Source organism: Lissotriton vulgaris, chromosome 1_1 (assembly GCF_964263255.1).
Source record: "Lissotriton vulgaris chromosome 1_1, aLisVul1.2, whole genome shotgun sequence".
Lineage (NCBI taxonomy): Eukaryota > Metazoa > Chordata > Amphibia > Caudata > Salamandridae > Lissotriton > Lissotriton vulgaris.
Window position 1 is genome coordinate 1,818,380,222 of NC_141685.1, and position 144,179 is coordinate 1,818,524,400.

Here is a 144,179-nt window from a genome sequence, read left to right on the forward strand (position 1 = left end):
CCCTGCAAAAAAGGAAACATCAAAAGGACAGGGCATACAGCAAAAAGTTACATCATCACATATTGCTCCAAATGACTGGGTGGTCTGGTCACTCTTCGGCTCGTTCTGTTAACCGGGTGAGAGATCGTCCCATGTTCCCTGGGAGGGGGTTCCTTGGCCACCCATGACTTGTTTTCGCTCCCTCCCTCCGCACTGCTCTCCTGCTTAGGAGGACATTACCTCACAACTCTTCCCATGTTCCAGGGTTTTTACAGCATTTCTGAACAATTTTACTATCTTTGTGGGCCTGCTGTACTCTGACCAACTCGCTTTGCCAGTGGGCGTTCTGATTTTAATATCATCCCCTACTTTGAACCCAGCCTCTTGTGTGGAGTGCAGTCTATCAAACCTTTCTATCCTCTCAGCTATGGCTATGCTCTGTCTCTCTAGCCCCCTCGACTGTTTGGAGTGGTCTGACCACCCCTTGTTCCAACCCATCCAGCCTGGTGATAGTTTAGTGTTGGGTACCCTTGCCCTGAGCAACTCAGAAGGGGTGACGCCCGTCGTCTGGTGTGGCGTGAGTCTATAAGCTTCCAACGGTTTCCACACTTCTTCTTTCCAATTTAGGCCGCTGGTCTTTACCAACTGGATGCTCTCCTTGAGGGTCTTGTTGAACCTCTCGACCATCCCATTGGTCTTGGGATGGTACAGAGCGCAACGTTTGTGCTTGATCCCCCGTTCTTCGAGGAAGTCTTTCATCTCTTTCGAGCACAGTTGAACCCCATTGTCTGTGAGTAGACTGCTTGGTAGTCCCTCCCTGATGAACAATTCTTGAAGGAACTCAATAACAGTCTTCGTCGTGATTTCACTTACAATCTTCAACTCCGGCCACCTTGAGTATAGATCCATAAGCACTAAGATGTAAGGTGTGCGCACCTCTCCCGTCAGTGGGTTTACGATGTCCACGTAGAGCTTCGTCCCGCTTATCTTCAAGTCTCCACTTGCTTTGTACTCTCCCGCACACTTTTAGAATGACCTCATCTGTCCTGAGCGCGTCTTTCCATGGTTCTTCACCTATTGCTCTCTGGATTATTGCGCATACGTTTTCAGTATGGTAATCCTCTTTCTCATCTTCGTCTCTTCCTTCAGCCTGTTCACCATCACTTTCCGTCACTAAGCGCGACAAGCAGTCTGCAGCAAAATTCCTGGTTCCAGGGACATATTCGACCTTGAACGTGTACTCTTGGAGACCTACAACCCACCGCCTGATCCTGCTGGAGATCGCATCAAGGCCCTTTTTGCTGAACACCTCTACCAATGGTTTGTGGTCCGTCCGAAGAATGAACCTTGTTCCCCATAGGAAGTCCCTGAATTTGCTCACGGCCCAGAACACCGCCAAGGCCTCTTTTTCGATCACAGAATAGTTGCTCTTTGACTTCTGTAGTGATCTCGAAGCGAATGCTATTGTTTCTTCCCCGCTTGCTCCTATCTGAGTGAGGACCACCCCAAGTCCTTTGGCACTAGCGTCGGTGGTGACTACGGTCACCCGACTGGGAATAAATGACTTGAGGTTGGGAGCTTCCGCGAGCGCTCTCTTCACGTCCTCGAAATCTTTTTGGCACTCCTCACTCCAGCTGAACGTTGTATCCTTTTTTAGTAATTGGCGCATGGCAAACGTTCTTCCAGCGAAGTTCTGCACAAATTTGCTGTAGAATTCCAGCATTCCCAAGAATGACTTGATTTCGTCTTTGCTCTCCGGTGGCATCAAATTCGTTATGGTGTTTTCAAGTTCCATTTTCGGACGGATTCCTTCTGCTGTCACCTTGTGTCCCAAAAAGTCTAGTTCCTTGCAGCCAAACTTGCACTTTTCTCTTCTCACCGTCAGACCTTGTGACCTAAACCTGGCCAGCACTTGTCTCAACCTCTTGTTGTGTTCTTCATCGTCTTCTGCGAATACTAGCACATCATCTTGGTAGCACATTACACCAGGGATCTCTCTCAACATGTTGCACATAAGTCGCTGGAACACGGCAGCAGCCGATACCAGGTCGAAGGGCATCCTCTTAAACTTGAACGCACCCATGGGCGTCACAAACGCCGTGAGCTCCTGCGACTCCTCATGTAGCTTGATCTGGAATAGGCCAAGATGAGATCAAGTGTTGAGAATACTTTCGCGCCTTCTAACATGCTCATCATCTGAGTGATGTTGGGCAGTGGGAATCTGTCGACCATGACCTCTTTGTTCAAGGACCTGAGGTCAATGCACAAACGAACCGACCCATCCTTTTTCTGGGCTGCTACAATTGGCGCCAACCATTCCGTGGCCTCCACCGGTTCGATGACTCCTGCCTTGCATAGTTTTCCAATTTCGATCTTCACCGCTTCCTGGATTGCTATAGGTAGTTTCCTTACTTTTGCTACAACGGGTATTGCGTTTTCTTTTAGTTTGATCTTGTGGCAGTAATTCTTTAAGCATCCTAGTTCATCTCTGAAAACCTCCTTGAACTCTGCGATGATGTCTTCCCTCATTTCTTGCACTTCTTGTATTATGATTTGAGGATCTTTGTTAGGATTTAGATAGACCCCTAATTCTTTCTGTGCCTGCCAACCCAAAATGTTGTCACCAACTGTAGACACATAGATTTTTGACACAGTTGCTCTATCCTTGTACTCTACTGTGTCCCAGAAGTAGCCTTTCATGGAAATGGGTCGACCTGCATAGCCCCCCGGTCTTACATCCATCCCGTAACCCTGGACACCCATGAAAATTCCTTCGCGCTAATGATCGTTATTCTTGAACACGAGTCAAATAATGCTTCTACTTCAATGCCTTTTACTTTTATGGTGTCTTTGGGATTGCTGACCTGATCTCCACCTACTTGCAGCACTATCTCGTCACACACTGTATTTGTCCTGTCTTTGCTCTGCTTGCTAAACTCCTGACCGCTCCTGCAGTACTGCTTAAAATGTCCCTTCATTCCGCACTTGTTGCACGTGAATTTGAGTGCAGGACACTCCTTATCATTAGCCATGTGTCCTTGCTTTCCACATCTATAGCAGGTACCTTTGAACGACCACCCTGTCTTGTTCTCTTTCTGCTCTTTACGTACTATCTTCTGGTCCTTGACTTCTGACACCCCCTCACCTTCAGCCTTGACCTCGTTTACTTTGATTTTGTCTTCGCTTCCTTTCCCACCACTGTCCTGTTTTATTTTGCTAACGCACTGCAACATGTGCTCCACCTGTTTTGGAACTATAAGGACCTCCCTCAGTGGCGGGTCATCTTTCAGCCACAACTCCTCCCGTACACGTTCCGTCCTACACGCCAACACAAACTGGTCCCTTATCCTCTCTTCACATGCGCCACCAAACTTGCACGTCGCTGCCAGTTTCCGCAGATCAGACACAAAATCTTCTACCGATTCCCCTTCCTTCTGCACTCTCTTCCCAAAATGGTACCTTTCCATTATGGTGCTGGTCTTGGGGAGGAAGTGTAAGTCTAATTTCTTAAGGCTAATTTCTAACTCATTCAAACCTCTCGCTTCCTGCGCACCTAGATCTGGGAGGTGTTCCAACACCTCTTCCCCCTCTGCTCCTAAGTAGTATGATAGTAAGGCTACTTTCCTTTCTAACCCCAGATTGGGGCCACACACTGTCGCATAATACAAAAACACCTTCCTCCACTTTTTCCAGTGTATTACAGGCTCACCAGGATTTGACAGAAAGAATGGTGGAGGTGTCACACTCTGCATCTTAGATACTGTATTGGGAGTCTACCCTAGCTAAGAGAAGCATGTACACTAGATGCACAACAGGGTAGAGTAGAGTGCTAACCAACTACTCCCACAATAAGCACCAGAAATTTTGAATTAGATCCCTGCATAAATCACCCTATGCACAAGGCTATCAGTTGAGCATACACTGTTGGATGAGAACCGTGAAGTAAAACAACATTCTAATTTTCCCTTCCACTAGGTGGCGCTGTGGCGCCAATGTCAGCTCTCCTAGTGAGGAGATGCACTTGAGAATGTGCTGTTGTTTACACTAGCCAGCCCTCCTTCCCAAAGAGCACTACACAGATATTCTATTAACTTCCACTAGTCGATCTTCACTTCAAGGGGCCGAGGTGAGTGACGGAAGTCCCGCTCGCCGCTTGCCAAAAGTTTAAACAGTCTCACAGCGTGTAACGCACAGTTCGGTCTGCTCGCCGGCAAGAAGATGCGTGTCTTCCTCAGTTTGTTTCCTGGATCTGCACATACGAGCCCCCTTTCGCTGTCATGCCACAACCATTCCAACTGCTATTCTTCCTCTCGTGCCGCTCCCTCGCCGTGCGTTTCCACCTCCTGTTTCTTGTCTTGCTTAAAGTTCAATAGCGTACGTCAGCCACCTCACAAATACAGCCAATGCGCTGATTGAGACTCACACTTTCTTCCGTCCTGCGACTCGCCGCTGGTTAAATATCTTCTTCCGTGACCTTTTCTTGCCAAACTGCGCACTGCCGATGGCTCCTTCTTACGCTCCTCTTGCCACCGCACCGTCACACCCGTCGCGTAGGACCAGTCATGCTTCACTTTGCCTTAATGCAACTCACGACAGGTCTGTTCTTCCTCTGTGACCTTCGCCTGCTTCTTACTTTCTGCGCCGCATGAGGATCACCGTTCAGGGTCTGTCTTGCTCTATCTTCATCAAGACTTCACTTGCTTTCTTATGTTCCGCCCGCTCCGATTACGTCGGGATGTACTTTTCTTCTTTCTTTTATAGCTTGTTGAGGTCGTTGTAAAAGCTCCACCCTCATCGCCAGTGTGGTAGTTACCCCAATGATGGACAACGCAACAAGTAGGGATAACCAACAGTCTTTATTCCAAAGGTCCGTACGTAAAGAGGACACAACAACCTCAGCCACAGCTCCCGGTCACAACGGGTGACAGCCTCATAATCACTGCGGCGCTCGCCTTAGAATCCTGGTCGTAGTGACATTCTAAATGATGTCACCACGAGCAGTTCCATCACACGCAGTGCCATAATGAGGGGGAGGAGGCGCGGCGGTGGGAGATACCACAAAGGGCTTTTAAGCATTGGGATAAGGATTAATAAAGAACAACGGGGTCCACAATTTATTGGTGGATATGTCAATATGTAACAACTTTAGTACGTAACAGAGATTGTGAACAAAGGGCTCATTTGTCCTTGTAAAACATTCTTTAAAGATTGAGATTAGGATGGAACCTACAACTCCCTGACTACAAGCAGATTTAATAGCAATAAAGGACATCTTTCCAGGTAACCATCCTGATACCACTGCCAGCCAAGGAGGCCTTAAAATGCTATTCAGCCAAAACGAAATCTACCAAATTGAGGTCTCATGGAGGGTGGAATCTCTGAATTGGAGGCAAAAGGTTTGCAGGGACTTAATAAGGCACCTCCTCACAGCTTGATTAACAAAAAACCTGCAGGGGGGGTGTGGCCAAGCGCGGGTCGAAGATGGCCGCGTAGTGCTCTAGCTCCGGAGTTTGTCCTTGCCCCACGACTATCTTGTTACACCATCCCACTCGCCCAACGACAGTTTCAGGGGTCGGAACAGCAGCAGTTTCCAACCCACAGTCCCGGAATCGCTGCACAGCTCGAATGGGTGAGATATCTTCCCCATGACATTGAGGCCTACCAGGACTGTGGAAGCCGGGGCCCACAGTAATTGTGATGCGGGGGGAGGGGCTCGATCGGCTCAGGGCCTTTTGTGCAGAGGTGCTGCGATCTGGAGGGGCCGCCGCTGATCTGTGGCAGAGCTGTGAGGAAGTGTCTTCCGTCCGCGACAGCAGCAGAGACTGGGCGCCTTGACTTCACCCTCCATGAGAGCGCCGGGGGAGAGGCCGGGCTGATCGGATCTCACTGCGCGACGGCATCACAGGATTAAAGGTGCCACCGTAATTCCCCTGTGCATCCCAGCGACCGGGTGCATTCTACCCCTGGCGGTGGCGGTGAGTTCTGGGCCGCGCATTATCCCCTAACGAGGCAGTGGTACGTAGTCACCACAACCTGCACATCGCGCATCCGCTGTAGCTTGGGTAATGGCAGCGGTGCGCATTTAACTACAGTGACCTCCCCCTGCCTACTCCGTTGGAGCCGCATACACTGCGCAATCTCCTTCAGCAGTGACCCTGCATGCTTGTCAGAAACCATACAGATGCACTAACCTGTAGCAAGGTACAGCAGGAGCGATGTCCGACGCTATGTCTCCCTATCCCCTGCAATGGCACACCCCGGGTGTAATAAATCAACACCACTGGGCGTAACACCGCCAGGGAAGGGGAAAAAAGGGATAAAAGAAACAATAAAGTGCAGCTGTTCAAAATAAAGTAGCAGATAACTTCGGATATCTGTTCGAAGTATAATTCTCTGATCTCTGGTGATAGACCAGTTTAGATAGCCGCAAGAATCTCCTATTAACCATTCAAAACAGGAAAAAAATAAAGCATAAAAAGAAAGAAAAGGTTCTGTAGGTAGCAAGACACTCAATAGACTATGAGCGTAGTCCCATTAGATCCTTTTGCAACTAGAACAATATCTTCTTTAGTCTTATGCAAGCTAACAGTTCATTTACGTTGCAAAATCTTCTGTTACTTCACAAAAGGATTCAAATACCAGCAAGTCTTGGATTACACAGTCTCACTCCTTAAGAACATGTACATCTCCAAAAGTTAATGCAAAAACCATATCGAAAATCCAGAGTCTTTAGCAAGTTCCAAAAGCAAAAAATAAATTCCCCTAAGGTCCAGGTTGAATTTAAAAATGTTCGTTTTTTCTTATACATTCATAATAGAGCAACCGCTCTTCTTCTGATATAGCGCGACTGAACACGCGCTGCTGAAAGAAACAAAGGCGCCTACCGTGAAGCCGATTCTTAATGAATGTAAGCATCAGTTCTCAGTTCAGCGGAGAGCTGCGCCTGCCTCAGATCCCAGCGCGTTCAGTGCACGATCTAGGCTAGGCGAAAACAATCTCCAGGCTTACCGACTTCGTCTCCGCCAGGAAGTCCAAGAATGGCGAACCAACAGGAAACAAGAAAAACGAAGAAACTCTGTCGTTTAAACAAGGCGCTTCTAGAGCTGCAAACAAGCACAACTTACTCCTAGGATCAGGTGACAAGCACCGGACTGCTGCTAGAGGAGGAGTATAAGTTTAGAATAATAAAAAGTGTGAAAGGACATCCGCCCCCAGGCATTCTGGGCAATGTAGTGTACACCATTCTCACACTAATTTCATTCATACAGACAACCCAGGTTACGTTGTGACAGAACCCCCTCACTAGGACCGACGTCTCGGCGGTCCACCAGGCTTCAATGGGAAACGAGCGTGGAAACGCCGTAACAGGGCTGGACAATGCACATTAGCACGGGGCTCCCAAGACCTATCTTCAGGGCCATACCCTTGCCAGTCAACGAGATACATCACTCGGCCTCTCACATATTTGGAATCTAAAATGGCCCGGACCACATACTCTTCTTCTCCCTCCACGAGGACCGGAGATGGCTTTAAGGGTAACCTAGTGTGATGGGGAAATGGCTTCAAAAGGGACACATGAAACACAGGATGAATCGGCGGTAGAAATTAGAAAATCCAAGAAAACTCTGGAGACTTTTCACGCTGGTAGGGGATTTCCAAAGAACTATGGCATCAGTTTTCTTCCTATCCATGCAGAGTCCTCCTGGCCCAATCACGTACCCCAAGAACTCTACTTCCTCTGTGTGAAAAAGACACTTTTCCAGCTTAGCGTACAAGGCATGTCTGCTCAGTCTCTCCAGTACTGCCGTCACATGAGGCACATGTTGTTCCAGGGAAGCAGAGTATATTAAAATGTCATCAATGTATACCATGCAGCATACATCCAATAAGCCTCTCAGCACATCGTCCATAAAGTATTGGAATGCGGCGGGGGCGTTGCAGAGACCAAAAGGCATTACCTGGTACTCATACAACCCGTACTTTGTGCGGAAGGCTGTCTTCCATTCATCCCCCCGCCGCATTCGCACCAAATGGTAGGCCCCTCTAAGATCCAGTTTCGTAAAGATGGTAGATCCTTTCAATTGATCAAGTAGTACTGGAATCAAGGGTAACGGGTACCTGTTCTTTTTTGTGACCTTATTGATGGCTCTAAAGTCTATGCATGGGCGCAGACCACCTTCCCGTTTAGGGATGAAGAAAAGCGGCGATGACGCAGGGGATGTAGAAGGACGGATGAATCCAGAATCCAGCATCTTCTTAAGATACGTTTGTAAGTAGGTATTTTCGGCCTCCGTTAAAGCGTAAATCCTACTGCAAGGTATAGAGGCTCCTGGTTCCAGATCTATAACACAATCGTACTCCCTATGGGGAGGTAGTTTGCTGGCTTCCTGTTCATCAAACACACCCTTATACTTCTCATATTCTTCTGGAATGGATCCAAGGAAACATACAGAAGGAGTGGTACAACTAGAAGCTAATAAGGATGCAGGTGTTTCTACATTCGACGAACCTTTACTCAACTCTCGAGTGCAATGTTCCATACAGTAGGCAGAATTGAGAACTATAGTACGAGCTGCCCACTTCACCAAAGGATCATGTAATGTAAGCCAAGGCATTCCCAAAATAAGCTTAAAATGAGGGGCATCAATCAAATCAAACTGTATTGTCTCAAAATGTGTGGACCCAACCTCCATAGACAACTTCTGAGTGTGGTAACATACAGGGCCAGAGGTCAAAGCAGTTCCGTCCACTGCCTTCACAGGCTCAGGCTTCAATTTTTTAATACATTGAATACCCATCTCATATGCATATCTTTGATCCATAAAGTTTCCTGTAGCACCAGAATCCAAAAGGGCATGTACTTGAATGATTCCAGAACTCTGCATCTCCAATACTACACATACATTCATGTGAGCAACAGAAGTCTGTACAGTATTAGCCAGTGTAGGGAAGACCTCGGAATTCTCCAGCTGCAAACAAGGGGTCTCCTGCTTATTTGCGCTCCTTAGTTTTCCGATGTCTCAGACTGATTTTCCATAGCAGAAGCCTTTTTTCCTCCGGAAAACTCTTTGTATGAGGTTCTGGTTCTAGACTTACACTCCTTAATAAAATGACCCGGCTTTCCACAATACATGCATAGCTTTAAGGTCCGTCTTCTCTGTCTCTCTTTGGAATTGAGGGGCCCTCTGATTCCACCCACTTGCATGGGTTCCACTGCTTCCATGGACGGAGGACGTTCTTCAGCACTAGGTTTCGTTCGCATAAACAACATCCTGGAATCAGACCTCTGTTTATCTCCCTTCCTCTCCTGAAAGCGATGATCTAGTTGAACTGTCAAGTCTATCAACTCATCACAAGTTGACGGCATGTTCACTACCTGTGCTAACACATGCTTCAGTTCACCTCTCAGGCCCTGGTAGAAGAGTGAAGTTCTTTTCTCAACTGGCCACTCAGTTTCTACAACCAACCTATTAAATGAGGTGATATATGTGAGTAGATCCTGTGCACCCTGTTTCAATGTTATAAGCTCTCTATCTAATGTCAGTTGATGTGCCTTCCTATCAAAGAGCTTACGCATTTCGTCACAAAAGTTATCAAAATTACGCAGCACTGGATCATTCCTTTCCATCAATGGAAAGGACCAGCTAGCAGCATTGCCCCCCAGATATGACATTACAAATGCTGTCTTGGCTTGATCATCCGGGAAGACAGCAGGTTTGCACTTGAAGTGCAGTTTGCATTGTCCCAAGAAAGTGCCAAATTTCTTCGGGTCTCCAAAATATCGTTCTGGAGGAGCCAAGGGAAGCTGCAAGGGTTGGATTACTTGAATGGTGGATGGCCCAGACCTCCCTGGTTGTACCTGAGTAGCGTCATGTGTTTGAGGAGGAGGAAGAGTCCAACTCTTTATATAAGGAGTACCTCGTGTACTCGTCGGACTAGCTCCAGAGATACCAGCTACCTCCCTACGAAGTGTACCTAACTCATTCCGCAGTTCTAAATTTTCTCCCCTAAAGGCATCCACCTCCATCCTCAAGGCAGTCAGAGTTTCCAGCACTGATGTCAAAACAGTGTTAGTGTCCATCGCTCAGGCTGCACGTAACCTTGGGCTTGTCACTCTGTCAGAAACCATACAGATGCACTAACCTGTAGCAAGGTACAGCAGGAACGATGTCCGACGCTATGTCTCCCTATCCCCTGCAATGGCACACCCCGGGTGTAATAAATCAACACCACTGGGCGTAACACCGCCAGGGAAGGGGAAAAAAGGGATAAAAGAAACAATAAAGTGCAGCTGTTCAAAATAAAGTAGCAGATAACTTCGGATATCTGTTCGAAGTATAATTCTCTGATCTCTGGTGATAGACCAGTTTAGATAGCCGCAAGAATCTCCTATTAACCATTCAAAACAGGAAAAAATAAAGCATAAAAAGAAAGAAAAGGTTCTGTAGGTAGCAAGACACTCAATAGACTATGAGCGTAGTCCCATTAGATCCTTTTGCAACTAGAACAATATCTTCTTTAGTCTTATGCAAGCTAACAGTTCATTTACGTTGCAGAATCTTCTGTTACTTCACAAAAGGATTCAAATACCAGCAAGTCTTGGATTACACAGTCTCACTCCTTAAGAACATGTACATCTCCAAAAGTTAATGCAAAAACCATATCGAAAATCCAGAGTCTTTAGCAAGTTCCAAAAGCAAAAAATAAATTCCCCTAAGGTCCAGGTTGAATTTAAAAATGTTCGTTTTTTCTTATACATTCATAATAGAGCAACCGCTCTTCTTCTGATATAGCGCGACTGAACACGCGCTGCTGAAAGAAACAAAGGCGCCTACCGTGAAGCCGATTCTTAATGAATGTAAGCGTCAGTTCTCAGTTCAGCGGAGAGCTGCGCCTGCCTCAGATCCCAGCGCGTTCAGTGCACGATCTAGGCTAGGCGAAAACAATCTCCAGGCTTACCGACTTCGTCTCCGCCAGGAAGTCCAAGAATGGCGAACCAACAGGAAACAAGAAAAACGAAGAAACTCTGTTGTTTAAACAAGGCGCTTCTAGAGCTGCAAACAAGCACAGCTTACTCCTAGGATCAGGTGACAAGCACCGGACTGCTGCTAGAGGAGGAGTATAAGTTTAGAATAATAAAAAGTGTGAAAGGACATCCGCCCCCAGGCATTCTGGGCAATGTAGTGTACACCATTCTCACACTAATTTCATTCATACAGACAACCCAGGTTACGTTGTGACAATGCTGAGCAGCCGGCCCCTTGGAGCGCTGAAGAGACCCCACCCCGAGAGCTTGGGGGGGGGGGCTTTGAGGGAGTGCTGGCCCCCCTGTGCCACCCAGTCGCCTCCAGGCTAGGGTGACCAGCATTTTGAAGCAAAAAACGGAACATTTCCTAAAAATAGAAGAAGGACTACACTTTTCTTTCACCCCAGCGCACAGAATAATAGTACTCCTTAGCAGAGAATTACTGAAGAGGCAGTAAGAACATCCTTAAAATGCCATTTTAAAGCCAGAAGCATGCTTGTTAATCAAAGTGCTTTCTTAAAGCAGTTGCTGCTTTGCAAAAATAAAAAGATACCTCCCACCGTTTTCACCCGACCCTCTCAAAAACCGGGACATGCTCTTAATTTAATGAAATCTCCTGGGACAGCTGCCAAAAAATGGGGACTGTCTGGGCAAATCTGGGATGCCTGGTCACCCTACTGCAGGTGGGAGGAGTCGGGGCGGGTGTCCAGGGGGTCAACGCAGGTAGACTGCGGGGCATGCAAACGGCGGATGCCCCTGAAGCCTGAGGATCCCTTGGTGTTCTGGCCCCCTGGGCGTCTACAGCTGACAGGAGCTGCTTTCTGGAGGCCCATCCCTCCCCGGGGGGGAACAGATGGTGTGATTGAGGTCCTACTCGGCTGGCAGTGCTGTCAAGAACTGTGGGGGGAGGCACATCGGCCCACTCTGAGTGCCCTGGTCTGGTTGGCAGTTTGCCTTGGACATTACTATGGAGCGTGTCAAGGACGCTGGATCCCGCGGGAAGAAACCGGTCCAGTCTAACAAACTGGAACGCTACACAGTCTCCAAAGATGCTCGGGGGGGCCGACTGTGCCAGGATGACGCCAAGGGTGGTCCCGAGGAAGATGAACAGGAACCGTCGCTTAAGGATGTCATGGAGGTCAATACTGGAGTCAAAACCTCCCTGGATACCTTGGCGATTGACGTTAATCTTATTAGGGCCGATCTTGGAAAACGTAATGAAAAAGTCAAGCAGGTAGAAATCACGACCTCTAGTCTTTTCGAAGACGTCACGCAGCTACAAAGGGAGGTCCATGAGCTCCAGGATTCTCTCACCCTCGCGGACCTTAAGTTGGACGATTATGAAGGTCGACTTCGGCGTAACAATCTTCGCATCTTGGGAATTCCGGAGAAAGCTGAGGGGCAATCCCCAGACCTGTTTATCGAGGACCTTATCCTTAAACACCTCCAATCCAAAGGCCTTAGTAAGTTCTTCACTATTGAAAGTGCTCACAGGGTCCTGTGCAGCCGTCCCAAACCGGGCGCTCGCCCGCGGCCCATGCAGGCTTGAGTCCTGAACTTTCGCAACAGAGATGTGATTCTCCAGAACTCCAGAGCAGGGGCCCCCCTTCGCTACGAGAATGCCGACATTTCCTTCTTTCCGGACTTTAGGCAAAGAGTGCAGAAGTGGAGGCGTTCACTTTTCTCTGTGAAACGCGACCTGAGGGACAGGGTCCTGAAGTACTCGATGCTGTTCCCAGCATGCCTCCGGGTTGAGGCGGAGGGGAAAGCACGGTTCTTCGACCAACCGGAGGCAGTAGCAGAGTGGATTGAGTATCGAGGAGCAAAAGATCCCACAGGTCGCAATGCCGGGGAACATGCTGACGCTCAACCTCCGTGAGACAAAGACTTGGAGCATGGCAGCCAGACACTGAGTAACTGGGCACACAGTGGCAGGGTGGGCCAGAAGGGGTGGGGCATGAATATTTGATTGCAGGGGTTGGGGATTGCGTATGGTTTTCTACTATCAGTCTATTAGGGGCGTTGCGAGTATTATGGTTAGGGGCAGGGACATGGAACACGTTATTTTTCCCCTCTTTCTTTCTTTGAATTTTTCTGGGGCGACAGGCACTCTGCAAGTTTTCTATGGGCAGTTCAAAGCCCAGAGTGCAGTGCAGCGGGGTGGGGGTTTGTTTGGTTGGGGTGTTTTGTTTGTTGGTTTGGTGTTATTTTTGTTACATCTGCATAGTATATGACTACATCCTCAGGAACATAACAGGTTGAATAAATGCGGAGGGTATTTGGCTTGGTGACTCGCAGGACAGAAGTGATGGGAGATAAAAACATTAAAATCTTGAGCTGGTATGTTAATGGGTTAGGGGGCAAAATTAAACAAAGTGTTGCTATCCAGTACAATAAAAGGTAGGCTCCGGATGTAGTTCTGCTCCAGGAAACACACCTGATTGGGAACCTATGGAAAGCGATGCACAGGGGGGGATATAAAATGGTTGCGCATTCTGGGTTCACCTTGGGCTCCAGGGGGTAGGTATCATGACAAGAAATGCCTTTCCACTGGCGGTGAACTCCAAGTGGGCGGATGATTGAGGCAGATATGTTGGTGTCTCCGGGCTGTGGGAGGGCCGGGTTCTTACCCTCATGTTCGTCTATGTCCCTCCAGGCTTGCAGGGCACAACGTTCGCTGACTTGGGTGCGATCCTGCTCACCATTCCAGAGGGGCTCTTAGTAATAGGGGGTGACTTTAATGCAGTGGTCTCAGGTACATTGAATAGGTACCATCCCCCCCCCCACCCCCCGAGGTGTGGCCATCGGCTCGGTGTTTGCCTGACTTTCTTCAGGCAATGGGGCTGGTTGATGGATGGAGGAGATACCATCCAGACCGGAAACAACACACTTTCTACTCTGGGGCACACCACAATCTCTCCCGTTTAGACTATTGCCTCGTTCCTGCCACACAAGCCCCCTATATAAACAAAATCAAACACTTAGCTAGGGGTATTTCCGATCATTCACCCCTCTGGGTCCATCTGCTCATTTGTCCGCGCACAGTGGGAAGGTTAGCTACCATTAACCCTTGGTACTTGCGCAGCCCTAAGATCCGCAAAGACCTTATCAAGACCATTGACGAATATTTCTCTGAAAATGTGGGGTCTGTGTCCTCCCCCCAGATCCTATGGGAATCGTTTAAGACCGTGATTCAGGGACAAGCCTTGTCTTTAATATCTGGCTCTAAAAGAGATAAGCAGAAGGAAGTGCTTGAGCTCGAGGCTGCTATTTACAGGCTAGAAAGTGACCTGGAATCTGGGGTGACACCGGAGAGGCTCCATCTGCTGAACCTAAAACATCATGATTATAGAACTCCGATAGGGCCAAGGCCCTCATTAGGGAACAGCAGGGCAGACTGTACAATCTGGGAGATAAAGCCGGGAAGCTCATAGCGTGGTTAGACAAAAAGGAATGGGCGAGCCGGCTGGTCCCGGAGCTTGTAGGAGAGGTTGGTGTCTCAATTAGGGAACTCTCATGACTTATTGCGGGATATTAAGCTCCCCTTTCTCTCCCTTGAGGATCGGGATTTTATGGACAGCCCTCTTATGACCAACGAGATTGCACTAGCAATCCGCTCTTTAAACTCTGGGAAAGCTTTGGGCCCCAATGGTCTCCCCATTGAACTTTACAAACTTAAGCCGGACAAACTTGCCCCCTATCCGAAAGCCATGTTCGAGGAATCTAGGGAAGCGGGAATGCTCCCCCGGGAGCAGAGAATAGCTACCATTGTCACTATCCATAAGGAAGGGAAGGCTAAAACAGACTGTGCCTCATATAGACCCATCTCTCTCCTAAATGCAGAGCCTAAGATATTAGCCAAATTACTGGCTAACCGCCTGGTGAAACTGATCAGTGACCTAGTGCATCTGGATCAATCGGGTTTTATGCCCCATAGAAATACAGCCCTCAACCTGTACAGAGTCCACGGGGTCGTGGATAGAGCTCACACCCTTCGAGAACCGGCTGTGATCGTGTCACTAGATGTGACCATAGCCTTTGATACAATTGAGTGGCCCTTTTTACGGGCAGTCTTAGCGAAGTTAGGATTCGGTCCGAAATATATTCACTGGGTGCGTCTTCTATATTCCGAACCACTGGCTCAAGTGGAGGTAAACAGCAAAGTTTTGGCCACTTTTTCGCTTAGTCAGGGAACTCGTCAGGGTTGCCCGCTATCCCCTCTTCTTTTCTCCTTGGCCTTGGAGCCCTTTGCTGCTTGGATCCGTCGGTATCCAATGATAAGGGGGCTGCGGTGGTCCCCCGGAAGGGAGGACTGCATATCATTATACTCAGATGACATTCTACTTTATTTGGCCTCCCCTAAAAAATCTCTTACAGTAGTACTAGACATCCTCACAATCTTTAGCAGATCCTCTGGACTCTCCATTAACTGGGGAAAATCCTTACTATTTGTAGTGAGCGATGATCCCACTGTTCCACCCCGGGACTGTCAAATATAAATCAACACAGCCGGATTCAAATATTTGGGAATTTTTATCTCACTCGACCCCTCAGTCCGTTATGCTAAAAATCTTCTTCCCCTTCTTCGAAGGCTTAATAGCGACATTGCTAGTTGGAAGACACTTCTGATTTCACTTCTGGGCAGGGCCACCTTATTTAAAATAATGGCTTTACCATGATTCCTCGATGCCCTACAAAACACCTTCGATCCAGTTCCAGCTCATTACTTTAGGGAGATCGAGAGCCTGCACAGGGACTTATTGAGGGATGGCAGACCCCGAATTGCCCTCCATAAACTAACCCTAAACTGGTATGACGAGGCATCAGCCTCCCAGATATCAAGAAGTATTATTGGGCATCTCAAATGGCAGCCATCAATCATTGTACATATGGTCGTGCGGACGATCCGGGTACGCCATGGATAGGAGGCTCCTTCCGGGAGGCACCTACGGCAGAGCCTTGTATTCCCGACCTAAAAGATTTGTGTTAACAGGCCCCACGAAACATTCTGTTCAAATTTGGCATAGCGCCACCAACTCACTTGGTTGGAGACATAAATTGACTTTGGCCACCCCTCTTTGGGACTCGGAGCGGTTGGGCAATTTATGGAAAACGAAGGGCTTCGATAGGTGGGATCTGATCGGTATCTCAGCTGTCAAGGATATCTGGGGAAAGGAGGGGATCAAGTGCTTCAGTCTGCTTCAGAGCGAATATGAGCTTGCAAACACTGAGTACTCTTGTTATGCTCAGGTCTCACACTCACTACAATCATTGCTGCCTAAGGGTTCCAATCCACCGGAGGCCTCTCCCCTGGAAAACAGAATTCTAGATGGTCACTTACCCGACAAAATAATCTCGTTAATATACAAAAAGTTAATCAACCACATGGCACACCCTCTACAGACATTGTGGGATAAATGGACACAGGATGGGATAGAATTGGATGTCGAGGATTGGCAAGTTGCAATATCCTCCCCTAAAGAGGTGGCTATTCTGGCACGCTTGAGGCTGGTTCAGCTTAAAATCCTTCATAGGATATATATAACTGGGCCCCGGTAGGTGCACATGGGGTGGTGGGACACAGGCGAATGCAAAAGGGCTGCGGCCCCACCAGAACATTCATGCACACCATCTGGGAATGCACACATATTAGCTCCTACTGGCTCCAAATCCACGACACAATTAATGAGGTGCTACGTGTCTCTCTTTGTCCGGAGGCACGATGATGTATTCTAAATATTTGGGAGCCCACAGACCTGAACACTTCCCAGACAAAATGGGATTCATGTTGGCCAAACAAAACACCGCTCAATTGTGGGGGGCAGACCCCCCGCCCACTCTGTACACCTGGTAGAGGGACCTTGATTGGTGTAAGAAACTGTATTTCTGGCAAGGGGGTGTCCTGGGAAGTCGTCCCGTATCTGGACTCCATGGAATGTATATAGAGGGGAGATTTGTGTACCGCCTCGAAGTGTTGAGCATGATAACCCCATATCCCCATGATTTTCCTCTCTATGATGAAGTCAATGTATCCATTCACCCATACGTACTGTAATGTGTAATCTTGCTACCCTCTGCACTGTACTGTGTTGCCGATTTGTGTTTCAATAAAAAGATTTATTTAAAAAAAAAAACAAAAAAAACCTACAGGAGGCAACATGCATTTTCAACCAAGCCAGGCAGGAGATAAAGAAAAGCATATACTCCAGAACGTGACTGAGATTCTTTTCCAAGTGTTAATATCTTCAGTAGTAAGTCCTAATAGACCTTCTCTTGACTTCCTGCAAAGCATCTAAGAATGTATTTGACAAAAAAAAACGCAGAAGTACTCCAAACTAGGTGGCTAATGGTAGAGATGGAGGGAGAATACAGCTGCAGAACGGAGCCTACTTGCTGAGACTGTCTTTTATCTGTCTAGAAAATAAGTTAAATATTTTTATGCCATGTGAAGTGACTTTATCCTGTGTAATGTTAAGTTATTGAAATGTGTATAATTTGTGATGTACTATTCTCATCACATTGTTTTCTTTAGTCTTTCCAGGCAGTTGTGAGCCTTTCCTCATAGACAGAGCCAGGGCTTTAATTGGGGTAAAAAAAAGTGTTGGAGGGGTCTCTAACGGGCGTGAGTCCTGTTTATTTAAAAGCCTGGCTCAAACATGTAAACTAAATTTCTGTGATTCCCATAGTCTGCCACCCGATCGCTATGCATTTTCTCACATCGACTTCGCTTCACCATTCGAAAGACACAAAACACTCTCTCACCTATAAGCATTTTCTTACACTTTCACCATGTGAATATTTTGACAACTGTTTAACTCCTTCTCACACATTTGCACAGAATCACAATCGCAACTGGAATATGGGACTAAGTATGGGCGGAAAATCCGTTCCGCTCGCGGATTTTGCGGATTTTCGGTAAATTCGCAATCCGCGAGATTCGCGAATTTCCCGCAAAATCCGCAAATCCGCGAGCAGCGGATTTTATGGCTTGCTCGCACTGTTCGTGTGAGTTCGCGGCTTCCCAGTTCAACTTCGCGCCCCGCGAATAAGCGCTAAATTGCAGAAATACGATCTTAGCAAAACTGAAACTACTTACCAGGTTCAAAAGTTTAAGCTCATCATTAGTAGCCATTTCCTGTAGTGCTTCCTGAGGGGCCCCTCCAGAGTTCAGTTGCCAGTTGCAACTATTATGTGACCCTGCTCTGACCCTCAGAATAGTTACACATATGCCACAAAGGCCCTGAATTACAGCTAAGGGAGACAAGCCAGGCTGGAAGTTCAAATCCAGTGACACATTAATCAGCCCCTAATTCATTATTGTCAGTTGGGGCAGGGCAGGTGTTGTAACTAATTTTGCAACAATGAAAGCACTTAGCAAGTGCAAAAGATCACTAATCAGGAAGCACTAAGGAAGCAGGTGCCAGCTAAAAAAATATTCTGTGACACATTAATCAGCCCCAAATTAATTCAGGTCACTTGAGGCAGGGAAGGTGTGCTTTGCTTTGCCACAATAATGTACACTGGACAACCAGAGGGTGCTGTGATGAAACAGAGGGTGGCATGGGTGGGCCAGAGGGTGGCATGAGTAGTCAGAGAGTGGCAGTGGTGACAGAGGGTGGCAGTGATGAAGAAGAGTGTCCCAAACAGGCTGGACACGTAGAAACAACACAGTCGCAAAACTTGCGACCCGACAGGTAAGTTCGCGTTTGCAAAATTGTACAAAACCCTCGCGAACTGGCAGAAACCCGCGCGAACACACAAAAAAAATCCGCAAATTCGCGAGAATTCGCTGATTTTGCGGATTGCGAGTTCACAAATCCGCAAAATTCGCAAACGCGAGATTCGCAAAATTCGCCCATGCTTATATGGGACCATTGCTTTGAGCACCCAGAAGAGAGGCCAAGGATTGGTTGACCACGATTTCTGAAGACCTTTTTGACCTAGTGACAGGCACTGTGAGAAACTCACACCCCTTCTCCTCTCTTTGGAATTTACAGAAACTCACACCAGCCTTCAGCATCAACTCCACAGCTCTCAAGCAAGGCCCATTATATACAACTGGAGGCGACTTAGTTCAAAGTATGCACCATTCAAGGGTAATGTTCTACACAAAAATAAATACAGGAACACAACAACTGGGAAATAGCTAGAAGCGGAGCTGCTGTGCAACATGACTTAAAAGTAAAGAAAAAAATTGTTATGACACAGCCTGCATTGACCAAGTCATATCGCCTTTTTAAGCACAGTTTAAAAAAAGCAGGGGGATAAGCAATAACAGACAGCAGGAGGTGGGGGGTATGTTGACAACAAAATGAGGGAGGTGCGGAAGAGGCAAGAGGGAACACCAAATGGGGGCAAGGGAAGTGGGAGAGAGGAAGAAGAAATAGTACCTCAATCACTGCATCAGCAGCGGATGGGCACTAATTAAGTTGAATCAAATTGTGGTTGGTCCATGCTCCACAGAAAGGAGCGAAAGTGACATTTGGCCTACGCTGGGCAATTAGGAACCTGCCAAGAAGAGTGACACTGGAGCCAACAAATGGTAAATAATGGGTGTGCTTCCAGTCTTTCATTGTAAACAATGAAGGCACTGTTGCAGGCTCAACCTAAAAATCGGCCAGAATGCTTCTTTTTTTGGTTTAAACTTTCCAGTTCTGTAAGTGTTTGTTATAAACTGCATCACTTAAACTGCTAGATTTTTAGTTCAATATTGTTTAATTGATCTACTGGCACATTTCATTTTCTTCAAAGTATAGTCTTACTTTGTAATAATCACATTTTCACTGGGCTTTAATGAGTAGATGGGAAATGGCCACACTGTTTTGCCCTGATCAATAGAGGAGCAGTAATGCTGGAAAAGGGAAATATATGTGTTGGACCTGACCCATTTTGCAGGTTTATCCCCAAGCCTTTTGCCTACTATTTTTCTGACCCTCTTTTTGTTGGCTTTAGGACTCTATCAGCCTGATTCATCATCCTCCCGTTTTGCGAGCCCCTAATAGCGATTCATAACGAATCGCTATTAAGGACTTGCAAAACGGGATTCATGTAGGAATTGCAATAATTATTGCGATTCCTACATGTTCCTTATTTACGATTAGCTAATTGCTAATCGCTAATAAGGAATAACTCCCCATGCATTCCTATGGGCCTACAGGCCCATAGGAATGCATGGGGAGTTATTCCTTATTTGCGATTAGCAATTAGCTAATCGCAAATAAGGATGTGATTTCAAGGGTGCAGGGGTGTCCAAAGGACACCCTGTAGCGCCCTTGAAATGTAATCTACATTGGTGTTGCGCACACACATGTCCAAAGGACATGTGTGTGTGTAACATGCAACTTAGAAAAATGCATTTAAATGCATTTGTCTAAGTTTTTGCTATTTACCGAGAGGTCTGACCTCTCGGTAAATAGCGGCCCAAAATTGCCATTTCGCAATTTTAAAATGCTTCATGAATTGCATTTAAGGAATCTCAAATAGAGATTCCTTAAATTCAATTCTTCGCAAATGTGCGAATTCTTAAATAGCGAAATTTGCATTTGGGATGATGAATCCCAAATGCAAAAATTGCACTCGCAAAAGGCAAGATTCTGAGAATCTTGCCCTTTGCGAGTGCAATTTAGCTTGATGAATCGGGCGGTAAGCACTTTACCACTGATGATCAGTGCTAAAGTGCATATGCTCTCTGTCTAATTTGTATTGGTGATTGGTAATCCATGACTGGCAAATTTGATTTACTGATAAGTCCCTAGTAAAGTGCACTGTATGTGCCCAGGATCTATAAATCAAATGCTACTCGTGGCCTGCGCACTGGTTGTGCCACCCACACGAGTAGCCCTGTAACTGTCTCAGGCATGCCACTGCAGTGTCTGTGAGAGCAGTTTTAATCCTTCCTTACTGTTAGGCACCCCTAAGATAGGCCCAAGGTATCCCTATGGGCAGAGTACATGTGAAAGGTAGGACATGTAATAGTGTGTTTTACATGTCCTGATAGTGAAATACTACAAATTTTGTTTTTTTACTATTGCAAGGACTAGCTCTCCCATAAGCTATCATTGGAGCTGCACTGTAACATTTTACAAGTGTAACTTTCAATTGGGAGCAGCTAGAGATTTGGAGTTTGGGCTCTCTGAGCTCAGAGTTTAAAAACATATTTTAGTAAACATGTTTTTCAAATTGTGTATTTGAAAATGCCACTTTTAGAAAGTGGAAATTTTAAAGTTTGACCTTCCTGTGCATCTGCATGCCTGTGGAATTAACTTCTGGTTTAGACTGACAGGGGCCTGTTTGTTTATTCACTTTAGACAGGCACACAAAGGGAGGTGAGGTGTGCCCGGCATATCCTAATGGCCCATCACCAGACTGATGGGCCTACCTGAGCCAGAGTGCTGGGAGTAGCTGTCACCTACACTTGAATAGGGCGGTGCTGGGTTCTCACAATGCTGTCTCTATGCCTCTGTGTGTCTGGAGCCAAGACCAGGCAGGGTAAGAGCTTGTGTATTACAAAGACAATCCTTTGAAAAATGCCTACTTCAAAGGCCAAAAGGGGTATAAGTATTGGACTTAAACCCCCAGTGTATTGGATTACTTCTGGACTAAAAGGGCACTGTCAAGAAGAAGAACTGAAGAGCTGCCAGGAGCAGTACTGCCCTTTGCTAGGTGTTGCTTTGCTGGGCTGACCTGCAGTTGCTGCTTCTGTCTGTATGTAGTGTAAAGGACTGGACTTTTGCCTTGCTGTGGTATCCTGCTTAAGAAAATGTTCTAAAGGTGTGAAGTAGAGCTTGCCTCCTGCTAAGAAGTCTCAGGGACACAAAAACTTCACCCTGAGCATCCTTGAACTTTACTGCTGGGAGTTCTGCTCTGCCTTATGATGCCATATCCAGTTTTAGGCCCTTGGAGGTTGTTCCTGCTGCAAAGAACTACAAAGAACTGAAGAAACCAAACAAATTGACGCTTCTCCCTTCTTGCGGCTGTATTTTCCAAAGCAGCACCACAGTGCTGGAGAAAATCTAGACGCACAGCCCCATTCGGCCGAAGAAATTGACGCAGGGCCTGTCAGTGGCCCAAAGAACACAGGTCTCCGAAGTTCGAGACCACCGCACCAACTCTTACGTAGGCCCTGTAGTGCGGCTAATAGAAACAAGCTATTGTTGGACCGCAGCTGAAGAAATCGATGCAGCACCTATTTGCTGCCGCCACATCAACCTCCAGTGCGTTCCAGATTTCCATGCATCGCACCTGTGCACCACGCATCTCTGACTCAGTAATGGAGCAAGGTTTCGTACTTAAACAAAAATTTGCTCTGATTCAATCCTCTCGAATAACAAGTAATTATGTAACCAATATGTTTTGTGAATACTAATAAATACATTACACAACATATTTTTCATCTAGGGGAAGCTTTACTAACCGGTACCCTGAGTGACTAAAAATGGCTGCCGAAAACTCTGGAATTTTCTGCGCATGTATCTACTGCATCTGTGTAGTATGACGTCCTTTGCTTGGTGGGAATTCTTTGCAGCTGCGCAATAGTACTTAAGATGGCCGCTTGACTCTCACATACTAATGCACATGCTGTGCTAAAACTAAATCTTGCTCATTCTACTAAACTGCTAATGCTATAGTTAAAATATAATAAAGAAAATAGAGTAGGAATAAGTGGTATACAGTGCATTCATTTATTTTTGTATTCTAATGTGTTTTTCTTTGACTTTATTATTAGTTCGTATTTGGGCCCGGAGGGTGTCTGACATCTCCATTTGGAAATGATGAGCACGCGCATTGAATTATGTCAGTCTGCGAGCCATGACATCGAAAGCTTGCCAAATACAGTATGAAGCAGAAGATGCACCTGGGAACATCACCTCTTGACCCAAAAAGAAGAGACTGAAACAAAATGTTATATACAATGTAGATGAAATTATATGAAATACGGGTGGAATTAAAGCATGGGAAATTGAAATTAAGGGGAGGGAACATTGAACAATAATACCTAAGAAAATGACATTACATTAGTATGGTGTGATGACCTCTCCCCATCCCATTGTCCAATCAGGAGTTAGGAATACACGAATATTGAAACATTGGGGCTGGTACATACAATGAGAATATTATAACTAAGGTAGGCTTAGCCAGTTAGATTGTCACCGACTTGTCAGTCTTGTCACCGACCTGTCACCGAACCATCATTGAAGCAGAAGACAGAGGATGCCACGGAGGTCAGAGACGCTGTTCGAGCACTCTGACAGAAGAATCAAGGGGGGAGATTCAGAGAGATTGCGGAAGGAGAAGAATCGATCCATCTGGAAGGGAGAAGAATCGTGAGGAACAGTACCAGAGAGGGGTGTGACGCTGGCATTGCACTAAGAAGAGGTCACCTGCCCTGTCCTGAACCTGTCCTGAACTGTTGGCTCTTGACTATTCGGGAGTCCCTTTTTCCAGCCCTTGGCCATGGGTTGTTCCTCACACCATTCTAGTTAAATATAAATCTGTGTGGTATGTCCTTGTCCACCTTTCCCAGGTACAAACAGTATTAGATTTTACTAAGGTTTTCTATATATGTATTTTACTTGATTTTTATTCTACATGAAGTTGGTATTTGACACATATTGGTATTTGACTCACAAAATGTAAGCATAGATAAAGGTTTTAAAACTCTGCCAAGTCTGTGATTATTGAAATAAAAACAAATGTTATTTCTACCTATTCTGCTACAACCTGATCCAATTGATCATTTAGAAATTAGGGAATGAAATTTGGTAAGTTATGGTATAAAGTGAATACATTATAAGGTTAAAATAAATCCTGATTGCTAGCGGTAATTATCAGCTATGTATGAGTGTTTAAGGGCCCAGGTGAGTATGGTAGTTTATGAGTAACCCAAGCTGGTAAGTATTACGCTGCATCAGTATTTGCAGCACCCGCAGACCAGAACCGTCTTGGAATCGAAACATCACTTCCCCCTACAGTCCGGATTCCATGGATCACTTCTCCTGCGTGCAACAGAAATGTTGAATCGCATCCCCAAGGACTCAGGAACTGACTCATCACTGTGTTTTCTGACGTTTCTCTCCTCTGCAGCTATTTTGCCTTGTGGATTTTTACGCATTTGAGGTACTTTGTGTAAAAATCCCGTATTCATAGATTTCTATGGACAGAATTTCTTGAATCCCTTTAAAAGACATATTTTGAGTTGTGTATGTTGGATTTTAGTAATTTAGGTCTTGTTTGGTTTAGATAAATATACTTTTTTTCTAAACTGGTGTGGTGTCCATTTGTAGTGCTTTCACTGTGTTACTGTGCGTGTTAATGTTCAAACACTTTACTCATTGCCTCTGAGAAAGGCCTGACTGCTTGAACCAAGCTACCAAGGGGATGAGCAGGGCTTATCTTAGATGTGTAAACCCCTTATTTTGAATAGAAAGAAGGGCCCCTACTTGGACAGGGTGCATACCACTGCCACGTAGAGACCCCCATTTCTAACAGACTGGATGGGATAAGCAAAGCTCATATGTTGGGACATGGTTAAATAGCTCAATTAATTTCAATCCTGTTCCAATTGTATGATACTGTCCTCGGTATCAGAGGACCACTTTTTAATTTCATGTTGATTTGGGTCAAATGCTATATGACGTAATTTCATGTGGGGTCATTTTCAGGTGAAAGACCAAGTGATGTAAATTCCTGTGAATGTAAAGTCTCTAAATACACAAAAAAACACCCTCACCCACACCAAGCAAACAACGTCTACTCTTCAGACCAGCAAAGGATGGCATAAAAGACACGTTCTCATAAGCATATCTGTCTCATATGTGAAATGCCAAAACTGTTGTGTGAGGCTGAAGAATGAAAGAGGCAGACATTATTTTAGAACATAAGTGCATATTTTAAAGCACAATGGGCTAGTAGTAGTCATAAAGGGCTAGTAATAGTAATAAATATTGTCTTGTTGATTTGTAAAGTCCACCTACCAGCAGTGTTGGTCACAAGTGCATATAGTTTAAAGAATGCTTTACACAGGGTTCATTCCCAAGGAAGGCTATGCACATTTTGTGATATGTACAACGTTTTGGAGTACACCATGGTGACAAGATTGCTCAGAACTGCATATGGTTAAAGACCAGTGTTTAGTTTGAGCCAGTGGCTACCAGTGGTGACCATAGGCACTCATTTTTCAGGGCCAGCACTTCAGACAATTACTGAGTGCATAAGAGGGAAAAACACACAAAACAGAGATGGTGAAAGAGAAACATGTAAAAATGTCATAAAGAGAAAAAATACGAACATGCATGAGTGTGACAAAGGGGCAATGAGTGTGTGCAACTGGATTACAGAGGCAGGATTTGAATTCAAGATTCAAGATTACACAGCCTTAATAGTGCAGGCCATCAGCTTATCATCAGAGCTTTGGGCACCGATCCTCATTTCTTTACAAATTAACCACTGACCAATAGCCTTCAGAAATTTGCTCTCTACTTCCTCCTAATCCCAACAACAATAGTAAAAGACTACAGGGGATATAGATCCCATCGAAACCAGTGCCATTGAAAGGCTGGGCAGAGTCTTCCACATTAAGCCAGGCTATATGTTGCATGTCACTGATTTTACCCCGAGCACTACTAGACTTGCTAATGCACAGGCCTGTCTTATGATTCCTGATTTCACCTGTAGCCTACTCCACCCATGGCTGATTCAGTCAGAGAAAGCACAGGCTCAGACACCAGACTTGTCCTGAATATAGGCTGCTTTTACGCTGTAATGTTGGCTGTCGTGTTTACTGTGAAACAAGTCATCTTACAGCTTGGTGGTGCTGCATGAGTTGATATAGTCAGGGCCAACTCTAGGGTGGTGCAACCGATGCAGCTGCACCAGGCGCAGACCTCAGGGGTGTTGTGTTTAGAAATAACTTATGGATTTAAAAGCATCTGCTGCAGAGTTCCTTGAGTGTCCTGCAGTTTTCATGCAACAATAAAAATGTAACTCTGGTGATTAATGTTCTTGCTGGAGAGAGATTGAGGTTTGTCTAGTGGCAGTTCTGACTGATCATAAAGTAGAGTAAGGGTTAATATGCCTGCTTCAAATAACGTGAACCATGCAGATCACAGACCTGTATTTTATGTGGTCACTCAGTAGGTTACTGCTTCGGAGATCCTTTTATTACTTGCAGTTGATTAGTTGCAATCCTAATATAGCACAGTGACATATGAACGGTCATCAACGAGCTGCATGCAATCTGCAATGCACAGGGCTGGAACCATATGTTTTTCCCTAGTCTTTCATTATTCTAATGTTGCTAAAAAGATTCAGTTTGGGCAGAAATACATTCTTATAAGTAATGCCAACCCCAACCATTGTGCTACGATTGAAATCCAGAGTGTGTGCTTCCCCAGACCAAACACTCTTAAAATTATCGGCCTACTAGTATGGGTGACATGCGATTCTACACCTCGCAATTCTCATCGTTCTATGTAATATTTCCTAGTGACCGATTTACAGATGTATGATTCATTGTCTTTGTATAGTGTGTGTGTGTGTGTGTGTGTGTGTGAAGTAAAGTGCTCTGACACCCTACACTGGTATGACTAGTGCTATAAAACAAATGAAATACATGCGAGAGAGGGGCTATGGAGAAATGAGGGGCACTGTTGGAGAGTGGTAGTGAGGACATTTGTGGAGGAGGTAATTAGGGGGGCATCAAAACGATGTTGCACCTTTTGCCATGCATTCATGTTAACATGTGAAGTCTCTTGTCACCCGTAATAATGAACTGCAATACCTGCTCATCTGTAATACCTTATTACACTTGAGTTACACTGTCATAATACCTACTTTCAGAGCCAGCAGCCAAGGTGGAAATGCATCATTACAGTTTCCGTTTGAACAAGATAAAACTGGCTTTTCATGTTCTGATCAGTCTAAAACAAACAGTAATGAGGATAAAGAAGATATTTATGCCACCATGTTTATTTCTTTGCACACAAAAGGTCATAACACGAGAAATAGAATTTCTGCAATCATCTACACTTTGTCAGCTTAAAAATGTTTTCATCTTATTTACATTAAACTGAGTCTTATATCTTTTTGCAAAAAGTTCCTAACTGCTGTTGATGTGTTTAATTTCGCACAATGTTCCTCATTTATTCATCATGTCTGCAAACATACTATATCTCTAGGGTCAAGCAGTTTGCGAGAAGGTTGATTGTGCGACTGTATATTGGGTTTACACAACGTTTGGTTGTTTGACTTTGAATTATAAGGAATACAATACTTTCTACTGTTTATTTTGATGATATTGCAAGTCACCTTGGAGTTCCATTCCCTTATAAAGGAACTTGGCCTTTAGCCCCTTTCTTTATATAGGCACGGAACACCTCAGTAACTGGCGATCTCGTTACTTTATCCCATATATAATGTAGTGAGAACTGTGATTAGGGAGGCAAGGCAAGAAAGTAACTGTTTTGACAAGAGGACGAGGTGAGTATATAAGAGTAAGACACAGTCATATTCAACATTTTCCTATTGTGCAGTTCCCACCCAATCAAAGTCATGCGGGTTCACATGAGCACACCAGTTGATTTGCCCTCGAAGTAACAACTTTTTTAGACATGCCAACATTTAGAAAAAGCAAGTGTGGGGTTTAAAAAAAAATTATCAGGAGAATATACTTCTTCCATGGAGTTCTACTGAAGTATAGAGGCCATTTCAGGCAGAAGACAGACAAAACAAAATCATTTTTAGCTTAAAAAATCGAGTTTCCTGTCTGAATCGGGACTATTGACATTTACGCACAACACCACAAAGCACTAAGGCACATAGACGGACCTACATAAAGTCCTGTCAAGTTTTCAAGATCCCTTCGTGATGTGTGGCTCGGATCCAGGTTTTTCCTTAGAGTTCGAGGCGTTCTTGCCTTCTTTATTCCATTACAAAACATGGCTACTCGTCCCAAAGTTGAAAGAAAAAAACTCGACTGGACCAACACATCACGCATGGACCTCGGACGCTTGGCGACAGCCAGATAAACACGACCCAGCCTCCTCTCTCCTCCTGGAGCACTCTAGCAAGAGGTTTCGTCCCAGTGTTCAAGCACAGGCGGAGGTTTTGGGTATTCGTATTCTCAAACGAAAGAGGCGTTTTAAGTTTCATAGAATTCAATCAGGTAAGCTTAAGCAAGCGTCGCTTTACAGACGTCTCAACTTAAACCACAACTCCCAGAACCACCGCATCGACCGCGTGCTTAGGGTTAAAATATTTCACTTCCTGAGCTAGTAGCAACAGTGACAGCACTGGCTGACCTTCAGCAGGCTACAGCTGAGTTTCCCGGCTCCGCGAGTTTACTTCCGGCAAAGCAGCCGTGTAGCAGTGTATTGCGGAGGGAGCAATTACGGTGAGCACCAGTGTTTGGTTTTTAGCAGGTGTTCGGCGGCCCCGTGCTCTTGCACGCACTGAACATGCAGTTTTATTTATGTGCCTCTCGTAGTGAGTAGTGTGTACAATGATCTGACGTATTATTGTTACATAATTCTACCACAACTCTTCGATTGAAGCATTTGATAGATTAATTATTAATTGGTTTGTTTTTGCTTCCGACACTCGGCGACTCCGACTCTCCGAGGCACATCATATGCATTTTACTGCTCCCCTGTCAACAGGAGTGTTGGTTGAGTCGCTAAATACTGGAACGGACGTTCATTGGGGATATCCGCGGACTGCTGAGAATTGTAGGAAACGTGCGTCACAGGGTGGAGTTCTGGGTGGTTTGCAAAGCCTTTCATTCTTCCAAAGTTGAGTTTAAAAAAACCGAGCAGCATTGAGAAGGAATAACAATACCACACGTTTCTAATTCATTCGAAGCTGCAATGCTGTGACAAGTAAGCAAACTATAAATGCCAGACTAATTTCAATAAGGCCCACCTCATAGCAATACCCCGCTTCAAAAAAATTAGACTCGGTGGGAACTACTTCTTAAAAATATATATTAAGGCCTGCCAAAATCAGGAACCGCCTCCCCCTTCAGCTCTGCAGAATAGAAACTGAATTTACCTTCCGCAAATCCCTAAACACCTTTTAGTTCAGCCAGTAATATCCTCTCTCTCTTTTAACCCATTTCCCTTTTACTTCTTGTGGCAGCGCGGAGGGTACTCAATTTTGAGTAGCTGTTCGTGCTATAAATTATCATTCATTCATTCATTCATGCATGCTCCAGGCGCCATCTTTGGATGGTATGAGTGTATCTTGGTGCAGAAAATCAATGGGGGGAGGGAGAAGCTAGCTGTCGTCTCACGCACCTTGCCAAGTAACTTCAATAAATCAAAAGGAGTGGGAAAACACTGTGTCAAATCACAGGATATCCAACGGAAATTGCTGTGGGACCCTCAACCGTTATGATCTGTCAGTGGCATGTTTCCCAGTGCATACTGATGAATGATGGAGAAATCATCAGGTCTGTCCTTCACCAGGAGGGAGCGTCTCACACAACAGAAGCAGTTTGGTTTCCTTGATATAGAAATTCCTTGATATAGAAATTATGTTTTTAAATTACCTCCTACCGCCAAAAACGTGTGGCTTAATCAATCAATCAAGCATTTGTATAGCGTGCTACTCACCCGGAGGGTCTCAAGGCGCTTGGGGGGGGGGGGGGGTGGTCCGCTACTGCTCGAACAGCCAGGTCTTGAGCTGCTTCCTGAAGGTGAGGTGGTCCTGGGTCAGGCGGAGGTGGGTCGGGAGGGAGTTCCAGGTCTTGGCGGCGAGGTAGGAGAAGGACCTTCCCCCTGTGGTGGCTCTTCGGATGCGGGGGGCGGCGGCAAGGGCGTGGCCGGTCGATCGAAGCTGGCGTTTGGGAGCGTAGAAATTGAGGCGGCTGTTGAGGTATCCTGGGCCTTGGTTGTGCAGGGCTTTGTGCGCGTGGGTGAGGAGACGGAAGGTGATTCTCTTGTTGACCGGGAGCCAGTGCAGGTCTCTCAGGGTCCGGAGATGTGGTTGCGGCGGGGGAGGTCCAGGGTGAGTCGTGCTGAGGCGTTCTGGATCCGCTGTAGTCTCTTCTGGAGTTTGGCGGTTGTTCCGGCGTAGAGGGAGTTGCCGTAGTCCAGTCGGCTGGTGACGAGGGCCTGGGTGACCGTCTTCCGGGTCTCGGTGGGGATCCACCGGAAGATCTTGCGTAGCATGCGTAGGATGTTGAAGCACGACGAGGAGACGGCGTTGACTTGTCTGGTCATGGAGAGGGAGGAGTCCAGGATGAAGCCCAGGTTGCGTGCGTGGTCTGTTGGTTTGGGTGCGCTGCCTAGGGCGGGGGGCCACCAGGAGTCGTCCCAGGCGGAGGGTGAGGATCCCAGGATGAGGACTTCCGTCTTGTCCGAGTTCAGTTTCAGGCGGCAGTTCTTCATCCATTCGGCTACCTCTTTCATCCCTTCGTGTAGGTTGGCTCTGGCGGTGGCGGGGTCGTTGGTGAGGGAGAGGATCAGCTGGGTGTCGTCGGCGTAGGAGATGATGTTGAGGTTGTGCTGGCGTGCGATGGCTGCAAGGGGACTCATGTAGACGTTGAAGAGGGCTGGGCTGAGCGAGGAGCCTTGAGGGACGCCGCAGATGACTTTGGTGGCTTCTGATCTGAACGGGGGAGGCGGACTCTCTGTGTCCTTCCGGCGAGGAAGGAGATGGTCCACTCCAGTGCCTTCTCCTGGATTCTGACGTTGCTGAGGCGCTGTACTAGGGTACGGTGGCAGACAGTGTCGAAGGCCGCAGAGAGGTCTAGGAGGATGAGGGCCGCTGTTTCTCCGTTGTCGAGCAGAGCTCGGATGTCATCGGTGGCTGCGATCAGGGCGGTCTCGGTGCTGTGGTTGGCCCGAAAGCCAGACTGCGAGAGGTCGAGGGATCCGTTCGTCTCGAGGAAGGCGGCCAATTGCTTGTTGACGGTCTTCTCGATGACTTTTGCAGGAAACGGGAGCAGCGAGATGGGTCGGTAGTTCTTGAGGTCGGTGGGGTCGGCTGATGGCTTCTTTAGTAGGGCGCTGAGTTCGGCGTGCTTCCAGTTCTCCGGGAAGGTAGCGGTGTAGAAGAAGGTGTTGATGATGTCCCGCAGGTGGGGTGCGATGACAGCGTCGGCCTTGTTGAAGACATGGTGAGGGCAAGGGTCGGTCGGAGATCCGGAGTGGATGGAGTTCATCGTGCGGACGGTGTCTTCGGTGCTGATCGGGGTCCAGGCGCGGAGGTTGTTGGTGGGGGGCAGTGGTTCGGTCGTGGCGTGCGTCGGTTGAGTGCTGAAGCTGTTGTGTATGTCCGCGATCTTGTTGTGGAAGTAGGAGGCGAGGGAGTTGCAGAGGTCTTGCGAAGGGGTGATGTCGTTGTTTCCGGCGTTGGGGTTGGAGAGCTCATTAACGATGTTGAAGAGTTCTTGTTGTTGTGTGCGTTGTTGTCCAGTCGTTCCTTGAATGCAGTTTTCTTGGTGGTGTGGATCAGTTGGTGGTGTTTACGGGTGGCGAGCTTGAGGGCAGTCATGTTGTCCGGTGTTGGGTCTCTGCGCCAGGCTTTCTCAAGGGCTCTGCAGTTCTTCTTCGAGTTCTTGAGTTCGTCGGTGAACCATGGGGTTTTCTTGCTGCCGGGTCTGCTAGGCGGGGTCCTCAGAGGGGCGAGGTCATCAGCGCAGTCGCTGATCCACTTCGTGAGGTTGGTGGCCGCTTGGCTGGGGTTCGTTGCTCTGGTGGGTGGGTTCTTGCTCAGGGAAGTTGCAAGCTAGTCGGCTGTGATCTTGTTCCAGCTTCTGCGTGCAACCTGTTGCTGTTGGTGGTGGATCGTGGTCCTTTTGAAGCTGAAGTGGACGCAGCTGTGGTCCGTCCAGTGGAGTCCGGTGGCGTGGCTGAAGGCGATGTCCTTGCTGGAGGAGAAGACGGGGTCGAGTGTGTGTCCGGCGTAGTGGGTGGGGGTGGTCACCAGTTGCTTGAGTCCGAGGTTGATGAGGTTGTCCAGCAGGGTGGTGGTGTTGCGGTCGTTGTTGTTCTCCAGTCTTATCAAAAATTGGGGCAATGACAAGGTTCAATAAGAGGAGGGATGTGTGTAGGGAGATATTAGGTGTCCCGCACATCTAAGGGAAATATCTGATCAACACGTTTCAGCCGACTTGTGCCCTCTGGGGTAGGTGGCTTGCATCAGCACCGTGAGTTGATATTCGGATCGCTCCAATAAACCAGCGGGTACTCTTTCTCCTGATTACGAATATGTTTATTGATTGGAGAACTTGGAGGATATTCTGTCCTCACCTGGAAGTAAAAAAACATTAGTAGCACATACATTATTGCCTTCAACAGTAATGCCCGGCTACTCACCCGTAATATTCATTACTCTGAGTTTTTTCTTATCAGTGAGCAGCTAGTCTGCTTCCCAGAACCCTATGCCTAGCAGAACTTTTTTAGCACTTCCCCCAATATGGCGCCACCAATCAGGCGCGCATATAGGGGGAGGTGCGCACAACACTTCCTGAGAATACCAAAGAAACCCAGAAAAGCAGAAAAACAAAAACTCCACATAAAAAAAGCCAGGGAGGGAAGGAAGGGCTCAGGATTGGGACGGGAAGACCGGGACTCGGAGTAATGAATATTACAGGTGAGTAACCGGGCATTACCTCCTCGTCCAGTCTTCCCGTTCCATTCCTTATCTGTGAGCCCATACCCAAGCACACGGTGACTGCACAAAGAAAGACCAGAAATTGAAGCAAAACAGGTCAATTTAATGCAAATGGAAGCAGTACAAATCAAACATCATGGACAGCAGACAAAACATGAGAGCCAATGGCAGCCGAGGCCGCCATCCCCAACTGAAGACGGCAATGAGACACAAACGTACTGGGAGAGGCCCAAGTGGCAGCATTGCAAATGTCACGCAAGGAGGCACCCTTGAACATGGCCCAAGAGGAGGAAAAACCCCGGGTAGACCGACCCTGAACCGAAGAGGGGAGAGGACAGTGAGCGGATTCATAAGCAGAAACCGCCGCACATTTTACCCAACGCGACAATGTGGACAAGGAAGGACGAAGCCCCTTACCCGACGTACCGTAGGTAACAAACAGGGAATCAACCTTAAGAAAGGCACTGGAGTGATCCAAATATATGTGGAGAGCCCGCAACACATCCAAAGAATGGAGAACCACCTCCTCCGGAGAGGCGGGGTCCGGAAAAAAGACAGGGAGGACAATATCCTCCTGACAGTGGAAAGTAGACAAAACCTTGGGCAGGAAGAACTGACAAGGACGAAGAATTACTTTGTCCACGCAAAAAAGGCGGAGAAGCCATTAAGGCTCCAATCTCACCAACCTGCCTACCAGAAGAAACCGCCACCAAAAACACAACCTTAGCCGTAAGGAACTTAAGGTCCACCAAAAGCAAAGGCTCAATGGGGGTCCCGTCAAGGCCTGCAGAACCAGGGGAAGATCCCAGGCCGGGACAGGAGAGCGTGAAATAGGACGCTGAATCAAGAAACTACGCAGAAGGCGGCCACCGAAGGGGAGATAGAAAACACATCAGAACCCCGAAAGGCAAGAATGGCAGCCCACTGCGCACGGAGCGTTGAAACCGCGAGCCCCAAAACAAACCCATCATGCAAGAAATCTAGTACCCTCGTAGCAGCACAAGAAGAGGAAGGAAGACCCTTCCCAAGGCACAAGAAGAAGTTATTCCAATGTCGGTCATAGTACTTCAAGGTGAAAGGACGTTGAGACAACTGGATACTCTGAGCCACCTCAACAGAACAACCCTATTCCAACAAAGTCAACCTTTCAAGTGCCAGACCCCCAGCCGGAGGCGGTGCAGAGAGGACACCCGGAGAAGAGACCGCAGAGGGGAGGGCCACAGATGAAACTGCCAATGGGGCCAAACCGACAATGACAACAGAAGGGGAAACCAAGGCCGCCAGGGCCACTCCGGAACCACCAAAAGAACCTCCGCCCGATCCAACCAAAGCTTCCAGAGGACCCGGGGATGAAAGCAAACAGTGGAAAGGCAAATAGAAGACCCAGGGACCAAGGAACTGTGAAAGCGTCGATCGCACATGCAAGCAGAGAAGAATCCAGGCTGCAAAAATGGGGAAGAAGGGCCGACTCCTCAGAGGCAAACAGATCCAGCCAAGGAAGGCCAAATCTGAGGACAATCAGCTGGAACAGAAGAGGCAACAGACACATCGTCCCAGACGAAGGGAACACCCTGCTCAGAGAGTCCGCAGGCCCATTCTCCGTCCCCGGAAGATGCACCAGATTGCGCTCGGCCCACAGACCAATGGATCTGTAGAGGAGAAACAGAGACTGGCACATGCCCTCCCTGGCGATTCACATAAGCCTGAACAACCTGTCTGTCCGTCTGCAACGAGACAGCGCGACCCTGAAGAAGAGGAGAAAACCACCGGAGAGCCAACCAAACCGCTCTCAACTCCTTCCAGTTCGACGACTGGCGAGACTCGAACAGGGACCACCGACCCTGAGCCTTGGAGGGACCCATGACCGCCCCCCCCAACCAGTGGCACTGGCATCCGTTGACAAAACAACCACAGCCGGAGGAGGGAGAAGGTCGAAGCCCCGGGAAAGAGACTGAGGGGACACCCACCAATGGAGAGCAGCCCGAGACCGGAATAAGAACCTCGTAGTCCTGCGAGGCTGGATCCCAGTGGGACAGAACGTGATGCAGGAGGGGATACAAATGTATCCGCGCCCAAGGAAGGAGATGGAGAATGGAAGCCATCTCTCCCTGACTCCGCAACCAGAGCCGGGCAGACACCTGTGACTGGGATAGAAGCCAAGAAAGGTGACTGGACAGAGTCAATTGACGGTCCTTGGAAAGGAACACCATCCCCAGATCCAAGCGGAATATGGCCCCCAGGAACTTCAGAGACTGGGTGGGCAGCAGGGAGGACGTCTGGTGGTTGATGAGAAACCCAAAGGACCCTAGTAGACGACACACCTGATCCACATCCGACAGAGCCTGGGTGAAAGAAGGAGAAACAATCAACCAATCGTCAAGATAGGGAAAAACCTGAAGACCTCTGGAATGGAGAATACCCACCAGAGGGGCCAGGAGTTTTGTGAAAACCCTTGGCGCCAACGAAGGCTGAAAGGCAGCACCCGGAACTGGAAGTGTCGGGAACCAACAACAAATCAGAGAAACTTCTGATCCGCCGGATGGATAGGCACGTGAAGATAGGCATCCATCGGGTCTAGGGACGCGAGGAAGCAGCCTGGAAGCACCAGATGAAGGATAGACAGCAACGTCACCATCTTGAATGTACGTCTGGGAATGAACAGATTGACCCTCTTGAGATCCAAGACAGGACGAAGATCTGACGTATCCTTCTTGGAGACCAGGAACAGGAAAGAATAACAACCCTTGCCCCTCTCCAGAGGAGGAGCCTCCACGATAGCCGCTTTCTCCAACAGAAGGCGCACACCCTCCACCAAGGCCTCCCTTCACAGAGGATGGCGGGGAAGAGGGGTCACCCGGAACACCGGACGGGGGGGGAGGAGGAAAACTCGATCCGATAATCCTCCGACACAATGTCCACTGTCCGGAACCTCCAACCAACGGTGCAGAAAGAAACTAAGGCAACCCCCAACCGGAAAAGGCAGATAGTCACAGGGCAGAGGAGGGAGCAGCGGCAGCACCACCTGCAGGGGCACGGGGCTTGGCACTTTCAGGGGTCCCCGGCCACAGCCCCTGCCACAAAAGAGCTGGGAAGCACCCCGAGCAGAAGGTCCAAAGGCGCAGCGGTAGCCAAACCCACACCCCCAAGAAGGAGGTCGGACCGGAGCCACCAACTTGCGGTTTTCCGCTGACTGCTTAACCATGTCTTACAGCTGAGGTCCGAACACTTTGGACCCCACAAAAGGCCGCCTTCTGAGATGAATCAGCCTTCCAGGACGCATCCAGAGACGACGCCGGGCAGCAATCGACGCCCCAGAAGCAGCAGGAGCGGCACTCAGATTGTCAAAGGAAATGTCCGATAAATATTGAATCTGCAACTCCATAAGGGCCAAGAGAGAGGTGGCATATTTCTCAATCTGCAGAAGAACCGATAGGGACTGGAAATCCTTGAGCAGGGACTGGACCATATAACTTGAATAGGTCGTCGCCGTGACTGAAAAATTAGAGACAACTTAGGAATGCTTCACAGCACCCTCCACACGCCTATCCACAGCGTCAGAAGGAAGGGCGTCATCAGACAGAACCAAACCCTGTCAGGAGAGACCGGTCATCAAATTGTCCACTTTGACGGACTGGGAAAATTCTGCAGCAAACCACTCCAAAGGATAGTGCTTGGACAAGAAGCGAGTGAAGGAGGACATATCAACTTCCTTCCATTCATGATCCAGCACCTTGCACACAGCGCCATGCAAGGGGAAGGACTCCGGAGTCGGCTGGTGATACTGGGTAAAGAAGTCATCCTCCAAGACCTCAGAAGCAGGAGGTGCAAACCCCAAGTTATCACGGACATGGGAGAATAAATCAGAGAGCTCTGCACCCTGGGCAAAAAGCCCACGCACACACTCCTCCTCAGTCAACTCCGAGTCTGGCGCTTCAGGAGGATCAAGAGACCCACGGGGCACCTTGACCGGAGGACCAGCCGCCTCCCGACCCCAGAAGGTAGCAGAGACAGCCTCATTAATAAGGAGGCGCAGGGCATCCAAAGCAGGAGCAGCGGAGCTAGAAGCACCCTGGTCCATGACAGTGCGCAAAAAGGCAACACAAGGCACCTTCCCACAGAGGAAGAAGAGGAAATTCTAACAGCACACAAGCGTGAATACCAATGACACACCACCAACCAGCAAAAGGTCGGGGACCAATGGACCAAAGCCCCTTTTTAAAAGAACGAAGTCCTGAGGCCCCCGACCTCTTGTGCAACTTGGAAAAATTGTGAAAGTCAACGGGTAAGATTCGACCGCCGGAAATCCTTAAAGGAGGCGGGTAAAGCAGGCGTACGCTCCGCGCCACAAAGGAGACCCGCACCCGCTAAAGCAGGGCGCCTAGGGACAAACATGAGGCCAACGGCTGCTAAAGTACGCCGCAACGCACGCGTAAGTAATAAAAAGGCACAGACGGCCGCTAAAGCAGGCCGTGAAAATATGCACCACGCAGCCCAAACAAAGAACAAGGCAGCTGCTAATGCAGGCCGCCGGCAAACAAGAAAAAACACACACTAAAAGGAATGATACACTCACCGAACCCACGTCCTGCTAGGCAACGAGTCTGTGAAGGCAGAAAAAAATGAACAGGAAGTGTTGTGACGCACTTCCCCCTATATGCTCGCCTGATTGTTGGCGCCATATTGAGGGAAGTGCTAACAAAGTTCTGCTAGGTATAGGGTTTTGGGGAACAGACTACCTGCTCACTGATTAGGAATGGGACGGGAACACCGGAATCCAAGGAACGGCCTTGGAGTGGATCGTCTCATTCCTCGCCGGAAGAACACAGAGTCCGCCTCCCCCCGTTCCGCTCCCCGGCCACCGAAGTCATCTGCGGCGTTCCGCAAGGATCCTCACTCAGCCCCACCCTCTTCAACGTCTACATGAGCCCTCTCGCAGCCATCGCACGCCAAAACAACCTCAACATCATCTCCTACGCCGACGACACCCAGCTGATCCTCTCCCTCGCCAACGACCCCGCCTCCGCCAAAGCCAACCTCCAGGAAGGAAGGAAAGAGGTCGCGGAATGGATGATCAGCCGTCTGAAACTGAACTCAGACAAGACGGAAGTCCTCATCCTCGGACCATCCCCCTCTGCCTGGGACGACTCCTGGTGGCCCCCTGCCCTGGGCACCGCACCCAAGCCAACGGACCACGTACGCAACCTGTGCTTCATCCTGGACTCCTCCCTCACGATGACCAAGCAAGCCAACGCCGTCTCGTCATCCTGCTTCAACACCCTGCGCATGCTCCGAAAGATCTTCCGATGGATCCCCACCGAAACCAGGAAGACGGTCACCCAGGCCCTCGTCACCAGCCGTCTGGACTACGGGAACACCCTCTACGCTGGAATCACAGCCAAACTCCAGAAAAGACTCCAGCGCATTCAGAACAACTCAGCACGACACATCCTGGACATCCCTCGCCACAGCCACATCTCTGCCCACCTGAAAGACCTGCACTGGCTCCCCGTCAACAAGAGGATCACGTTCAGACTCCTCACCCACGCACACAAGGCTCTCCACGACACGGGCCCGAAGTACCTCAACAGCCAACTGACATTCTACACACCCACCCGCCAGTTCCGTTCCGCCAGCCTCGCCCTCGCCTCCGTCCCATGAATCCGCAAATCCACCGTCGGAGGAAGATCCTTCTCCTACCTGGCAGCCAAGACATGGAACTCCTCCCCACCCACCTAGGGCTGACCCTGGACTATCTCTCCTTCAGGAAACAACTGAAGACCTGGCTGTTAGAGCAGTAGCGACCCCCCCCAACCCCCTCTCAGCGCCTTGAGACCCTTACGGGTGAGTAGCGCGCTATACAAATTCTGTTGATTGATTGATTGAATAATACATCTTCACTTACGTATATACACTTACCAACTCAATATTTTGGCCCCTGATATTTTGGGTAAAATATTGTGATGTCGACTACAACTCTGATAGATGCTGACGTTCGTGTATTCCAGTATGCTGGCTTTCATGTATTAAAGATCATTGGTGAGAGAATGGAGCCATAGGAAATATGGCATGCAGCGGAGATGGGCTTGAATGTAAAATAGCTCATCTGGATCATTTGGGCCCTCTTCATCAGGTACGACCTGAATGCTTTAGGATTGACTGTTCAATCCCTTTTTGGAGTGCAAAGGTGTTAGATAGGATTTGGTGGTTGAAGGCTTTGTGATGTTTAGTAGAGGTGTTCGTGCTTCACAATTTATTTTATTCCCGATTCACGATGGGATAATGTTGTCTTTGTCTGCATGGCCCTTTATGACTTGGAGTATATTTGTTAGGGTTCTGCTGTAAAGAAGATGTAGCTCACATTGTGGCATGGCTTGATGGAAGGAACATGCAGAGGACAGGAATGGGCATGTTTTCAATGAGTTTGAATCCTGCCTACTTGTACTTCAATAGGTTGTTGATGACTGAGCACTTCTCATTGGTCATGGTGTTTGTGGCTATTGTTGTGTGGTTGATACAGTCTTCAAAGCCCCTGAAGAGAACTCTACTTTTGTTGGAGGCCTCATTGTTAGTGTTTCTGTATTAGTTAGCCTTGTCGCCTTTGGTAGGCTGCCTGCTTGTGCAGTAAAATTGTTTCAGGGTGGTAGGAATCTTTGGCAGCCATGTGCCTCTACAGTTTTCCTAGGTCTGATAGTTCTTTTGTGATTGTACAGAGGATTGGAGGGCTTTTCTCTCGTAAAGTGAGTTTTATGTGGGGAGTAGACATCTGCTGTTCACTGAAGGATGTTAATAAGTCCTGTCATGAGGTTGAGCCTTGCATTTACACTGTGCTAAGTTAGCATGAGCTTATTTTGAGTTTAAACGCCATTTTTCCTTTCTGCTGCCTTTGCACACATTATTACAAATGTTTAGAGTCTAGAGGACTGTTTTGCTTCACACAAGAATAATATGTTTTTCTATAATAGCAGCTTGGCTTGGTAAGCTTTGTCTGAACAGTGAGTGCCGAGGCCTTCAAGGTTCTTTCAACACAGTGGTTGTTGTTCGGTCTGATCAGCGCACATTCTAGACATAACATATATGCAGCTGTGGCCACCTCTGATTTTGGCACGTTTAATAATGCACTGCGCAGGCATGCAAAAACACACTTTGGAGAACATTTGCAAGCAGAGAGCTGGTGTAGAAAAAGATGTGATCCATTTCTACTAGGACTAGAGGTATGGGGCAACCCTTGTAAACCCAAGAGACATTCTGTAGATATAAAATAACCTAATAGTAAAGGAGTGTGAAATCTAGGTGTACTCTAGTCTATTTCCATTTAGCATTTTAACATGCTTTCTCCTTTTGTATTTTATGGAATAGTAACTATGCTGAAAATCTTGTTGCTTATATGTCTGCTTGTATTAGTTAAGATACTGCGCCTGAGTAAACGGCATTAGAAATAAACATATCAAACTTGCACGTGTCTTCATTTACTCCCCGTTTTGGACTAGCATGAGTGTATAATGAAAGAGTGTTCATGTGTTCCACATTGCTGGAGGTATTCTAAGTTCCATGTTCGGGTTGTCTAATCATTGGGGGTATGGAAGAACCAATGAGACACTGATTGCTAGTCTGCTAGGGGATTTGGCTACTAAGGTGAGTTTTGGCACACCCTAACTCACTGAGGTTCCAAGTCTCTATGCACAGTTCTGTGTATGAGCAGAATCCCTGCTACAGTCCCTGAGCGGGCTCTAGGCAGCAATGATGGGGTTTGAAAAGGTTTTCTAGAGCTGCCACCTCTTTTTGGAGGGCAAATAGAGGTACATTTATCAAGGATTGATTTCAATCAAACTTTGTTGGCTAAAGTGGGTTGGAGAGTCATTTGGTAGGTTAATGAGTATGATCGCTTGGCCGATCCAGTTGAGGTACAGAGGAAAGTTGCAGGAAGCACAGCTGGGTGAAGTGCAGATAATCCTGACAGTTCCCCAATGCGGGTTAGTAGAGTAATGAGCTGTGTGCTGTTATTGGCCAGCAGGTTGAGGAAGTTGTCCCTTAAAATTCTACATGGAAGCATCATCTGGCAGATTAAAGGTCCGAAGGAAGATTGTGGAGTGGCTGAATATTGTTGTGATGAGTTCAGTTATGTCTTTGCTGAATGAGAGTTTAAATAGGTTTTTAGTTGATAAAGTTGACTAAGGTATATTGGAATTCAGTCAGCAGAAAGTGTCAGTTGTTAAGTTCAAATGTGCTAATAATAAACTGTTGCTGGGGTATGGAGGGCCACAAGGTTCAACAGTCAAGTCTTCTTTAAAAAAAAAATGATTGTACATTTATATATGTTTGTAATTGGTGATGAAATTCAGTTGAGGGCCTTCGATAGTTAGACTCGTGCATGGAGCCTGCATCAATTGCTAAACTCAATCACAAGAATGATCATCTACCATCTGTCTAATAGTGAGGTCAGTCACTATCTTTACTTCAGCCTAAAAGGCCATAAAACAGCAAGATAAATACAAAATATATAAAAGCAAGAACAAAAAAAGAAGGCATATAAAAGAAAAGAAAATCCGACTGAATATATCACAAAAAAACAGGATAAAATGTTAGAACATTAAATACAAAGCAGCATTAAGGGGTCACCTTTTTCTGTCTTAACCTCCACATGCCATTAAGCTCAATGGGGTCACCTTGTTTTCCTCGGAACCTGAGTATCGATATACAAAGCTACAACTGATTCCATTGGGTAAGCACCAAGGGGTGCTTATTTAGAACCAAACCATTTCTTCAAACATAAATAATTCTAACCAACAATCCCGAATGCACCACACCTACAACACTTTAGCAAATATATATATTTATATATATATATATACACATTTTTTCCTTTCTTTGTTTTAATTTGCTGTCTTTCTCATAGATTTATATTTTTACATAGACCATTTTTATTGACTTTACAAAATTGTTCTGTCAGACAAAAAAGAAACAATGAAGACAATTCAGTAAGTGACTGTGGTGACAAAAAGTGAAATGAGTGACATTTCAGATTTAAACACAAACAAGACTATGACAAAGATTCTCTGTCCTTCCCCGGTCTTTCACTCTAGCATGCACTGTCTTAATAATTTCTAGCTATAGTGAGACTGGACGCAAGACTGTTTCATGTTGACGTTTCGACCCTGTAGATATGTGCTTCGAAATTCGCGACATGAATGATGGAGACTAGAAACGGCCAGCAATCTAAGATTCATTGATGTTCGGGCAGTTGAATTGAATTGATGAAGTTGCTGCATTCTGGAAAATTGAAATCACAATTGGATGGGCATTTTTTACCTGTATGGTACAGGGATGGGGTGGAGGTGGGGGGGACTGAGAGGGGGGCTAGTGGGACCCATTTGGATGCTGCTGGTTTGGAATTACACACATTGGCGAACAAGGTCAGATTCCTCAGACATTGGAAGTGTATTGCCTGCATTCCTCTGGCTGAAGGGGGGAAAATCCAGATACTGATGTGAGGAGAACTTAGACAGGACTCCCTTTAGAAATTCTAATAATACATGGTTAGCAAGGGCACTGCCATTAGGTTGATGATAGATTTGAGACAGGGGTGTGGAATTTCTATAGTCTGACTCCCAGGACATATTGTTTGCGGTCAAGGACAACACGTGTTCATGTTTATTTTCTCCTTGGGACAAGTAGGCCCAACCTTCTGCATCACAAACCATTTGGCTGTCAGTTTACCGTACCACATAATGGATCAGGGAAGGGCATTATCTACAATTAAGGTAAAATGTGTGTCCATATGTTAAGGCTGTTCCAACTTGTATTTATGGTTCATTAAAACAAGTCTTTCTTATTAAGGTGAATAATCTAAGGAAATGTAAGCTCAGGCTCTACTACTGACAGTGGTTTTATTGTAAAAATGTGTACACACGTTTTCAATGTTTAACAATATGAGGCTACATGCAATGTTCCCGAAATGCTCTCTAATCAGATACAAATATCCGCAGACGTTTGAAAGCAAAATTGATGATCCTTTGCTTTCAAATTTAAATGTTAACAAAAAATGCAACTAGGAAGAAAAAAACTGAAATTCTAGGTTACATTTCTTTGAATTATCATTTAGTACAATGTTTTGATGCATGCTAGTATTTCCCAAAAATCTTCCTAAAGGAAAATATGTGCCAACAGTTTCAACAAGATAATGGGAAACATGAAAAAACAAGCATTGGGAAAGACAATAGGTCTGATTTTGGTTGTCAGCCTTTTGGAGCTACCAGACCCTCACCATTATAACAAACAGTGACAAAAAAGCAATAATATTGTTTGGTCTCAAAAAGCACACCTTTTTACAGTAGACCATGGCAGTGAACAAATTCACTTTGTGTGCAAATGTTCTCCTTGTGAAACAGCAGAAGCCAATAGATGGAGAATGTTTAAAATCAAACGTTCATGGTTAACTCAAAACCTAATTAGAGGCCCAGTTCTTAAAGGAAGTTACAAAATTCCACCGGTTGTATATGTCCTTGCATTAGTGCAGATTTACGTCTTTCATAAATTCACAAGAATTTACAGGAGTAGGCCAGAAAATATTACTCCTAGAAAAAACGTGTGAACTGCTTTTTAGCATGAGCAGATATGCAGGTGTAGATTTACTCATGCGAAAATCTGTTGAGCATTTACAAGTTCACTTTCTCTCCAACCACTTTTTCCCAACTCTAGAAGAAATTTGACTTCTGCCATTGTCAGGACTAAATTTCCAACCTTTCTCAGTATGGGAAAAGATAAGAAAAGAGAAGAGCTGGTAGAAACCTCTAAATCATACAATTTAGTAGGTTTGGATAGACTGAAGAGGGCATTCCAAACCTAGAACCATTGCTTAACGCTACCTCCAGTATGTAGATCTACAGAAAGGTGGCAAAATAAGGAAATTGCTAGAATTCAAACCATACTATGGAATGAGTCCTGCCTTAATCAGGAAGGCTAATATCCGAGTGTTTTTATATAATGAGATTGCTGCCATATTTTGTCGCTGCACTACATGGCACCAACGGAACAAGTTGATTTTTTTACAGGACAGGTAAATTTATGAAGCGACCTGTCTCATTGACAAGTAGATATTTTATTTTATTCCGCACCCCTATGAAGGGTAAGAATTGTGACATTGGGACTGCAGTTTCTGCTGTTCAAGCTGTTGGTGTTTTAGGTATAAAGAGAACAACTTTGTAGGACACATCAGCCATTTTCTCTAGCAGTAAATATAGCTTTAAATAGGCTGATGGTAGCCAGATGCAAATAGCTCGCTTTTCTATGTACCCTTATATTGCACATACTCCTTGCATGGGGCTAGACTCATTGGTAAATGTCTGTGAGAAGCATCACTTTGCACAAAGGCTATGCTTGGAGCAGCCTGGAGAATGAAAGTATCAAAACTGGTTTTGAAGCACGAGACAGTGGATCCTCACCCCGTCTGGAAAATGTGAATACAAGTAGGATCTAGTGTTTGAAAAATATCACTCCTAGGCAATCTAAAATATCACACTCAAAATAGATGATTGAAACAAAACAGTATGCAATATATGACAAAATAACGGACAATAAGTACAAAATATATTCAGCATTTAATAATTATTTTTAAAAAATTCCCGTAATGGAAATTACATAATACATTAAATCTTTCTATATGTAAATATAATTGGGTATTCTATTTGCGTGCATTCATAAAAAACAAACATTAAAAATGTAGCAATTTAATCTCAATTTGTTTCCAAATAAACATTAGAAAAGTGGCAATATAGTCTCAATTTTGTCTCCGACGCGCGTTTCGGCGTACAACACGCCTTCTTCAGGAATAGCCACAATATACTCTAAATGCTGTCTGTAGGTGGTATTAGAATGTCTTGACCTACAATTCTGGAACCAGCCCGGTGGGTAGCCAAAAGGCTCCTTCTCTGGATGTATAACGTAAGTATGCCACTATGGCACAAAATACACACAACAATGGGAGTAAGTATTTGGTAAACAAAAGATATGTGATGACTATGTAAGCTATAGAGACAACACATAAAAAAAACATAATAATAGAGGGTGGGAGTGTCCTTAATTATTAAAGAGAATCGAAATGTCAATACGCCAAAGGCTTCATCATGTTACTAACTGGAGCTCCCTTCACAAACAGTTACAGCAGTTCACAGTTAATGCGACAAACATCCCCCATACCCCTGGACAGTAGCAATTCAATATTTGTTATATGGACTATTAAATAACTACTTGCCAGTGAAAAACAGTCCTTCACACACCACCTACACTAATACTGCAGCTTCCGGAACACATACCAGAGAAATAGTACATTGCATATTGCACAACTACACGCTGGTAGTTTGATTGGAGTCAGGAAGGCACGGTTTCCTAGGGGCAGTTATTGAGGGTATGGGGCAGAGTCACCGAGGCAGGAAAAGCAGAGCAACAGGGGGTAGGAGGGAGTGGTTACTAGAGCGGTGTGTGGGGGTAATAGGATAGAACTACTGGGGCAAAAAGGGCAGTATCCCTGGAGTTAAGAGAGGGTAGTTACTAGGTGTGGTTATTGGAGGTAGGGGGTAGAATCACAGATGTGAGAAGAGCAGAGTTAGTGGAGGGACGAGGGAGCAGTAGGGGTGGAGATTATGGATGATAGGGCAGAACCGGAGGTATGAGGGAGCAATTACTAGGGACGGTGACTAGGGGCAATAATGTAGAAGATCCTAGGCAATAAGGTTAGAGTTGCATCAGTAGCGAGTAGGGCCGTTTATTGAGGGCAAGAGGGCAGTAGAGTAAGTGTTCCTGCAGCCGGTGGTACACACATCCTGTGGGACTTGCACACACATGGATTATCTGCTCTGGTGTTTAGGGTGTGGGCAGAGGCACTGAAGCAGGTGGCGTGTACACTGGTGGCACGCTTATAGGGCAGTGTAGTGGCTGCATATACGGGTGAATTGACACAGGGCCAGTGGGCACTGAGGTTGAGGGGGTGGACACTAATTCTGATTCAGAGATACTGGGGCACGAAGGGAAAGGGGCAGAGACACAGGGGCATGAGTGTGCACGGGGTGGGGACCGGCATACAGAGCCCGCAGTAGTAGTAGGTTGTGTGTTGTGGCAGGGCGCAGCTCTAGCAGGTAGGGGTGAGTAGAGTGCTTTTGACAGGGCTACAGGCACCCGGGGCAGGAGTGGGCAGGGACACAAACACGGAGGTCAGTAGTGGTTAGGGAGTAGGGGTGCAGATATTGGTAGTGTTAAAGGGACACAGACACGAGAACAGGAGAGGGCATGGGGTTAAGGGCACATACATAGGGCACAGCTGGTTATGGGTTTATGGGCAGGGCTACAGGGATAGGACAGGGGAACAGGAGCGGATAAGGGCGCAGACAAAGCAGGCAGTGGCACATTCATGAGGGAAGGAGCTCAAACACGAGGATACTAGTGGCCAGGGACACAGACACAAGGATAAGAGCGGGCAGGATTATAGCCACGGGGGGAGAAGGATGGCCAGTGAGTTAGGGACACAGACATGGGGAAGGTGGGTATGGGGTAGCAAATGGCAGCCCCGGGCAGCATGTTCACAGCATATGAAGCAAGCAGTCGAGAAGGGAAGTAGCACTGCTGTACTCACTAGGTCCTTGGAGGTGCCGAGGCGCTTCAGCTGGTCCAGGGGCATCAGCTGGTTGGAATCCTCTGCTACATGGCAGCACAGCAAAGCTGTTTCAGTGCTGTGCTGGGGTCTGAACCCTATTTGAGTAAGGTGGGGAATATTGATGAACTCGAGGTATGCGCAGAGATGTTTATTAACATGCTTTTCCAGGAGCTTTGATGGACCCGGTAACAAAGAAATCAGCCTAAAGTTAATTAACCAGAGAGGGTCAAGGCCAGATTTTTATTTAAAGTGGCTTCACCAATGCATGCTTTCATTGTGGAGGAACCTTCCCTTTGGAGAGGGAAGAGTTCAACAGGTCCCTCAGTGTGGTGAATACTTTGAGACCATTAACGCAGACTATAGAGGGGAGCGGGGTCGAGGGGGGAGCCTGATTTTACTGTCCTTAAGAGATCTGTAAGAAGGTTCACCATAAAGCATTTTAAATAAAGATATCCATGAAATATAGGTTGCACAACAAGTCAGTTTTCACACTCATGGCATACTGAAAATAGCTGTTAGTTGCAAAGTTTTCCATCAAAAGTTGTGAAATGTGTGAATAAACCCCAACCTACACCACAAAAATTAGTGCATATTGTTCCACAATACAGCCGAGCCACCCCCATCCATTGAGCACTGAAGCCTGCGCTACTGATACTTACTCATAATGTGGGCTCTTCACACGGTGCCTTGGCTAAAGTTATTTCTAGATGGTGCCACAGAAATTATGCGACTCTGTCGCTGCGTACATGTGAATTTTAACAGACTTGACACACACTCAACCACTTAATGCATCATTTTCTGTTTTCAACAGGAAAAAAATGTCTTTCAGTTCTAAAGGCTCACGTTAATTTTTAGGTCTCGGCTAAGCGCGCGGAAGCGCGTTCGCTGAGAACCTATTGTCGGCGTGTGTGCTTCCCAGGAGACAATCCTGGCCGCGCGCATCGCCTTGGAGGCGATTTCAAACTGACACGCGCACAAGTACGAGCGCCGTTGCAAGTTTCTTGCAATGCGCGCAGCTCAAATACAACACACGCATGCGCATAAACAGAAACACACACACAAGGGCACGCACATACATACAGAGACCCCCCCACACATACACGTACGTGCGCACACACACACAAGTGCACCGAGCCCACCCCCACTGTTACCGTCGCACACATACATACACACACGAGCATACACACACACACACGAGTGCACCAAGCCCCCCCAGCCCTTTGCAACGTACCGGGCCAATGTCGCGCAACCTCCTGCTGGCTCTCCACCACTCAGAGGAGCCCCGGGGGTGAGACGCATTGACTTCGCCTGCCTCCTCTTCCGGTCCGGACCAGGCCCCGCCCCCGTCACAGGCGACCTTGCCTGACTTCCGGTGCGGCCGTGGCGGAATTCCGGGGGCATTTTCTGCACAAACCTTGTTTTCTCCAGATTTTCTCATTAATGCCCCGATGTAGAGAATTTCAGCGCAGATTAAGGCCCAAGCTTCAAGGCACTTTAAGGCAGTCGCCAATTTAATTATTGGCCACAATGGTGCAATGGCCCCATCATCCGCCCCCGTTTCTCTTTCTGGGATTTGTCTGTGCGCCCCTATCGCCAGGAAATGGGTGGCGGAAATTGTAAGCATTTAATATTGAAATGTAAGCGATATATTTGCAAAGCACCCTTGCCATCTTGTCAGCCCGCACAGGCGTTTCAGAGCCCGGGCAGAGGACGAACGCTTCATGATCAGCCAGAAATTAGCCCATTTCAGCCTGTGGCAGGGCTTCGACAGTTCCCTTTGGAACGAGTCTTGACTCCCATCTTGCTTTTTCAGAAATACAGGACCCGAGTGTGTGAGAGGTCGAATACCGGCAGCGAAGGCGAGTGAGTAATAAGCAGCTCATGGTCACAAAACTGCAGGAGGTAACTGACATGGTAGTGGCAGGCAGGACAAGTACCTGCATGGAATTGTAGCGTATAATTCGGGCCTCCTTTCAGGGAGGCAGAGCACTGCTTTACAGCCTGTGCATAGACTGTGATTCTATGTAATAGATACATGCTGCAAAATGGAAGGATTATCGGTAACCATCAGTTTCCTGCTTGTTCTGTAATAAATTCATTGATGACCCTCCCACTTTTACTACACGCTATCACAGCAGCACAGACATGTAATGTTATGTTAGTTGGGTATGAATACCAACAGCCACCATTATTATGACATTGAAGTGCATTATCCATGTTAGTGCGGGCCTGGAAGGTTGTCGATCGTTTGATAGTGTCTGTTGTTTTGTCGGTGTTTGTATGTGGTTGGAAGAGAGTTTGTGCAATGTCAGTATTCGAAATAGTGAGTGTGAATGAGAGCAGAAATAAAGTGAGTTTGATGTAGGAAGATCTTTATGGTATTTTATGTGTATGGGTGGATGTGCCGAAATACTTTGTGTTTGTCTTGATCAGAGGATCACTTCTGTGTTTTTTGGTCTTCCGGTGTTCAGCGCTTTTGATTTGAGCAACACATCCAGGTCATGTCTATTATTTTTTTCTGCACGTTTCTAGAGGGTATTTTCATGTGACGCATGACAGTCCCATAATTTTGGTACTGTTACAGCTATATGGCTCTAGCGTTGTTTTGTTGCACCTGATGGCAAGTGGGTGGAGAATGAATGTTTGTAGATAGGGATGGAACAATGGTGTGTGATGCAGTTGTTGGCTGTAGAGTGCTCAGTCAATGTTATATATTGAGTGGTGTTAGGCGGCATTTTCTAATATTCTAAGGGTGAGTAGTCACCCGTTGTTGTTCTGTGAGAGAAAAGCACAAAGGGAAGAAATGCAGTCCTTATAGACATACAGATAAGTGGCGTGCGAAATTACAGTAATTTACTTTCACATAATTTCACAATATTATGGCAAAAGTGTACGTAATTACTAGAAATGCAAACACGTCATTTTGCGCTATATTTGAGCGTTAAGTGGACCCTCATGTCAAGGTTTGGCGCAAGGATGCACTTATACAAGAGCACCACGAACAACAGCTGCTCATTTCTGTTCCGGTATGTTTGCAGTAATTTTTCAGTACGAATTACCCCGAATTGCTCCATTTGCAGGAAATTTTTACCACAAACTATGCATACTTATGCGAAGTGACATAATAACCTAATTTTGAAAATTTTCCTTCACAAGCGTAACATGAAATTCCTGGAATTATGCAAATTACGCCAGCAGAATTTAAATTTTGCCCAGGCCTAATGCACATCCTACGGTTATAAAACAACAAGGGAACCCTCTAGGTAGTCAAGGACCTGGGGTAGCAATATAGTAAGTAAACAGTGGTCTTTAACGTATCAAATAGCCACAAACAAATAAAATATAGTCAACAATGACTTTGTAGATCGCCAGTAGCGTGTGTCAAGAGAAACCATGCATACTACACTAAAAAGGTTTGCGTTTATGACACTCCCTAGGGGGGAAAAACGTTTTGTGGAAATGTATTCTGGACGCGAGAATGTAGTTATGTGAGGGATGCCGCATGGGCGCATGCCAACACCAGGGGCCTGGATGTGCAGGGGCCTGGGGGCTCATTCAATTCCCCCTTGCATTTCCAGGCCCCCGTAGTAGGCATGGTTTCTCTAGACACACGCTACCGGCGATCTACAAAGTCACGGTTAACCCCTTGGCTTTCACCCCATATTACCTTTCCTTCCCTCTCCCTCACTGCTTTCCGCAGTTCTAATGCACGAAGAATTCCCAACAATGTGCATGGTCAGTTAACCAATCGTTTAACAAATTAAGCTGTATGTCCTTGCATTTCATTTTTCCTTTAAACACGTTTTTTCTTGCCTTTTCCCCCTCGATTTCTTACAGGCTTGCATTTAATATTCAGGCAATAATTCCTTAGTCCTGATGATGGCCCTTGTATTGATGTGTTTAGGACCGAAACGCCGTCGACATGTACAATAGTTACACACTAGCTCTCCATTCGTGTGTCTACTATATACTTACTATATATGTTTATCACTAATAGCCTACAAAGATAATTATTCAAAAACAATTGTTTTTTTTAAAAACAAAGACTATTTGCTATTCATCTTTATAGCAGTTCAAAGAATACTAACTAATTACTAGAATACATTGTCATAAACAATGCCAAAAGCTTTAACTTAAATGCTGCGAGACCTATTGCATTGTAAATGCTTGTTAGGTACAGCTACCAGAAAGCAAAAGATGTCGGTTTGTAAAAGACCTGTTATCAGTTTACTACAAATTTACAGCGGGCTTAAAGCCCTTGCATTGCTAGGTTTTATTTTGCTCTAATTTACTTGCTTTTCGTTCCTTGGCTTATCTTGTCCAATTTGTATTTGTTTCTCCCGTGGATTATAGACTCTCTTATTTCCTTCTACTGCTCACTTTAAGGAAACCATTTTTTTCGTTTTGCTTAAGCTACTTCATAAGAGTACACTTCTTTTCCAACTGTCACCTTCATGTGCTTCTTTACCCGAGTGCTATCTTATCCGTGTGCTTTTCTTCCCCACACTGTTGCTCTCGCTCATGTGTATCTCACAGCGCCCTCCTTGTTACTCCCTCCCTCGTATGCTTCTTTTCCGTGTCACCCTCCCACCCGCTACCTTGATCTATGTGGTGCGGCAGGATTCTGGGCCTGCCTATTGATAGTCGCTTGCGCAGGGGTGGTAGCGCGCAGCGACAGCCAGTGACTCGGACAACTAGCCACAGTCGGAAGTGACGTGCCCGAGCGCGCGCCTTCCATTTATTCACCCCGCAGGCCACGCCTGGCCTGCGGATGTAGGGGTGCGTGAGAGCGTATGAACACTAGAGTGCTAACAGCACTACATCTCTATCCAACTATGGCAATTTTTGCAAAACGTCCAAACCTAAATGTTCGTTACATAACAACAATTTTAATCAATCGCTCTGTACTTGCGTGTCCCTTTGATGATGGCTTCAGGGTCTCAGCTGACAGGCATAGTCCATTAGTCTCTGGCTGGGTGGTGGGTTTGGTCTCAGGTTGTACCGCGGGATGTGATCTGGTCCTTGTTCTCTGTTGCGGGGTGAGTTTCGGATGGGGGTAGATATGTTTGAGAGCCCACCTTCAGATTCAGGCATTGGCCATCGAGCCTCGGCTGATGAGTGGCTTCCTCCATCTTGTGTCGCGGCTCGGGGTGGCTCATCGACTCCATCCGTGTCTTCAGCGTCTGCTCTCGGCCTGGGTGGAACCACTTTAAACCACAACGTGTTTCTTGATACTTCCTCCCCCTCTCTTCTAGCGGTCACCATAGTTCCTTTTGTGGCCGTTGCGGTCCACGGACCGGGTTCGTAGAGGGTCCGGAATTTTCCTCCCGGGCGTCTGTTCTTGATGACTACCCGATCCCCTTGATGTAGTCGTCGTGGTGCTGTTCTCCGCCGCTGGCTTGTCCGCTGATTGTTTCGGCGTCGACGTTCCTGACTCTCCCTCACGTTGCTCGGAACCGGCGCCGGCTCCGGTGCTGTGGGGAGGAGATCTCGGCGTCGGCCTTGGAACATGAGGGACCACGGGCTTTTCTGGGTGGTGCAGTGGGGAGTTCCTCGATATTCCCTTAGGAACTCATGTAGCCGTTGTTCAGGGTCGGCCTCCTCTACCACCGCTATCCTGAACATCTTGTTGAGTGTCCGCATAAATCTTTCTGCCTCCCCATTGGCTTGCGGCCCTTGGGGTGTTATGCGCCGGTGGGTGATGCCTCTGCTCTTCAAGAATGTGGCAAACTCAGCTCCCTGGAATGGTGGTCCATTGTCGCTTTTTAGCTCTTCAGGATAGCCGAACATGGAGAACAGTCTTTCCAGCGCCGGCCCCACGTGTGTAAATGCCGTGGATTGCACCCTCTCCACAAAAGGGTATTTGGAATATGAGTCAATAGCAACCAGCGTGTGTCCCTCTCCCGGGAAGCTCCCGAAGTCCACGCTGATTTTGGTCCAGGGGTCGTGCATGCTTCCTCAGTGATGATCGGGGCCGGCCTTTCAGGATCGCTCGTCAGTTGGCAGGACATGCAGTTTTTTACGTAGTCCTCCACCATCGTTTCCAATTCAGGGAACCACACCTTCTCACGCATGCGTGCCTTCATTTTCGTGGATCCCTGGTGGCCGCCGTGAGCCAGTTGGGTGGCTCGGTGCCTGAGGCGTTTTGGTATTACCAGGCGCGTCCCTCTCAGCAGCACACCCTCTTCTGTGGCACTGAGTTCGTGGCGGATGTGCCAGAATTTCGTGAGTGTTTCTTTGTCCGCCGCTGTCCAGGTGTCGGGAGGGTGTAGGTAGTTGGTCCAGGATCCTTCCTGCACGGCTTGCAGCGACCTCATGTACGGGTTGTCATCCGCCGTCGCCTCCTTGATCTCCTCGATAGTCATGCATTGAGGGCAAGACGTGAGCGCTACCCACCGGGCATATTCGTCGCAGTCATCATCAACAGGCACTGGCTCTTGAGGTAGTGGGTGGCGCGACAGGTAGTCGGCCGGATTTTTGGCTCCCGGTCTGTACACGACTTCCATGCCATATGTCTGAAGCTGAATCACCCACCTCTCAATGCGTGGTGGGGGGTGGGGCGCCGTGCCCTTGAAAAGAGGCACTAACGGCTGATGGTCGGTCACCATTACAAAGGAGTGTCCTTGCAGGTAGAGGTGAAAATGGCTGCAGGCCCACTTGATTGCCAGGGCCTCTCGCTCGATTTGAGCGTATCTGGTTTCGGTTGGGGTTAACGCTTTGCTGGCAAAAGCCAGGGCCGTCCATTGGCCGGGCGCGCGTTCTTGGGTCAAGACTGCCCCCAGGCCCACCGGGCTAGCGTCAACAATCACTTTGGTTCGCTTGGCGGGGTCAAAATACGATAGTGTTGCATTTTCAAGGAGGGCATCCTTTATCCCCTGGAAGGCATCATTTTCTTTCGGGCCCCACTGCCACTTGGCGTCCGTTTTTGTCAGTGCACGGAGAGGTTCGCTGCGGGTTGCCAGGCCCGGTATGAACCGGCCACAGTATGTGGCCATCCCACGGAAGCTCCTCACCTCTGTTGGTGACTTCGGGGCCGGAGCGTCCTTTATTGACTTAGATTTTCTTGGGTCGATTTGCACCCCCTCTTGGTTAAAGACGTAACCAAAGAACTCGATTGATGGTTGAAAGAATTGGCATTTGTCTCTATGGAGGGTTGCTCCGTGTGCGCTCAGTCTTTTCAAGACATCCCGCAGGTGTTTGTAATGTTCGGACGCGGTGGCAGAGTGAATCAGAATGTCGTCGCTGACATTAAGTACCCCCGGCAAACCTGACAACAGCTCTCTGATAGTGTTCTGGAATACCTCCGCTGCGGAAGATATTCCGAAGTTGAGGCGCTTATATCGCCGGAGGCCAAGGTGCGTACTGAACGTAGTGATGAAGCGGCTTTCCTCTGCGAGGGGTAGTTGATGGTAGCCTGCATTGAGATCGATTTTAGAGAACCATCTCGAGCCATTCACATCGGCTACTATGTCATCCATCGTGGGCGTCAAGTGTCTTTCTCTTCTGATAGCGGTGTTCGGCAGTCGCATGTCGATGCATAGCCGGATTTCACCGGGTTGTTTGGGTTTTTCGACTATGACCATGGGGGAAACCCATGGAGTGGGTCCTGTTACCTTCTCGATAACTCCCAGGTTCTCGAGTTTCTCCAGTTCCTTTTCCACCAACAGCCGAAGATGGAAGGGTATCCGTCTGTGGCGTAGAGCTGTGGGGACAACGGACTTGTCGATGTGAAGTTTGATAGGGTCGCACTTGATGCACCCTAGCCCTTTGAACAGTTCAGGGAAGCGCTCCAGCAGCTCGTCCACTTGATGGGTTCTGATGCGGTTAGCAAATGCGATTAGCTTCAGGTCCTCAGGGGTGAGGCTGCTCAGTAGGGTGTCGGCTTCCCGGTTGATTATGTGCACCGTTGCTGTTACTTCTGCCTCGTCGGCCCTGATGGGTATCACAATTTTCCCCTTTAGAGGTAGTGGTGTATCCGCTCCATATGCGAAGATTCTTGTTTTTGAGTGCAGGACCTCGGGTCGAGGGCGTAGCTTGTTGAATTGTTGCAGCCCCATGACGTTGACGGTGGCGCCTGTGTCGATGATAGCTTTCACCTCGTTCTCCCCCATTTGTACCACACACGTCGGTTGTGGTCGTCGCCTCTGTTTCAGTTCCCGGGCAAAAGAGATCACGTATGCTTCCTCGTCTTCCGAGTCCGAATCGTCATAGATGGTGGGCAGGTGTTTTTCAGCCTTCTCCGGAGGTGGGTCTGTTAGTGATAGCTGACGGACGGCTCTCGTGGGCGTCCATGGCTTCTTGGGATTCCTGGGTTGGTTCTTCCTGCGACAGACTGACGCAAAATGATTCGGGATTCCGCAGTTCCCACAGGTTTGACCTTGAGCTGGGCAGTCCTTGGCCGCATGGGGTTCATGCCCACAGTATCCGCAGCGGGCTTGGGGCGGGTCTCTCCAGTATCCCTTTAGTGCCTGGCCACGTGTCCGAGGCCGCACTGCGTCAGCACGTTCTACCTTGACGGTGTCGGTTTTGGCGGGAGTCTTGTGTAGGGCCTGTTCCATGGCCGTCGCTCTGACATCCAACAGTTCGTGAGCTCTAGCTAGGATGAGGATATCTTCCAGGGAGATCCCCGGTTTTCGCAGGATATGACCCCTTAAAGTTTTGTCTCGGCACCCTTGGATCAGTTGACGTCGTATGCCCTTTGGCTGGTCCTCGTCAGTGGAGCTGGCCCGCTCCCTGACCCGGGTATGGAATTGATCCATGGATTCTCCATCCCGCTGGCAGGCCTGCCCTAACTTGAAGACCTCAAAGTCCATGTTTAACTGGGGGTCAAAATGGTTGTTGAGGGCTGTGACTGCGGCAGCATAGGTGGTGGCTGCGCCCGGGTTAGGGAGGTGTTTGAAGAGTCTGAAGACCTCGTCCCCTGCGTAGTGAAGGAGTAGGGATCTTTTCACTGCGTCATCCGTCTCCCTTGTGACCACAAAGTAATTCTCCAACCTTTCCAGCCAGATTTTCCATCGGGGCGAGGCCGTGGACGGGTCACTTGCCTCACTGAATGGTGGTAGCACCCCAGCAGCAGCATGCTGGAACGGAATATTGATGACGGGTGCCACAGCATCACCATCCCCCATGGTGGCGACTCCCACAAACAGGTAGGGCAGAGGTTCCTATGCAGGGACGCAGCAGTGTCTGTACCTGTGGTCAGCAGTCGTTCTGTCCACTATCCCGTCGACGAGCTTGCCGTCGAGACCACGTGCCACGTGGCTGGCCAGTGAAAGTCTTAGTTGGGCAAGCAGCGTCTGCTGGGGCTCCTCCTAGCGTAACCAGGCCTCAGCAGGCCGGAAACGTGAGGTTTGCAGATGTAGATTAGCTGGCTTGGCAGTATTCCCACTCCTCACCCCAGAAGAGTGAGGTGTGGCAGGGTTCGCAGCCCTCGCGTACCACGCGAGATGCGTGGTAATTGGCAGCCTTCCCCTCGGGTGGTGCAGCAGCGTAACGGCGGGCAGCGCGGTGACACACGCCTTCACCGGAGGGCCTCAGGGGTGAGAGCAGGCACTCTCAGGCAGGCAGGAGGCTGGCAGGAGTGAGCACGCCGGCTCCAGCAGATGCGGCGAGACCGCCGGAACACACGCGGTGTGCACCGCGGAAACGGGCAGGCAGCTCCGTTGGGGGTCGAGGTGAACGGGCGAGGGTTGGGCCCCCTCCGCTCGTCGCCAATGTGGTGCGGCAGGATTCTGGGCCTGCCTATTGATAGTCGCTTGCGCAGGGGTGGTAGCGCGCAGCGACAGCCAGTGACTCGGACAACTAGCCACAGTCGGAAGTGACGTGCCCGAGCGCGCGCCTTCCATTTATTCACCCCGCAGGCCACGCCTGGCCTGCGGATGTAGGGGTGCGTGAGAGCGTATGAACACTAGAGTGCTAACAGCACTACAATCTACACCTTTGTTGCCCCATCTGCTGTAAATAAAAGTGCTATTACACTACTTAATTTTCAGTTTTTTTTTTATTTACCAATCCATCTCGCATCATTTTTTAAAAGAAAAGCCACCTGTGTTACACTTGTGCATCGTGACACATATCGTATGCCTGGAGGCCACCAGCTGGTTCATCATACATTTTTTTCCATTTGTGCCGATGTTTTACAGCATCAATAAAAGATTGACAGTGCCAATAGGCCTCAAAGGCAAGACCGGTTGACTTTGCTAATGCGTTTTTGTAGTTTTTGTTTTGTAATCTGGCAGTGTCTTGGCTTCGAATGTGGAGTGTATGCCTGAGGAGAATCTTTTCCATTTTTTTCAAAACTTTTTTTTATCAGGTAAGCATGGCTGCCGTTTCGGGAGCCACTTTTTAGGCTGTCTGGCCCTGCCCTGCCCGAACACAGTCTATGCCACTGCTGGATTTGAAGTGTAAGGGGACAGATGGAACATACCTTAAGAGAGTGCCTACTGAGACACAGTTTCCAAAGGTTGAAACATTTTCTTTGAGGTGGCAGCAAATAGTGATTGCAGAGAAGAGCAGCAGAGTTCTGTAATTAGTAACAAAACCCCGGAGGAAGATTCCTTGTTAGGTAAAGGGTTTCTAAAGCCCACCTAATAGGTGAGGGTTCAGGTGTACTATGTACGGTGCTGAAAAATGTGGCAAGTGCAGAGCTTCTGGTCGAGTATTGTGCCTCGGTCTGGAAGTCTCATTTAAAGTAATGTGAGCATTTCTGAAAGCTTGATGTGAAGTATTGCGTGGTAGCAATGTCTGGATCACTGGTGGCCACACATGGCTTATTACTTCACCACCTCTGGCATATTGTGTCCTGTATATGAGGCCTCCTGTGGAAGTCCGTTCAGGAGGTCATACCTGGAGTATGGTGCCAGGTTCTGGAAGCCAAGCTTCTAGATGGTAGACAGAGTCTGCAGACAGGTGAATGAAGTATTTAACAAGCTTTTGCAATGCAATAGGTCTCGCATTGACGCGAGTTTTGGCATTGTAAATGACAATGATTTTATTTATGTTTTAAAAACAAAAGTAAAAAGCATTGTTATTTGCAATGTCAATATCTCAAACTCGCGTAAATGCGAGACCTATTGCATTGCAAATGCTTGTTTATTTTGTTTGCATATTTATATAGAGCAAACTCGACCCGAAGGTATTGGAGCGCTTTACATGAGCTCCGTATTTACATTACACATTCAGGCACAGGGAGATTAAGTGATTTGCCCAGAATCAACGGATGTGGACGCGACCCCGAGGCTCGAACCCTAGTTTCCAGCACCAAAGTCGGCAGTCTAGCTGACGGACCACAGCCTCTGCCCACTAAACAAAGTGCCACCTTTAAGTGCTGCACAGGAAAAAAATATTTTCAAAGGTGTACTTGTCACTTTTCAGTCACTGATATTCAGGAGTAAAACTATATATAATGAGTAGAAACCTTTGCCCAGACTGTGTCAATGCGTCTTAAAATTACATAATAACTAAACACTGCCTAAGAACTTGTTGCACTAATGCACGGTTTTGTCAGTGCTGCCACGTGCCAGTCTGCCTTTGCTGAATCATTTCTGTGGCCCCGATGACGGAGCCAAGTGTTACATTAAGTTTTTGAGGGAGAACGTGTATCTGCTTACTTTTTCTTCCTCTTTTGGAGTACACATTTAGGACTCATCTTCCCAGTTGCCGTACCCGATCCTGCCTAATCGAATTCAAAAATTCACCCCATTGCCAGCACTTTATGGAAATAATAAAAATACTGGAATGGCTCACATCAAAACACATATATATCGCACAGGTTCACGCGCACGCTGACAAAAATACTTCGGAGGCTCACATTCCCAAACTTGCCGAAATACTACACAGGCTTACACTCACACACAAATACTGCACAGGTTTACGCGCTGACACAAATACTGCACCGGCTCGCACACACAAATACTGCACCGGCTCACTCGCACAAATACTGCACCGGCTCACTCGCACACACAAATACTGCACAGGCTCACGCACAAAACAGAAATACAGCACCGGCTCACACACATACTGCATAGGCTCACACGCACATAGAGAAATACTGTACAGGCTCACATTCCCACACTTGCCGAAATACTACACAGGCTTACACTCCTACACAAACACTGCACAGGTTCACGCGCGGACACAAATACTGCACCGGCTCACACACACACACACACACATACTGCACCGGCTCACTCGCACACACAAATACTGCACCGGCTCACTCGCACACACAAATACTGCACCGGCTCACGGGCACACAAACACTGCACAGGCTCACGCACAAAACAGAAATACAGCACAGGCTCACACACATACTGCATAGGCTCACACGCACATAGAGAAATACTGCTCCTGAAACTATCCTCTCTCCCCACTTTGCTCTCAGATGGTTTTATGTTGGGCGATAATGTGGATGCCAGCTATGAGTCTCTTAGTCAACGAATACTAACGTCTTTGGACTCACTGGCTCCCTTACGAAAAACTAGAAGTAGGACAAAACAGGCAATGCCATGGTTCTCAGATGAACTCCACGAGCTCAAGCACCATTGTAAACGGGCTGAGCCGAATTGGAGGACGTTATACCTCAAGTCAGATAGAGCTCTTTTTAAACAGGCTCTGGCGACCTACAAAGCCAAGATTAAACAGGCCAAGGCTAGTTTCCTAGAGGAATCTCTTCTGGCAGCGGAGAATAAGTCCCAGACCTTATTTAGAATTGTGAAAGATTTGCCATCTCCCGCTAGTACTGGCAAGAATATTCCCGCCTCCAAACCTTATGTGACTCACTGGCTTCAGCCTTTGAGGACAAGATTACAACGATCCTGAATAATCTTGCCTCATTGCCAGGTTCCATCGCCCACACCTCGGACCTCTCTACCTCTATGCCCGCTTCTATGATAGATGCCAGCTCTGCGCAATTGAACAGCTTCCCCTTGCCGTCCTTTGAAGATTTCTGTGCACTGGCAGATGGGGTATCCCCTGGCTCGCCACTAGACCCCCTTCCACCTAAATTCTGGAAACTTTTCCGGGAAGAGCTCTTCCCGCCGCTCTTCACCATCTGCTGTCAGTCCCTTGAGTCGGCACGGGTTCCGGATTGCTGGAAGCTGGCAGTGGTATCCCCCCTCCTGAAAAAGGACACCCTGGATCCCACTTGTCCAGCAAACTATGACCCAATTCGTTTCTCCCATTCCCAATTAAAATCCTGGAGAAACTGGTGACTAAACATCTTTCCAGTTTTATGGAGAGCAACGCATGCCTGGACGTGGCCCAGTTTGGTTTAGACCTGCCCATGGGAAGGAGTCTGCATTGGTGACAGTGCTAGGTGACCTACGGACGCGTGCCGACCAAGGTCGAGCCGCTTTTCTAGTATTACTCGACATGTCGGCCGCGATCGACACGGTCAGCCACACGATCCTGATTAGGAGCGTGGAGGAAATAGGGGTATCGGGACTGGCTCGGGACTGGCTGGTCTCCTATCTCGACAACCGACACCAAATGGTTGCCCTGCCGCCCTTTAAATCTAACACCAGAAAGGTGGGGCAGGGAGTACCCCAGGGATCGGCCATCAGCCCGATCCTGTTCAATCTTTACCTCCGTCCCTTGATCCAGTTGATAAAATCTTATGGCATAGCAGTCACCAACTATGCTGATGACACCCAACTTGTCTTCGCGTTTGAGGGCAAGGAGGCAGTGTCGCAAGAGACTTTCCATCAGTGCATGTCCATGACGGCGGAATGGTTGAGTCGGAATTCTTTGCAATTCAACAGCTCCAAAACGGAGGTGTTGCATTGTTCCATGGACCGTTCCCCTAGGACTCTGCCATCGAATTTCTGGCCTCCAACCTTCCAGGACACCAGTATGCCGGCCCAATCAGTCAGAAACTTGGGGGTGATGTTTGACTCCAGTCTGCAGCTAGATGTGTCGGTAAATAAAACAGTGGCCACTTGTATGGCACTTCTGCGAATGTTGCGGAAAATATTACCAATGCTCCGGTACAATCTAGGCCAGTAATAGTGAGAAGTATCATCCTAAGTAGACTTGACTACTGTAACTCACTACTTCTAGGGACACCAAAGACCCTGGTGGCAAAATTGCAACGTGTGCAAAATCTCGCCGCCAAGCTGGCTCTCTCGCGTAGTCGTTTCGACTCCTCAACAAATGCACTTAGGGAGCTCCATTGGCTTCCAATCCCTCAGAGGATTGAGTTTAAAGCCCTCTGCTTGGTACATAAGGCCCTTCATGGACAGGGTCCCTCCTCCTTGCAAAACCTGTTTTCCTGGTATGTACCTTCTAGACCTCTCCGCTCGGCCTCAGCATGTATGGTGACAGTTCCCAAGAATCTGAGGATTCGGTTGGGAGGCTGATCCTTTAGATTCACAGCGGCAAAATTGTGGAACTCTATACCTCTTGGCCTGCGCCGCACCAATGATTTTATTTCTTTTAAGAAGGCTTCAAAAACGTACCTGTTTCCCAAAACCTGTTAAAGCCCCTTCTGCAAGCCATGCAACTGTCTAAACACTGTGTATGTATCATCTAAGTCTAAGCGCCAGGATACCCGAATAAAAGCACCAATACATACATACATACATACATACATACATACATACATACATACAGGCTCATGCGCACAGACAAATACTGCACAGGCTCACGCGCACACACAAATACTGCACAGGCTCACGCACACCCACATACTGCAAAGGCTCATCCGCACACAGAGAAATGCTGTACAGGTTCACACTTACAGAAATACTTCAGAATCTTACAAGCACACATTTGAAGAAATAGTGCACTGGCTCACTTGGATAGAAACAGGGCACAAGTCGAGGGCGTACGGAGTACCGCCACTATTTTTAGGAAGCAAACTCTGGTTCCCTTCTGCACAGGCAAATAGATATTTGGAGTGTCCAAGCTGGGCAGCTGGCAGCATTTGTAAACATTGAAAGAGTGTAAGTTGTTCTCACTGTGTATGTAAAGTACCCTCCCACTGGCAGCATGCCCTTTACGCTGTGAGAAATGCTGGAGGGAGGGAGTAGGGGGGAAGAGTTAGGATTAAATCTCTTATCTGGTTTATTTGAGGAACAGACACTGTTAACTCTTCCACTGCTTAACAAACTGCAAATGTGAAGCACGTTTGTGTTTTCAAGCTGGATAAATAAAGCCAGCAGGAAATAAACCACGCATTAACACCAAGTTTAATGTTAAACAAGTAAAAGTATCCCACCAGGAATGCTTATCGGCGGGCAGCTGTCAGGATTTCCTAACGCAGGACAGCAGCACGCCGTGCTGGAGGACTCCGCCGGCCCTCCGACTGCATGCGTCGGGCGGGAGGCAGGAAGGGGCAGCGCGCGGTACTGGGGTACTCTGCCGCCTTCCGTAGGTCCCCCAGAAGACAGGGATCACAAGTGAATTGCTGGATACAACTACTGCTGGTCTCTAAGGCAGTACAGAGGGCTCTGGGGTGCCACACGGCTCTCTCAAGGCACCTCAGCCCTTGCCTGCAGCAGCACACCCCAATAGAACAAGCGTCAGGAAAAGCGCTCGCTTTCACTTCCACTTGTAAAACAAAGAAGCCCGCGAATGGTGCACGCGCCACTGCGAGCCATGTGCTTTCAATTATGTTGCCTTTGTCTGGGGACGATAATTGAAACCACATGGCCTATTGGTGTCTATTACGCGCACGAAGCGTGTAATAGACCCCAATAGGCCGTGGGCGGAGCAATGCGCCCACCTTTGGCCAATTGTGTGCAGTCTTTTATAAAAAGACTCATGCAAAGGTCAATGGGGTAGCACAAAAGGAAAAGCACACGCACAAGCGTGTGCGATTCCTAGGTCAGTGCTAAAATTCAGTTTTTCACCTACTAAATGTCTTGCGCTGCGTGTGCACTGCTGCGCAGTGCAACACTAGACATGAGACCTAAAAAGCACTGGGATGCTGCAAGGGCTAATGTGCTTTTTTTAAAATTTACATTTAAGCTGGATGCATCGTAGTCCTTTTTTATTATTATTTTTATACATGCTGTACAGCAGCCACGCTGCTATGGAGCATAGTTCTGTATGTCACGCACTAAAGTTGTTTTACAATTTGAGGACATTCCATGAAAGTAAGTAGACTGACTATTGTTGATTGAGATGAATATGTCGGGGAATACATTTTGATCTTTGGTGTAGTACACATGCATATTTTAAGTATAGAGAAGTTCGTTGGTAGGACTCTGATGCAAAATCTCAGGAAGTGAAGAGATAAGCAGAAATTAGATGTATCAGCATTTTGTAATAAATTAAGTTATTCAAGACCTGTCAATTAGTAGATTGTGGAGTCAGGGCCAATACTGTCTGCTTGATTTTTGAGGAATTTATTTGGCCTTGTCCTCCTTCTTCCCCTTTGTGTAGGATCATGCATACAAGGTGTCGCAGATATTACCATAGTCATGATTTTTTATCGTGAATATAGGGATATTTGGGTATATTTGACTATTCAAATAAAGTCTAACATTCTAGCGGTGGTCCATGTGTCACAAACTGTGTCAGTCATCTCTGCAACATGGTGGAGCTAAACTGTGCTGGAGTGGAGGCATGGAGCAGGCTGACTGCTGTCTTCTATAAGTGGGAATTGCACCAGGTGGAAGAGATGCTCTTTTCAGGCTGGATGGAGCCTTCGAATATCAAACTTTTTACTTCCCACGGTAACCGCAAATATGCTGTCTTTTATCTGAGGAACTGCCCTAACAGATGTGTTAATGACTTTAAGTTCCTTGTGTTTTTCCTTCAACAACTTTTCTGCTGGTTCAGAAAAAACTAAGATTTTATCTAGCGGCCATAATGTTTAGGGCACCGGACCCGTGAGAAGGACATCGAACTTTGCTGTAATTGTATAAAATGCGAGCTATTGGTGTTGGCAAAGTGGTAGCACTGTTTGTATAGGGTACACAGAAAATGAAATATTTTTTATTTTGTTGTACCTATTTTAAAAGTTGGAAATAGGTTTTAGTGAAGATGCTGTCTAAATAAGTAAATAAAAAGTATTTGCTTGAATGCTTCAAGCTTGTGACTGGACTAGAAAAAGCTAGATTTTAGTGTCTACATTGGGCATAATATATATATGTTGCCAGGTGCAAAATACTAAACAATTTCAGGTAGCCTAGTCTAATATGGCAGTACTTTTGCAAAGTAAGTTGTATGTCCATAATGAGGAACTTAACATGTGGCTACTGATGGAAGCTATGGTACTATGTTAGTTATGCTAAAATACTGTGTGATATTGTAATTTTGTTACCCGTGTATTTTTACCTTGCAAAAAACATGTTTCAGAAAGTAAGGTATTCCTTTTTCATAAAATCGGCTTCTAGAAACGAATGAGCCCAAACCACCCTCCTTGAGAAAACTGGCTCTTTCATTTTGGAAGAGAGGCATTTTAACCCATTTCCGAGAGAGATTTGAAACATCCTGTCCAAGTGAGGCTCCTTTGATGACTGACCACATCATGCTCTGTCACAGCACTGCAACCCATCCTTTTGAGGCCCTTAACTAAAGCACCGTTTTAGGATAACATTACCAACTTCGATTTTTAGTCTAGAACTGAGCAATTGTTTATTAACCATACATGCCGCCTGTATCTGGAGAAGATTCGCTATCAGGTCCTAGAAAATCATTTTTCCCCAACTTTTTTCATGTCCAGAATACTCCTGTATCCAATACAATTTGATCGAGTGGCACAGTTTCCCACTGCCACCTCTTGAGTGCTTCCTAATGCTGGCATGCAAGAGCTTTCTCAGATCATGAATGCTGCACGGACCAATATAAAACAAGTCTCTGATTATCCAGAGGAACCACTCTTAAGCAGCGGAAGGTTTTGTGGGAACTATATCAAAAGGAATACAGTAAAAAGTAAATGTACTTGTGGGCTAATTGTGACCCAGGCAGATCAACCCATGCATATCGTTTCAAGGCTGGGTAAGTGGCAACCCATTTCCACCCCATTAAAAGCCTTTCCCGTTGCCTCGCTGAGCGCACTCCAACATCTTTCCTAAAGTATGAGTACGCAGAGCACCACCACCCATAAAAGCCAAAAAGCTCCCGCACCCGTGTCATTTTTGCCAGCTTTGCAAATCTGTGATGGGTTAATTCCAGACTGAGTATTTGTGCAAGGCTTACTTTTATTTACATTGGACACAACTAACATATCGGGGGTTCACCGAAGAAATATGTATCAAACATGCCACCAAAATGAAAATTGGGTCTCCTAGGTGAGATATCTAGCGTGAAGCCCCCGATACTGCCCGATGAAAGGCCTAGCTTTAGACGCCCCCCCCCCCTCCTATAGTGAGCAGCAAAGGCCCCCAAACACTTCCCTCCCATTTTTTGTTCCTCACAAGGACGGGGAGAAGCCAAATAATGAGGGAGGAGGGGAGAAGGGATCAGTGTGGGAGTGTTCTCATTGAAAAGCAGCACAGCAAATTGCAGGGTTGCTGAACACTTGGAGCCCAGAGTCGTTGGAGCCCATTCAGGGCTTTAAATGCCGACTCTATATAGCTGTCACATAAATTCACGGCCGTGACTGCGCCCATTACAGTTCTCTGTGGATATCAACTAGAAGGGGGGGCTCACTGGGGTCTACAGGTGTTCTTAAAAGCATAACTACAGTAGCGGCCCAGCTTAGCAAGCTTCAAGTGGCTGCCTTGATTTGTATTAATTTTACAGTAGATGAACATGTAAATGTCTTCTTGGACCCCCTTCAGCCCCACCTCCATCTGCACTCCATTGGGTTAAAAGAAAAGAAATGAGGCCTTTCTCTTTAAAAGGCCCAGGACAATAGTGGGGTCACAGCTAATGTCATAGCTGTGTTGCTCAGCAAGAGCACAGAGAACTTTTTTGTTCCCTGAATTGCTTTTTTTATTTATGGAAATTGGCTTGAAGTTTAGTGAACCAGCCTGAAGCAAGTGGAAGAAAAACAAAACGGGGCAATAAACGCCTCCAGTGCATTCTGGGACCGGTGCCTACTAACACCTGTGACTTACAAAGGCAGAGGGTAAAATAAAAGAAGCAGCATGAAGAGGGTGTGCGCTCTTTTCAGCGCTGGGGCATAATGGCTATTTAGTTATCAGGCGTGATGGGGATGAAGTGCAGAGATTGCATCTTCGTACTCCAGAAAGCTCATACAATGTGTGCTGGTTTAATAAACTCTGTTTGCAGTATTGGTCCCTGTGGGCAGGTGCTATCATCCCTAACTGGCCTCTCTGCAGGCGGCGCATACACCAAAAGAATATTTGAGGCGTAAAAAGGCGCGCTTAGGTGTGGTGTTGTACATTGTCATGGTGGCAGTCTAGCTTAAAATCTCATGTTTTACAGAGTCAGGAGGGCTACTCTGGTCTCTTGGCCCGGGTTACGCCGGACATTGGGTAAGGGACCAGACATAATGGAGTGCAAGATACAGATTCATCCTCCCATGGGGGGAGGCAGACAACTGAAAAGTTACGAAACTTATGTTCAGTGACATGAATGCGGACCAACAACATGCCTGGGAATCACTGGATTCGAGACACCGACCCTAAGTCTCGCATTCAAGGGTGTGGCACAGAGGGTGATGGAGATGGCATTGTTCGGGTAAGGATGGAGGTTAACTCGCCAAATCAAACCTAGATCTCAATTTGTGCGTTTTCATGTAGCCTTACATTTCAGGTACTTATGAAGCACATTTGTTTTCACTTTTACAAACCGGTAACTTTCTAAGGAATAATGTTCACCTTTCTTCTGAAGAAATGTGGGTGGCACTGAGAAAATATCCCTGGCCATCAAGTTCCTGCGATAGGACAAAACAAATTCCACTGTTTGAGCTGAACACAGTGCTCCCAATTCACAAAAAGTTGTAAATATACACTTTTAGGAACACTCCTACAAATAGGTGTAGACTTGATACTTTTGTGCACTACACAAATAATCCTAGTAATAAACCTGGAAAATTGTGTGGGATGCCCGGGCGAAATTTTAATAACGCTGGCAGAATTTGTGTTATTTCGAGAAATTCCTGTTACATTTATTAGGTGAAACTACTGTATTATACCATTACGACATGTTGTGTAATTCCACGCCATTCGAATAAAATTCTGCCACGAACGCGTTATTCTTGGTAACAGTTTACCACAAATGCACATAAACAATAGCACCTGAGCAGTTGTTTGTTGTGCTTAGTTTTTTTAATTACGTTTGTGGAACTGTATCCTTGCATCAAAGTTTGACGCCAGAATGCATTTCACGATAAAATATAGCCCCAAATGACTGATTTTCATTGCACTTAACTATGTGGAATGCTAAAGAATTTTTGCGTAATTGGACAAAAGCAAATTACGCAACCTTCTCACACCCCTAGTTTCCAGTTATACTTTTGGGAACTTATCTCCATTAAGAAACCCTTCCCCCTAGGTTTTTCTATTCCCATCCCACGTGGATTTAATCCACCAGCAATTTGCAGGTGTAAATCTCAGACCATTTCTAGGTTAGAAAGGCTCAGCAGAGGGTTGTCAGTGCTCATAAACTTAGAGGAGTTTGTGGGCGGTCACAAACTTGCAAGGCAAATCACATATTGAGCCACACCCCTCCCCCCCCCCCCCACTCTTTGCGTGGGGATTACTCCTTCCTAAGTGTATGCAGCCATGGTATACAGTTACAAAGTAGCACATGCATTTAAATGCTTCCATTTGCGGCCGTATATGTACATTATTGGCTGACAATGGCATTGTAAATTGGCCATGAGTTTCCAAGCATGAACACCAGCATCACTACAAACTCATTATGCTCTTTGTGTACAAAAAAACAGATTTCCTGATAGCTTTGTGAAAATCAGTGCACATTTTTCCTTTTTTTTCTTTAATTATTGCCCTCATCAGCAGAGAGTTGGTTTAAAACTGTCGATAGGTATATCATTAACATGGCATGTAGTTCGTTAATCATGTGATGTCATTTTTTGCTTCCTGTATGATGGTCCGAATAATTAGTTGTTTGGGCTACCAGGTGTATATGTATATATATTCCTTCAGCTTAGTTATATTGCAAATACTCTGCTCCAAAGGGGGTGGGGTCTGGATACGAATGTGGCCCTTTATTACTCCCTTTCTCCCAAAATTCTATTTTCACTTGGTGGACCGGCATTGTTCACTTTACATCTGTAATAAAGAGACATTGACTGGTAACAGAAGAGGGTTATTTGTCTGACAAATAAATAGTTGCAGAGCAATCGGAGTGATGGTGAATGTGTTGAGGTGTTTCGTTTGACCCTTTCCTTTCCAGCATTGCCTCCATATCCTGGGTCCAGCTTAAAAGGCACTGCAATCTTCCGTCGTGTCTGGACCATATCCTATATATGCCCTCTGGATCCACAAGCTTGATGGATACCTGAAAGAAAACGCCTCCAAAACTCCAATTTGGGTATTGTAGTTTAGTAAACCTACACATACTTATCCAAGTAAATTGGGCTCAGACTCCATAACTGGGTACAAGGTAATTTACAAGAATCCTCCCGCCACGTACTTACCTAGTGCCCTAAATCATCTGCTTCCTTCTGTACTCTAAAAAATAAGGTCAAGCCAAAGGAAGGTGAAATTGAGAAGGGCACCCTTCACAATCAACATGCTACATGAAGATGGACTGAGCTCTTGGGCACTCTAGCAAGGGATCTAAATAAAGAGGAGGAGCAGTCCTACCTTATGGGACTGGCCCCTACCTAAAAGACTTAAACATGCACTCTCCTGCTTACCAGAGGTTCCCTATGCCCTGTAGATATTCTGACACACACCTCACTTCTGAAATGGCACTTCTGCTTTTTCTCTAGAAGCTAGAAGCAAAAGCTTTTTTTACATTTTTGGCCCAGTCTTAGGGATGCAACATTAGGAACAAGTTAATAATACAAGAAGGGTTGAAGCTCAGGTGGTTTCTTTCTGAGTAGAGCGATGGGCCACTCATCGTAGCTCACTTTATATTTTAACACAGAGAGGGTTTTGAGGTTCAACCAGATGTTATAGCTGGAAACTCCAATGGCTGAAGGATCTAGGATTCTTTCCAGTTGTTAATCCTGCTGCTCTTATCTGCACCATCTGAAGGTGTAGGGTCCAGTGCTTTGGAACTCCTAGACACATGGGGATGGAACGGTCCAGGTGGCAATTGATAGTGGCAACAGTGGCTACCAATCAGTGATCCTTGTGTATAAATGGTATACATGGGGAGGTGGATTCCATCGAAGTAGCAGCAGCCGACCTCTGCTTTCCTCTGAGCTACAAACATTAGTCAAGGGTCCTATTTACCCAAAAGACTGTGCTGTGGCACATGATTTTATGGTTTGTTGAAGATGGATAGTGGTAGAAATGGGCTATGGGAATTTCGGTGTTGATTTGGTGTGTATAACTTTCATTGTGTATTTATTCACTCGGGTCCTTGTTTAATACGGAATGACCAAGAACGCTTGGCTGTTTCAGAACCCTAGAGGTTTTCTAGGATGTATGGATACAATATGCATAATCTTGAAATAAAGGCAGCTGCAACACGTAGCGAGTGTCTGTGAATGGTGAAGTTTAAGTAGTATGTTACTTTGCTACCTAACGTTCTAACACTTCACATACAGAGAATTCCACTCTTTAGTGTATTTATTTAACGGTATTGATATAATTCTGGAATAGTAACCTAGTACTGGCACGTTACATTTACTTTACTTAAATGCTATGAATGCTCATTTCGTGGTGTGAAATAGGGAGGGATGGGACATATTTCATTTGAAACGGATGAAACTAACAAAATCAGGATGCCGCTCTCCAAAGTCTCCCGTTCAGCTGCTTCAGCCTAATCATTACAGCATTTATTCCGTTGTTTATTCTGGTCCAACAGGCACTTTTTGCTTTATAGGTAATTGCCATATCATATTATCAAGTGCCAAGGTAATTCTCTCTTCGGCTTCATCTACAAACTATTTTGGTCTTGCTGTAAACTTTTTTGGCAAACTTTAGTGCGCTTTGGTTCTGCCCCTTGCTCATAGTAGGATGCTTTTTTTTGTCCGTTCGGTTCCCTACTCCTTTTTCAAGAGTTTTCCACCTTATACGTTTGTTTTTCCCTCCTCCGGGCATTTTGTTTTCGCCCAGTTTTTAGGTCTCGCCTGTCGATGCGCATGCGCATCGAGCAAGGCGAGAGTATTGCGACTTATCCACTCTTTATCCACACTGCAAGGAATCGTGGCGATTCCTTGCAGTGCCCGTGACTTTTAAGCTCAATGCGCATGCGCATTGAGCTTAAAAGCGCGTGCACGTCCGTCTTTGTTTACCCGCTCCGCCCCCTCCCCTTCCCGCCGTCTCGCATTTCGCAATGCCCTCCTAACAACACACACACCCTCTCCCCCGCTCCGCCCCCTCCCCGCCATTTCTGCCCCCTTCCCGCCGTCTCGCATTTCGCAATGCCCTCCTAACACACACACCCTCTCCCCCGCCCCCTCCCCTTCCCGCTGTGTCGCATTTCTCCTCCCCCCTCCCCTCTCTTCCCTCCGGCTTGTTATTACTGTTACCTGTTGTTTAAAAGGTGCTTTTTGCCCTCCCCATGTTAATATCTTTATAGTTATTTTCCCTTTTTTTAAGCATTCAGTAACTGTCTTCATCTTCACATTTAATTGTCTTTATCTTTATATTTATTTTACATACTCATTACAGGCATCTACTCTCATCCAAAATGGCTCCTACGCTCTGCTGCTCTAGCAACCCCTCCTCTGTGTCTTGTGCCATTACAACCAGAGCTTGTGGGCTCCCTTGCCGAGTTACTAGTCCCTCCTCAGTGTTAATGCTTACCCAGCTGCAGCTCATTTACTTCAAGCTGGCGGGAACTGCCTTATTTAAATCGGCGTCTTCCCAGCAGTACCTCGCACCATCTGCGGATACACCCAGGAACCCCTTGCTACACCGTCAGCATCCATCAACTAAGGTAAGACTCCTGCCTAGCTAGCCACCCATGCACTTTTAGCGCAGGGCACTACCCGTCTTCGTAAATCGTTCGCCGCCTGTGAAAGCTCGCCGCAAATGCCGTCCTTACACTCGCGCATATAGACTTCCAGTGTCCTAATTGGCTATCCGGTATCCTGACAAAGATAAGTGCTCTCAGTCTTTAGTATTAATCAGCGTTTTATTGCTCTGGTTCCAGAACTTATTTCAACATGCCAGCAGCTGCTACGGCTGAGACTCAGCCACTGGAAAGACTTTCTCTATGTGAGAACGCATGCGCAGCTTTAGTTATATTGCACCAAGCCTCCCTCATGCGTTCGGCACCCTGACAGAGCATTTCACACTTAAATCTTCTGTAGCAATCAGCGTCTATTTGCACTGGGTCCGAAATTTATCTACACTTGCCAACATCTCCTAAGGTTGAAGCTCCGCTTACAGTCAGGCTCTCTCTATACGAGGACACGTGCACAGCTCTAGTTACACTGCACCATGCGTCTCTAATGGGTTACCTGTAGCCCCCTTACATATGGTGCTATTAAGCTTTTTAAATACGTCTAAGCCCCAGCGCTTTTCATCTATTATTATCTTCCAAATGCTTAGCACCTCATACCATTACAGCGAGCAGAACTAACGGATTTCTCACTGTATCTCTTATGCCGGCTAATACTTAATGCTAACTCCTCTACACTGCAATCATTAGCAGTATCCTTACAATAAATTATTATTGCAGTGTAAGGTCAGATCACACGGCAGAAGGACGTGGAATCGATTGAAAATGTGTCCCTGCTCAGTCGGTGTCCAACTCTCAAAGCATTTCCTTTGCAAACCGCTGGGAAGACAAGGCAAGGGGAGGTCGACGTGACACGTTCAGCTGTTACCATGACCTCGCTCTGAGCACTGTCTCCCCACTCCAGTGCCCGCCGCCTATTCATGCCTCTCAGTTTACTGAGTACTCTACGCTCAGACCTCAAATGTTGACCACCTCACTCACCCTCAACCCCTCACCCTCACTCACCCTCAACCCCTCACCCTCAACCCCTCACTCACCCTCACTCTCACTCATCCTCACTCAACCACCCTCAACCTCACTCACCCTCAACCCCTCACCCTCAACCCCTCACCCACTCACCCTCAACCCCTCACCCTCACTCACCCACCCTCAACCCCTCTCCCTCACTCACTCACCCTCAACCCCTCACCCTCACTCACTCACCCTCAACCCCTCCCCCTCGACCCCTCCCCCTCAACCCCTCACCCTCACCCTCACTCACCCTCACTCACCCTCAACCCCTCACCCTCAAACCCTCACTCACCCTCAACCCCTCACCCTCACTCACTCATCCTCACTCATCCTCACTCACCCTCACTCATCCTCACTCACCCTCACTCATCCTCACTCACCCTCACTCATCCTCACTCAACCACCCTCAACCTCACTCACCCTCAACCCCTCACCCTCACCCTCACCCTCACCCTCACTCACTCACCCTCACTCACCCTCACTCACCCTCACTCACCCTCACTCACCCTCACTCACCCTCACTCACCCTCACTCACCCTCACTCACACTCACCCTCACTCACCCTCACTCACCCTCACTCACCCTCACTCACTCACCCTCACCCTCACTCACTCACCCTCACCCTCACTCACTCACCCTCACCCTCACTCACTCACCCTCACCCTCACTCACCCTCACTCACCCTCACTCACCCTCACTCACCCTCACTCACCCTCACTCACCCTCACTCACCCTCACTCACCCTCACTCACCCTCACTCACCCTCACTCACCCTCACTCACCCTCACTCACCCTCACTCACTCACTCACCCTCACTCACCCTCACTCACTCACCCTCACTCACCCACCCTCAACCCCTCACCCTCACTCACCCTCACTCACTCACCCTCACTCACCCTCACTCACCCTCACTCACTCACCCTCACTCACCCTCACTCACCCTCAACCCCTCACCCTCACTCACCCTCAACCCCTCACCCTCACTCACCCTCAACCCCTCACCCTCACTCACCCTCAATCCCTCACCCTCACTCACCCTCAATCCCTCACCCTCACTCACCCTCAACCCCTCACCCTCACTCACCCTCAACCCCTCACCCTCACTCACCCTCAATCCCTCACCCTCACTCACCCTCACTCACCCTCAACCCCTCACCCTCACTCACCCTCACCCACCCTCAACCCCTCACCCTCACTCACCCACCCTCACCCTCACCCTCACCCACCCTCACCCTCACTCACCCTCACCCACCCTCACCCTCACTCACCCTCACCCACCCTCACTCACCCTCAACCCCTCACCCACCCTCACTCTCACTCACCCTCAACCCCTCACCCTCACTCACCCTCAACCCCTCACCCTCACTCACCCTCACTCACCCTCACTCACCCTCAACCCCTCACCCTCACACACCCTCACTCACCCTCAACCCCTCACCCTCACTCACCCTCACTCACCCTCAACCCCTCACCCTCACTCACCCTCAACCCCTCACCCTCACTCACCCTCAACCCCTCACTCACCCTCACTCACCCTCAACCCCTCACTCACCCTCACTCACCCTCACCCACCCTCACCCTCACTCACCCTCAACCCCTCACCCTCACACAGTGCAATAGGTCTCGGAGCATTTGAGTTAGAGCTTTTAGAAATGTTTATGGCTTTTTTTTTAATTCTTTAGCATTGGCTACAGGAAACAAAAATGCTAAAGATTTACAAAAAAACCCATAAACAATTCTAAAAGCACTAACTCTAATGCTGCGAGACCTATTGCATTTCCAATGCTTGTTTGACTAGATAAGTGTATCCTTCTACTGCTGACATCACTAAATTTTTTCTCCTTTCTGTGTTGCTAGCTATGCCATTAATATTTTTGCACTCAATAGGAGTGCATGGGCCTTCCTCTTTTACCCTGGTTCCCTATGTTATGACTGTTTACTCCCATTCTCACTGTTCCTGCCACCTCTGCTCTGTTTCTTTATATCTCTCTATCCGTACTTCTCTCCTTTATCTCCTCCCACCTCCCTGCTCTTTTTCTGTCCCATACCAGTGCTCTCATGCACCTCTCTCTGTCCAGGTTTCTCTTTGGAACCTGAACACAACAGAAACAACAACCCACTGCTCCTATTGACTTTGTCAATACTTATACAAAGCATATATTTTAACTTTGTTTTTAAAGCACATAGTGCCTGTCAAAATAAATAATTCAGCTATTAATCTCTCGATACTTGTTCCAGATTATTACAAATATTTGGATCATTATTTTCTTTCTAAATATTAAACATCAAATGTGTGTACGTTAAAGCCAAAACACAGGTAATACATCACAATACACAACACTTAAACAATATGGTTATCTACAACATGTTGCCTGATGGAGTAAATGATTTGAATGTAGCCAGATCTGTTATCGCTCCTCTTATTGACTCAGCAGTTGTACCTCTACTCTTGCAGCTGTTGTACGTACACTAAGGTCTGAGTATGGGCTGTCCATTGGATAGAGCAGTAGTTACTTCATTAGTAAAGAAGCCTATTGCGATTCCTTATGATCTGTCCAGTTTCAGGCCCATAACTGGACCGCTCGTTTTCATCGATTCCCTTCAACATTCAGGTCCAGGGTAGTAGTGACCACACAAAGACAAGCTTCCAGTGAAATCCTGATCTTTATTTCACAACGGCCGAAGTATACTTCTCTTTGGACAGCCAGGTTCTCAACTGACCAGAGTATAATCCGCACTGCACACAAAAGCTGAAGGCGAAAACCAATATAGCATGCTGTCTTAAAGATTTAACAGGCCTTCTTTTCTCATAAGAATAAAACATTTGGATATAAAACATAATTTAAAGTATTATAAAGAAACAAGTTATAAAGTAACCCCAGTCCCAAAGAGAAAACCAAATAGAAGAGCAGGTTACCAAAATTTGTCAATAAATTCAGAATAAAGAACCGTAGTAAAACCTCTGACCAAAACGCACTACTCACAAACGTAGCCTTCCAACCAAGCAGGAGCCCTCCTAGACATACCTCTCAATACCCTTCTTGTTTCTCCACTGTAGTGTGGTTTATGGGCCTCTTTCTGCGTGCATGTTAAGTTAGCATGGCTTATTAGGAGTATAAACACCACACAAAAAGATCACACACGAGGTTTAGATGATTATAATAAACAAAACGAAAAAAAAACTACAAAAATCTATTTAGTTAAATCAGAGATATTGAAATTTGAAGTTAAATTGAAATAGCCCCAAAAACAGGAAGCACCAACAAGGGATATCTCGTTGCGCCGAACCTGGCCAAATTCACAAGTTCAGGCCGACTGTGATGGAGCACGGGACGGCTACAGGGACCCAGTTAGGGCCGCTGAACAAGGTACCATAAATTCTTGTTGCGGAACATTGCGTGGATCTGAGTCGAAGATGCGCCACGCAACCAAGGCGATGAGTCTGTTCCGAAGTGTGATGAGGTGCGGTATGAGGTCCAGTAGCGTTGCCTTCGAGGATCCAGTCAATGGGTCTTGTGATGCAAAGTCCTGGTGTCAGCAATGCGCAATGCAGTTGGCGATGTATCTGTTCCGATGAGTTGCAGGCTGCGCTGCAAAGTCCGTTGCCGTCTTACACATAAGAGTTCCCCTGAAAACTGGTATGAGGAGAATACAACAGCAGGGAAAACAGCTGAAAATCAAATAAAGAGACAGCCTTCTCTAGTTCTTTTATGAAGGATAACTCCAAATATAATCAATGTCATGAGACAGACTTAATCGCAACATGTTTTATTTGATAAACATTCATTGTATAATACAATTTTGGACTCCCTATCTTCATGATCCATATCAACCACCAAACTCATACCCATACATAGTACCACTCATACACAGTTATTCGGAGATAAAAAATTAAATCCACACAAATTAAAAACTTGCTCGAAATACATCTATTCGTCCATTGACATTCGTATAGGATATTGATTTTATGTGATATATGCCAATGGGCGAATAATTGTATTTTGAGAAATATTTTTAATATGTGGATTGGATGTTTTTTCTCTGATGTTTATGAGGGGTACTGTGTGTGGGTATGGTTACGAGTTTGGTGGTTGATATGGATCATGAAGATAGGGAGTCCGAAATTGTGTTATAAAATTAATATTAAATAATAAAATATGTTATGATTAGAGCTGTCTTATGACATTGATTATTTTTTGAGCTATCCTTTATAAAAGAACTGGCGAAGTCTGTCTCTTTATTTGATAAGTTCAACGCCGTTGTCAAGGCAGCTGTCGACGAGAGATGCCAGGACATGAGCTGGAGATGCACTGTGTCTTTATCGATGCATTGGTTCCGAGGATGCGAGGGCGATGCAGTCATCTTGGTCAGGGTCCAAGCCACACAGTAGCGTCGATGCACCTGTTCTGCTCAAGGATAAGTAGCTCCGCCAAGGAGATGCGTTGGTTTGATTTGGAGATGCACCACTCAGCAGATGTCGGTTCTGCTGGTAAGCACTTTAGGCCCACTTCCAAGGGTCCAGGCGTGGGGTGGCACCACTTGGGATGGTAGACTCACAGATGGTAAAGACCAGGTGCAGATGCAAGGTTGTTGGAAGCCTATCTTGTCTCTGAGGCTTCAGATCAGGAGGTCAAGAGATGGAGCTCCATCCTTCTCACCCATGCACGAGGGCTGCAGGTCAGCACAGCAAAGTAGGAGTTGACCAGCGTAGCATTCCAGCAGAGTGGCAGTTGTTTCAGCAGCACAGCAGATCTTCTTTCTACCAGAGTATTTACAGGTCCAGACGTGTACTAAAGTGGTTGTCTCTGAGGTCCTTCTTTTATACACAGTTGTGCCTTTGAAGTGGGGAAAAGCTTTTAGAGGCATGCCTTTGAAATGCACCGAGGCCCTGTCCTGCCAGCCCTGGCTTCACAGGGGGCATGCAGCCCTTTGTGTGGAGACAGGACACAACCTATTCAAGTGTGGGTGTGGCTCGTCCCAGCTCCTCCCTGTCTAAGAGGAATACACAAAGCGCAGTCGGCAACTAAACCAAGTCATGTGACCAGAGACAAGGTGCAGGCACCGAATGGCTAAGGTAAGAAAATGTCAACTTTCTAAAACTGGCATTTTCAGAATTGTAATTTAAAATACGACTTTTACATACGTTAGGATTTTAAATTAGGATTCCAGAGACACCAAACATCAACCAGTGATATCTTCGTATTTGGAAATTATTCTTATAAAATGTAATAAGCTTATGCCAATGCTGTCCTAAGTGAAATATAGGCCTTGCAGTAGTGAGCAACATATTCAAAAAGGTTTCACTATCAGGACATGTAAATCTTAAAGGTACATGTCCTGAATTTTAAATACATAGCACCCTGCCTCTGGGCTGTCCAGGGCCTACCCCTCTGGGTGACATATATATTAAAAAGGAAGGTTTGGGCCTGGCAAGAGGTTTTTCTTGCTAAGTCTAGATGGCAGTTTAACACTAGACATACAGGCTCTGCAATGGCAGGCCTGAGACACGTTTAAAGGACTACTTAAGTGGGTGGCACAATCCGTGCTGCAGGCTCTCTGGTAGCATTTAAGTTATAGGACTTGGACACATGTGATGCACTTTACTACGGACCTCTAAGTAAATTATGTGTGCCATTTGGGTATAAGACAATGTTACCATGTTTTAGGGAGCGAACACATGCACTTTAGGATTGCTTAGCAGCGGTAAAGTGCACAGAATCCAAAGACCAGCAAAAATTGTCAGCCAAAAAAGTAGGTCTGAAGGTAAAAAGTTAGGGGAAACCATGCCAAGGATGCCGGGTCAAACACTTCCTCTACACTTCTTTGACATTCTTCACAATTTCCTCCACCTTGGTACCTTCTACCACTATAACCCGATGTGAGGGCCACTAATGTATGAACATATGCAAATCATATTGATGCATCCAGGATTGAAATGGAATTCCATCTTCTGCTACCTGCACTTTTTGCATTTTATCTCTTTCTCATCGAACACAAACGTGAGCCACATACAACCTATGACATCATTCTAAGTTCCTTGGTAACTGCCTTGTCGTATATCTCTAGGCTGTAATACAATCTGGCTATTCCTTCTGAAACATGCTCTTGGGTATTATTATGAACATAGACCATGAATCTTCAATGAGATCGGCATTTCTCCCAAGCACACCAAAAGTGGCATAAGGTCTATTTTTCGTGCCATTCGCTGTGATAATTTCCTTCATGCAGTACACACACAACACTTTCAGGTTTCTTATACTCCTCTTCTGATAGTGCTTCAATCCTCTTCTTAGTATTCTCTCTACTTATTATTGCAAAATGTTCCTTCCTTTCTCTTTTCCTACATTCTCTCAATGGCAAAAGTGTTTTTAGTATCCAGGCAAGGAAAATGAACTCCACATCTGGGAGACCCTGTGAGTCCATGGTGTACAGTTCCCTTTTTGCTCTGCATTGTCCCTCCTTTAGCTTATGCCACTTGTCCCAGCATATACCAAACTCGCGTCACATTCATCCTACTCAATCACTGCTATCTTTGTCCTCTTCTTGGTATTCCTCTTCCACATCTCTCTCATAGAGTTTTCTGATTCTTCCAATTCTTTTGATATTTTAGGGTCTTCCTTCAAAGACTGGTTTCTAGTCGCCCTCAATCTTCCCTGGTTTATTTTACTTGAGCAGTGCACTATGAACCGATCTCTGATAAGGTTGCTGTTGCTTCAAATTGACACCTCCAAGGTAATCATCATAGTACAGGAGATTGGTTATTCCCCTCTAGCTAGAGGTGGCTACTTAACTATATATTGGCACTCCTTGCCTAATGTACTTAATAATCAGACCTTTTTCCTTGCTGGTCTGAAATCCTGGCCATCACATGTTTCTAAGTGTTTTTTGAAACTTTCCCCCTACTGCTCCCGCTCAGTTGGAGGTGGGCCAGCTTTTGCCAAGAAACATAGACTGGGATTAATGCAGTGTTCTCCATGTCCACCGGCAATTCCATTTTGGATTTACCAGTGGTTGTCCTGGTATATCCTTCTGAAGCAGTAAGTAATAACTGATGGTATTGCCACAACTGCGGTGTTTATCCCAAACTGTAAACGCCAGCACAACACTTATACACCATGCATTATTAACTCCTACCATGATGACAAAAGAAATTTGAACTGCAAGAGTTACAGAGCCTCTGGTCATTCCTCCAATTATTTCTTTGGTAGGCGTGGCCTAGCCCATCTCTAGCTTTCTCGATTACCTCAAGTATTCAGAAAAAAATATTTAAAATTATACATACTTAGTGGCTTTGGGTCCACCCTCTTCATCCAGTGGTCTGGTTAAGTGTCATTCATATCTTGTTCCTGCCCACAACAGCATGTTACATGGGAAGTGACTGAATCTACTCCAGCTGATGGCTGTCTTGCAGTGCGAGTGACCGCATTTAGCCTCTTTTTATGGGGAAAGAGACGAGAGGCAAGTCAGTCCTTATCTCTGGCTACATTACGTACCAGATCTGAAGGAGCTTTCAAGCAAGTAACAAAAGTGTTAAACGTACCAGAAAAGGAAGCAGTGCATACAGTGGAGTGGATATTTTACTGACTTTAGCACAAGAGACTGAATTCTCATCCCAGCGTTTTTAAGTCAAACATCAGAAGCATTCAAATGACACCTAGTCTGGAAAACATCCCAAGTTTAAACCCAGAACAAGAAACTCGGATCAAAAGCTTCGACATTTGGCACTTTATCATTCAGAGTAGTCGTCTGGGGATCTCGCATGCTTTCAAGCATATCTGTTTTGTTAACTGTTTCACGCTGTGCTCGTAAAATTTGGCAGCTAGGGCACCCACGTAATATGTTGATTCATGCTTGTTTAGGATGATACGCTTTTTTAAAAATTAAGGACAGAGTCAGTTTAAAGACATCCTTTTTAATTTATTAATTTATTAGTTTAGTAAATCAATGCTCCTTAAAGTACTCCAATTGGGTCTTATGCCACTGATGCCTGATTACAAGGTTTCAAGTCCATAAATTGTACATTTATGATTTTTATATTTTATTTCAGATCTGGGTTTATTCTCTCCCTCAAAGTGACCGGCCACCACAGTTTATATTTGTGGTGTACAGGCACAAACTTAACATAGATTTTTAGGTTGAAGCCTGCCAGACAGCACAGCTGTCTGTTTGCAAAGATGTATTGGAGACATGCTGGAAGCTGACCGACAAATGCCCATTGCTTACCACAGTCGATTTATATAGCGCTGCTTATCGTGAGGGTATCCAGGCGCTTGCTGGGCCCGAGGTACTAGTTGAACAGCCAGGTCTTGAGCATCTATTGGAATGCTGATAGAGAAGGTGAGGGCCGGAGCTGTAGGGGAAGGTAATTCCATGTCTTTGATGAGAGGTAGAAGAAGGAGCGTTCTCCACTCCTGCCTTGGTGGATGCAGGAAGTGAGGGCCAACAAGAGTAAAGCGAAGCATAGATGTCTGGCTGGTTGGTGGAAGCTCAGTCGGTGAATGATGTAGGTGGGTCCTTGGTTGTGTAGGGCCTTGCATGCGTGGGTCAGCAGTTTGAACTAGGAGTCAGTGAGGTGAGGGGCGATGTGGATTTTCGAGGTTGAGTCTGGCGGCAGCAGTCTGTAAAGGCTGAAGTCGCTGTAGGAGGTGTGCAGTGATCCCCGAGTAGAAAACTTTGCCTTAGTCCAATCGGCTGGTGATGAGGGCCTGTGTGACCGTGCAGCTTGTGTTCTGGAGAAGCCATTTGAAGATTTGTTCGTATTATGTATAGAGTGAAGAAGCAGGTGGAGGAGACCAAGTTGATCTGGGACTTCATGGCCAGTTTGCTCTCCAGGATAATGCTGAGGTTTCTGGCATGGTTGGTTGTGGTGGGTGAAGGTCCTAGTTTCGAAGGCCACCTGGAAGCGTTCCAGGGAGTGGTATTGTTGCTGAAGATCGGTACTTCCATTTTGTCTGTGTTGATCTTCATGCAGTTGTCCCTCATCCAGTCAGCGATGCTTGTCATGTACCTCTGGAAGTTGGTTATGGAGGTGATAGGGACTTTGGAGAGGATACCTTGAGTGTCGTCTGCATAGGATATGATGTTGAATCCGTGAGATCTGACCATGTTATCCAAAGTGGCCATGTAGGAGTTGAAGAGAGTGAGGCTGAGGGAAGATACTCTTTGTGAACCCGCAGATTATTTACTGGGGTTCCGAGGTAAATGATGGCAGGCAGAACTTCTGTGCTCTTCCGCTGAGGAAGGAGCCGATCCATCTCAGCACTTTTCCATGGATGCCGATGTGGTACAGCTTTGCAATCTGCAGGTGTTGGGATGAGCAGTTGAATGCCCCCAAGAGATTCAGAAGGATCAGTGCCGCTGTCTCTCCCCAGTCAAGGAGGGCTCAGATTACACGTGGGGCGGAGATCAGGGCGGTCTCAGTGCTGTGAATACTGTGGAATCCGGTCTGGGATGTGTCAAAAAGATAGTTCCACTCCAGATATTTTAAAAGCTGTCTGTTGTTGGCCTTCTCCAGGACCTTGGCCAGAAAAGTGTGCAAGGTCTGGTAATTTATGAGTGCACTAGGATCGGAAGATGGCTTCTTGGGGAGCAGTTTGACCGTGGCGTGTTTCCAGTCTTTGGGGCAAGTGGCAGTGGTTCATAAGGTGTAGAGTAGGGTAGTGAGTTTGAGGCTGATCCTGTGGCTTACAAGGTTGAGGACGTGGTGTTGGAAAGGGTCTGTGGGAGCTCCTGAGTGAACGGAGTTCATGATGACGGAAGTGTACTGGGGACGACCTGGTACCAGGTGGTCAGTTGGTTGTGGTGTAGGGGTGTAGGTTGCGGAATTCTGTTGGTTTTGGCTTGGGCTTCAAGTTTTTGGCGATCTTGTTGTGGAACAAGTTGGCGAGATTGTCGCAGAGTTCCTTGGAGGGGGTGATGCTGTTTTCTCTGGCTGCTGGGTTGCACAACTCCCTGCCGATTTTGGAAGAGTTCTTTGTGTGGTTGGGGCTGGGTTTGATGCAAACGGTTTGGGCCTCTTCTTCTTCCTCAGCAGCAGGTGGTAAAGGTTGAGGGAGGTCTTGAAGGAGGTCCTGTCAGAGGTGTCCTTGCTTGAACATCCTCTTCTTTCCAGTTGCTTGCAGTTGTGTTTTGAAGTTCTCAGTTCTTCGGTGTACCAGCTGGACATTTTGATGGATCTCCTGTGTCTACTGTTGTTGTTGGGGGCGATGGTGTTGGCACAGTTGGTGATCAAGGTGGGTAAGTTCTTGGCATCCTGTATCAGGTTTGTTGCAGCATCTGGGTTGGAGGTGTTGAGGGGGTTGGTCTATTGGGTTTCCAATACTTTTCTTCAGCTGCGGTTGCGGGCGCTGGGCATCTTGGGGGGGGCGGGGCAGTACATGGCCTGGTGATGTTGAAGTAGACAATAGAGTGGTCGGTGCATGTGAGTTTGGTAATATGGCTGTATTCGATGCAGTTGCTGGATGGTAAAGATGGAGTCCAACGGTGTGTGTGGGTTTGTGGAAGAGTTGGGTGAGTCCGATGTTGTTCATGCTGCCGATGAGGTTGCCGGTGTTGGTGTCGTTTTGATCACTTGAGGTGGAGATTGAGGTCGCGGAGGAATATTCAGTCGTTGGAGCCTGTGGCGAGGGGGGTAATTAAGTCAGGAATGATATTGTAGAAACTGGGTCACAGTCCCGAAGGTTGGCAGGCGAGGGTGCTTCTGATGGTCGACATGCTGTCTGTTAGGAGCTTGAAGTTGAGGTGTTCCGTGGCTGGGATGGTGTTGTCCTTTTGTTGTGATGCATTGGATAGTGTCTTTGTGGGTAACCGCAATTCTTCCGTGGGTGCCCTTTCCGTTGGGTATTGCTGTGGCGATGTCGGGGGCAGACGAAGGGTTGAGACATGATTCGGTGAGGAAGATGATGTCTGGTGCAAAGGTGACACTGAGGTCCCACATCTCCACTGTGCCTGCACAGCAAGCGCGTGTTGAGGAGGATGCATGCGGCCTGGTGGTGCTGGTGTGGTGAGTGGTCTGCGTGGTGCCAGGCGGCCTGCTGGTGAGCCTGCTGGTGCAGTGGGTGCCGGTAAAGGGGCTTACCATTGAGTGCGATGATGTGTGGCACCAGTGTTCGCTGAGGTGTCCGGGATTCGAGGCGCAGTGGTCAGCTGCGAGGTAGCTGCAGGGGAGCGGAGAGCCAGGATTCTGGTGCTGGGAGCAGTCTAGGCGCAGACGGGCTTAACTTTGACGTGCAGCTGTACTGCAGCCTCCATTAAATAGGTCCTGGGAGGTGCACTGAGGGGCAGCAGCCGGTGGGAAGAAGAGGTGGAAAGACGGTGTGGAGGAGGAGAATGGGGTGGGAAGGGGAAACCATCTGCGGGAGCAGCAAATGGGAGGAGGTAGGAGGATGAAGAGAGTATAAATGGAGAAATAAAGAAAAAGCAGAAACAGAAGGGCAGAAATGGAAAAGAAGAGCAGTAATGAGAGAACCAGAACTGCTGTTAACGAGAGTGAGTAGAGTGGGGCAAAAGGCAGCCCAGAGACTAAAAGCAGGCAAAATGCCAGCCCACAGACACGAGCAAAATGTGAAAGAGACCAGAAAACAGGAGAGAAAGTGAAGGGAGAGATTGGCAATGGAAGTGACAGTTCCAAAAAACACAAGCAGAATATGAAAAAACCCCAGAAATGGGAGCAAGTGAGGAGAGTGAGAGCCGAGCAACAGGCAAGCACAGAGTAGGTCAGAGGTCCTGGAGTGAAGTGGAGCAAAAAAGGCAGAGAAATGCCAAAAAGTCAGAGGACAAACGACAGAGGACAAGAGCGTGAAAACAGAGCCAAGGAGCAGAAGAGAGGCAGACCAGAGAAGGGCAGAGCGATAGCATGGCATCTGGGTCCAAGAGGGCCTCGACTGCCGTTTTACCATCTCTTTGACTGGCGTCTTCTGTTCTTCTTCGAGTACTTGCTTTCCAGGCACTTTTTTTTAGGCCGACCTCTGCCAATTCGCTTGCGCATTGCAGATGTCGATCTATTGTAGCTGAAACAAACTCTTTGAACCAAGCGCGGATTCGGATTACATGCAGGTCATGTGCCCGTGCACGCGCTTCAGACCCGCCACAGCAATGCCGAGAGCTTCACACTTCAAAGGTTCCCTCCTACCCTTCCGACTTCAGGCATTCAAGCGTGAATTCTCCCCAGCGCGCAATCCCGAGGGCTTGTTGTTTTTACCAGCATCCTTCTATGCCACATGCCTTGTTTTTTAAAGTTTCCTGCATTACTAAGTGGTCTTTTAGCTACACTTTTTTCTCGCATTCAAGTTCAGAAAGAAAGAGCCTAGCTAGTAGTGATTGTACTTGTATTGATCCGACAAGAGACATGTCATTTGCAGTGCTCCCTCATCGGTACTCGAGTCGAAGGCATCATTTACTTAATATTGTATTGTATATTTACTTAATATCTTGAATCTACGTTTTGACCCGTGCAGTTTTTACCCCAGATTTACAGCAACATACAGAAGTCATCTTTTAAGTTTCCTTTTCTTGAACTTGCAGAGTGTGCAAGCACCCGCATTGCCGACATTCTGACCTGATAACGATATTGAGGCATGCACGTGACAATGATCAGCCGCGCGGCTTCCAGGGGAGCTGCTAATTGCTTTATTCAGCTGCCCCAAGGAGCGCGCAGCCTGGCAGTTTAGCGCTGGCCCGCCGCCTCTGTTATTTACCCTAATGCCTTTGATTCAGTGCTGGTGGGGAGGACGGCGAGGGGGGTGGGTTTACACAGTCTCAGCCTTTTGTGCATCTTCATTTTCTGACCCTCTCAACCCACTTCCTCTCTTCTCGGTCTTCTCTTCCCCTCCCACATTCTCCCCATCCTCCGTACCAATACATTTCCCTTCCTCTCTCCCCCCCTCCTTCCCCTGCCCACTCCCTCACACCCTCGCCACCCCTTCTCGTTCCCCACACACCTCTCCTGCCTGCTCGCACCTAGCACTACGCAGAGTAATTTAAAGCGGTTTGTGGCCTGTAATGCGCTCTTTTTATTAACTGCTTTTGCCTCCATGTCACAGTTTAACAATAATGTCTGCACTAATCTCCCTTCTCCCCTTCATCTCACTGCCCTGCTTTCTCAACTATCACTTGTATTGATCCATCTTTCTACATATCACTTCATCATGTCTCTTTGCTTCCCCTTCTCCTACTATTCCTCATTTACCTCCACTTCTTCCTCGCTCTCCGCGTTTTTACATCCTCCTCCTCTTTTTAGGTCAAGCCAATTTATAAGCGCAAACCTTCAAGTACACGCAGTTAAAAAATTGTCCAGCACAACTACCACTGTTAAACAAAATGTGACTGGTTGCTTTGTGTTCTTTCTAATGTTTGGAAACTTGCAGCTTGTTATTTTTAGGTCGAGTGAAACTCGGACCTATTGTTGTCAACCCAAAAGCTGACTTTTTACGAGCGGATTTTCGAAAGTTCATGTGAAATCACATGACCACAAGCTCCTTCGTGCACGAGCTTGCATTTCACCCACAGGCTTCCCCTGCCAGCAACATTTGCCATCACGGCCGCAGGCCGTAACTTCAAAGGGTTCTGCTGCCCCGCCCCCTGCTTCACAGCCATCTGTTCCCCAGCACCTCCTCTCTCTCTCCCCTAATTATTCACTGCTGGCTGGCTGGTTTTCCACAGCTTTCGTTTTCCGCTTGTTTGCCGAGCTTCTCACAGATGAACACCGATTACAGTACTTTAAATTACCAATAGAACGAGAGTATTTTAGGCATGGCTGATTGTGCTTTGCCTGTGACGGGTTTATTAGTACTTTGCACAGGAGCGCCGATCTTCACTCCCAGAAACTTAAACATGAACTGCTATTCAAAATTAAAGGTTGTAACCAATCTCACATATGCTTACTATAAGGATTATACGTTTAAAGTGTCAGAGGTCCGTGACTAACTTCTAAAAAGGCTTATTTCAAATCGTTATTGTGTTCATGTGATAGGCGACATAAAATGTGACATATATATTTTTCCAAATCTTTCTTTGCTGGGCATTGACGTAATTCCAGATATTCTTTCAGTGTGTTTGGCTGGGAGTGGTCGAGTTTTTATTTTTTTCGTTCGAAACTACGTTGGGTGAAGACTTTTTCTGTTTCCATTACTACCGCCTCAGCCCAGAAGCCGTGGCACGCGCTTCTTCTCCCTGTGCGCGCGCAGCGGTCGTGCACTTCCCGCTTGGGCTGTTTTCCCGCTCACAGTTGCCCACGCCCACTGGGGCTCACGAGGGCTTGGCTGTGCCTGTAATGGCGGTCTTCTCCGTGTGTCGAAAATCTCGAAGCTGCCACTGACGCGCCGGGCTGTTTTGTTGCTTAATAGGTACCTCACAGTGGCCAGTTTAAAGGAGGCATACAAACATTAAAACAGGCTTGGGAGAGAAAGAATAAAAAAAGTGCGTGGGGGCATTGGACTAGGAACACACTTGTTATCTCTTCGTCCCCACCCATGCTTCGTCAAAAAAGTACAACGCCCTTTCTATTTGTGACACTCCCAGTTCTCGCATTTCCCATAAGCGTATTTAGTGACGTTAGATGCCCGCCCGCCCGCCCTACGACCACGCACTTAAGTATTTTGCGCCAGTACCAAGGCTTGTGCCACTCGAAACGCCATCATGAATGGTTGCTTTGCAAAAAATAAAGCAACGATACATAACGCGAATGTGTGGGCTGCACGTACATGTACATCACGATGCAAACCAGAGCAAGAATATTAGACGATATAGATCTGTTATACATAGGTTTTAAAGAAAATTAGACATTACCATGTTTTCCCAGTGTCACGAGTCTTGGCGATTACAGGACGTGCTAGTCTCTCGTTGGTTAAAAACAACTAGACGCGTGGCAAGTCTTAGCTTGATACAGTGTCATGTTTATTTTGTTTTGGCAGACAGTGTTATCGGTTCCCTCATAATCGTTTCAACACATGAGGAAATTAAGCACTTGCTTGGATGTTGGCATGGCAGATATTTTATTATTGGTGGTAACTTTACAATGCAAGTGGTTTGCAATTAGCTGTATGAAGCTGCGGGAATGGCAGAAGACTGGTATAGAAACAAAATAAAACCAGCATTGGAAATGAAATAGGTCTTGCATTGTTGGTGTTGGAGCTATTGCATTGTAAATAGAAATGTTTTTTACTTATGTAATACATCTTGTATTTGTATTTGGCGTTGTAAATGGCAATGTTTCTAACTTATGTGTTATGGAGTATATATGTATGTGGTATGTTGTGGATTTATGTGGCTTAAACTAGTTAGCAGTTTAATTGTATGGAGTGGATTTATGTATTGGAATTATGTGGTACTTTGTGTTTTAGAGTGGTATGTAGTGGAGTTTAATGATGTGGTGTGCTGTTGAGGGCTGCCTTCCATGGCACACAATGCCTGTAAATAATAATTTTTAAATTATATAATACACAATGTAAATAGCCAAACATGAATGCACTTCATGCTGACTGTTCTTAATTAATTTATATACTGGTTTATCGAGGTGACATGGGAACTTTTCTTCTGATGCAAGTTTGCTGTTTCAAAAAAATGAGCAGGCAAGAAGGAATAACGGAAGTATCGATAACAACCACCACGGGTAAAAAACTAAAACAAACAAAAACTAAACACAGCAGGAGTGCCGTAATATCAGCTCCGAGCTGCAATCTAGCACTCTTTGTTGCCATGAGCTGATGGAGCAGTATCTTACCTTTTTATGATCATGCTGTTCTTGCGGCCAAGCTATTTTCTGTTTAAGATGCGATCTCTCCTCATCAAAAGAATATCAGGAAACACTGCAACCTGAAGCCTGAAATACAGTGGTGGGCCCTTCTAGCTACTTGATTCTGCTGCTGAGGCGTGTGATAACGGATCACACAGATTCGGACAAGACAACAAACCTCAACCACCATCAGACGTGTCTTCCCCCCTCCACAGTCCTTCAACAGCACCAGCTACACAAGGCACCACAAGCTCACTCTATCTATCGCCCTCACTCTATCTATCGCCCTCGCTCTATCTATCGCCCTCACTCTATCTATCACCCTCACTCTATCATCGCCCTCACTCTATCTATCTATCTATTGCCCTCACTCACTCTATCGCCCTCACTCTATCGCCCTCACTCTATCTATAGCCCTCACTCTATCGCCCTCACTCCATCTATCTATCTATTGCCCTCACTCTATCCATCGCCCTCACTCTATCCATCGCCCTCACTCTATCCATCGCCCTCACTCTATCCATCGCCCTCACTCTATCCATCGCCCTCACTCTATCCATCACCCTCACTCTATCCATCACCCTCACTCTATCCATCACCCTCACTCTATCCATCACCCTCACTCTATCCATCGCCCTCACTCTATCCATCGCCCTCACTCCATCTATCGCCCTCTATCTATCTATCGCCCTCTATCTATCTATCGCCCTCTATCTATCGCCCTCTATCTATCTATCGCCCTCTATCTATCTATCGCCCTCTATCTATCTATCGCCCTCTATCTATCTATCGCCCTCCCTCTATCTATCCATCGCCCTCTATCTATCTATCGCCCTCTATCTATCTATCGCCCTCCCTCTATCTATCCATCGCCCTCCCTCTATCTATCGCACTCACTCTATCTATTTATCGCATCACCACAGCATCACTTAGCACCACCACAGCATCACTCAGGGGCACCACAACATCACTATGCGCTACCACAACATCACTCGTCGCACCACAACATCACTCGTCGCACCACAACATCACTCGTCGCACCACAACATCACTCGTCGCACCACAACATCACTCGTCGCACCACAACATCACTCGTCGCACCACAACATCACTCGTCGCACCACATCACTCAGTGCCACCACAGCATCAATCTGTGCAACCATTCAACAACAACTGGTTTAAATATGTTCTCTCAATGTTTCAATCTTTATTACAAATGTCACAAAAAGATGTTAATATTTCCCTTCTGTTCTTGGATTTTCGTCACAATAAAATACACTGAACATAATCTTCACAAAAGTTAATAAAAGTTGTTTAAGATAGCTATTGCCATTATAAATTACAATAACTTTTATTTAAGTATTAATTATTTTAAAAAATTGAAAGTCATTGTTATTTGTAAAATCAATACATCTAAGTCATGTTAATACAACAAATATTGCATTACAAATGCTATAGGTGTCACATTTTCGAAAGTTGAAACTATTGGCATGGTAAATGACAAAGCTATTAATTAAGCTATTTTCAAAACCAACACATAAATAAAAAATGTGTCATTTACAATACCAATAGCTCAAACTTTCATAATGCGAGACCATTGCAAATGCTTGTTATGTCTTTTTTACAATTTCTCTCCAGCCTCCTCGTGCTCCATTTTTTTCCTCTTTCCTTCTTTCTGCCTTGCTACTGACTGTAACAACCTTCTTAGCTTCAAGAGCTACCATCCAAAGCACTCATAGAAAATCTATCCTACGGACAGTTGCTGAGGACCTGACGAAACTGCAGTAGGCTGAACGAATTCGAAATCCAGTCAGATATCTTGGCTAATAACCTTGTGGAGAGTCATTACCCAAGAGATGTGATCTCAAAAGCCAGAAAACGTGCCTGAAATAACAACCGCCAAGGTCTCCTCGAAACGAAGGAACCCAAAACTAACAACCTGATCACATGTGTCACCACGTACACTCCTTCATCTAACAGTATCAAAAAGATAATCAACCGCAACTGGAAGATCTTAAACAGTGACTCATTGGACCTTCCACCACCACGATTTGCATTCAAGAGAACTAAGAACCTAAGGGACCAGTTGGTGCACACGCGCCCACAAGCACCCAGAATATCCAAGGAAACTACACTGTGGGACCTCCCCGCAGTAACAGGACATCATCCCTGTGGCACATGTGGGACATGCACTTCGACCAAACACACCAAAACATTACAATAGGGAAACTTCAGATGGGAACAGCGTAAGCACACCCACTGCATATATCTCATCACATGTCCCTGCCATCTCAGAGACGTTGGGATGACCACACAAGCAGTAAAAGTGAGGATCACTAAGCATAAAAACACTATCAGACGGAAACGCACAGCCACCAAGCTCACTAATCACTTCATTGAACAGGGCCGCCCATGTGAGGCCATAAACTGGACGATCCTGGAGGCGAACCCAGGTTGTAACAGCACCTCACTGCTCAGACGTGAGCAAAGATGGGTTCACCGCCTTAAAACTAATAGCCTTGGCCTCAATGATGAAATTCCATGGATTGAGCTTTGATCCTATTCCGGATCCATTGTCTCCAACTCTCAGGCTTTCCTTCTCACTGTGACCTGTACGCCTTGTACATCCTTGGGACCCTACTAGTGGGTTTGCTAGTCTGTTTCAACACATAGTAACTCCCGCCCGCAGCCCCACCCTGTCTCTCTTTTGCACTGCAATACCACACGAGGAACACCTTTTATGTGCCTGTATCTGGGCTAGGGCGGCACTACAAATAGCATTCATCTGTACCCTGGGTTGCTTGAGGTCTGTGACTGCTGATTCCCACAATATTCAGATGGGACACAGTAACCCCGGGGCCAATCGCACTTAGCCCCGACAGTCTGTTGCTTGCAACATTTGATTAACTTAATATTCATAACCAACTTATCGGCTCTTTATTTTCACCACCCGACTTTACAATGTACTCCACGGTGGCTGCCTTTTTCCAGCAACAGGTCCAGCAGAGATTCAGAACACCGTCTCCCCTTGACACATGCGCAGTACAGCCACGCTCCCCTGTGCATGCGCGGTGAAACACTTCATTCTCACGCAGCCGCAGCACCAGGAGACATGAGTCAGCACACCGCAAGGGGGAACCTCCCGTTCACCACCAGTCCGCCAGGTACTTAACACGGTCAGAAAACCTAGCACCTTTACATGCAAGCAGGTGCCAGGACTGGGCAGGTCTCACGAGCCGGCACCCAACCGCAACCGTGAGTAATATTGATCGGTTTACGCCAGGAAAAACCTACCTTTCCAAGTAAGTGTGCGTGTGTTTAAAAACCGACGCCCGTTTGGCTTACTTAACTGGCTGTTGCCTCCTTTCCCCTTTTTTCCCTTCCTCCCGCCCACGTCGCTCCTTGTGCCTGTAGCCCATTTAGGTGTGGGCATCCTGCGCCATAGCTTATGGAGCACTGCTAGGGCTCCCTTAGGTAAGCATGGTGGTTCTTGTGATATTTACATGAATCGGCCATGACTCACAAGACCCGGGCCTTATCGGACGTATTGTTTGTGTTTTAACATAGCGCCATCATGAGGACTGTGCCCAGGGTACGATTATGATATGGTTTGATGATGGAGTCGTGAAACCACCTTCCGTATGATGTGGCCCATCCTTGTGAGGCTGTGACCTCACAGCTCACAGCCAATCGATCTGTGCGGGTCATTGGGCACTGTGGTTGAGTGCCCAATGACTCTCCGGACAGGCGACTACCCGGTTTGGGTAGTGCAATGTGCCGCTCCGACTGGGATGCCGCTGTGCCTGCGCTCGCCATGCACCACCCCACAGGAACCACACTGTTGACCGGTTGGCTTTTAATTTTTTAAATGTTTATTCATGCTTCTCGCTTTCTCAATACTTTCTGCGCATTCCTTGTACCTGCTGAGCAAGGATTGCGTAATTTCCGAATGTACCACCATAACGTGTGTTTTTTCCCCTTTTTGTTGCTTCTTTTCTTTTCTTTTCTCTCCCGTCTAGGCCATGATCGAATGGGCTGTTTTGGCTATTAAGTCATAGCCGCTACTCATTTCTCGAAAGTTAGTCGCCCATCTGATCTTTTAGACGGCCAATGGTACCCCTCTATTATATAATTCCACTCTTGTGCACTACACCACCACCACCTCTAATTTTGGTCCTGATGAAACGCCAGCGATCCTTTGGACAGATATAGGCGTGAAACATGTCGACCTGATCAGTTACCTGGGCGCATTGTGCCTCTGTTAGTAACTCCCAACCTACGAGTTGTTTTATTCTACCAAGGGTACCTTCTCATTAAAATTTCTCTAGGTATACCCTTGGGTAGTTTTAACCTCACCACACGCACAACAGCTCTTTACCGTAGGACTCTACCCACACACCCACATGCACCCAACAACAGTTGTCTAAAAGATCTCCGTTAAAGTGACCCTTCGGCCCCCATTTGTGTTGACTCTACGAACCTAAATTCCCCCATCCTGCTCCATATCCTACATTACCGGACGGTGGAAAAAACCTTTTGTATCTGCAACTTTTCCGGTCTTAAATGCAGTTTATGGTTTGCTAAATTGCACAGATCCTCATTTTATAAGTGAGGATGTGGAATTTGCCATTGCCTGTGGCATGGCTCCTACTTTTGGTTTGTAGCCTATTACATAAAGTGCTCGTCTTCTTTTTCCAAATCTTTGGATCACACTCTGCTGTTTGGTGATGCAGCCTTGACAAGTTTGTTTACATGCATTTAGCTTGAGGGTTGCTTTCTGTTTTGGGCCTATAGTATTACCAAGGTGCAAGCCAGGAAGACTGAAAACATTTCCACACCTTATTACAAATTATTTTCTTTACAGTTTGGACAACCTCCCAGGTTTAAAAAAAGTGTTCTGCAATGACTACTAAATAAGAGTGAATAATGTACAAAAATATGTTTTAAATAAAAATATGTTGAAATAAAAAAAAGGTGAAGGGGGCGTGGCTAGCAGCCAAGCATGGCGGCTGTGTAGCTTAGGAGCTCTGTAAGCGAGGCGGCCCATATAACTAATCCGTACCATAATCCGACACAAATCCGTCTCTGGGGGCAGCTCCCGAGGCCGGAGACCAGGCGGCACCGTCCGGTGTAATCTGGGTGAAAATCCAATGCTGGGAACCTGGGAGTCCATGCAGTATCCGGTGAGGGCCTAACAGCAACCCAGCAGCACCGGTCCCGAGTACCTGACTGCCCGGGCGGAAGTGAGGGCAGAGCGGGGTCAACGAACGGAAGCCAACCCGGACTTCAATGAAAAGAAAGACCGTCTAAGAGGCACGACCCGGGGCGGAGAGCCAGCGGGGGCCCGCCATAGTCAAGGACTATACAGGAGGAGACTGGGACTTCCAACTGCCGAGGCCACATTGAGAAGCCGCGGAGGTGTGGGTCGCACCCCGCAATCGCGGTCTTGACGGACTGATCTCGCCGCGAGGATCGACACAACAAGTGATCCCTAGTCGAGGGACAATCATCGCGCACACTAGCTGCCCCCCGCTCCAAAAACAGTCGGTAAGCGGGCGCGGAAAGACTGCTGCCTAACAGCGAACAGAAGAACCGGGAAGCGTGGGGTCCCGCGAAGTGAAGGAAGTGCCCATTCATAGGGGTATCCTGACTGATCCGGGCCCGTGCCCCACAGCCAGGCTGCGGGGGCGATGCGAAAAGCCCGGGTGGGACTCCGGTTCCTGGAGCGGGTCAAAGAGGCCAGAGGAGGTGCCCAAGGTCAACATCCGCATTGGGGGCTCCTAGGAAGAATACGCAGAGGCAATACATGAGGCCTGGGTGGACGGCTGCATATGGGCTGAAGCAATTGCGGGGAGCTTCATAATTCCAGTAAAAAAAAATGGTACAGGGTGACCGCATCCCGATCATGAGCGCATAACAATCGCCCCTAACGGCGACAGGACTGACACTCCTCTGGAGACCCGGGACACAGTGGCATTGTGATATACACGGAGGTACCAGTACCTCATTAAAGGACATCTCTGCACAGTTGTAATCGCGACGGTTTGGGGAGCAGAGCGACAGGGACAGTGCAAGTGTTGGTGGGAGGCTGCCTGCGCCCTATGGCGCCGAAAAAACGGATAACATGTCGGGCAGAGGGCCGAGAAATACCACGACGCAAGCCAAGCTGGATAAATACGCCCACGAGAAAAACAACCCGCCACAGAATGAAGGACGCACTTCCACGGGGAAAAACGGGGATGGAAAGGGGGCCAAGAAAGTGACCTTGGAGGACATAATGAAAACACTGTCCAATGTACAGACGACGGTGGGGTCGATCTCCACGGATGTGAGCCTATTGCGAGCAGACTATCACAAAGTAACGGAGAGGGTTCCACAGGTGGAGATGGTCTCTGGTTGAAGACACCTCAGAGTTGCAGCAAGCGATGGAACATATGCAAGCCGTAAATGAACAACTACAAGAGAAACTGGATGATCAGGAAGGGCGCTCGAAAACGGAACAACGTCCGAATTTTAGGAGTGCCGGAATCAGAAGGCAAACAAGCGATGGACCTCTACGTCGAGGAACTAATTAAGACCAAGTTACAGCCCAAAGGACTATCGCTTTTTTTCTCTTTAGAAAGAGCGCATAGAGTACCCGGCGGAGCACCTAAGCCGGGTGCAGAACCACGACCGGTACTAGCCAGACTATTCAATTTCAGAGAGAGAGATGCGATACTTCAAGCAGCGAGGGTCTCGCCGCCAATCTAGATTCAGAACTCAACACTTGCCTTTTTCCCGGACTCCACGGCGGAAGTGGCCCTACGCCGGAAAACCTTCACGGAGGTCAAGAAAGCACTACGAGCGAAAGAACTACCTTACTCAATGTTATTCCCGGCGAGACTGAGAATAGTTGACAACAACAAGACATGGTTTTTTGACACGCCAGAAGCCGCGCAGGACTGGTTGGAGGGCTGGTGACAAGTGGGAGTACCCCGCCGCACCAACAGAGGCCACCGGAACCTGCAGAACGAGATCCTTACAGGGACACGACAATCTGGAAAACCAATCGGAGGTGGGCTCCGAGAATGGCGAACAACAACCGGACTCCTGAGGGACTGGACCAAGCAACTGTGGCGACTGTCGCCTGCTGGACCGGGCATGCTGCCTTTGGGCTCTTACCGGGAGAGGCTAAGGAGGGCCGATGGAGCCACTGCCGCTATGAGACTCCTTACCCCCGCAAGCAAGTACAATGGTTTGGGACAGGGAAAAGCACTCTGCTAAGTTGGGGAGGCGAGCTTTTTTATGTCTGTGGAGCAGGGAGGCAGGGAGGTGGGTTGGGGGGGTTCAAATGTTATTGTTATTGTTCGATTTACACTCGTGGCGATGAAAAATACGCACACACCACTCAACAGGACAGCAGATATATCGCACTGATGGCGAAGAAATGGCGGGGTATAATTGCAACAGCTCACTATGTCACAACACTCACAACCTACTGCCCATAGTGGCATAATGCAACAAACCGCGGTTGCACCCCTGCGGATACTCACTTGGAACGTGCGAGGCTTGGGGAATAAAATCAAGAGGGGGCTGGTGCTGCAAGCTATCAAGCGTCACAGCCCAGCATTGGTCTTACTACAGGAGACACATCTCACAGGGAAGGCACACCAGGCACTAGACAGGCGAGGCTACAGAATGGCTGCACACTCAGAGTTTACCTCGGGATCAAGGGGAACAGGCATCCTGATAAAAAAAAAAAACGCATCGTTCATACTTTTACAGCATTGGGTGGATGACCAAGGCCGTTTTGCGGAAATCCATGGACAATGGGAGGGACTGCTTCTTAACATGGTGTCAGTTTATATACCGCCGGCCCTTCAACTGGTTACACTGCCGGCACTGGGAACATTTCTACTAAGTCTCCCAGCGGGACATACCATCTTTGGGGGGGGGACTTTAACTTAGTGACAGACCCAGTGTTAGATCCGATACGGGCTCACATGACAGAACCCTCCACTCTACAGAGCTTCGTGGAAGCAATGGGCCTGGCAGATATCTGGAGGCACAAACACCCCAACACGAAGCAGTACACCTATCACTCACCAGTACACAATAGTTTGTCCCGCATCGACTATTTCTTGATGCTTGGCAATGGAATGAACGAAGTAGATAGCATAGAGATACTGCCCAGGGGAATATCAGACCATTCTCCGATAGTGTTAACTCTCTCCAGCGGGGAAAAGACATGCAAAAGAATATACCCCATATACCCTAACTATCTGAAGGTCCCCAAAATTAAGAAAGATCTCAAAACAACAACTAAGTACTATTTTGATGAAAACGAAAGGTCGGTGTCCTCTCCCTCGGTTCTGTGGGAGGCGTACAAGACAGTCCTTAGAGAACAAGCAATGGCTTCCATAACGGGGCACAAAAAGTCACACCAACGGGAGCTTTCCGAGCTGGAACTATTAATGCACACAGCAAACGTGGCCCATATGGTGGACCCCACGGTAGAATCTGCACATACTCTGCAGTTACGCCAGCAGCAGTATAAGGAACATCTCAGATTACAGGTAGTCGATAATATCTCAACTCAGCCCATAGAATTTATGATGTAGGGGATAAGGCCGGGAAAATGCTGGCGTGGTTAGGCAAACAAAGGGAAGGCAGCAGAGGCATACCGCAGCTACACACGAATGAGGGATTATTACAGACAGGCCCAGAGGTGATAGTGCGCACACTGGCAAAACACTTCCAAACATGTATACCCCTGAGAGAGAAGTCACGGAGGGTGAAGCATTAGAATCCCTTAGCCTTATAGTGGTCAAGACACTTCCATCTGACGTGGTCCAGGAATTGGAGACAGATCTCACGGTCGAGGAAATACAACAGGCGATACATGCAATACAATCCGGGAAAGTGTTGGGCCCAAACGGGATCCCCATAGAATGGTTCAAGCTCATGTCTGAAACGCTTAGCCCACCACTGCTGGCTATGTACACGGAGAGTTTGGCGAATGCAGAACTCCCGCTGGATCAATGCACCGCACCGATAGTGGCGATCTCAAAGCCCGGTAAACCACCGTTAGACTGCTCCTCTTACCGCCCGATATCACTTATCAATTTAGAGGCGAAAATTCTTGCGAAACTGTTAGCCAATAGATTGTGGGCCCATCTCCCGCTGTTGATACACCCGGATCAATTGGGCTTCATGTCCAATAGAAGCACTGCTCTCAATCTACGACGTGTGCATGGGGTCCTGGCGCGAGCTCCGCTGCTAGAGGAACCAGCGGTCATCCTTTCCTTAGATGCCCGAATGGCATTTGACATGGTGGAGTGAGGGCATCTATTCGCAGTCCTGTCCCATATGGGATTTGGCCCTAAATTCATGGCTTGGATACGCCTCCTGTATACCAATCCGGTTGCACAGATCACGGCTAACTGCCATATCTCACACACAATCCGGCTGGCAAGGGGGACCCGGCAGGGTTGTCCCCTGTCACCCTTACTGTTTGCCCTGATCCTGGAACTGCTAGCGACATTGCTTAGAGCAACGCCATTGCTGAAAGGGATTAGCTGGAAGGAGGGATGGGAGGATTGTGTGTCGCTCTACGCAGATGATATGTTGGTGTATTTAACAGACCCAGACAGGAGCATCCCAGCACTCCTTGCACTTTGTGATGCCCACGGGAAAACGTCGGGCTACACTCTAAATTGGTCAAAATCCGTAATAAACGTATTGAAGGGCCCAAAGCCCTCCCTTTCTGCAGACTGCCCGCTGATGCTGGCCTCGAACTCCTTCAAATACCTTGGCATATATATCACCGACAACTCGACAGACTTCTTTGATAGGAATTTGAAACTTCCCCTGGAACATCTGAGAAATGATGTGAGGCACTGGGCGTCATTGCCCCTGACGCTACTTGGTAGAGCTGCACTCTACAAAATGATGGCTCTCCCAAGGTTTCTTTATGCCCTAGAAAACACCCCATACCCGGTCTCGCCGAGATACTTTCAACAGGTAACAGCGCTGGTTTCCAATCTATTATGGAGTAACCGCCCAGCCCGCATTGCCCACATTAAGCTAAATAGGAGTTGGTACGAGGGGGGGATCGCGTTGCCACACCTGCAAATGTATTATTGGGCCGCACAGCTCAAAATTGTGAATCAATGGATTCATACACCTCGGGATGACCCGGCATACAGGGCAGACAGAGCGCAATTGGGCACGGACAGCATGCTATCAGTGCTCTATAACAAAGGTCAAGTAGCAAATTTGATAGGACCTGTGAAACACACGGCCACAATATGGCACGCGGCGCAAGCGAAATTGGGTTGGAAGGGAACAATTACTAAGCTCACCCCACTCTGGGACACTAAGGCGCTGGGGCAGCTGAGACAGAGTAAGGGATTTGCGCGAATGGATAACATCGGAATATCCAAGGTGGGAGACCATTGGGATAAATGGACCGTGATCCAGTTCACCCTGCTTCAACAACCGTATGATCTGGGATCAAATGAAACATACAGATACGTGCAGATCAGGCACGCATTGTTACAGGCAATACCGACAGACACCGACATCCCAGAATCATCACCGTTAGAAGATAGATTACTCACTGACTACATGCCACGTAGTGCAACCTCACTTATCTATCGTAAGCTGATCAATAACCTGTCAGACCCTACGCTGAAATTACGAGCGAGGTGGGTGGAGGAACTTGGGGACATGGAGGACACAGAATGGAATGAGGCATTGGCATCCCCCAGGGAGGTGGGAATCTCGGCTAGGTTTAGATTAATACAGTTTAAAATCCTACATCGGATATACTACACTAGAACCCCACTACACAAACTACAAAGAGCACCACATCCCTATTGTCTTCGTGGTTGTGGCGAAGAAGGTACACTACTACATACCCTTTGAGACTGCCCATTCATAACTGAATACTGGCGACAAGTGATGCGCACTGTTTCACAAACACTTCAGATCTCCTTAACACCATGTATGTATCTTGAATATTTGGGAGCCGAATGATTTATCCAGATGTGGCCAAATATGGGGTGCATTGGCCATAATGGTAGCAAAGAGAGATATAGCACAGAAGTGGGGAGCAGCAGAACTACCCACCTTGGTGGAGTGGAGCAGAAACATGGATCTACTAATGTTGACAGAACGGGCGGTGTATATAAATAGGGCGTGTCCTCGCATATGGAACAAAGTGTGGACTTCGTGGAATGTTTATACAGGGAGGAATTATGTGACCCGTTGCCGGAGGAGGATGTTGCAAGCTCCGATGAGGAAGAAGATCTAGAATAAGATAAGTTTTAAGGGACTAATGATCTGCACAATGTAAATAGTGATATAGCATGCTTGATACTGTACCTTGATATTTCGTACATGTATACCTGTGCATCTCAATACTTATAATGCAATGGTCGTATTAAATGTCAACATGTATGTTTGTTACACTGAAAATAATAAAAATTGTTTAAAAAAAAAAAGTGAAACATACTTTTTTATTTTAAGATCTCCGTTGCTGCTAGTGGTTGTTGTACTGTGTAGAGCTAAATCCTAAAATGTATATGTCGTTGTTTACATTCCTATTTTTCTTTTTGAAGGTTTTAATCGTTAGCCTGTGAGTAAATGGAGGAATCGAGATGCTGTGAGCCATGTAGGGCTTTTTGGCCTTCAGCTTCGTGAAAAAATCTCAAGTAGGTAGCCTATTTCTGCTTTTTCTAGTTCTTTTCTAAAATATTATGCTGGGTACATTCAAGTTTGACAGGTGCTAATTTACGTAAATTACTAAGTGGTTTACATGCTGTGCTAATTTTGTACTGCGGAGTTCTTTGTTGAACTCGAACACTCGCACACCGGATGGGATAACAAGTATTGCAAAGCCAAGAGGTCGGACTTTAATGCGCTAACAAATGTAAGCACACACATTCGCAAATGCTGCTTACATGTATTGCAAACGCAAATGCTAGTGTGGCTTTCTTAAAATAAGCTGTAGCTTCACCCAGCAAAAGGAAATTGGGTATGATGGTGTTTACTGGATCCCTCACGGAAAAGCAGTTACTCCTACTGTGTGCTATGGGGCCTCCTTATGAAAATGTGAAGTTACAGTCAAATAAACTATTCCTTGTAAGATGCACAGATAGTGTCTGTCCTCTGAGTGGGCTTTCGCTCAACTTAGAGGAGTATTACTCTCTATTAAGCTATTGGCTGTTTGGTTTGGTGTACGTTCCACCTTCCAATTGGTGCTAAAGTAATATTAACAATGGAATCCCTAACTGGACCATATGGTTCCCAAAACAAGGCAGTACTGTAGGGAAATTACAGCTTCCAGTGTACTTCAAACTCAATGGGTGTGCTACCACATTGCAGCTATTTCTCTTCCACCCTAGATTCCTCGTTCACTGACTGGTACAATGCCTGCACCGCAACACTCTACACAGCATGAATGATTGAACAAGTAGCAAAGTATGGGGTACTTGGGGTCTGGAGCAGCATGGACAGAAGTCATGCACCTGTGAGAATACACGACATTACAGTGACAACCATCTGTGTTGTGTGCAGTTTAATTCATATTGACTTTTACTTCACATATTAAATATTACTTTTTACCTCCATCACACAGGCCAGGATGCCAGACCCTATAAATGTGTTATATTTACTTTAATAGTTTCCCTTTTGCCATATGACCCCGTTGTCTCCACTGTGGAGATAGCTTTCCTCGATCTGACAAGCCTGTGAATCATCTGCACAGTGGAGCATCCACAGGTATTCAATTAAGTCCTGTTTCTGTTTGACGTTCCTCCTACGAAGGAAATTTTTGGCAGGTGGTTTGAACTGTTTCCTGCCAAATCCTGACCAGAGCTACAGTAGCTCTCCGTCTAACTGCTAACTTTCATGCTTCACTTCTGAAGCAGAGGAAATTCACAAACCTCATAACATTGCAAACAATGAAAAAGTGAGAGCTTAAAGATCTGTCTTCTCATTCTTTGCCTATGTATTATAATGCCAGCCCTGATGCACTTTGTCTTTACTTTCCTGTATCCAACACCACCTACTCCATGAGAGATTTAACACCACCAGGGCATTCTGATATAGTACCTCCCCACCACATATCTTGGTAAGAAGGGGAGCCCAGAGGTAGTAATTTTTCTTACTTCTACTTATTATTTGGACCCAAGTGGCAACCCCGGTAATTGATATGACACTGTTGGACTTGGCACTTATGGCAGGTTCACCCCTAATCTTTTTGCTTTTAATATGTGATCTGTGTTGATGATTTTTGGGTCTCTGCGCACTTTTTCCCTGTGTCCCAGATTAAAGTGTGTGCATGTAGTAAGGCTGGCCTGCCCTCCCATAGGAATGCATGGGGAATGTCTGTGTCCCTGGTAGTTCTGATGCGTGGGGAGTGCAGGCTCGAGTTTGGTATGTGCGGACTCGTGTGATTGAATGCTTCGCAATGATGTATGTGGCATGATTGTGTCTTGTGTGGAAATGCCACTTCTAGGAGTTGGCATATTAGTGTAAAATGTGCCTGGCGTGTGATTGGCTGGAGCTGGTTGGTGAGCCTGTCTCCAGGAAGTCTGGATGGGTCTGCCCAGTGGTGAGTGTGGAGATTGACATGCTGTTGGCTGGGGAGGACTGCACCTGGTTCCTGAATAGGGCTGGGCTTTCCCCACACAATGCTGGCTCCGCCCCCTGTGGTGCGATTGCTGACCCTAGCCCTGCTAGTGAATAGAGTGAGGGGCTGAGCACATCAAGGGTGCTCCAAAACTAGCTGTGACTGGTTTCTCCCCTCACCCTGTGACCAAGACAAAGGATTTACAGTATAAGAAGGGGCTGTGTCCCCTTACATTGGCTTCTGTTCTGTTCCAGGATCCTGCCAAAGGGGGCTGCTGCTGTTGCTGGAGCCAGGAGGACCGCCACTTGGATTGTCTCCCTGCCTGGAGACCCAGTGAGCTGGCTCTGGCCCAGCCTTGCCCCCCCTGCCTTCCTACAGACTCTTGCTGGACTTTTTGATGCCTTTAGCGCTGGGAGCGCTTTCCTTCCCCTGCTAGCGCCGAGGAGCGCTTTACTTTCCCTGCTAGCGCTGAGGAGCGCTTTACTTTCCCTCTAGCGCTGGGAGCGCTTTGCTAACTGTGCAGGTACCCACCCTGCTTGTGGTTGCCTTGGCGAGTGCCCACCTCGCTTATTTTCTATTATTTTGTCCCCTGCCAGGTGCCCACCCCGCCAGGGGCCTGGCCGCTATTTTTATATTTTTAATTTATCACGAAGGAGCCTACCCCTCGAATAGTGATACCCCGCCTGAAACCGGCCACTGCGCTGCCCGCAACAACCCAGAAGTGTGTGCCCGGCCGGCCAATACCTGCGCGGCCCGGCCGGGAGAAGGACCGGAAGTCCCGCCCTCGGCTAGACAGTGCGAGGAGAGGAGAAAGGCTGCCGGTGCTCGCGGGGTTTCCGTGAGGAGAGGAGAGCCCTGCACCGAAAGAGGGACCGGCCACAGCAGAGACAGAGCACCCGAGGCTCCGGAGAAGGAGAGAGCCCCGCTAGTAGAAGCCCAGCAGGAGAGTCGACGCTGCCTCCTCAGGTAGCCGGTGAGTGGGGGCGGGCTCCGAGGTCGCTCCTTTCCCCAGGGCTCCAGGGGTCATTGTTGTTCCGAGGCCACAAGTGACTCCAACGAGAGGGCCTAATTGTTTTAGGGCCACAAGAGGCCCTTGGGGGCATATTGATTATTCCAGAGTCCCCCGAGCGGGACTCCGACGTCTGGGCCACATTGTTCCACGAGCCCTGAGAGGCTCAGGCGCATCCTTGTTCTTCGAGCCCTGAGAGGCTCCAGCCACAGTTGTTTTACGAGCCCAGAGAGGCTCGAGGCGCCATTACTTCGCAGAGCCCAGCAAGGCTCAGGGGGCAGTTAGTTGGTTAGAGCCCCGAGGCTCCAACGCTGTGTTTGGCCCCCTCACCATTGTTCTTGAGCCCACAAGGCTCCAACGTTGGCTCATCATTGCTTACAGCTGCCCAGCACTTTGTGGGCAGTTGCCACGTTTAGGTTTGTTCTTTGCTGCCTGCGCAGCCTGCCCTGACATTTTGGACGAAGGTCATCTCAGCCCTTGCGAGGCCAGTTGGCCTGGGGGACAGTTCTAGTGTTGTGCCATGTGCACCTTGCGCAATTTATGATTTACTTGCTAATGTGATTCCTGCGCAATTGTCTTTACCTTTGCTAAATGTGACCTGCTTAGGTGATTGTTTTATGTTATTACCTTTGCTAAATGTGACCTGCTTAGGTGATTGTTTTATGTTTCTTTACCTTTGCTAAAAACTGACCTGCTTAGGTGATTGTTTTATGTTTCCTATAGGTCCTGATAATAAGGTCCTAGTTCCCTGTGTGATTTTCCTAAGGTGGTTAGGGTTGAGTAGGAGGTATTTCCCCTTTACCAGTGATTACTGGTTGTGTGCTACATTTACTATTTTGGTGCTACAGTCATTATATGTCTATGTGCTAAGTGTTATACCTACAAGTATTATTATTTCTACAAAGTGCTAATTACAACAAGTACTAATTCGAAAAGTGCCTACCCCTGACGGTGGTCCATGTGGCCCTGTCCTGTACATAATCCCCATGTAAATTCTGCCCGTGCCTGTTGGCACATTGTAAAGTGTGCGTTTTATCTAATGTGTTTTTGCTACAATACAAAGGCTATTTTTTATATAACCTTGTGTGGAGTTTCCTTTGTGGTGGGCCTTGGGTGTTGTTGCTGGGTGCGCGCGCAAACTCTTTACACATCGCCTCCGAGATTAGCCTTTCTGTTCGCATCACGTTACCTAGAGGGTGAGCAGGGGTTCTCTTGGTGTGTAACTGTCTTGCCCTGACTTGGGAATGGTGATGTCTGACTGACTTTGGCGCGAGCCTTGGCCAGCCAGGGATCCCGTTTCTAATAGACACCAATTAAACGCCTTGGAGAGGATGACAAGTTAGCAAGCGCAAAGTAGTTTCGTTTCGTTTCGAAATGCTTTATTCGGTTTGTAAAAATACAACCATGTAGCAAAAGTCAAAAATAAATTACAATACATAGCAAACTACAAATGAATTACAATACATCGTAATTTGCATCGACCTTGATTTACAAAACACCATCAGTACTATGTACGATATACATATAACAACCCGTGTACAAATGAGCAATCTAAAGTGCATATTGATACTCTCGCCTAATAATACATGTGCAAATTAGCAGTAAAGTGCAATAAATGCTGGAAGTACTCCTCTTCTGGCATATGTGCAAATTTGGCAAAGTTAAAGTGCGTATAAGTACATACAATCAATCGATCTTCGTACACAAGCTAGCAATAAAGTGCAATAGGTGCTGGAAAAACTGGCAATAATTAAGTTAAAAAAATCAGGGTCGTGTATTGGATTTATACAATGATTGATTTACGTAACAATTTTCAGAATATAAGTAGCCACATAAAAACATATATCTGGACTCCCTAAGTTAAACATCAGTTGCATCGCTTTCTTTGTACTAAGAATGTTATATTTTAAAAAGATGGGTTTCAAGTAAAATTTCCTATAGGAAATATAAAATTTACAGAACAGCATAAAATGACATCCACTCTGCTAGATACACCCTCACAGGGGCAAAAGCCTGAGCCAGGTTTCTTAATTATTGGAAATGCTACTAGGTGGTGCACAATCCCCAGACGAAGGCGAGATAATACAAAGCGGTGTGAGCTTTTGCTAACAACAGTGAGGTATGATTGTAAGCCTTCTTTAATGTTATATTCTAAATAAGAATTAAACGTGCTCTGTTTTGCATATATATTCACCCTGATACTATTAGTGTGTTTCAGAAAAGTGACTTTAAGCTGCTTCTTTGACAACCCTGTCCCCGGTGCTGATTCTTCAAAAATGTCACAACCATAAAGTGTCTTGTACCAGGATTGGATGTGACATAACAAGGGGATATTTGAACAGCGGTCGAGCTTTAAACAGTCATTGATCACATCCTGGGTAAATTTTGTCTCTTCTTTTGACCAGATGGATCGCCATAGGGACAACAGTCGGAGGGCAATTAAATCGTTGACATGATTTAATCCGCCTTCCCTATGTATTAGCTCATTTGAAGCCGAAGCCGGGGCACAAAGCAAACGTTTCAGGAAGGCATTCTCCTCATGCTGAATTAGGTTAGCACTCTGGGAGTGATATCCCCATATTCCAGCCCCATACAGGGCTGATGATATGCACCTAGAGTTAAATATTGACACCCTTTCTTGAATTCCCCCCTAATTTCGCTGCAAATCTGAAAACGCAACTTGTATTTCTTGCCATTTTAAAACTGACACTGTCTTGTTCACTAGCCCACCTCCCATCTCCTGAAAATGTGATGCCAAGGTAACAAAAATTCTTAACTGGTTCTAATTTCTCCCCATCAAGATAAAAGGGAAGGCAAGCTTTTTCTTGCCTTCCTACCACAGGACATTGTAAAGGTCTTTCCTTTGTTGATTATCAACTTTCTGCTCTCAATGAAAGTATGAAATTTGTCAATCAGACATTGCAGGCCATTTTGGGTCCGTGAGAGGAAAACCGCGTCATCCGCGTATAAAAGAATTGGAATTGAGTTACCATTAATAGTAGGGGCATCTGCTTGGATCCTTCTTAAAATTGAGTCTATCTGATTTATAAAAAGCGAAAATAAGAGTGGGGCAAGCACACATCCTTGTCGGATTCCTCTGTTAATTCTAAAAAAGGGTGTGCATTCTCCATCAGGTCCGAATCTAACTTTACTAGACAGGTCCTCATATAATCTGGCCAGAAAGTGAATGATTTCAATTGGGGCACCCATTTCTAGCAAAACCGGCCAAAGGAGCGAGTGCTCCACCAGATCGAATGCTGAACTCAAGTCAGCAAAGCACAGAAAAATATTGCCCTCTTTGGCTTTTGTGTACTTGCTGACTATAAGTTCCAGGTTCACACACTGCTCCATTGTTCCCATCCCCTTTCTGAACCCGTACTGCACTGGGGATAAGATGTTATTTTCCTCTACCCAGGCTTCCAGTCTTTCTAGTAAGACACGACTGAGGATTTTTAATTGACGAGTCCAGAAGTGAGATGGGGCGGTAGTTTTGCGCTTCTGACCTAGAGCCTTTCTTAAAAAGGGGCACAATAATGGACTGAGCCCATGTTAGTGGGAGCCTATCTTCTAAAGCTGCGTTGAAATATCGTGTCAATATTGGGGCCCATAGAGTCATTTCTGATTTATAAAAATCCATTGGCACCCCATCAGGCCCCGGGGCTTTACCACCTTTACTGTTTTTTATTGCTTCAATAACCTCGGTTAGGGTCACAGATAGCTGCATTTTTTCCCATTTAGAGTTAGAGTTAGACCCTATATCCGTAATTAAAATTAATCCATCAGGGTTAAAATCAGATTTAAAATTCCCAGTGAAATGGGCTATCCATGCGCGGCAACTGACATAGGAGGTAATTTCGGGGATGTTATCATTCTTTAAGAATTAACTACTTACAATTTCCCAGAATAATTTGTGATTTTTTAATTCAGCAGCCATATCCAAATTCGACCAGGCCTCATTTTGCAGGTCTTTTTTTCTCACTGCTAGGGCATTCTTATAATTAAGACGCTCCTCTCTAATTTTATCTGTGTCCCTGGGCTTGGTATCAAGTGCTATTTTAAGTTTATTTAATGACTGGGCAGAGTGCTTATCGAACCACACCACTTTAATTCTCCTCGGCTTACGACTCTTTGCTGTAAGTAAGTTATCAATTACTTTAGTTATATTAAAAAAGCTAGCAAGTAAGGTGGCAGAGATCACTTTTGATTCTAGGCAGTAGCCTATTTCCCTTTTGCATTTGAGGAATAAGTCCTCCATAAATTGGGTAGGATTAATTCTGTTCCACTTAATTCTCATGCCATTAGATCGTTCAGCCGTAATCCCTTGGACCGGTCTTCCATATACATGGGTTTTTTGCCCCCAGCCTGTTAGTTCCAATGATATACTATTATGGTTGCTAACTGGCTGCTCTATTACCCAGACGTTGGAGTAGGCGGATCCATTGGATACCAAAATGTGATCGATGTTAGAATGGGCGTCTCTCCCTCTGAATGATGGGCACTCTTCATTATCTTTGTTCTTTGTGCAGTATAATAGTTCCAAGTTTAATTTGGCTACCAAGTTGTTCAGCACACTTCTATAATTAGTGTGTGGGAAATGGTTAAAAACAATTCTACCTCCATTAAAATATTCTTCACGGTGTCCACAGATCCCCTTCTGTGCGTGGCTACATGCTTGAATGTTAAAATCGCCCATCCAGAGTATTACTGGGGGATCACTTGATAGAGCAAGAACTTCCTCTATTGCCTGCTCTATATTAAGTACAATCGTGCCCCTATTGGATCCAACAATATTATTATAAAAGTTTATTATTACTAAATCCCTACCTTTGCCATGCACTAGGCGCAGAATTGATGCATACTGGGCCACCTTCACATAACCACCAGAGCTAAACTCAGTAAGAGTTGTAGATACCAGAGTCAATAGTCCGCCTTTTGCTCTTCCTGCTCTTCCTACTGAAGGAGCTATTGCATCCACACTATATGTTGTATACCCTTCAACTTGAATTTGAGTTCTATGCCCCGTCTCCTGTAGACAAAGCGCAAAGTCTTTTATGAACAAAAAAGAGACCAGACGTGTATCATTTCTGACCACTACTTGTTTTTGTTGTGTGCATATTGTCAGAGACAGTACTAGGTCAAGCATAACACAGCCTCTTGCAACAGCTACAGATGGGATCCAGAGTGTGCATTTCTCTGAAGAAGTATCCCACATCTGACTCCGAATTTCCAGTCCTAAGCTCTGGTGGCAGATATGCACCTTACACGGAGTCCCTCCTGACATCCTTTCAGCTGCTAGCACTCATGTATGTGCACCCTGTCCTAAATAATAAAGAGCTTGAAATGAGAAAAACTAATTTTACTGCAGACCTTTCCCAGACACTGCTAATGAGCGTTAAATCGACATCCACATTGTATAACACAGATAGAATGATTGTGAACAACATTGTCTTTTAGCGAAAGAGTGACTTAGACTAAGGGAGAGAGAAGCTACAGTCTTGATGTGAGCTGGGACTGAGTTTTCACGGAGCCCATTCTGATTCTTTTCCCAGTGATATAGTGACATTGGAACAACTAATAATAGTCCAAATTAACCTACAATTCAAGTTAAGTTTGAATTGACTATAGGTACAACTTGCTCATGTGGCTTGTTGCAGACATAGTTTGCTTGTGTGCAAGGTAAATACACAGGGTCTCTGTGACTCAAAAATGTTAATTCATTGGGATATGTTGCAAAGTCTGCTGACAGTTCTACTAAATTAAGCCTGCTGTTAGTCTCTCTGTGGCTACAGAATCCCTTCAGCCCCCTTAGCAGAACGGCTTCGCTGGGCATGTTCTTCCAAGGGAAGGTAGCATCTTCAAACAGGTAAGCTCGTCTCCACGCCATGGCACCCTAACTGCTTAGGGTTGTTAGTCTACCTGGCACGTTCTTATCAAGAGCTAGTTCAAAATATCCCCTTTACTCCAAATCTGGCAACTGAAGCTTGTGGTTCAGCTGATTATTGCTGGAAACCAAGGTTCAAGAGAGAGCTTTAGACAACTAGTGTCAAAGGTTTGTGGCAGGCAGTCCGGAATTCTTCAGTGTAACAGTCAAGGTGACTTTATTTTCTTCTTCCTCACTAAGTAGGTATCTCCCACAATGGCTCGAGCAGAAGTTTTAAAGGGTAAATTAGTTTGCTCTGTTGGGTGATCGCTTAGCCAACCCTAATGAAGCTCTAACACTTTCCACATCCATGTTTTCAGCAAGGTAATGTCCATGCAATTCTCAGCATGGGCCATTCATTCTGTCCCAGATTGCAGTCCCCCTAAAAATGGTGGAATCTTGTCTCAGTTGTGTATCACTTTCTTCTACTACCAAACAAACTAATATCCCTACCAGTTTAGGCACTCGATTTTCAAAGGAAAACCACCACCCCAGTTAGGACTTTGCCTCCCTCCCCAGTTACCACTTTGCCTGTCCCTTAAACAGGAACACTATAATGTTTCCATACCCTGCTCTCTGAAAGGCAAAGGGTCTTTACAGATACTATTCAGGCGCAAATGTGTCTCTGCCACGCCCAGTGCCAAATCCTTTATACTATCCTGTGGGGTTAATGTTGCAGAGGAGGGAGAGGAGATGAGAGGAGTTACCAACCAAACGTTGGAAATCAAATGTGTAAAGTGGCTTACCCAATAAGAGATATGTTATGAATGTATACTCAGGCAGGAACATTTGGGATCGGTTCATTTGCCAATCACAGCTTCCCCGATGTACTGCTGGCATGCTGCCAGGGAACCTTAAAAGAATCAGCTAACTTACACAAGAGGCTAGCCCTATTCAAGTGGGGTATAGTCACAGCAGAGGGCGGCATATTGCCTTAAAAGCTGTATGTTCTGTACAGTAAAGTGGAAAGTGCAAACAAACGACATAGGGTAAAAAATGTTTGCAGAACACTTTCCTCTCTTTGAGTGAACATGCTACATGGATAGTTTGTTCACAACTGCATGGCCACTAGAAAGAATTTTAATGAATTTGTGATCTTTTCCCATGTAATAAATTTAGCTTCTTAAAAAATTGCTAAGTTATTATTGTAGGTGTTGCATTTATTTTTACAATGGATTTATGCAGAAATATATATTCTACCAACTTGTATTATTCAGTGCTATTTTTCTATATTGGTAAAATGTTTATTACAAGTTCTCATGTTTAAGTATTTAAATTGTCAATTTCCATTTGTTTTCAGGACAATGTCTTTCAGCAAATCCTGGATTCTTCCAAAGACAGTACTACAACTTAGCATTATTTTCCCAAAGGTACGAAAGTATTTATTTTCTGCTGCACCTTTTTACAGTCAAGGAGATGCTGTAGCTGCCTTGACACCGAATACAGTCAGATATTTAAATACCACTGACATTATGACTTCTAGTTCTTTTACAAGCCCCAGTGTTAAGAGGCTTTCTATAGAGGGAAACATTGCAGTGGGCAAGTCAACATTTTTAACTCTACTAGGTAAAACATTCCAGGGCTGGCACATGGTTACCGAACCGGTGAACAAATGGCAAAACATTCAAGGTTCTGGTGATTGTTCCAAGACTGCAAATTTACTCCAAATGGTCTATCAAGATCCTTCCAGGTGGTCTTATACTTTCCAGACATATTCCTGCATGGGCCGATTAAAGGCCCAGTTAGAACCATTTTCTGAGCATTTGATGAAAGTACACAATCCAGTACAGGTATTTGAGAGGTCTGTCTACAGTGATAGGTACGTTTTTGCTAAAAATCTATTTGATCTTGGACACATGAGCGAGATTGAATGGACAATATATCAAGACTGGCATTCTTTTCTTCTGCAACAATTCAAGGACCGAGTAGCTCTGAACGGAATTCTTTATCTTCAAGCAACACCAGAGAAATGCTATGAAAGACTGCGGCAAAGAGGCAGGTCAGAAGAGGAACAAGTAGAACTAGAATATTTAAAGAAATTGCATGTCCAACATGAAGACTGGCTCATAAAAAAATGTACTGAAGTCCATTTTGAGAACTTAAAAAATGTTCCTGTTCTGGTTTTGGATGTAAATAGGGATTTTAAAGGCAACCTAGAGGAAGAGGAAATTCTTACAGATAAGGTCAAAACATTCTTAGCGAACCTATGAAGCATATTGTCCAAAATAATGTCAGAGAAATGCTAAACTCTTCACATTTTCAGTTTATACTGCTTAATGTATCCCATTTTAATGCATGCATGTTGTTGTATCATTATATTTTTCATTTCTTTGTTGCAGGGTCTGGTTACTTTGCATCCTCTACTTTGTTTTAAAAACTCGCATGAATAATAGAAGTTTAAAAATGGACCAGGAAGTGGCACATTTTGTGGGATTCTGTGTGTGTTCTACCTTCTTGTGTTTTTTTTCATGTCTGGTTTATGGTTAGTTTCTTCATCCATTACCTCCAGAAAAGTTCAACTCAAGAGATACCCCCAAAATCTGGCTCATATGATCTACATTGTGAAACAAGTGAACTGTTAAATCGTATGCCTAAAGTAGCCTTTTGCTATCCATGATGCACATTGGGCAACATGAGGCGCAGTAGAAGGCTGAACACATTCCTTAGATGTGCAGGAGTGCAGCTAGACCAGTTTCACTTCAAACAGTAGCACTGACACTGCACCAAGAACTTTCCTTCTATATCAGCCTTAGTGATGTCCTCAAGCAGGGAATGTCTTTTAATAATTTTCAAGTAAGACTTTCAGCATAGTTGTTCAGAAATTAAATATTTGAGCCATTGTATGCCCCAGAAGCACATGACACTGAGACATGTTTCTAAGTTTCCATTCAGTCATAAAAAGCAATGCAAGAAAACTCACTGGACTAATATCTGAATATATTAAAAAGAATATTAAACAGTTTGCTTTGGATCTGTCCTCCCACAGCAAGTACTGATGCCCAGAGGAAGACTCCCAATCTTAAAAACAATGTTCATCCAAAACCTGTAAAATGTCTCATTTTTCTTTTTTGATCCGACCTGCATCTTTGTTTTCCAGCACATGTAAGCTCATTTGCAGACACATCCGCATACATGCAACAAACATTGGCAATGCCAATATGTCTCGCATTGTGGACCTCAATTATTTAGCCGTTCAGTACGTTAGTGAGTGCTAAAACATTTACTGTTGTTTTGCATGCCACTGGTGAACGGCCAGACACACTTTATGTTGGGCTTTTGTGCTATATAATGAACACTGGAAATTCAATATATCTCCAGATCCACCGAAATATATTTCACTGTTGAAGATAAATAATGTTATTGAAATAATGCTTTCACTAACTGCATCGTGTGGTGATGCACTGAAATCAAACCTATGTGGATTTTTGGCAGTAGTGATATGATGTTTTATTTTTATAAAAATGGGTGTTGTGTATTTTACGAGATAAGTCAAGATGTATCATGATGTTCAGTATAGAAAGGCAGTAACTTTGCAGTACTCTAATAAAAGCGATTTTGAAATATACATAAAGTAGGCAGATGCTGAAGTGTTTTTTTTAAGTCTCCGTATATTAGTTTCCATTTGTGCATGTGTTAAAAATTGCCATTTTGTGGAAGAACGCTATTCAGTGGCACTTTCCAGTGGTTTTTGGTGTTGAAATACATAACGTAAACAATTGTAATTGTTTGATATAAGAAAAAAATATGTTTCTGAAAGCAAGCCTATGTCGTTAAATTACAGGATGATGTTTTAGGATGTTATCTTCCTATTGTACATTTTATTTTTAAAAAGACGTTATTTGGGCTACATTGTTATTCGGGCACTACCCAGACACAGGCTTTTATTACTGAGATTTATCACAGCAGGCCTGTCTCCATTCTACCTTGAGCAACGAGTCAACATATACATACAAGTGAGAGCATTCTATAGATAGTGAAGTGATGTTAAAGTTTGCTAAACGCTTTGGGCCACACAAAGCTTGACTTCAAGTTCCTGCTCCACCCTTATATGCTGGGACACATTGAATTTTATGGGAGGTATGCAGCGTTTCCTAAGAGCCGACAGATATTGTGAAACAAAAACAGTTGTTCAAAGACGGTCGCTTGCGACGAGCTCATAAGGTGAGGCAGGCTTGTGAACTGTCCGCATTTGGGGAAAAAACGCAGTTTCTTTGAAGGAGCAGTAATGTTAGCTGCAAAATAGTTTTTGGGCAGCATGTTTTAATATTTGATAAACCTGAATGGCTGGATTTGACTTGTGACGAAAATGTTAGACTTGCTATCCTTGTTGGTGTGGGAAATTGTTTTCCCCCGTTTGTGGCAACTGCAAAATGAAAGCTTTGTTTAAAATATATATTAGTATCGGTGTTTGCACAGTGAGTAGGAGTTCATGCGGATCGCGTAATAATACGTTCTTCTAGAAGCAAAGTAAAGGTATAAAGCTATCAGCAAGATGTTTTCAATTGTTGGAAAAATTGAATTAATTATCACAGGAACCATGAGTTTTGTTATGAAGGTTACTGTTTTTTGCTCGAGCAGATGCATACAGAGTGAATGAAGAGTGACTACGACTTTATAGAGAGGGTAAAGGCACATTAGCGACAACCCAATAATATTTTGTTTTGAATTAAAACATGTTTGGAAAGAACATATTTTAATCCCGTGATAAATGTTTGTGAACTGGATGTTCTAAAAACGATAGTATAAGGGCATTTTGGGGAGTATATGGGAATCCAATGTGGTGTTAAGGACAGAGCTGTCTGCTTTGTAACAGGGGAACTAGGTTCAAGTCTTGTGGTCAGCTCAATATCTTGTGATTGTGGGAAAATAACTTAATCTCACTGTGCCTATCAAATGAATGTATACCTGTGTTAACGTAATTGGTGTTCATGTAAACCACACATATACATTTTGATGGATTTGGTACTATATTAAACTGTTCCAAAGATAATTTATTTAAAAAAAGTTGCAGCATAGGAACAATTAAAAAATCCCTGTTGCATAAACAAGAGAGAGAGTGAACAAGATCCATTACGCTGATTCTCACATCGGCAATCTGTTTAAGTTATATCTGTATGTAATGTATTTCTTTGTCTGTGCTGATAAGGAACGGCTAATGTGTGCAACCATAATACATAAGATCTATCTCCATAGAACAATATAACCCTTTTGTAATGGAAGACCATTTGCATGACACCATCAAGACCTTCTCTAAATTGTCCCCCAAGGGTGTTTTTAGAGGTAGGCAATAATGTATTTGCCTACAGTACAGTTTTTAAAACGTGAACCTTGGAATCCCAGTTCCTCATTTTGCTGGACCACTGCAGTGCTACAGCTGTGCGAGGTTCAGGCCATTTGGTATACAGCACTAGGGAAGCGTGATTACAAATGTGATACTTTAGCCACTGGTACACAGCCATATTAACCCCAGTGCCTCCACCTACAGGTGCCCTGCTATGCCACATCTACAGCTGCACACCCTTAAAGAATATTTTTGAAACATCTTACTGTAAACCAAAATATTCAAGTTAAACATTTAAATTGGCCATGCCATGTAAATGTTCCGCGTCCCCATCAACTTGTTTCTAGTATGTCCAAAAATAACTCCGTCCTCTACAAAGTAACTTGTGTGAGGGATGGCAATGTACAGCCTAAAGTGTACAATTAAGAAGGCGAAAATGTTTAACGGCCTGTGGTTCTGCATCCAGGGTACCTACAGCACCGCAGCTACAGCTGAACGTGATTATTAATTTTTAATAAAAGACAGTCCAAAATGACCAACATAGGAGCCCTATAAAGCCTCGTCTCTCCAGGAGATGGCCACTGCAGCTACAGGTGGACCGAATTTCTAAATGTCTTTTTAAAAAAAACAAGAAAGAACAGCAATCAAAAAACACAAGCCCCAAAATTTAGAAGTTAACGAGCCGACCTAAGCATACATAAAGAAAGCATTGAGAAAGAGTACATATAAGCCGCTGTCGCACCACAAATACACGTGTTTATTAAAGGTTAAAAATAAATCGTAAAGAAAATGGCCCTTAGAAGCCTGGTGCCTCGCCAAACACGGCCCCTGCTGCACCGATGCCCGGCCCTTTGAAGCCGGTGCCTCCGCAAACACAGCCCCTGCAGCACTGCAGCTGCAGCTACAGCTGTACACCTTCACTAAACGCCCTTTTATAAAAAAGAAAGTCAGCCATACACAAACACGAGCCGCAAACTTTAGTAAACCATGAACCCACATAACCTTAAAGAAATAAGGCCCCATGCAGCACCGCATCAACACACCGTTGATAAAATTCCAATATTTTCCAAAATATAAACAATTGAACAAGGAGCACAGCCCAGTATCTTGACAATCATGGCCTCTGCAGCACTGATGCGCGGTCCATTGAAGGGCGATCGCGCCTCAAACCTCCCCCCTGTAGCACCGCACCCAAAACTGGAGGGGATTACTAAATGCCCTTTAAAAAAACAAAAAAGAACAGCCAGAAGCATAAATAAAGGAAGAATGAGGAAGAGTACATATAAGCCACTGCTACACCGCAGATACATGTGGCTAGTAAATGTTCCAAATTTATTTTAAACTGATCAATTAAGAAAGAAGCATGTTCCTTAGATGCCCAGTGTTTCGGCAATCAGGGCCGCTGCAGCATTGATGAAAAGTCCTGTGAAGAGCGGTGCCTCTGCTAACTCAGCACCTGCAGCACCAGAGCTGCACGCGATTTCAACAGCAATTTAAAAACACAAGCCCCAAAATAAAGAAAAATGTGCTTCCACACAACCATACATTAACAAATGAATAAGAGCACATGTAACAGGGAAAGTCTCCTGGAAGGGTTCGAAACACCTACAGGTGGGACCAATTGAGAATATTCACAAAACAAAAGCAGGCATTTATGAAAGGCACTACAAGGAACCAATAGAAAAGATGGGAGGTGCTTGAAGTTCATTTTGTTCATACAGCATGTCTGGAAGAGACACCACATGCGCTGCCTATGCAAGACCAAAACAATAAACTCTGTTGTCTTTTACAAGTGCTTATATCCTTTTAGAATGAAGTGACGGCACTACTGTGAATATAGAGCTATATTAAAGAAAAAGAAATAAGGAGAAATAACATCCTCCCGTACTGGAACAGATTTTCTTCTTTGCCTTGCCTATCTGAAAAGTCTTGTATTTCGGCATAGCATTTTTATTTAAGTCTCTATTTAGCAGCATCCCTCTAAACTTGTTTGGCAAGCTCCACGTTGTTCAGAATGTTTCTCTTCGCAAATTGCAGACTATCAGAAAGCCATAAATCTGTTGTAGATTTAGATGTAGGTTATGGGTTTGATATGGAATCATGATACCTTTTCATTAGGAATTCTCAGCTTATTGCATGAAATAGCTTTATAAATCTACACTTTCAATCACAAAATCTTGGATCTCAAATATGTGTTAGTAAAAAAGTTATTTGATTCTTTCGTCTGTACCATCTCCATTTATCACTCGATCCTTTTCAGTGAAGGGCCTTCTGGTTCGTAAGAGTCTTTGGCTTTATGTAGGATCGGGTGTCAATATTCTGTTTCCACAACATTCCAAAGATGTGGTATTCCCTAGCACATTCTGTGTGCTTGACTGTTTCAATGCGATGTGTCATATCTTCACTTTTCAGTGATTCGAGTTTGCCAACACTTTGAGTACTACAGTTGTTTCTCAAAAATAGTCCTCAACATCGTCTGGAGAGTGGCCATGCTAAGCGCAGACTGTCATCTCCTACAGATAGAATTTCTGTTTAAAATATGCTTTGGTAGCAAATACTGTTCAATTGCTGTATGTCTCATTGCAAAAAGGAGATGTTAGCAAGATCTTCATCTAGAACTATATTAAAGTATTTATCAATCATGTATGACTCTAGGAAGGTTGTCAAATCCAATAGCTTCAAATCTAATGGATGATGACATCCACATTAGGGCAAACGTCTGTGGACCATTCATAGTTTCAAATGCTGCTTTTACCCATGTATGTAATAGATCAACCAAATCTTCTAGAGAAAATTTCACATCACTTTTGTTGCATGTCTCATCAAGCCAAGTAAACTATCCTAGTGTGAGCACTAAATACAAGAGGAATAATTTACACGTTGAGGGGATGCTGATGGCTTCCATGTATAAAACTAATATGTTGTTTAACCCCTTAGCTTTATGAATGTATGTATTTACCCTCCTGCTCATGTCGGCAAATGTCAGTCTTCTGCACATCAGTTTTCCAATGTTGCTGTTTACACCAGACTGCTTCAGCTGGCCTGCCTATTCTCATATCCTTTATCATGCTGCATTTGCTGATCGCTACTGCATCCGCGCCAGCCTACTGAAATGAGATCTCTGCTAAGGTTCCGCTTCTGTCATTTCAAATAGCTGTTTTAACCTGCTTTTAGTATTCTGAATATTTGTAAGCACCTTAAAAAGAATGGTGCCATCTTCCTAGACTTAAAGAAATTAGCATTTTCTGAAATATTAATGGATATCATTGCTTTCTATCCCATACTATCATTGTTAAATTCAAATATTGGAATGTACTTGTTGCTGTTATAATTCATTATAGCTCCTTACTGCTAAACGTTATTATCATGCTATAGTTTAGTACAGGGAAGATAATACTTCTTTCCCCATTATCCTACGGTAGTTTGTTATGTACTGTTATGAACGACTCCATAAGAATGTGGAGTTAATAGAGAAATATAAGTAGAAAATTGTAAGAATTTTGATATGTTTTCTAAAAATTGTTTTATTTAACATACCTGTATATGCATTATAAATTGCTAAGAGTTGTAGATGGTAAGACACTTATCTTCAATGTGGTTCTTATTTTAATATAAGCTTCACAATTGAGATTTTTGTATCATACCTATTATGCTTATAGATGTATGTTTTAATAAGAAAGCCATGTGAATCATCCCCATCTGCCTCAGAAGAGAGATGTACAGATTTAACATAATATTTCAGATGTTATCTTTTAACTTGCTTTGTATGTGACGTGGTGAACCTTCGTGAATAAATATGCTGATATGCCTTACGTAAAACCTTTTAGTGAATTCTTTATTCACTGGTCAAAATACCTTTTGGATAAAAGTAATGACCTCAACCGTGTTTGGTAATTGGAAGGGTCTGTGAGAGATGTTGAAGAATATATGAAGTAGTTGTCATAGCGTACACAAGGAATTATCTCACAATCTTACACACACCAAGAACATATTTAATGGCATAAACAGTTTATATTAGTGTATGTTCTACAAAGCATGTAGTGTGTTCAGCAATTTGTATTTGAACCTCAAAACAATAAACAAAAATAGCTGAACAAGTATACATCAAGCAAATACATTATGAAGTATTTTATTTCATTAACATGCAAAAAAAAAATGTTCCTCTTAAAGAGAAGGTGTGGGTTTTCAAAATGGGTTTTATTTTCAAAAAGACGAAGCGACATGCTGGACTCTAGAATTTCACTTAGTCTTTTTTGTTTCGAATTCATGCTCTCTTTTTGTCATTGCATAACAGTCCTTCAATTGAGGCCACCAATCGTCCATACCAGATTATGTATGCTGTACCGGCACTTCTGCCAAGACTCAAACTAAGGATACTGTTAGACTTGGCATCTTTGGCGTGGTTTCCCCTGAAATTTTTGCGTCTTCCTCCAGTATTTTTGATGCTGTGCTAGATTTCGTTCTTGCTGACTTAGATGCTTTGGGCACTTTGCCGCTGCTGATCAGTGTCAAAGTACCAGTGCTCCCTGTGTAACCTGCGATTACAATTAGTTCTCCCTGATTGCCATATTTTATTTACTAGTAAAAGCCTAGTAAAGCGCACTAGGTGTGCCAGAGCCTGTAAATCAAATGCTACTAGTGGCCAGCAGCACTGATTGTTCCACCCACACGAGTAGCCCTGAAAAGTTATCTCAGACCTGCAACTGCAGTGTCTGTGCACAGTTTGTTAACTTCCATGTCGACCTGGCAAGTGCCCTATCCTTCCCTTTTCTTACATGTAAGGCACCCCTATGGTAGGCCCAAGGTACTCCCCTGGGCAGGGTGCAGTGTATGTGATTGGTAGGACATGTACTGTTGTGTGTGACATGTCTTGATAGTGAAATGCTGCCACTTTCGTTTTTCACTATTGAAAGGCTATCTGTCCCATATGATAAAATGGGAAATACTTTGTAACATCTTACAAGCATAACTTCCCATTGGGACAAGATGGAGTTTAGCCTCTCTGAACTCAGAATTTAATAACACATCTTTTAGTAAATATGGTTTTTAAATTGTGTGTTTATAAATGCCACTTTTAGAAAGTAAGCATTTTCTTGTTAAACCATTCTGTGTGCCTTTTGACGGTTTGTGTATTGACTGTCTGGTTTTGGAGTGACGGGGCTGGCGATATGCATTCACTGTAGAGAGCCACTGGGTGGGGGGGTGAGGTGTACCTTGCCCTTCCTAGATGAGACTGAGCTGAACTGAATAGACTTGGCTGAATTTATAGTAGTGGGCGGATTATTTTTGCCCTTAAATAGGGCCCGTCTTCCTGGTGTAATGCTGTCTCCACCCCCTGTTGTCATACTGTACTATTGAGGACATAACTGGTTTGGACTCGGCTCAGAGACCATTGCACAAAGAGGACAAAGACATTTTTGGGTTTAAGTATTACACCTGAAACCCCAGAACTTTATATTACTTCTGGACTCAAGAGCCTTTGCCAAGGAGAAAAGCTGTGAGGAGGAGTACTGCCCCTTTGCTGTGTGTTGTGTGGGGTTGGCCTGCAGTTGCTATTTCTGCCAAGGAATGAACAAAGGCTGGAACTTTGCTGTGAACCTGCTTGAAGATCTCCAAGGGTCTGTGTGTGCTGGCCTCCTGTTCTGAAGTCTCTGGGACACAAAGACGTCAACACTTAATCCCCTGAACTCTGCTGCTGAGAGTTCTGACCTGCCAGGAGGTACCTCTGGAGGTTGTTCCTGCTGTTGGGAGCTGGACGAAAGGAAGAACTGAAGAAATCGACTCATTACTCTTCTTGCGGCTGTTTTTCCCAACGTAGCACCGTTGTAGGAGAAGAATCTCAACGCATCGCCGGGCTGCTGCCGAAACCGACACAGCACCTGTCGCGGCTGCAAGAACCGATGCAGCAAGGGATCACGGCTGAAGAAACTGCAGCGCCGCTCGCCGACGCCGCATCGGTCGCCAACCCATCCCGGATTTCCACGCAACGTATCTGTATGGCAAGTTTTCCAGACGCATCACTCCCTAACCAGAATCGTCTTGGAGTCGATGCATCACTTCCCCTACAGACCGGATTTGACGCATCACTTCTCCTGTGTGCAGCAGAACTGTTGCATCACCTCCCCAAGGTATCAGGAACTGGCGCATCTCTTTGTTTTCGATGCTTCCCATCTCTACGGCTATTTGGCCTCGTGAATTTTGATACATCTGCAGGTACTTTGTGAGAAATCATGCATCTATAGTTTTCTAAGGACCAAGTTGTTTGAAACCTTTCAAAAGTCATATTCTTATTACATGTATGTTGGATTTTTGTCTAATTTAATTAATCAGAAGAGCAGAGTATCAGCCTATGGACCATGCATTATCTGAGGCAGTCTTCCTGCAAGAATTCTGCTATAGCACTAGGTCAGACTATCGTATTTTTCAGTAGACCAATATCTTATTAATAAGCTTTTCTTCGCTAACTTCTTCCACCCTCCTCCCCGCAGCCCTGGGCCACTCCCAGCCGAGTATCGACGCTGTAGAGTTGGTCCCGGGCACTGAATTGCGGCGGCCATATTGGGTGTAGCTGGGACTCCCTGCGCTCTAGTTGCGCATAAAATGGGCCCCCTTTGACCTTGCACCTGATTGCTTGTGTGCCTGAGTCCCTCCTGAGGCGGAAGCCGGGAGGTTGTGTTGCTTTGTTCTTGATTTGTTTAAAACTGTAACTACTTTTAAAATCGACGAATTTTAACCTTGAATTGCAACTTTACCCAAAATTGCTTGATTAATAAGCTTTTCTTTGCTAAGTTCTTCCGCCCTCCTCCCCGCAGCCCTGGGCCACTCCCAACCGAGTATCGACGCTGTGGAGTTGGTCCCGGGCACTGAATTGCGGCGGCCATATTGGGTGTAGCTGGGACTCCCCGCACTCTAGTTGCGCATAAAAGGGGCCCCCTTTGACCTTGCACCTGATTGCTTGTGTGCCTGAGTCCCTCCTGAGGCGGAAGCCGGGAGGTTGTGTTGCCTTGTTCTTGATTTGTAACTACTTTTAAAATCGACGAATTTTAACCTTGAATTGCAACTTTACCCAAAATTGCTTGATTAATAAGCTTTTCTTCGCTAGCTTCTTCCGCCCTCCTCCCCGCAGCCCTGGGCCACTCCCAGCCGAGTATCGACGCTGTAGAGTTGGTCCCGGGCACTGAATTGCGGCGGCCATATTTGGTGTAGCTGGGACTCCCCGCACTCTAGTTGCGCATAAAAGGGGCCCCCTTTGACGTTGCACCTGATTGCTTGTGTGCCTGAGTCCCTCCTGAGGCGGAAGCCGGGAGGTTGTGTTGCCTTGTTCTTGATTTGTTTAAAACTGTAACTACTTTTAAAATCGACGAATTTTAACCTTGAATTGCAACTTTTTACTCAAAATTGCTTGATTAATAAGCTTTTCTTCACTAACTTCTTCCGCCCTCCTCCCCGCAGCTCTGGGTCACTCCCAGCCGAGTATCGATGCTGTGGAGTTGGTCCCGGGCACTGAATTGCGGCAGCCCTATTGGGTGTAGCTGGGACTCCCCGCGCTCTAGTTGTGCATTAAAGGGGACGTCCATGCCTCCGCGCAGCGGACGCGCTCAGCGGACGCGCCGGATCTGTGCCAGAGTCGTGCCAGAGTCCTGCCCTTCTGCGCCCGTTCGCGACCATCTCGCGGCCTCGACGGTCGACTATCCTCCTGGCTCTACCTTTTTTTTTTTGTGAAAATTTCTTTATTAGCATAGTAAGTAGAGCATCAATATGAAACAGTTGTTACACCATGAATCGTATAGCAGTTCGCTCTTGTAGCACAGCAGTGTCAATTATGATATACATTTTCTATTTTGTTGCATTTCAGGTAAACTAAACAAACCCTCAAGAATAAAACCACCCGCCACCCCTTTAATACCCACCCTAGTCACCCATACATCACATTTGCAATCATCCAATGGCATTTGGCTATGCTCAAAAACAGTTCTTTCCTAGTATGATAGTCATTTACAACCAATCAGAGTCATATGCAATGGTCGTACGGGGTCCCCCGTTGCCATGTTCTAGTGCACCAGAAATTCCTGCGGCATGGTGTATGCTGTCAAGAACGGGTCACCTGTTAGTTCGCAGTCAATGAGACAATAGACTCATCATCCCCCTCTGATTCAAAGCTTTCTAGTATGGTATACCAATCCAGTAAAATCAGCGTCTTCCTGAGGCCCCTCCGTTCCTCTCGCTGTAGCGCCTCTCCTTCTGCCCTACCCCATCTCATAACCTCTTTGTTCCATAAGTCAGGATCAGGCGGCTTAGGCGATTTCCACCTCATGGTTATTGCATGTTTCGCCAGTAGCATAGCCATATCAGTGAAGCGTGTCGACACACTTCTTTTACGCACTGTTGGTCGCAGCCCCAGGAGTGCATATTCTAATGTGTGTGCTTGCAGGGGAGCACATACACAAGTAAGCGATTCATGTATGGTGGTCCAGTAATAGCCCAGCTTAGGGCAGTCCCAAATCATGTGTATCAGTGACTCATCGTCCGCTGTGCACCGGGGGCATGTGTCACTGGCGTCAGGGAATATGGTATGTATACGATGAGGCGTTCGATACGCCCGGTGCAGAACCATTAGTTGGATGAATTTGAACTTCGGGTTCCTAGCCACTTTACTGGGAAATTGAAAGATACGCTCCCATTCTTTATCCGTGAGTGGTCTTCCTGTCGCCCTCCCAGCTTGCTTTGAGGGGCAATAATGATGTCGCCTTCCCTGCTTTGATACCAGCTGTGAGCCATCTAGTCAGGTGGCTACCTGTTCCCATGAGGTATTGCATTGTTAGCAAAGGGTTAGTGGGCGGTTCCTCTCCACCCTGCGCCCATATTCTTGCCACATAATGGCGTAAACTAGCATGGAGGAGGAACGAGCCTCCTGGGACATTATGTGTGGTCCTGAAGTCCTCAAAGGGCATCATGTGACCGTTAGCAAAGAGGTCTCCAACCTGCGTCACCCCTGCGTCATGGAAGGCCCCATGGCTGATCGTGAAATGTGAAAATGTCGAGCACGCAGATGAGCATGCCAGGTATACTTTGTGGTGGTAGAGGAGTGCCATGTGAACAGTTATTCCCTTAACATTGAGGTCCCCAGGTAAACGGACCCGGGGTCCAAACTGTGGTAAATATTTGATTTACCGTCCTAATTTCTATGCAGGTAAGTACTTAAACAAAAATAACTCAATCGGAAAGAAAGACGCAGAGTCCGTGGTGTTAGAGTTCTTAGGGGTTTTATTCCTTAAAAAGGAATGGTTCTGGTACCGGATATCGGGTTCCTGACACCACTGGGGTGCAGGAAGGGATAGAGCATACTTTATTGACAAGACATAACTTTTATACTTAAACCATATAATGAATACCAATACAGTAGGCGTAACAGCTGAGAGAAACAAGATAAAACACACACGTGTTAGCAATACGTAATCAGAAAGGCGTGAACTAGGCGTGAACATAGAAACGTCACAAGTAGGTGGGTACATAGCAGAATTTTGTAATGTCAGCAGAAATCTGAGGCCTGGATGCGCGCGCAGCTGCATGACGTGTGATTGACGTGGAACTGGAGGGTGCAGGGGACTTGACATTTACACTAGCGGAAAGAGACAGAAGTCTGGCATGTCAGATCAACTCGTACCTATATCATATCTAATATCTGATGTTTGGGAACCATATTATCTAGAGGGAAAGGTCTCTTGGGCAGAGGCTATTCTATACTGACTGTGAGTGCGTGTATAAGCGTCTACGTGTCTGCATGAGATGCGAGGGGTCATGGGCCTACCATGGTAACAGAAGCTATGAATTACTTGCACGGAGACAGTGAGGCCGGGCCCTTTGCTCTGCAGCTGGAAGGATGTTTACTTGAACTAGTAGGCAGGAATGTATGTTTGAGGAGCGGAGCAGATAATTCGAAGGTTGAATACAGTCTTGGCAGGCAGCAGGCTGAGCTAAGCGCCGTTAGCAGCGCAGGGAGTAAGGCAGAGGTCACGGGTACAGAGGCAGCCCAGGCTGAGGCGTTCAGAGTCAGAAGGCAGGAAAAGGCTCGATGGCAGAATTCAGGGCCTACTTCGCCAGAGCTGAAAAACGTGTAAGGTACACCACAAAAAGACGTTGGCATGGCATACTTAGGAACGGAATATTCAACCCATTCAGGGTGGATCTGAAAGAGGACATGTTAACGTTGGACGCAAATGTATTTGCGTCTTCATAGCTGGCACAGGAGGGAAGTTACATGCACCTTAAGCTTGTACATAGAGACGGTGGGGTACACGTTAGGGAACATTTCTTGACCATAAAATTTATATTTCCTCATTCCCTCCTTGTTCCCTACGGACCCTTCATGATATATCGATCCTCATGAACCGATCAGTCTGTTCTTGTAACATCATTTGCTCTTCTTTCTTCTTTTCGCGTTTTGAGTGAAAACTGGAATGTGGAATACATGAAGTGGCGCACAGACCACAAATCGCTGGCCCACACTGTAGGCACAGGCAGCAACTGAATACTATGACAAGGGCAATGCCTAGGAAGGATAGGATCTTCCATCCCCAAGCGGTCAATGTTGTCCAGAACCAACCGGACCAAGTCCAGGTGCCTGGATTCTGATGTATCAAACTTGCAATTTTATGAAGACGTGTGATAGCTTTATATACTGTTGGCGCGTTTTCTGGAATGAAAACACAGCAACTTGACCCGATGACCTTACAAGCTCCGCCCCTATCTGCTAGGATGACGTCAATAACAAGACGATTTTGGAGAACAACAACCCGCATGGCAGATTGCTCCTCTGTTAAGTTGCCTAGAGCGGAGGTAGTTTCATTCACTACTGCTTCGAGGGTTCTAGTTAATCTTCGTATCAGTTTACTATTAAAGACGGTACCTAAGTAGGGGAAGAAACCTTTATTGAAGTCTGTGTATTGCTCCCATGCCGTTTCAGTATAGTCGACAATCGGGAGATCTCTTCGGAGTCTATTCTTTACTAGATTTGTATTTCTGTGATAATCAGGAGGGGCTAGAAAAACAGGTGGCAGAAGGAATGCAATGTAACAGGTACCATCCCAATCTGGAGGTAAGCGTATGTATGCGGTATGGCCACAAACAAAGTAGGAATGACGAGTAGCTCTAAAGGAAGACTTGCCTTGATCACTGAATTCGACCACAGTAGTACATTTACTATGACCTAAGTGAACTGAACCCTTCTTTCTGACACATAAGTCACCTGTGACTGGTAATACTGACATAGCAGGGAGAACTGGTGCAGCTTCGGATTCAACAGTAAGAATCATAAGGTTAATTGTATAATTACCTAATCCATATACTTCATTTTCTAGATCAGTTCCTATCCTAGTGGGAAGTCCCTTCTTGTCGGGATAGCAGGCGTTAAGCAGAACTAAGTTCAGGTTTCCCCAAACCCAATTTCCATCGAAAACAGCAATATCAGGATCTAAGGAATTAATTATTCTAAACCATGCTCCACATGAGCCATTGTGTGTGAACGAGTACGGAAAGAGGGGCAGAACTCCCTTGTATTTCTGATAGGGAGGGAGTCGGCCACATATCCAACAGTTTGTAGCATTATTAGTCTGATGGGAGTGATGTAACATACTAATGAATGTGTTGTTGCGCAGCGTAAGTCTGTAAGATAATTCATGAGGGGGTAATTCGCTAAAAGAATGTTCGGCAGTGACATTGTAAGCAGATTGTTCACGCTTGAAGATAGGGTAATATATAGGCAGCAATATACTGGTAACAATAATCACAAGACTTAGAAAAAACATAACCAATAATGTCACTATACAGTGACTACGGAGTGATTTACAATATGCACGTTTCTTGAGTTGTCTCTCTCTCTCTCTATCTCGGTCTAGGGGATACATGTCAGAAACTATTTAACCGATTCACCTAGGGGAGGACTTAAACAATTAAACTGTCTGACTTGCTAGACCGTAGTTTCGCTTTATACTCCTCTTGGGGAGTATTCTCTCTCTTGGGAACTTTAAAGTCACTAGTATCGAGGCAGTCCTTTGAGGGGGTGGACGAGTCAGTCTCTGGCAACAGTTCATTACATTTTTTAATATGACTCGTGTGGATCCACCCCTTTCGGCCTTCCACTTTAATCGCTGTCCTCGTGGTCAGAAGGACGATCTTCGGCTCCTTCCAGCGGGGCTCCAGCGGGCTTTTCCTGTCGAAGTTGCGAATCAACACAGTGTCCCCTGGACGGACGTCGTGTGGCTTTACATCAGTGTTGTCGGGAAAGGCTGCGGCAACCTGTGAACGACATGATTGGAGTGCAGACATCAAGGAGGCAAGGTAATCTGTCAGCATATTACAATCAACATCGGTTATTTTCTTAGGCATGGGCGTCCCCCACATATTTGGTGGTCGGCCAAAGACCACCTCATACGGGGATAGTCCTGATCTCGAATGGGGGACCATTCTCATATAGAACAATGCAACTGGCAGGGCGACTATCCAGTCGACCCCTTTCTCTTTACAGATTTTGGCGAGGCGCTTTTTTAGTGTCTGGTTATGCCTTTCTACAAGGCCAGCTGCCTCGGGATGTCGGACACAATGGAATTTCCACTGATATCCTAGCAGAAGTGAAACCTGTTTCATGAGCTCGGATGAGAATGGCTGTCCGTTATCTGAGTACACGATACGAGGCAAGCTGTACCGTGGGAAGAATTCTCGAACCAGCTGCCTGGCAGTGGTCGGGGCAGTGTAATCTGGGACTGGATATGCTTCGGTCCAACGGGAAAGTGCACAAACAACTACGAGGACATACTTGAATCCTCGACAACGGTCCATCTGGATATAATCCATCTGGAGGACTTCAAAAGGGTGATCGGGAGGATGAAATCCACCTTGCTCTACAGGGACGCTTTTACCTGTATTGAACTGACAACAGATCATGCAAGTACACACTTTCTGTTTTGCTGCTGCTCGTAAATGTTTGTTGTACCAGAGATTCTGTAAACTGTCTAACATAGCTTTTTCTCCTAGGTGTGCTGGACTATGTGCTGTATTTATTATGACTTGAACCATAGAGTCGGGGAGAAACCATGTAGATTTTCCCTTCGTCATCCATCCCTGATCTGTCTGGATCCCTCCAAGTTCAGTCCATTTCTTTATTTCATCTGGAGTAGCATGTGTCTGAATATCGATTACATCTAGTGTGGGATCCCTTACTGTCATACAATGTGTCGGCACTATTGTCTTTGTCACATCAGTTGTCTGGGTGTGAGTCAATGCTGTATGTTTTGCTGTTTGGTCTGCCAGGTCGTTACCCTGGGAAATGGAATCTGTAACTTTAGTATGTGCTTTACACTTCATGATGGATATGCCTGAAGGCAGATGTATTGCTTCTAATAGTGCTTGAATGAGGGGACCGTGTTGGATCTTGGCACCGTGAGAGGTCAAGAAACCTCGTTCTTGCCATAACACTCCGAAGTCGTGTACGACTCCGAAAGCATAACGTGAATCTGTGTATATGTTAACATTTCTGTTCTTGGCTAGTATACAGGCTCGGGTCAGAGCGATGAGCTCTGCTGCTTGAGCAGACAGTGTATCAATACGATATGTTTCTTTAACTTCAGTTTCAGTGGTCACTGCATATGCGGCCACTAATTCTCCTGTGTTTGTTCTCATACATGAACCATCCACGTAAAGTGTCAGGTCTGGATTTGTCAGTGGAACATCTGTTAAGTCTCGTCGGGGCTTTGTTACTGCATTAATGATCTCTATACAATCATGCGGGGCTGAATTTGTCATAATCGAAGGTAACAATGTTGCAGGATTCAGAATGTTACAGCGTCTGATTTCTATGTGTGGCTGGAATAGCGTCAATTCATAACCTGTCAGTCGTGCTATAGTCAAGTGTTGAGTCTGGGTTCGGTTTAGAAGAACCTCTACAGAATGTGGAACTTGTACTGTTAATGGATGTCCTAATACAATTGAGTCGCTCTGTCTGATTGCTAGGGCTGTCGCTGCAACTGACTTTAAGCACGCAGGGAGCGCCTGGGCTACTGAATCCAATGTACTTGAAAAATAAGCACAAGGTTTATGTGAACCTGCTTGATCTTGAGTGAGGACAGACAACGCTGTACCATCACGTTCTGTAACAAAAAGTGTAAAAGGTTTGCTGTAACATGGTGTCGCTAAAACTGGTGCTTGACATAAAGCTTTCTTTAATTCCTCAAAGGCCTGTGTATGTTCCTGAGTCCAAGGGAGGGCAGTCGAAGTCGCTGCCTCCTGTGTTGTCAACTGAATGAGTGGTTTAGCTAGAAATGCATATTGAGGAATCCATTGTCTGCAGTACGAGGTGAGGCCTATAAAGGCCCGCACTTCCTTTTGTGTCTGGGGTTGTGGCATATTTACAATTAACTGGATGCGGTCAGGAGTGAGCTGTCTCCCCACTTTGGACAGCAAGTGACCCAAGTACACAACTTGCTGAACACAGAATTGTAGCTTCGAAGGAGACACCTTGTGTCCCTTGTCGGCCAGAAAATGTAAGACTGTCAGTGATGCTTGTTCACATTCGGGTTCGCTTCGTGCGGTGATCAGCAGATCATCGACGTACTGCAGTAGGGCGGTATTAACTGGCATTTGGATACAATCAAGTTGTCTTTTCAGTGCTTGACTATAGATGCTGGGGCTTTCTGTGAATCCTTGAGGTGCGCGTGAAAATTTGAAACTTCGTCCATTTAAACTGAATCCGAAGAGGTATTGGCTCTCTGGATCAATGGGTACACTGAAGAAGGCGTTCTTGAGGTCAATTACAGTAAAGAACGTTGCTTCCGAATCAATGGCAGTCAATAGGGATGAGATGTCGGGAACCACAGGGTACTGTGGAACAATGCATTTATTCAGTTCTCGTAAATCAATCACCAGCCGATACACTGGCGGTGCATTGGGATCAGTACGTTTAAGAATCGGAATGATAGGGGAATTACAGATATTGGAGTCGGTCTCTACGACCACTCCTTGGGCAATGAGCTCTTCAATGATTTCCAGTAAAGCCACTACAGCATCGGGTGGTAACTTGTATTGTCTGATTCGCGGCAAAACAACTCCTGTTTTGAGTGTAACACGGTATGGTGTGATGTGCATGCAACCTACATCGGTTGGGCCTTGTGCCCACAGGTGTTTCGGTACATTTTTCAATCTGACATCAAACTCTCGTAATACATAGTGACCCTTAAAGTCACACAGGAAAAGTCTAACTCCTTCCGGAGAACAACATATCACAGCTCCTAGAGCCTTCAATGTTTTGATACCTAACAAGTTTTCTGGACATGATTTCGTGAGTAACAAGTCTGTAACGCGTGATAATGGACCCACAGCTAGGGGGACTGGTTTCGATACCTCATTTACAATAGGCTGTCCTGAAAAACCAAGGGAAACATTCTGTGAGCCTGAGAGGGGTGCCCCTGGGACTCGTTATGGCTGATTGTTGTGCGGCTTGCCCCTGTGTCAATTAAAAACTTTCTGTCTTTTCCCAATACTTGACTGTGTACATAAGGACCCTCTTGATCTACAGGAATCTCAATAAGAGGCAAGCCAACCTCCCTCTCTAGGCTGTTTCATGTGTATCGCTGATAATCGGGATAATCAGATTGGGCATACTGGTTCATCTGTCGTGAAACTTGCTGTGTCGCGGCAATGGGCTGTGGCTGTGGCTGTGATACCGCTGCGGTCTGTGCTGTATGTGGTGAAGCATGCATAGGTTGGGAATTCTGTGAAGTCTGTTGCTGGACCTGGTCTTGTCTAGGCGGATGCGGTCTTTCTTTAGTTTTACCTGTTGCTATATTGTGTTTCAGGACTGGACATTCATGTACGTAGTGACCTGGCTGCTTGCAATAGTTGCATGTCCCTTTAACGGGAGCTGCTGAATTACCTGTCTGGGTCCTACCCTTTCTCTGGCCGTCGGCTGGAACCGACTGGGCCACTAACACTTTCATTTTTGTGTCTTTCATACGTCTCTGTTCGTGATCCTGTTCTTCTCTAATTCTGTTCTGGTGGTATTGTAACATTTGTAACATCTGGGATGGCGTATTTGCTTGCCATGTACTTTCAACTTTATATACACGGTTCTTGACTGATGTCAGGGAATTCTCGACTAACTTGGTTACAAAAAGATGCGGGTACGACTCGCTACCTGGTTTTAGGCCACTATTAATAATGAAACATTTCTTGAATCTTGAATAGAAGTCACTGGTATCTTCATCGTGTTTCTGTTTACAGGCTGAGATTGCGTCACAGTCTTCCTTTTTAGTTGTCAATAATCTTGGCAAGACCTGTACTATTAGACCTGGTAAGGCCTTTGCTTTGTCCCCAAGGCCTACCCCTGGGGTACGACCTTTTTCCTCGTCTTCTATTTCAGTCCATATAATCTTTTTATCTCCCACCTCCCATTCCTTTTCCTTGAGTTTCTCGTAGATGCCGGTGGGCAGCAGTACTTTTAACAATTTCATAATATCCGTATACGTGTAATCTCCCATGAGTAACATGTCTTTAAGTTCTCGGTGAAAACCTGCAGGGTCTTTATCATGACAGGGTACTAGTTTCTTCATTTCTAACAATTCTAACTTTGTTAAAGGTGTGTACACAAACACACGTTCCAAGGTGTTATTAGTACCCATAACTGGGTGTACTTCTCGTAAGGGATTCTGTCTGTCGAAATGCTCAAAGTGACACATTTTTCTTTCTGGTGGCTGAGCTGAAACATATTGTGGGCCTAAGAAAGCGTTATATTTCCGTCGTTGTTCTAGAATTATTTGAATTAATCTGGTACTTAGGCCTCTCCATCTATTCATAAGTAGTGCTTCTAATGTATCAGGTAAGGGACCTGGATCAGAATGTTGTTGTCTGTATAACGTGATGAGATGCTGAATCATGTATATACCAGCTAATTTCTGCTCGTCTGGGGAAAGGTTCAGAAATGTCTGTGCTACTGTATCATCATTGTATGTGTTAGAATTGTCAGCCCATAGCACTGCTGACCGGGCTAGTTCTTGTTCATCCATAGAATTGAGTACATGGTACCCCATTTGTTCTTGAAGCATTTTATCGGTAACTTGAAACAGATGTTCAGGAGAACTTTGTTTTGATATGCCAGAGAGAAAAACTCTCTTGCTTTCCGGACGAATGCCTTTCCTAAGGTAACTTCCCTTAACTACATACGCTATCCTTTCTGTAGTCGTTTCTGGTTCTTCAGGTCCTTCCTCCTCGGAGGAGTCATTCCTGTCACTTTCTTTTTCTTTTTCGTGTATTTCTATTACTGCCTTTCTGATTCTCTTGTACATGCTCGATATACAATTCACTTTATCATGCTTTCCGTCGGCTATATTTTGACCCCACTTGTTTAGTGCTTCCATCTCTTCCTGGTCTACCCCAGGCCTGTCTCGGTCTCTTATTAAGCAATTTATGAAAAAACGTAATACATATGCTTGTGTCAACTTTCTGGTGTGCCAGGGCCTCCTTAATACTTTCGGGATTTTCCCCAGTCTGGACAAAATGATATATTCTATCTAGGTGATCAGCCATCCCTGGGAATAACACTAGGTAATCTGTAGCTTGTCGCAAGCGTAGTGATGCTATCAACATTCTATCCTCTTTACCGGGTACTGGATCATATCTGCAAATTGGAAGGGGTTCTTTGAGTATGTCGAGACGGGGTGATTGGGGTGTATGTTGCTTCAGCAGGTCCCTAAGGTTGAATCTGTGTGTTGCTGGCGGGGTCTGGAGACCTCCTGTGGCACCTCCTGAGCCAGAGGCTTGAGCATTATTTCTCTGTGGAGTCTGTATGTGTACCTGAACTTGTCTCTTACTGGGATCAGGCGCAATCGGATTCGGTATATTAATTTTAGGTGCGGGAAGTGGTGGAGGTGGAGGAACGAGTGGAGCAGGCTGTCGAACGGGGGAGCCTTGTTGCGGCAATGGCGGGATATGGTCTTGAGGCGGGTTGCCACCTCCGTCCCCGTCACCGTCAGTAGGCGGGACGCGGGCACGTGCATTGGTGTAAGCGGGTGCTACATCGTCTAGATAGGAAGCAAGGAATATGTCTTTGGTGGTCCTGTGATTTACTTTAGTCGGAACCAATGGTGGCGGTAGATCTTTCGGTATTTCTGAAGTGGCTTCAGGCAAACCCTCGGCCACTAAGTACATACCATTTACAAGATTGTTTCGCATGCGGTCTACTTGTTCTGCTTTTACTCGGATCCCTTCATTAACTAATTCGTTTTCTCGGACTCTATCCGACTCTTCTCTATGTCTGTCTTCTCTACAGAGTGCTCTTTCAGCACGTTTATGTGATTCTTTACGCCAAAATTCTATGGCGTCTTTCTGAGATTGTCTGGCTTTCTTTTTCCATAGTGCTTCTTCTACCTTCACGATGCACTCGGCATCCCATGTTCCTGTAACGGGCCATCTGTGTCTCTCGTCTAGGTGCTTAGTATAATCGGCCCATAAATCTAGATACAATATGGCATCTAAGCCATGCTTATGGTACATATAATTTCCAGGAGTGTCCCTAGGGGGGATAGGAATTTCTTCCTCTAGCATCCCTTTCCTAGTTCCTATCTGTCTTAGTTTATTGAAGAACGGCATCTTGTTGCTTAGTACTGGATACTCGATACTTGTTACTTACTCTGAACACAGCTAGTTACACAAAAACACAATAATGTACATCAAACAGTCACTCATACCACGACATTAATCACATGAAAACATTTTGAACATATATCACTACCCTTGATACTAGATGTACTGCTAAACAGCACAGATACACTGTCGAGGACAGTGCAAGAACTTATATGCTTGATATACTGCTAAACAGTACAGATACACTGTCTAAAACAGTGCAGACCGCGTTTGTGTACCTAAACCCGTCTTTACCGGATACATAATAATGCACCCGTCTAGATACGTCCCAGCAATGGTACTCACCGGGAAGCACGGAACGGAAGGCCTCGGAAAACTCGACTGGACTGGACCGGACTGGACTCGACTCGACTCGACACGTGGATGCTTCGGAAACTGGTGGGCCTCTTGACACCTCGGACCTTGCTTCTTTCGGCTAGGCTCTGGTCGGGATCCTCCGCACTCCTCACCGCCTCGTCTGGGTGCTGATCGCAGTCTCCGTCACCTCCGAGGGCCAGAGGGAGATACAGGAAATCCTGCGGTTACGCGTAATTGTCCGTCTTGACTTATGGCAGGGGGCAAAGGTTGCAACGCACCAACCGGCGCGTAAGGTGGGGGAGGGGTCCCTATTCGGGCGCCAAAATAATGTGGTAAATATTTGATTTACCGTCCTAATTTCTATGCAGGTAAGTACTTAAACAAAAATAACTCAATCGGAAAGAAAGACGCAGAGTCCGTGGTGTTAGAGTTCTTAGGGGTTTTATTCCTTAAAAAGGAATGGTTCTGGTACCGGATATCGGGTTCCTGACACCACTGGGGTGCAGGAAGGGATAGAGCATACTTTATTGACAAGACATAACTTTTATACTTAAACCATATAATGAATACCAATACAGTAGGCGTAACAGCTGAGAGAAACAAGATAAAACACACACGTGTTAGCAATACGTAATCAGAAAGGCGTGAACTAGGCGTGAACATAGAAACGTCACAAGTAGGTGGGTACATAGCAGAATTTTGTAATGTCAGCAGAAATCTGAGGCCTGGATGCGCGCGCAGCTGCATGACGTGTGATTGACGTGGAACTGGAGGGTGCAAGGGACTTGACATTTACACTAGCGGAAAGAGACAGAAGTCTGGCATGTCAGATCAACTCGTACCTATATCATATCTAATATCTGATGTTTGGGAACCATATTATCTAGAGGGAAAGGTCTCTTGGGCAGAGGCTATTCTATACTGACTGTGAGTGCGTGTATAAGCGTCTACGTGTCTGCATGAGATGCGAGGGGGCATGGGCCTACCATGGTAACAGAAGCTATGAATTACTTGCACGGAGACAGTGAGGCCGGGCCCTTTGCTCTGCAGCTGGAAGGATGTTTACTTGAACTAGTAGGCAGGAATGTATGTTTGAGGAGCGGAGCAGATAATTCGAAGGTTGAATACAGTCTTGGCAGGCAGCAGGCTGAGCTAAGCGCCGTTAGCCGCGCAGGGAGTAAGGCAGAGGTCACGGGTACAGAGGCAGCCCAGGCTGAGGCGTTCAGAGTCAGAAGGCAGGAAAAGGCTCGATGGCAGAATTCAGGGCCTACTTCGCCAGAGCTGAAAAACGTGTAAGGTACACCACAAAAAGACGTTGGCATGGCATACTTAGGAACGGAATATTCAACCCATTCAGGGTGGATCTGAAAGAGGACATGTTAACGTTGGACGCAAATGTATTTGCGTCTTCATAGCTGGCACAGGAGGGAAGTTACATGCACCTTAAGCTTGTACATAGAGACGGTGGGGTACACGTTAGGGAACATTTCTTGACCATAAAATTTATATTTCCTCATTCCCTCCCTGTTCTCTACGGACCCTTCATGATATATCGATCCTCATGAACCGATCAGTCTGTTCTTGTAACATCATTTGCTCTTCTTTCTTCTTTTCGCGTTTTGAGTGAAAACTGGAATGTGGAATACATGAAGTGGCGCACAGACCACAAATCGCTGGCCCACACTGTAGGCACAGGCAGCAACTGAATACTATGACAAGGGCAATGCCTAGGAAGGATAGGATCTTCCATCCCCAAGCGGTCAATGTTGTCCAGAACCAACCGGACCAAGTCCAGGTGCCTGGATTCTGATGTATCAAACTTGCAATTTTATGAAGACGTGTGATAGCTTTATATACTGTTGGCGCGTTTTCCGGAATGAAAACACAGCAACTTGACCCGATGACCTTACAAGCTCCGCCCCTATCTGCTAGGATGACGTCAATAACAAGACGATTTTGGAGAACAACAACCCGCATGGCAGATTGCTCCTCTGTTAAGTTGCCTAGAGCGGAGGTAGTTTCATTCACTACTGCTTCGAGGGTTCTAGTTAATCTTCGTATCAGTTTACTATTAAAGACGGTACCTAAGTAGGGAAAGAAACCTTTATTGAAGTCTGTGTATTGCTCCCATGCCGTTTCAGTATAGTCGACAATCGGGAGATCTCTTCGGAGTCTATTCTTTACTAGATTTGTATTTCTGTGATAATCAGGAGGGGCTAGAAAAACAGGTGGCAGAAGGAATGCAATGTAACAGGTACCATCCCAATCTGGAGGTAAGCGTATGTATGCGGTATGGCCACAAACAAAGTAGGAATGACGAGTAGCTCTAAAGGAAGACTTGCCTTGATCACTGAATTCGACCACAGTAGTACATTTACTATGACCTAAGTGAACTGAACCCTTCTTTCTGACACATAAGTCACCTGTGACTGGTAATACTGACATAGCAGGGAGAACTGGTGCAGCTTCGGATTCAACAGTAAGAATCATAAGGTTAATTGTATAATTACCTAATCCATATACTTCATTTTCTAGATCAGTTCCTATCCTAGTGGGAAGTCCCTTCTTGTCAGGATAGCAGGCGTTAAGCAGAACTAAGTTCAGGTTTCCCCAAACCCAATTTCCATCGAAAACAGCAATATCAGGATCTAAGGAATTCATTATTCTAAACCATGCTCCACATGAGCCATTGTGTGTGAACGGGTACGGAAAGAGGGGCAGAACTCCCTTGTATTTCTGATAGGGAGGGAGTCGGCCACATATCCAACAGTTTGTAGCATTATTAGTCTTATGGGAGTTCTGTAACATACTAATGAATGTGTTGTTGCGCAGCGCAAGTCTGTAAGATAATTCATGAGGGGGTAATTCGCTAAAAGAATGTTCGGCAGTGACATTGTAAGCAGATTGTTCACGCTTGAAGATAGGGTAATATATAGGCAGCAATATACTGGTAACAATAATCACAAGACTTAGAAAAAACATAACCAATAATGTCACTATACAGTGACTACGGAGTGATTTACAATATGCACGTTTCTTGAGTTGTCTCTCTCTCTCTCTATCTCGGTCTAGGGGATACATGTCAGAAACTATTTAACCGATTCACCTAGGGGAGGACTTAAACAATTAAACTGTCTGACTTGCTAGACCGTAGTTTCGCTGTATACTCCTCTTGGGGAGTATTCTCTCTCTTGGGAACTTTAAAGTCACTAGTATCGAGGCAGTCCTTTGAGGGGGTGGACGAGTCAGTCTCTGGCAACAGTTCATTACATTTTTTAATATGACTCGTGTGGATCCACCCCTTTCGGCCTTCCACTTTAATCGCTGTCCTCGTGGTCAGAAGGACGATCTTCGGCTCCTTCCAGCGGGGCTCCAGCGGGCTTTTCCTGTCGAAGTTGCGAATCAACACAGTGTCCCCTGGACGGACGTCGTGTGGCTTTACATCAGTGTTGTCGGGAAAGGCTGCGGCAACCTGTGAACGACATGATTGGAGTGCAGACATCAAGGAGGCAAGGTAATCTGTCAGCATATTACAATCAACATCGGTTATTTTCTTAGGCATGGGCGTCCCCCACATATTTGGTGGTCGGCCAAAGACCACCTCATACGGGGATAGTCCTGATCTCGAATGGGGGACCATTCTCATATAGAACAATGCAACTGGCAGGGCGACTATCCAGTCGACCCCTTTCTCTTTACAGATTTTGGCGAGGCGCGTTTTCAGTGTCTGGTTATGCCTTTCTACAAGGCCAGCTGCCTCGGGATGTCGGACACAATGGAATTTCCACTGATATCCTATCAGAAGTGAAACCTGTTTCATGAGCTCGGATGAGAATGGCTGTCCGTTATCTGAGTACACGATACGAGGCAAGCCGTACCGTGGGAAGAATTCTCGAACCAGCTGCCTGGCAGTGGTCGGGGCAGTGTAATCTGGGACTGGATATGCTTCGGTCCAACGGGAAAGTGCACAAACAACTACGAGGACATACTTGAATCCTCGACAACGGTCCATCTGGATATAATCCATCTGGAGGACTTCAAAAGGGTGATCGGGAGGATGAAATCCACCTTGCTCTACAGGGACGCTTTTACCTGTATTGAACTGACAACAGATCATGCAAGTACGCACTTTCTGTTTTGCTGCTGCTCGTAAATGTTTGTTGTACCAGAGATTCTGTAAACTGTCTAACATAGCTTTTTCTCCTAGGTGTGCTGGACTATGTGCTGTATTTATTATGACTTGAACCATAGAGTCGGGGAGAAACCATGTAGATTTTCCCTTCGTCATCCATCCCTGATCTGTCTGGATCCCTCCTAGTTCAGTCCATTTCTTTATTTCATCTGGAGTAGCATGTGTCTGAATATCGATTACATCTAGTGTGGGATCCCTTACTGTCATACAATGTGTCGGCACTATTGTCTTTGTCACATCAGTTGTCTGGGTGTGAGTCAATGCTGTATGTTTTGCTGTTTGGTCTGCCAGGTCGTTACCCTGGGAAATGGAATCTGTAACTTTAGTATGTGCTTTACACTTCATGATGGATATGCCTGAAGGCAGATGTATTGCTTCTAATAGTGCTTGAATGAGGGGACCGTGTTGGATCTTGGCACCGTGAGAGGTCAAGAAACCTCGTTCTTGCCATAACACTCCGAAGTCGTGTACGACTCCGAAAGCATAACGTGAATCTGTGTATATGTTAACATTTCTGTTCTTGGCTAGTATACAGGCTCGGGTCAGAGCGATGAGCTCTGCTGCTTGAGCAGACAGTGTATCAATACGATATGTTTCTTTAACTTCAGTTTCAGTGGTCACTGCATATGCGGCCACTAATTCTCCTGTGTTTGTTCTCATACATGAACCATCCACGTAAAGTGTCAGGTCTGGATTTGTCAGTGGAACATCTGTTAAGTCTCGTCGGGGCTTTGTTACTGCATTAATGATCTCTATACAATCATGCGGGGCTGAATTTGTCATAATCGAAGGTAACAATGTTGCAGGATTCAGAATGTTACAGCGTCTGATTTCTATGTGTGGCTGGAATAGCGTCAATTCATAACCTGTCAGTCGTGCTATAGTCAAGTGTTGAGTCTGGGTTCGGTTTAGAAGAACCTCTACAGAATGTGGAACTTGTACTGTTAATGGATGTCCTAATACAATTGAGTCGCTCTGTCTGATTGCTAGGGCTGTCGCTGCAACTGACTTTAAGCACGCAGGGAGCGCCTGGGCTACTGAATCCAATGTACTTGAAAAATAAGCACAAGGTTTATGTGAACCTGCTTGATCTTGAGTGAGGACAGACAACGCTGTACCATCACGTTCTGTAACAAAAAGTGTAAAAGGTTTGTTGTAACATGGTGTCGCTAAAACTGGTGCTTGACATAAAGCTTTCTTTAATTCCTCAAAGGCCTGTGTATGTTCCTGAGTCCAAGGGAGGGCAGTCGAAGTCGCTGCCTCCTGTGTTGTCAACTGAATGAGTGGTTTAGCTAGAAATGCATATTGAGGAATCCATTGTCTGCAGTACGAGGTGAGGCCTATAAAGGCCCGCACTTCCTTTTGTGTCTGGGGTTGTGGCATATTTACAATTAACTGGATGCGGTCAGGAGTGAGCTGTCTCCCCACTTTGGACAGCAAGTGACCCAAGTACACAACTTGCTGAACACAGAATTGTAGCTTCGAAGGAGACACCTTGTGTCCCTTGTCGGCCAGAAAATGTAAGACTGTCAGTGATGCTTGTTCACATTCGGGTTCGCTTCGTGCGGTGATCAGCAGATCATCGACGTACTGCAGTAGGGCGGTATTAACTGGCATTTGGATACAATCAAGTTGTCTTTTCAGTGCTTGACTATAGATGCTGGGGCTTTCTGTGAATCCTTGAGGTGCGCGTGAAAATTTGAAACTTCGTCCATTTAAACTGAATCCGAAGAGGTATTGGCTCTCTGGATCAATGGGTACACTGAAGAAGGCGTTCTTGAGGTCAATTACAGTAAAGAACGTTGCTTCCGAATCAATGGCAGTCAATAGGGATGAGATGTCGGGAACCACAGGGTACTGTGGAACAATGCATTTATTCAGTTCTCGTAAATCAATCACCAGCCGATACACTGGCGGTGCATTGGGATCAGTACGTTTAAGAATCGGAATGATAGGGGAATTACAGATATTGGAGTCGGTCTCTACGACCACTCCTTGGGCAATGAGCTCTTCAATGATTTCCAGTAAAGCCACTACAGCATCGGGTGGTAACTTGTATTGTCTGATTCGCGGCAAAACAACTCCTGTTTTGAGTGTAACACGGTATGGTGTGATGTGCATGCAACCTACATCGGTTGGGCCTTGTGCCCACAGGTGTTTCGGTACATTTTTCAATCTGACATCAAACTCTCGTAATACATAGTGACCCTTAAAGTCACACAGGAAAAGTCTAACTCCTTCCGGAGAACAACATATCACAGCTCCTAGAGCCTTCAATGTTTTGATACCTAACAAGTTTTCTGGACATGATTTCGTGAGTAACAAGTCTGTAACGCGTGATAATGGACCCACAGCTAGGGGGACTGGTTTCGATACCTCATTTACAATAGGCTGTCCTGAAAAACCAAGGGAAACATTCTGTGAGCCTGAGAGGGGTGCCCCTGGGACTCGTTATGGCTGATTGTTGTGCGGCTTGCCCCTGTGTCAATTAAAAACTTTCTGTCTTTTCCCAATACTTGACTGTGTACATAAGGACCCTCTTGATCTACAGGAATCTCAATAAGAGGCAAGCCAACCTCCCTCTCTAGGCTGTTTCATGTGTATCGCTGATAATCGGGATAATCAGATTGGGCATACTGGTTCATCTGTCGTGAAACTTGCTGTGTCGCGGCAATGGGCTGTGGCTGTGGCTGTGATACCGCTGCGGTCTGTGCTGTATGTGGTGAAGCATGCATAGGTTGGGAATTCTGTGAAGTCTGTTGCTGGACCTGGTCTTGTCTAGGCGGATGCGGTCTTTCTTTAGTTTTACCTGTTGCTATATTGTGTTTCAGGACTGGACATTCATGTACGTAGTGACCTGGCTGCTTGCAATAGTTGCATGTCCCTTTAACGGGAGCTGCTGAATTACCTGTCTGGGTCCTACCCTTTCTCTGGCCGTCGGCTGGAACCGACTGGGCCACTAACACTTTCATTTTTGTGTCTTTCATACGTCTCTGTTCGTGATCCTGTTCTTCTCTAATTCTGTTCTGGTGGTATTGTAACATTTGTAACATCTGGGATGGCGTATTTGCTTGCCATGTACTTTCAACTTTATATACACGGTTCTTGACTGATGTCAGGGAATTCTCGACTAACTTGGTTACAAAAAGATGCGGGTACGACTCGCTACCTGGTTTTAGGCCACTATTAATAATGAAACATTTCTCGAATCTTGAATAGAAGTCACTGGTATCTTCATCGTGTTTCTGTTTACAGGCTGAGATTGCGTCACAGTCTTCCTTTTTAGTTGTCAATAATCTTGGCAAGACCTGTACTATTAGACCTGGTAAGGCCTTTGCTTTGTCCCCAAGGCCTACCCCTGGGGTACGACCTTTTTCCTCGTCTTCTATTTCAGTCCATATAATCTTTTTATCTCCCACCTCCCATTCCTTTTCCTTGAGTTTCTCGTAGATGCCGGTGGGCAGCAGTACTTTTAACAATTTCATAATATCCGTATACGTGTAATCTCCCATGAGTAACATGTCTTTAAGTTCTCGGTGAAAACCTGCAGGGTCTTTATCATGACAGGGTACTAGTTTCTTCATTTCTAACAATTCTAACTTTGTTAAAGGTGTGTACACAAACACACGTTCCAAGGTGTTATTAGTACCCATAACTGGGTGTACTTCTCGTAAGGGATTCTGTCTGTCGAAATGCTCAAAGTGACACATTTTTCTTTCTGGTGGCTGAGCTGAAACATATTGTGGGCCTAAGAAAGCGTTATATTTCCGTCGTTGTTCTAGAATTATTTGAATTAATCTGGTACTTAGGCCTCTCCATCTATTCATAAGTAGTGCTTCTAATGTATCAGGTAAGGGACCTGGATCAGAATGTTGTTGTCTGTATAACGTGATGAGATGCTGAATCATGTATATACCAGCTAATTTCTGCTCGTCTGGGGAAAGGTTCAGAAATGTCTGTGCTACTGTATCATCATTGTATGTGTTAGAATTGTCAGCCCATAGCACTGCTGACCGGGCTAGTTCTTGTTCATCCATAGAATTGAGTACATGGTACCCCATTTGTTCTTGAAGCATTTTATCGGTAACTTGAAACAGATGTTCAGGAGAACTTTGTTTTGATATGCCAGAGAGAAAAACTCTCTTGCTTTCCGGACGAATGCCTTTCCTAAGGTAACTTCCCTTAACTACATACGCTATCCTTTCTGTAGTCGTTTCTGGTTCTTCAGGTCCTTCCTCCTCGGAGGAGTCATTCCTGTCACTTTCTTTTTCTTTTTCGTGTATTTCTATTACTGCCTTTCTGATTCTCTTGTACATGCTCGATATACAATTCACTTTATCATGCTTTCCGTCGGCTATATTTTGACCCCACTTGTTTAGTGCTTCCATCTCTTCCTGGTCTACCCCAGGCCTGTCTCGGTCTCTTATTAAGCAATTTATGAAAAAACGTAATACATATGCTTGTGTCAACTTTCTGGTGTGCCAGGGCCTCCTTAATACTTTCGGGATTTTCCCCAGTCTGGACAAAATGATATATTCTATCTAGGTGATCAGCCATCCCTGGGAATAACACTAGGTAATCTGTAGCTTGTCGCAAGCGTAGTGATGCTATCAACATTCTATCCTCTTTACCGGGTACTGGATCATATCTGCAAATTGGAAGGGGTTCTTTGAGTATGTCGAGACGGGGTGATTGGGGTGTATGTTGCTTCAGCAGGTCCCTAAGGTTGAATCTGTGTGTTGCTGGCGGGGTCTGGAGACCTCCTGTGGCACCTCCTGAGCCAGAGGCTTGAGCATTATTTCTCTGTGGAGTCTGTATGTGTACCTGAACTTGTCTCTTACTGGGATCAGGCGCAATCGGATTCGGTATATTAATTTTAGGTGCGGGAAGTGGTGGAGGTGGAGGAACGAGTGGAGCAGGCTGTCGAACGGGGGAGCCTTGTTGCGGCAATGGCGGGATATGGTCTTGAGGCGGGTTGCCACCTCCGTCCCCGTCACCGTCAGTAGGCGGGACGCGGGCACGTGCATTGGTGTAAGCGGGTGCTACATCGTCTAGATAGGAAGCAAGGAATATGTCTTTGGTGGTCCTGTGATTTACTTTAGTCGGAACCAATGGTGGCGGTAGATCTTTCGGTATTTCTGAAGTGGCTTCAGGCAAACCCTCGGCCACTAAGTACATACCATTTACAAGATTGTTTCGCATGCGGTCTACTTGTTCTGCTTTTACTCGGATCCCTTCATTAACTAATTCGTTTTCTCGGACTCTATCCGACTCTTCTCTATGTCTGTCTTCTCTACAGAGTGCTCTTTCAGCACGTTTATGTGATTCTTTACGCCAAAATTCTATGGCGTCTTTCTGAGATTGTCTGGCTTTCTTTTTCCATAGTGCTTCTTCTACCTTCACGATGCACTCGGCATCCCATGTTCCTGTAACGGGCCATCTGTGTCTCTCGTCTAGGTGCTTAGTATAATCGGCCCATAAATCTAGATACAATATGGCATCTAAGCCATGCTTATGGTACATATAATTTCCAGGAGTGTCCCTAGGGGGGATAGGAATTTCTTCCTCTAGCATCCCTTTCCTAGTTCCTATCTGTCTTAGTTTATTGAAGAACGGCATCTTGTTGCTTAGTACTGGATACTCGATACTTGTTACTTACTCTGAACACAGCTAGTTACACAAAAACACAATAATGTACATCAAACAGTCACTCATACCACGACATTAATCACATGAAAACATTTTGAACATATATCACTACCCTTGATACTAGATGTACTGCTAAACAGCACAGATACACTGTCGAGGACAGTGCAAGAACTTATATGCTTGATATACTGCTAAACAGTACAGATACACTGTCTAAAACAGTGCAGACCGCGTTTGTGTACCTAAACCCGTCTTTACCGGATACATAATAATGCACCCGTCTAGATACGTCCCAGCAATGGTACTCACCGGGAAGCACGGAACGGAAGGCCTCGGAAAACTCGACTGGACTGGACCGGACTGGACTCGACTCGACTCGACACGTGGATGCTTCGGAAACTGGTGGGCCTCTTGACACCTCGGACCTTGCTTCTTTCGGCTAGGCTCTGGTCGGGATCCTCCACACTCCTCACCGCCTCGTCTGGGTGCTGATCGCAGTCTCCGTCACCTCCGAGGGCCAGAGGGAGATACAGGAAATCCTGCGGTTACGCGTAATTGTCCGTCTTGACTTATGGCAGGGGGCAAAGGTTGCAACGCACCAACCGGCGCGTAAGGTGGGGGAGGGGTCCCTATTCGGGCGCCAAAATAATGTGGTAAATATTTGATTTACCGTCCTAATTTCTATGCAGGTAAGTACTTAAACAAAAATAACTCAATCGGAAAGAAAGACGCAGAGTCCGTGGTGTTAGAGTTCTTAGGGGTTTTATTCCTTAAAAAGGAATGGTTCTGGTACCGGATATCGGGTTCCTGACACCACTGGGGTGCAGGAAGGGATAGAGCATACTTTATTGACAAGACATAACTTTTATACTTAAACCATATAATGAATACCAATACAGTAGGCGTAACAGCTGAGAGAAACAAGATAAAACACACACGTGTTAGCAATACGTAATCAGAAAGGCGTGAACTAGGCGTGAACATAGAAACGTCACAAGTAGGTGGGTACATAGCAGAATTTTGTAATGTCAGCAGAAATCTGAGGCCTGGATGCGCGCGCAGCTGCATGACGTGTGATTGACGTGGAACTGGAGGGTGCAAGGGACTTGACATTTACACTAGCGGAAAGAGACAGAAGTCTGGCATGTCAGATCAACTCGTACCTATATCATATCTAATATCTGATGTTTGGGAACCATATTATCTAGAGGGAAAGGTCTCTTGGGCAGAGGCTATTCTATACTGACTGTGAGTGCGTGTATAAGCGTCTACGTGTCTGCATGAGATGCGAGGGGGCATGGGCCTACCATGGTAACAGAAGCTATGAATTACTTGCACGGAGACAGTGAGGCCGGGCCCTTTGCTCTGCAGCTGGAAGGATGTTTACTTGAACTAGTAGGCAGGAATGTATGTTTGAGGAGCGGAGCAGATAATTCGAAGGTTGAATACAGTCTTGGCAGGCAGCAGGCTGAGCTAAGCGCCGTTAGCCGCGCAGGGAGTAAGGCAGAGGTCACGGGTACAGAGGCAGCCCAGGCTGAGGCGTTCAGAGTCAGAAGGCAGGAAAAGGCTCGATGGCAGAATTCAGGGCCTACTTCGCCAGAGCTGAAAAACGTGTAAGGTACACCACAAAAAGACGTTGGCATGGCATACTTAGGAACGGAATATTCAACCCATTCAGGGTGGATCTGAAAGAGGACATGTTAACGTTGGACGCAAATGTATTTGCGTCTTCATAGCTGGCACAGGAGGGAAGTTACATGCACCTTAAGCTTGTACATAGAGACGGTGGGGTACACGTTAGGGAACATTTCTTGACCATAAAATTTATATTTCCTCATTCCCTCCCTGTTCTCTACGGACCCTTCATGATATATCGATCCTCATGAACCGATCAGTCTGTTCTTGTAACATCATTTGCTCTTCTTTCTTCTTTTCGCGTTTTGAGTGAAAACTGGAATGTGGAATACATGAAGTGGCGCACAGACCACAAATCGCTGGCCCACACTGTAGGCACAGGCAGCAACTGAATACTATGACAAGGGCAATGCCTAGGAAGGATAGGATCTTCCATCCCCAAGCGGTCAATGTTGTCCAGAACCAACCGGACCAAGTCCAGGTGCCTGGATTCTGATGTATCAAACTTGCAATTTTATGAAGACGTGTGATAGCTTTATATACTGTTGGCGCGTTTTCCGGAATGAAAACACAGCAACTTGACCCGATGACCTTACAAGCTCCGCCCCTATCTGCTAGGATGACGTCAATAACAAGACGATTTTGGAGAACAACAACCCGCATGGCAGATTGCTCCTCTGTTAAGTTGCCTAGAGCGGAGGTAGTTTCATTCACTACTGCTTCGAGGGTTCTAGTTAATCTTCGTATCAGTTTACTATTAAAGACGGTACCTAAGTAGGGAAAGAAACCTTTATTGAAGTCTGTGTATTGCTCCCATGCCGTTTCAGTATAGTCGACAATCGGGAGATCTCTTCGGAGTCTATTCTTTACTAGATTTGTATTTCTGTGATAATCAGGAGGGGCTAGAAAAACAGGTGGCAG

The 144,179-nt window shown here is 46.1% G+C and overlaps 1 protein-coding gene across 1 annotated transcript; it reads left to right on the forward strand.

Annotated features, from left to right (window-relative positions):
* The first annotated feature begins 28,290 nt into the window (after positions 1-28,290).
* LOC147751270 (deoxyguanosine kinase, mitochondrial-like) lies at positions 28,291-111,079 on the forward strand. The gene is made up of 3 exons (XM_086919175.1): positions 28,291-28,394; positions 98,574-98,666; positions 108,818-111,079. Exon 3 carries the CDS (start codon positions 108,822-108,824, stop codon positions 109,725-109,727), a length of 906 nt encoding a protein of 301 aa, XP_086775301.1. The 5' UTR covers positions 28,291-28,394; positions 98,574-98,666; positions 108,818-108,821; the 3' UTR covers positions 109,728-111,079.
* Positions 111,080-144,179: the final 33,100 nt, after the last annotated feature.

Coding starts and splice junctions, on each gene's coding strand:
- LOC147751270 (XM_086919175.1), top strand. CDS start 108,822: ATGTCTTTCAGCAAATCCTGGATTCTTCCAAAGACAGTACTACAACTT.